Raw genomic sequence first — 121,896 nt, 5'->3', positions numbered from 1 at the left:
CCAGCAGCTGTGCTAGTAGGAGGTAAGCATTGGCCACCCAGCCTAGGACAACCCATGAGGGCTGTGCCACCCCCAGCAGTCTGTCTCCCCAGGGATGGCTGCTCCTGTGGGCCTGCTCTAAAGCTTCCCAATCGCATGAGATATGAGGACTGTTACAAGCAAAACAGTCAGGTACCAAGGTACAAGTAGTTGTGTAAGTACTTGGACAGGATTATATCCCTTCTCACCTTGTTAAGGAATTTCCATATTCATTGATAACATTAGTCCGAATCTAAATTAAGGAACAGTCATTTGCTAGTCATTAACATTTTTCTTGTTGCTGGCCACAGTAAATGAACCTACAGTGAGCAATGATTGTTAAATATTAGTCAATTTTGTTGGATCATCCTCCCTAAACCGAACGACCTTTTTCTTGGCCTTGTCCCTTCGTATTTCATTTTCTCCCTGCTACTTACTACGCCCATTTATTGCATCATTTGTATTTTTGACTGCCCTTCCATTTGTCCTTCATGTCTTGGCATGCTGTGTACTGGTGATAATAATAACTAAGATCCAGGTTCTGAGCCTGTTAATAGAAGAATAAATCCGAAGCATTTGTGTTGGCCTCAGCTAAGGTTTACAGAGCTTGCAAGGACCATGATCTTGACACTGAAGTTGCAAATATGCATGGGCTTTTAGCGCATATAGTGCTGTAGCATCCAAGCTTTTGTTTGTATGGAGACTTAAAAACACTAGGCTCCCGATCTCTAAGTGTTAAAACAAATGAGTGTTATAAAGAATTAGCAGCACTCCTAATTAGCAACACAGCTACAATGAGAGTGGAACCTATCACCATGCACTAGTTTGTTATTATTACTGGGAATTAATGCTTGCTTTGGCCTGTAAAATGAGTCACGCCAAGGACTGTCTGCATTAGAGATGACGGGGAGCAGATTGCCTTCTGGTATATACTGGGACAGCCCCAGTGGGGTCAACAGAGAGGAGCTGTCTCACAGCCCCGGGGGTGATGGCCTTGGGGACTCTGCCATCAGCCTCACCGGGAGCAGGATGCAGCCTCCAGAGTGTTTTCTCTGAGAGTGAAACAAAATGAATAGCTAACTAGGAATGAAAACTAGGGCAAGAAAAAAACACTTCCACAAATGTGCGGTTCACTTTCAGTGATTCAAGTTTACTGTACATGCTACATCAAAACAAACCTTTGCAATTAAATTTTTCTTGGGGGAAGGGAGGTATTTTTTTTCTGAACTCCTACACCCTTGTTAAAAGCTTAAAACAGGCCAAGTTGTGCAAGGATCTGTTGAGACTGATGCGGCAGGAAAGCGCGCTATGACCACTCCCATCCGTGTGAAAGAAGAAAGGACCAGATCCTGAAGTGAAGTCTGCCCTCGCGCAGCTTCATCTTCCTCCCACGTGCTCGTGTCAGCAGTCCTGACGCGGGAGCAGGAGCCCTATCCAGCCCTTACTCAGCAACAACTGCTATGGAAATCAGAGGGAAGGGCGCGTGCTCAGCTGCTTTTTATCCGTCAGGATTAAACTACTGTGAGTTCTGTTTCCAGTAAGAGCTCTGTAACAAATGACCAGAAGGCCTTAAGATTTGGTCGGGTGGACTTGTAATGTGCTGCTGTGGGGCAAAATCAGCAATGCAGTAAAAATGCCAAACATTAGGCTTAAGACACAAATCTAACCTGAAAAATTTGTATACCTTTTTTTGCAACTGGAATAAACTCTGGTGTTCTCAAAGCTGGGCTTGGAGACCTTACTGGAAAATTGGTTTAGTACTCCAGTGAGATCTTCTGACCCATGCTTCATGCCAAGCATATCAGATCTCTGTTAAAAAACAAACAAACAAACAAACAATTTTCTTAAGTAAACCATTGGTTTACTAAACTTACTCTCTTCTATTTTAGTTAGTTTTTTTTAGCGCTCATAAAATGTGCTGGACTTTATGATATTTCAGCTGTGTGTCTTTAATTTATTTTACATCACTATCACTAGCACTGCTTAGCTGTGTTTTGAACAGGATATTCCAGAACAAAGACTGGCATTTTCCTCCACCCTTGTGATCACTGGCATCACCACAGAGCATTTTCCCGGGATCCGAATGGAGCTGATGAGTTACAGAGGGGACAACTTCTTCTGTAGCAGCAGAAGCATACTGGGTGTCAGATACTAATGACTGGCCACGCTTGACCCCGATGGATTTGAGTCGTGACCTAGATGTGTGAAGCAGCGGATCACTTAACAACATGAAATACAAACATAATCCATTACCTTTATTAAATACAGTGTTGCATTTCTTCCTACTACAGATATGTAATGACCGTGCTGTGGACAAAGATGAAAATAGCATGCTTGACATTATGCATTTATATAATACATAATAATGCTTAGCATACATATAGTACTGCTCATTTTCAAGACCCTCAAAATCATTTAAAATTAAAAAAAAACACAACTGTAAGGTATATCAGTATATTGCTTCATAATTTTTATTTTTTTTTAATTTTTTTTCCGCTAAAACTCACATGTAAATGCATCACATGAAGGAGTAATAGATCTATGGCCAGATTCTGATCAAATTTCTTTGGTGAAAATATTAAGCATCTTTGAAGTCAATGGAAAACTCCCAGCAATATAACCAAAATCAGAATCTGGATCATATTTCTACATGCCATAAAGCTGAGCTGTTATTGGATAGCATGGCACATCTAAAAATAAACCTTTTGGTTTATTTTTAGCTCATTCTGGAATTGTGTTGACATTCTTTCTTTCTTCTCCAGCTAATTTAAAATGTTAAATCCAATGCTGTGCTTCTTTTCTTGCCTTTCATGTTCTTGTATCTGTTTCCATGCAGCCTCCCTTCCGAGACTGGGTGAGCAAGACGATGTGTTTGTGCAAGGTGATGGCACTGGTTGCAGACCAAGGCCCTGCAGGGTCACTTATCACATCTTGGGGGGGGGGGGGAGGGGGGTGCATTTTAATATGATATTTAACGCGCCCTGAAAACGCACAGGATGAGGCCTTAAAGTACTTCTGGACAACAAGGCTCAAGCCAGCAGTGCGGTTGCTTGCTAAATGTTGTAAGCTCTTTGAAGGAGACCTCTAGAACCTTTCCTCCTTTATATCCATCAGCCATGGATATAGCCATGACAGGCAAGGATATTACCAGCTCTCGCTCAGCTGCTTCTACAGGATGTCTGATGGCCTTTCTCTGCTCCCGATAACCTCAGAGAAGTCTGTACAAATTTCAGTCCAGCCTTCAGTCTGCTGTGAGATGCAGTCAGTACGATTCGTGGCAGTAAGCAGTTGTTTACCCTTTTGTTCCACAATCAAGTTCAGGGAGGGAAAAAATTTACTTTCTCTTGTGGGAGTAACTCACTCATTTCAACAGGCCATTGTGGTTTAAGTGTTAAAAAGTCCAAGAATGCCTGAGTCAGATATTTCCTTCCAACATTTTATTCCATCCTGTCATTTTGTCAATTATCTTTATGACTATTCTGCCAATTTCATGCCGTCAGCACAAAACAAAGCAGGGGCACTGCAATTTTTTTGGGGGGGAGGTGGAAAAAAAAGTACCCAACTTCCCAAGACATTTGAAAATGGCAGAATGACTCAGTAAAAGATGAAACCCAGTCCACTCAGCAAGGTATCTTAACCAAATAAGATATTATAAAAATAAGAAATAATAGTAAAATAAAAGTTGTCCTGAATAGGTAAATAAATAAATTCACTCACGCAGACACACTCACATGCTTAAATCTTTCAGTCAGGAGTTTAGCTAAAACCTTAAAGCAAGAAATAATCTTAAAATCTTCACCTATGGCACCTTCTTTGGTCAGCTTATAACGGGAAAGAAAAGACTGCTGGAAATGACCCCAGACTCACTGAAGATTACATAGGGTTTTTGCAGTAGTTAAAGACTTCCCTGTATCAGAATAATTTATTGGATTAATTCTTATCAAACCCTGAAATTATTCCTAGATAATAATCCATTCTAGTTTGGGTCTGAATACACAATGCTACTGCAGGATAGTTTTACACCTTTCTGCATCAACAAGCTCTTGTTGCGCTACCGCAACATGCATCTTTGGAAAAATCAGATCCTGCTAGGGACAGCAGCTCCATTTAGCAGAGTTTCTGTTTCCACAGAAACCACACCACTGATGTCTGCAGAGGGCAGATGCAGAGTGAGAACATCTGTGACCACTTAGGTTAATTGCCTTTCCCAACTCTTCCCCCACTTTTGGTCTCTGATGGCCCTCTGAAGATCAATGGCAGATCACCAGGCTTCTTGTTGCAGGCATTCTGCCATCCTGCCCCATCTCCTGGGGTTATCTAAATCTGGTTTTAAATCTGTATCCAGAGGGTCCCAAAGGACTACTTATAGAGAGTCTGCTGTCTCCTTTGTCGCTGGCTTCCTCTCTGCTTGTCAGACCTACAGCTGTAGCAACAGCTAGAGAAGCTTCCCTGCTTCACAAGACTAATGCACATTATGTCTTGCGTGGCAGGCTCAGGCACAGCTTTGATAAGAATCATGGAAGTACCTGCTTTAAATAGTTATTTTACTCTTTAACTTACTTTCATAGCAAATAAATATTTTTCAGATAAAGACACACCAAAGCGTTGCCTTATGTTACAGATGTTTCAAATGCACTATATTACCTAAATTTATCTTTTCATTGTTATTATTTGCTGGTATGTATTGTAGTTTTTTCAAAGAATGTTAATGTTAAAAAAATGAAAAAAAGATACAGACAGTGATGATGCATGGAAATGATTCAAGCCTTACCTCCTCTACCATTATACTTAATCTAAATCCAAGCTACAAAAAGAAGAGAAAATGAAACTTCTAAGAAGTGAGTTTGAAACCATCATTGAAACCCACAACAGTCAAAAACGGCAGAGGAAAATGAAAACAAGGGCTTAAATTCATGCAGTTGCCATTGCCCCAGGTTTTGTTGTGGTTCTACCTCAGTGCTATGGTGGCTTGCTAGTTTCCTTTTTGAAACTCTTCAGATGTGGGAAGGAGTTGGCTGTGGCTGTAGAGACTGGGGGAGTCAAAAGAAAGATGAGATATCAAAGCTGAAGACAACGATTTCAACTACTTACTTTTAGCAATGATTATTAAGACGTAGTACAGAGCTCTTTAGCAATCTAGGACCCGTTTACAACCCTTTTCTGTTTTTCAGACCATCAGAGGCATGCCCAGGGACAAGGGGATCCTCTTTACTAATGGTCCTTCAGACCATTGGCAATGAACTAGGACTGCCCTCACGGCTTGTTCCTCAAGGGTGCAGCTCATTTTCTGGTGCTCTTCCTTCTGTGAAACAGATTTGCTAATACTGTTTTAGAGGCTTTGGAGATTTACAAGTGCAAGAAAGCTCTGTAAATACAAAGTGCTTTTAGGATTTTATTGTACTCCTCCCAGTGATCCAGACCAACCTGTAATAAATGCTGCTTTTATTTACTGTTTTCACATTAAGTTCTTACATAGACATTCTTATACCAGTTCCTTATAATGGTATGGAAACAATAAAATCTTCAGTTACCTAGAAATGTGAAGAGACAAACTTAACTACAGTCAAATTTCAGTACAATTGACCTTGAGATGAGTTTTGGCCTGTTAAATCTATGTAAACCTCTTTTTGCATACACACAATAAAACATTCACAGTAGTTATGTATTCCTATTAAACTCAAAAATAATCTTTTTTTTTTTAATTTAAGTTTTTAGATTTGTTTGGAAGCTTAAAGTATTGGGGGCAAGTTCAAGTATAACTTTTCACCAACGCTGTACTTTCTAATGATTCTTGTGGCAAAAACAGAATCTTGACTGCAACTAATAATATATTTACAAAGCCTACATACGTATAATTTTGTCATCTTTCATGAAAGTAAACAATCCATGGAGCCTTGTATCAGTAGTTGGTAATGACCTCAGGAGTTAATGCTATTGCAGTCTTATTACATACAGATAGAAATATATTACTTCTTACAAATTTTACCATAGGATGATTTGCGTTGGAATGGATCTTTAACGATGATCTAGTCCAACCCCCCTGCCATGGGCAGGGACACCTCCCACTACACAAAGTTTCTCAAAGCCCCATCCAACCCAGCCTTGGAACACTTCCAGGGATGGGGCATCCACAGCCTCTCTGGGCAACCTGCTCCAGTGCCTCACCACCCACATAGGAAAGATTTTCTTCCTCATATCAAATCTAAACCTACTTTCTTATAGCTTAAAACCATTGTCCCTTGTATTAACTCTACACTCCCTCATATAAAGTCCCTCCCCAGCTTTCATGTAGGTCCCCTTTCAATACTGGAAGGCCACTATAAGGTCCCCTGGAGCCTTCCCTTCTCTAGGCTAAATTACCCCAACTCTCTCAGCCTGTCTTCATAGGAGAGGTGCTCCAGCCCTCTGATCACCCTGATTGCCTTCCTCTGGACTTGCTCCAACAGGTCTGTGTCTTTCCTGTGCTGGGGGTTCTGGAGCTGAATGCAGAACTCCAGGTGGGGTCTCACAAGATCAGAGTAGAGGGGGGGAATCACCTCAGTATTTACCTGGATATTGAGCCTTCAAGCATGAGTCTTTAAGAGAGTGCGACCATCCAGCTAATTCCTTACCCACCAAGTGGTCTGTCCATAAAATCCATGTCTCTCCAAGTTAGAGGCAACAATGTCATGCAGGACAGTGTCAAATGCTTTGCCCAAGTCCACGTAGACGATGTCAGTTGCTCTTCCCCTATCCACCAATGCTGTAACCCCATCATAGAAGACCACCAGATTTGTCAGGCATGATCTGCCCTTTGTGAAGCCATGTTGGCTGTCACCAATCACCTCCTTATTTTCCATGGGCCTGAGCATAGTTTCCAGGAGGAACTGCTTCATGATCTTGCCCAGCACAGAGGTGAGACTGACTGGCCTGTAGTTCCCTGGGTCTTCCTTTTTTCCCTTTTTAAAAATGGGGGCAATGTTTTCCCTCTTCCAGTCAATGGGAACTTCACTGGACTGCTATGACTTCTCAGATACGATGGACAGTGACTTAGCAACTTCACCTGCCAATTCCCTCAGGACCTTCCTTTTTCAGGTCTTTCATTTTATTTTTCACTATATAGTAGATATTCTGGTATAATGAAAAGCAATAAAGACCAAGATTTAGGTCTATTTTGTTCACATTCAAGTGGTCACCTTTTCCTGTGTTATTTCTGAGCCTCACTCATTTGATATTGAGAATCAGATTTGGAAAATTTTGGGGAAAAAAGCTCATTCAGGTTAGTGCCTGAAATTGCTAGTACAGTTGTGGATAATATTCAGTTAGGGTTAAGGTGGTGGAACATCCACCCTCCAACCCTGAAGTTCAACCCAGTTACCTAATGCACTGTATGTAGAAGGTTCCCGGCCATCCCAGGCAGGTCCCAAGGCAGTAGGCTTATGCTGGGGAGACATTTCTGTGCTTGCGCTTGCCTGTACGTGGCTCCCAGCCAGCACATCCCTGAGAACACAAAGTAAAGTGGGCCTCAGAAGCAGCCAGCTGGCTTCTTGAAGGACAAGGCATTTGGGCTTGGCTTCAACAAGGGACAAGGCAATGAGTCCGTTTGCCTATGAGCCAAGAAGCTGAAGCTGACTCATTGCTGGAGGTCCCCTTGGGATGGACAAGTGCCTACAGAGCCTACTGACACCTTAATTTCCTCACTAAACAAAGTTGTCTGGTCATAAATAAAAGTGATATTTCTGGGAAAAATGCGGAGAATTAGCACTTTTCAGAATAATAACGGTGTAGGAGCTTACATCTTGTACTCTGCCTCCTCTCCCTTTCCCTAACAAGCAGCCAGGGATAAAACAAAAACAGGTACTCACCCAGGCTCGAGTAGGGGCCTATGCAAGTTTCTTAGAGCTTGGGCTAAAAGCTGAGATCCCATCCCAAATCCGCCTATTTACACGAGTCTGTTCCTCTCACTTGTGATGGGAGAAGTAAAGACTTCCTCCAGCCTCTCAAAACATGGATCCCAAGAGCAACACTCCTGCTGCCTTCCCACCTTTGCCAAACGATAGCTTTGGGTTGCAGCATGCGGCTCGCAGTCCTCCATCCCTGCAGAGGCTGAGCGCAGAGCTCTGCTGCTGCTGGCATCCCAGCCCTGCCTGCGCTTCGTGACTCACGCTGGGCATGGAGTGGGAGTTAATGCTGCTTGGAGCAGCAATAACTTTCTGCATATTTTAGGGCAGGTCTCTGACAGTTCAGAGCATCTTTCTTCCAGGCTATTTTTGTGCTCAGCCCATTGCCCATGTTGAGCTTTGTCTCTCCAGAGAGCAGGTGAGGGATGGCAGCATTACCTCTGGAGCTGCTTTCTCCTCCATGCAGCTCCTCAGCTGCCGTCTCCGTATTTTCTCACTGGGGGGTGGAGAGGCCTGTAATAATAACCAACAAAAATTAGACCAAGCTATTAAACAAATGGGTGACCTTATTACTGTGAAAGATGCAGATAAGAGTAACAACCACGGCCAAAACAACTGCAAAGCAGGTCTGCAGATAACAGGAATTATTATGTACTTTTAATTTCTGATGAACCAACATGTTCATATGTCTTACTGACCGAAACATTCAAGCTGCAAGGCAGGAAGTCTTTCTAAGCTTTCCCTTAGCCAGTGGTGCCATTAAATACATTTAGAAAACATTTGAGTTTACACTGCTTTCTTCTCTGACCACAAGCGCACAGACGAATCTATACCACGGCGGGCTGGCATCGGGGGGAGCAGCGACCAAGGAAGGGTTGCAGAGCCAGGCCCCACGCAGAGCCCTAGACACAGCCTTGTACTTATTTGGGATAAAAGTGAGCGCATTTTGATGAGCTAAGCAACCAAACTGGGTTAATATCCAGTTTGTCAACAAACTTGTTTTGGCTTGCTGGTGAGACCATGGTTGTTTACCCCGAGTAAACCCAATCTTGGCTTATTTCGTTCCCATAAAAATGAAGGACTGTGAAAGTCTCCTCGCAGTCAGTAGTGCCAGCAATGAGCTAGGAGCTCGCTGAGGCCTTCACCAAGATTTGAGACGCTTTGACCTGAGGACTAGCTGGGAAGCTCTGCCTTTCCAGACAGTCAAATCATGCATGCTCAGAGCAATGTGATGCTGAGTGTGCAAAGAGAGACTGGGCTAACACGGAGATGTCCTCTGTGTGTGCGTGTGTCAGCAGCAGAGGAAGAGCTGTTTTCCCAAATATCTGGAAAACTGGTGTCGGCTGAGCAGTTGCTGAGGCTGTTTTCAGGCTTGGGCTACCTCTTGAATGACACCAGAGGTAAATCAGCCAGAACTGAACACATTTATAGGTAAAAAATAACAAAGTACCTCCTTCCGCAAGTGCATAAGGGCTTCCTGGAGATAGGTGTGGAGCGTATCAAGTGCACTCCGGAATATTTTTTGTAAATACAGTCTTTGAGAACAAGGATTGTTTGCTGAATTTATTAACATGTTTACAAACTCAGCTGTGAAAATCCTGAGTCGTTGCAATGGAAATTCAGGCACATTGTTTTTCTTTTGGTTTTGGTGGAGGGGAGCTTTTCTATTTTTCCAGATTATTTTTAGAGGGGTTGGTTGGTTTTATAGCAAAAGCTGCTGTCACGTAAACACCAGCAACTTCTCAGAGACTAAAATGCGCGTGTTTCTAATTTTAAGTACATGAGGTCACCAGCTAAGCGTTCAAGGACTGCGTGCTGCCCGGGCACAAGCGGAGGGATGCGTTGCACGGCCTCGCTGGCCTGATGTCGGCCCGGGCTGGGTGCGGGCGGCCGGCCGAGGCGCACACACACGCCTAGATGCGCACAGGTGCTGCCACGGGGCTTTGCGAGCCTCCTCCACAAAGCCTGCGACCCGGGGCGGGCACCCAGGCGGGGACACAGCGCTGCCTGCCCCGCACACCAGCGAGCCCCGGGGGCGGCCTCGGCACCCCCGTCCCGCTGCCCCCAGCCCCCTCCGTCGCCCCCCTGGCCCGCGGGGCCGAGGCCGGGCAGGAGGAGCAGGAGGAGGAGGAGGAGGAGCAGGGACGGGGAAGGCCACGGCGGGAGGAGGAGGAGGAGGAGGAGGAGGAGGAGGAGCCGCTGCCGGATGCTGCGAGGAGGCGCCGTGGCCGCCCTGCGCTGCCGGCCGCTCACCTGAGCGGGCAGCGGGAGGAGAAGGAGGGGCCGGCGGCCGAGCTGCGCGGAGCCCGGTGGCGGCTGCGGCGAGGCGGGCGGGCGGGCGCGGCCATGTCGCCGGGCGCCTAGAGGGGCCGGCAGGCGGCAGGAGGCCCGGCCCGCCCGGAGCGCCCGGCTGCCGGCGGGGCTGCGCGGCCTAGGCTGAGCGGGCGGCCCCACCACCCCCTCCCGGCACGCAAGATGTCCACCCGCACGCCGCTGCCCACCGTCAACGAGCGGGACGCGGAGAACGTGAGTGCTCCCTGCCCGCCTCCCCCCCGCCCTGCCCCTGCCCCGCCGGGCCCCGCGGGCCTCCCCCCGCCCGCAGGGCCGGCTGCACGCCTCGCTTGGCCGCCCTGCCCTGCCCTGCCCTGCGCCGAGCCGCAGCACGGCGCTGGCCGCGGCCCTCCGCCGGGGAAGAGGCCTCGGGGCCGGGCCGCCCCTGCCCGGGCACCCGCCCGCCTGCCTGGCGCTCGGCCCCGGCTGGCGTCCGGCTGCGCTCGCCCTTTGTTTGGTGTGCACCTTGGAGATGGGCTCCTGCCTTCCTGTTGCTGCGGGCCTGCCTCTGGTTGGCTTTGTGTGGCGTCGGAGGGAGGCCGTGTTCCCGTCCTCGGTACCTCCCGAGTGGATTGTTTGTGTCTTCCTTTGTGCTCGGCTTAAACGTCTTTGCGCTCTTCCTCCGCTCCGCCCGGACTGGTAGAAGCGTAGTGCTGTTCTCCATTGTGGCGGTCTTCCTGCAGAAAATAACCCCTCTCCGTGAGAACAGTGTGACCAAGAAATCCCAAAGTCCCGGACTTTGTCTGGCCCTGTCCGCCGGTGGTGATTACTTAAGTAGGCAGTGGTATGGGAGGTGTGAAATTTTCGTCTTAGGTGAGGGAACCAAGATTAAAAGAGTTATGTTTGGAATGTGCCCTTGATATCATTAGTTGCCTTCGGGAAAGCGGCAGGAGTTGCAGGAGCAGTCATATGAAATTTCACACACACAATTTTACCCGGCTTGCAGTTGGATGGAAAGCGATCGGTAAAGGAGCGAAGGGAGGCGGGCAGGTGGGTCGCGACAGACAGGGCTCGGTTGTGTCGTGTCAGTGCTTCAGGTTCCAGCCAGCACCAGGGCCTCGTCGTGTACAAGCTAGAGAAGCAGCGTCTGCTGAATAGGTTACTGGATTACGTGAAATGAAGAGTAAACATGAGCAGAGGCGTTAGAAGGTGAAGGTAGCAGAAATGTAGTTAGAGAAACGAAGGCTTTAGTTTCAGTCGCTCAGTGGAAGTGTAATTGACAAGGCAGTGTCTGTGTGGTTCCTAGTTAAAGCTTAAAGCAAGAAGATAGATCCATTTGGTCTGTCCTTACTATTTATTCATGGACTGATGAGTTCTCTATTAGTGTCAGAATGGAAGCAAGTCCTTGAGATGAAAATGAATATTTAGATTTAATTAAATGACAAGGCCCAGATTTGAATGATGCGTGTTACTTAGGAGTTTCCATTTCAAATGTATATAGGAATGTAGACAAGGGATAGATGACAGGAAGAGATAAGAAATATTTATGCATGTATCCAGTAATACAGCGCATAAGACTTGCAAACTGCGTTTACACAAGGCAAATGGAAGTATTTTCAAACATCATCAACTTCTGTAGAATGAAAACTTCAATTAAACTGTTGGTAGTTCATTTAGAAAATGTGCTGGTTTTGAATGCTCTATTTTGACAACTAGATATAAGTAAGGATATTTTATTTCTTTCAGAGAAGGCAAGGGTATCTAAAAATCAGGTGTGTACAGGTTATCAAAGCCCTTAAAATTGCACATTTGCTACTGAAAATCTTGGTGTAAGTCTGTAACCTAATACTAATGAATATAATTCTCAGTCAGGCAACCTGTAAAGAGCTGTGCAGCAGTAAGTTCCCAAATCTGCACAAAGTGATTCTTGTGCTGTTGTTAGCAGGGTGTGTGCTGGGTTTCAGGGCAGGGATCCCTCAAGGAGTTTGTTGCCTCTGCCCTCTGGACGTTGGGGAAGCCCCCTCGGGTACTGCTGGTCGCCCTTGCCCAAGAGCTTTGGCTAAAGTGGCAAATGTGGGAAGAAGGAGCTGGCCTGTTGTTGACTTTGAGGACAGCATAATTCCTTGGTTTAAAATGGACTCTGTCAGGGTGAGGTGAGACGCTTAATTTGCTCTTAATGTGCTTCTTCCTGTTAATAAGCACTAATGGACGGGCAGAGTGTTTGTGCTGATGGGCCTTGATGTGCAGAGGTTAGCTGGTAAGCTCTGGTAGCTGGGGTAGCAAGAGGTTGCAACTACTGGGAGAAGTTACTTAAAAGAGAGGGGCTGGGAAAGCAGGAGTTAAATTAGAGCAGGGTAAGTATGAGTGTTCTTGGCCTGGTGAACTGACTCCCTCTTTGTAGTGCATATCTGCAATTCCAAAGCATATATATTAGTGAAGCTCTCAGAAGTTGTGCAGTTAATGGTGATCTTCTGGGTAGCAATCTTTTCTTCCTTCCTTGTGGCCATCCCTCAGAAATGTTGCTCCATTGTGTGACTCTCAAGGGATAGGTTGTAGCTCTGCATCCCCGAGAGAGCTGACTGATGGGTCTGGGTACAAATCTACGTCTGCGTCCAGCTGTGCTTTGCACATGGTGTGAGATCGTTGCATGAAATCATTGGGAACTACCCTACCACTGCCACCCCCGGTCTCTCAGCAGCTGCTTTCACTGTTCTGTTTTTTTTCTTGTTTTTAAGAAAAAAAGAAAAAGTTATGTGTATTTTTGTATATATTTCAATGTACACTTTTCTCAGTAAGTATGCAAGCATGTGTTCTGTCATTTGAACAAAATAATAAAATTGGACAGAGCACCTGTCGTAAGAATATACACCCCTTGAAGAATTACGAGAGTTCCTGGCTGGATGTGTGAAAACAGCACACGGGTCAGTAGTTGGTTGTGTCTTTTACACCACAGTACCCTTTGACAGTAGTCCAGAAGGGGTAGGGTCGTGCAGCAGGTTACCTGATAAATTCTTATCAGCCAGCTTGAGTGAAAGGTAGGAGGACCAATGGCAATGGACAAACAACAGGTGGAGGGGAGCAGTCATTGTGAAACAGTCAGTATGTGTATAACTGATAGCCCTGCATTATATAAATTCACACCCATTTTTTTTTTGTCCTTTTTGCTATTCTTTTCATCTACCAATGCGATGTTTAATTTTTTTAACTCATATGCCCATAAGTGTTTTGCACTGGAAATTTTATTTCTCTTTCACCATAGCTATGTTTAAGGAAACAAAATACAGTATGATTGTCAAACACTTTTTCTTATTGAATAGTTTATTGGGAAAGCTGAGGAAAATTGATGGGTAGAGGCAGTGCAGTAAACATTATTTTCATGCCTATTATCAGCTTTCTTTTTTTTTTTTTTTTTTTAAAGTGAGGGGTAAGAGTAGTATTGAAAGTAAACATTTTCCTGTGATTTGATTTCGTATGTGTAACTATGGTTTCCTCTTGACAGTGATGTGTAGGCTGCTGTAGGTAATGTTTCAGGGCATTCAGACAGTTGCAGTTGGGATTAGTTTGGGTGAATGGAGCTTCTCATCTCTGCTGAGGCTGGAGGAGAGGGATAGGAATCAAAAGCTTTGAGCTTGTTGTAGCTCGTTTGTTTTCATTGAGTTGCTATTGAGGCTTTTGTGTTTTCTCCTTCATATTGTCGTGTATGATGTGCTTAAATTGGGGGACATTCTTCCTGAATTACAGTAAAAGAAAAGAAACATGCAGGTAATACGTGATCTTCAATGCTTTTTGAGAGTTCTATGTAAGGAAAGGCGCATGGCGTTGCGGTGGTAGGCTATATGCCACTTGCTTCGTGAAATTAATAAAAATGAGAATGCTATAGTTTGCTTCTTCTGACATAAAGACCTCGTAGGCTGGTATAAGTTGGTTTTTTTATTATTATTTAAATTCGTTGGTAAATGTCATTCAGTCTTCTGAAGCTCTTACTCTTACTTGTGGAAGTATGCTGGGACTCTCTTTGTGCTGCGGCGTCACCCCTCTCAGAGAAGGCCCAGGGAACTGTTTTGCCTTGTACTTTTCAGGCACGCAGAAGTTGGTACATCCTGCTCCGGAGATGGCACGTGTTTACTGGAGGAGAAGGAACAAACAAGGCGGGAGAGCTGGCTGATAAGGCTGGCCGGAGCTGAGGAGGAACGTAGGAACTGCAGCTTGTCTTACCCAGCCAGTGCCCTATCAGAGCGATTAAGAGATGTCATGGCAGGGGGGAGTTTTAAGGCACGATAACACAGCGACTTACAGTCATGCCATCGACTACATTATCATAGAAGTAATTGTGATAATTCTGACACGCGCGCACCCCGCTGCAGGCTAGCGAGGGCAGGGTGATGTCTGAGATGACAGCGAAAGCAGGTGTGGTGAAGGATGGCTTGCTGATAGTGGAGACTGGGAGACAGCTGCATTTTTAGAGGGAAACAAATTGAACGGGGCAAGAGATAAGAGGATGGAATGAAGTGGTGAGGTCAGGGAAATAATAATTATACCATGTTTAATTTTTTTTTTTGCCTGGATTTGCTTTTGCACAATAAGAACACATGGTTTTGATTTGGACAGAGGGGGCGTGGGAGAAAGTATCTGACAAGAATTCTTTCTTTCAGTGCCTTAAGCAGAAGAATGGCCTAGTTTCCAGGCCTTGTGGGTTCAAGAGTACAGCTGTATCTTTCTTATCCACAAGAGATGGGCTTTAGCAAAGTGGAGAATGCCTGTGTTTTTTCCATGCAAGATGAATTTTCTTGATCATAAGAACTCCATTAGGCCATATGTTTGTTTGGATGGTAAGAACAGGGTATGCTCTCCTAATCTTACTTTGAAGGTTTGTGTTTTCTTTCTGCTCTTTTTTTTTTTTTTTGGTTCAAGTCTTGAGCAACCCCCTACATTGTGGGGGGAAAACACATGTTTAGCTCCAGCATTAAGCACAAAGGAGAGAGCAAGGTTCATTTTATTACAAAGCGTGTTAACCACTTCGCGTTTAACCTTCTGTGTGAATTGCAGCTGGGAGAGGTGATGCATGTATGTGTTTAGTGTCCTTCTTCTCCCTTTCTGTAAAGGGAAATATTTTGGAACAGATCTGCCTGTGTACAGTCTCATTTCATGCTTCAGTGTTCTTTCTAGGTGTCATAAAAGAACGTGCTGTTAGAGTTTAGAAGAGTTAATGCAGTTTGATTGTACTGCTGATGTCATTTCATACTTCATGGGGTTTTGGAGGTTCATAGGTAAACATAACATTTGATTGTTTGTGGCTGGTCTTCTGAAAACTGTACTTACATGGTCAGGGGAGTGAAATGCGTAACAAGAACAATGAGGTTAAGTTCCGCGTAGCCTTGGGGGTGTGCCTCTACCATCATCCTTTCTTCATCCTGCAGACTTAGTGTTTGTTAGTACAGCTTTTTATTTTCTAACTCTGCACTTAAAATGTTTTAATCATCAGTCAAGACAGTGGCGTGTTTTTTTTTTTTTTCTTTAGTAGCACCCAATTCTATTTGGAAATTAATGTTTCTACTATGTGGTACACTGCTACTACATGACAGTTGCTGCTGTCGAGCTGAAGGAGCTCCTGCTAAATTCTCACACCAATAGCTTAAACACTAGAAAAGTAATATTTCATTTTTACTTTAATTGCATAGAGTGGGATTTCTGTAAAATAATGTTCTTGATCAGTGACTTTTATTTGCACTTGCAGGTTTCTTTTTCTCAGAATTTAGTATAGATCTACTCTTGAAATCGTACTGATATTTGAGAGAACTTCTAAAACTTTTTCAGCAGAGCAGATTCAATGAGAAACTATTGTGTAATTAGGCCAGAGATTATTTTACCTTTAACGTGGAGCTAGAAATCTGTAAGAAATCTGTTTCAGGGCTTTATTTGCACCACAAATTGCACAGCTAACAACTTGAGAGGTTGAGCAAACCTTTCAAATGTTTAGTGATATCACAGAGAAAGCATTTTATCACTGGTGTTTAGATATTATCTATTAGTAGCTACGACTTTTTTTCCCCTCTTTTTAAATATACATTTATGCTCTATGCTGCCCTCCAGGTTAAATATGCTGCGACTAAGTTGCTGCAGACAGTGGTGTGTTTCAAACTTAGCTTATTTGTATTGTGGTCATGACGTGATCTGTTGATTTCTGTTGTTGGAAACACAATGCTTGCTTTTTGTGTGTGATTTTTATCTTTCTGGAATTTCATAATCACCATTTTTTTTAATGACTTCAGTAGTTCTTCTTGGTCTTTACTCTTAAATGTTTACTCTTCTTTAGGTAGTGGTAAATTAAGAAGAAATGGTCTCCAGTTGAATGTTTTTGAAAACAACAAAGAAAGCAGGAAAGTTCCGTCGAAACATTCATATCCTTCAGTGTAATGAATACAATGCAATTGAATCTGAATTTTAATAATAAGCTCTTTCTCCACAGTTACTGGCAAGCCTTTGCTTGTTAACATTTTTTCACTTTTTTCAGATTGTAAATCAACTTTTTTATGTTCTCTGCTCAGTTCTGAACTGAATTTTAAATGCAGAAGGTAGTATTTCATCTAAGAAAGAGGGAAAAAAAAGCAAGAAAACTTCTGACTTAATAGAATAAATAGCTTAAAAAAAAGGTGAAATCAAAGGATCGCTGAGATCTGTGTCAGTTTACAACTTACTGGTGATGATGCAGTTTAGGCAGAGTTCTGGTGGGCATCCTAGTGAAGCTATGGGTAAAAATTGCACTTTCATTTCCAAATTTCATCTTATTTTACCCAAGTAGTGACCAAACATGCTTTAACAATCATGGTAAAATAGTTTAAGGCAGGAGCATTGGCAAGTACTCTCTCTGCTTCTTTGTGAACTGACATGGCAGTAGAAAAAAAAAGTTTTTTTCAGGGGAGCATTTAGTCAGGGGTTTCTTCATGTAAGCTGTCATGGGAAACACCCACTTAGGCTGAAAAACCTATGTTTACATTCGTAGTAAGGCATCCGCATAGTTAAAAATCAGCCGGGTTACAATTAATCTTTAAGGCAATGGACTGGACGTGCTCATGGAGCAGTGCCATGGGTTAGACTGTAATGATCGATCAATAGAGTGTACTTATGTAAAACCCCAAAGCGCAGGTTTTCTGTGCATCTGTGGAGAACATAGGATCATTGTTATTCTAAAATTCTTCATCTTACCAGGACAGCTGATCTACCGTCACTTTTACATTCACTTAAATCATTGGTAAGCAGGCTTTCTGTTCTGCTGAAATAAAGGTGTTGTCTGTGTGTTCAAGTCTTTTTTTTTTTTCTGTTGTATTTAGATCCAGTAAAAGTCATTTTGCTTCTTTTATCTTGCCATTCATATGCTTGTCGAACACCTTAGGTGCAGGCTGTGGGTGAAACAATCAGAAGTGGTCTGTGCTCTGCTTACCTTCTTGGCATTAATGTGGTTTACCATCAAAATGACTTTTGTAGACTCCTGCTGAGCTGATCAAGATACAAGTGCTTGGTATCCCTGTCTCCTGACCCTTTGTGTGCCAACTGTTTCAAGTTTGTGACATTTTGCAAAAAATGTAGGACGTTATAGAAACCTACACTCATAATAAAACAATCCAATGTGTTAATGTGTTTTGGAAAACAAAAAAGGAGGGGGGCTATTTTTTCGTATCTGCATGTTTCTTAGCACTGCATTTCAAAAGCCTGGTAATGTGTCAGAAAGAGAGGACTTTTGGGCAGTTTCTTTGTTTTCCATTCCATGGTGTATATCACATCCAAAGAAGCACATACAAAAAATGAGCAGTAAACCATTCTTTAAATCCAGTCGTTTTAAATGTCCAGTAGCTATATTAGCTGGATACGTGTGGTCAGAGTCCCAGGGGTTTCTCTGGTAAAGATAGATCAGCAAGGTTGACTTGCACTGAGGAGAGAATGGAAACGCTTCCATAACCTTAGAGCAGTGTCAGCCTTGTTTAACATGACTGTCATGGTGTGTTGGCAGCAAGTAGAAGAATAATCCTGTTTGCAACACGTGGCCTGTGGAATTCACACAAGTAGCAAAATAAGAGATGCTAACCTGAGCAGAGAATGGTACCCAAAAAATGATATATTATAGATTCAACGTGAGGAGCTTTGCCTAGATGTGTTGCAGTACTGTATTTTAAACAAATATAGTTGTAAGGTCGATTGCTTGAAAAGTAAGAGGGCACAACTTCTTCGTCTCTGATGGAAAGTACTGCTGAGCTTACAGAGTTACTGGATAGCCTATGGCAGTCCTTTGCGAGAGCAGATAATGGAAGTATCACTGGTGACAGTCTAATTGTTTTTGTATTACAAAGTAATAGCAGTGCATGATAACTTTAAAATCTCAGGTAGAGACAAAATTAGTCGAGGTTGTTAGGTGCTATCTTGTATTAGCCAGAAGTGGTTGGAGAAAACAGATGAGCTTTTGGATAGATGGGGCTCTAGCAGGGCTTGCAGGAAAGGCTCCTGCCCCAGGCTAACCTCGTGGCAGAACTTGTAGTGCTGCTGCTCTTCTGGGGGAGGACCTGCGCCTTGCTCGTGGTGCACTGAACACACACACCTTCAAAGTGAAGACACAGCCTGAGTCACGGTGGTTGAGGGCTATTTTCAGCTCCCGTGGAGCCTTTCCTCCTGGCTTTCTCCTTTTGCTACTGTTGGGTCTCATCTTTTCCATCTCAGCCATGTACTTATAGCAAGAGAGTGAAATAAAATTTAAAAAAAATGTCTTTTACTTGCATTCAAGCAGCTACCTTTTTCAGAGTGGAGAAGGCCTCTTAATTGTGTTCTTAAGGGTTATTACTTGGAGCGATTTTCTTATTTAGTCCCTCAAATATTTGATCAGGGTCATTTTAAACCTAGTGATAGTTGTTAACCTGCTGTCACAGCCCATTTTTCATTACATATTTCCCAATATCCATCTTTCTGAGATTCCGTCAGTCCATGTTCATTAAGCTGCTGGCCACTTAATACCTGTAATTTCCTATTTTTATCACCATTTTCCCCTCCCCTCTTTGTTTTTCCCTACATTTTGCTTACTTAAGTGCTTTTGTGCTTGAGCTTGCATAGCTGTTGCCAACTTCCTTGTGCTTCTCACTCTTTCTGGGACCTTTTCCAGTTTTGCTCGTGACATAACCAAAATCAATAGAGAGCTTTACTAAAGCTGTGTAGTGTATCTCCTGGTTATTCTTTGAGCAACGTCCTTTTGTTTGGATCTCAAGGAGTATGGGAATGATCTGAGTCGTAAAGTTAAAGGGAGTGAAGAAATGCTTTGCCTCGGGTTGGTTGGGGGGAGTTGGCTTTGTTTTGGGGGCACTTTCTGAAGGTGCTAGCAAAAAGGATTGTTACAGCTTTAAATATTTGCCTGTTAGAGGTACTGTATTTTTCCCACTTTACATTTCCTTTTGCCCCCCAGTAGAGTTACTGTGCTTTATTCTCTTAGGTGACAGTTGAGAGTAACCAAGGTTTTGTAATGATAAGTCAGGAAGGATGTACAATTTTATAATGTCCTGTGTAGAGAGAGGTTTTCATTGTGAACTCAGTTGATATGTCAGGAATGTATTTTGAGAGAACTGTGGAGTTAGGGGAGCTAAGTGTAGGAGATACTGCACTATGTGTAGCAGCAGCGTAAATTACTTGTGCTTAAACAGTAAATATCTGAAATTCCTTTTGAGAGTGCATGCTTGGCCTCAGATGTATATAAGAATCTTTCTAATTCTTAGATGTTTCTGTCATTACTTAAAATAAGCAGAGGCATAGTTCAAAAACTCAGAGAACCTTGCACATTAAGAAGTCTGATTTTTGCCATGGAAATTATGGTACTGTGTTAAATGCTATGTTGAGTTTTTACAGAGGATATGGTAGTTTTCTCCAAATGGATTGCGTGTGTAATGTATTTGTTCATCTCTATTCCAGACAGTGTTATCGACTGAAGGCAATAGAATTCTCTAAAGCATTTGGGTTTTTATTTAGTAAATGTTTTTCTAACAGTAATCAGATTTTCTTCCTCATGCAATTACTGTAGTAGGGACTGTCTACTGGTGGTTAAAAAAAATCAGGAAAATATTGTTACTTGATGGAGTTAAAATAGTATTTTCTCCGTAAGATCAGACTCTAGAAGGAGCGACGATTGTAGTCATTTAACGCAATGAAACTTATACAAAAAATATTAGCAATACTGTCTCCGAGCAGTCTTAACCATGTGTACATATATAGTAGCTTTTCAAATTTGTTTCTCTTATGTCAGTATTAAACAAGGCTGCCTTCTTTTTAGAGTTCTGTCTTCCAGTGATGGACATAAGATGCATATGGAAAAGAAAATATACGAGAGCGCTTCACAATGAAACTCTTTCTCCATCTGCTGCATAGTCCAGAGCAATCTTATCTATAGAAAGTTGGTATGAGCAATGAGGATCGATCTAATATAGATACTGGAATTGGTCGATTCAAAACCTTGTTATAAGAGATGTGTGGCTGCAGTAGTGTTCGTGAACAGGATGAGAGAAACCTGATGGTTCAACCTCTGCAAAGAAAAGAAGACTGATGAAATAAACTGCATTTAAAGGTCCTTTTTAATAAAGCTGTTCTCACTTATCTGACGGCTGCAGAAACACAGTGCTTACATCAAAATCAAGTTATACATTTTCTAAATGCTAGAGGATTTTATTTATTTTCGGTTGTGTGACCTTTTGGGGAAATTCATGTTTTGGTATTGTATACCAGCTTTTTCACCATCACTTATTAAATCCTTTTCCTACTGGCGTGTAACATTTTGTTTAAATAGAATTATTTTCAAAGTGAGTGGTGTCAGGACTTCTAGAGTAGCATAGAAGAGACAAACTGCACTTCTGTGTCTGTTTGTTCTGTTTCCTTTCATACAATAGTTCTTAATCTGGAGAGGCTAAACTAAATGGAACAGTTGACTATCAGACTAAAGTTATTTATAATAAAGTGAAACGTTAATGCTGCATGGGCTGTTTTCCTAATAGTATCTGGGTTTCATTGGAGATATTTCCAAGACTAGCTCAGTGAGAGATCAGCAGAACAAAGAAGTAAGTGAAAGTGCTTTGACAGGTAGTAGGTAAAGTTTTTACCTCCAGATAATTTTTGGGAAAGGACAGAAAGCTCTGCCTAACTTCATGTCAGGTGGAACATGAACAGCTTCTTTGTCGTCTGCTTGGTGAAAAGAGAAAGATATCTAACTTGAGAGCTCTCATCCCTGGAAAGGGAAGGCTTAGTAGTTAATTTGGTAAATTTAAGGAAGAAAATACAGACTGAGCTCACAGTTAGCTTGCAATGATTCAGGCATTGCAACATTGCGATTGCATCTCATGTACTCTGTGGCTTTCTCCATCTCCCAAGGGGCAAGGAGCATCTTAGGACTGCTGGTGGTGAAGAGAGAGCATTACTGACTGACCCATCCTAAGGCTTGGAACAATGCAGTGATAGCCATCTCAAATGTGTGTAAGGACGGCTCTCCTTAGGAACTGGGAATCCATCCTCAAAACTTCATGATATGGGGATTGGTTGTCTGTGTCACCTGCTGACATTGTCATCAGGTTCCCGGGATTTCTGCTTTCCTCACTTGCCCTTCCTTACAGCTGAATCAAATTAATTCCTGCTTTAATATGAGACACCATCTGGTCAAGCAAGCCACTTAAACTGGAGAGTCCCAAACTGTAAAATACAGTGCTTTAGTGCTTGCCAGGCTGGTTCAAAGTATGACCAGTTCCAGAGAGAGCCAAGAGCTGCCTCTGCTTATGGCGAGCTGGAGGCTGCCATTGCTGCTGCCAATTATTTGCTGTCCCTCACTGTCCTGATAAAGAAGTCTGGAAATGCCTGACCTTGACGTCTTGCAGGCTGGGAGTAGTGTTGGAAGGCCATAGCTGGGGATCTGCAATTCCTCACACACTGACTGTCAAGGACTGGAGAGAGAAAGCCACAGCAATTTTTTTGTAAAATATTTTTTTCTTTTGTTGGATTGGATGTTTGTTTTAATGTCTGTTTGTTTTGAATAAGTGTTAGTTTTTGTTTGACCCTTTAATCATAAATTCTTCATATTCTTAAGCTTCATCCATATATATATATATATATATATATATATATATATATATATATAAAGACACACACGTAACATTTCTTCTAAATCTTCTTACCTACTTATTTTAATGGACAGTAAATCCAGCATCTGTTGCTTTCAATATTTTCTTTGCATCCTGCAGTGTTTTTTCTTTCACATCTTTTGGTGACTTGTCACCTGGACTATTTCATTAGTTATGCTCATTCTTTCTCTTGGGCTTGGCTTTTGCATTTCTTTTCAGTGCTTGCACGTAACTTCTGTTCATGGCTTGAATTCAATGCGTTGACAGATGTCTGCAGTATATGTGTACCTGTTAATATTCATAATCTACTGTATTACTGTATCAGCCTCCTTAAAACATGTAAGGAAATACTATTTTTAGCTATACTACATACTTTGCAAAATCTTTGTGGTATATTGCTGTTGGCTGCTTTTTTTTTTTTTTTCCTTCCCTAAATTGTGGTAGCTTGTAATGTTAAATAACTGAAGCCCAAAGGTTAGAAGATATGATTGCATGAGTGTAGAAACAAGAGGCTCGGAGGAGATTGTTGTCTGAGCACTGCTCAGAGCACGCTCTTGGGTTGTAAGATATAAGCTGGTCCAAGGGGCAGGCTGTGTTTGGACAGCTTAAAGTTAAGCGTAAATCTGTGCAAGTCTGGGAAGATATTTGCTAAGCTGAAATGTGGTGTAGCATTACCCACATATAGGTAAATCGTTACTACGGTCCAATTAAGTCCATGTTTTCTGATCTGATATTTAACACTGCTATTAAGACAGACTAAATCATCTATGAGAGGAACCTCCTTTTAGAAGGCAGTTGATTTTCCTGAGCCAAAGATGTGTTACTCACTCTCCTCAGAAAGTCAAACTTTGTATCAATGCTTATGAAAATAATGTGTCTGCAGAATGCTGAGTCTGATAAAATCCTGTCTTAAACATTAAAACTACGTTTTCTGTGGTTGAAGGTGTCCAGGAGACACTTTGCACTTCAGTCCTTTGAGGCAAGACTTGCTACTGACATCAGAAGGCTTTGGTGCAGAGAGGTGCACCAGGAAATACTGGCAAGGCTGACGCTTAATGAAGCTAAGCTGGTAACCTCTAGCACAAAGGTCCATGAACGTGCTCTCTGGATAAGGAAGGATCCTTGCTGGTGCCCCGAAGGGCATAAAATAGGCCCTATTAGTCCGTGCGATTTTTTTTTCCTCTTCTAACTGTCAAAATTAACAGGTTGCCTAACTACTTTTAGATATGTTTGTATTGTATTGTTTGAAGGAAAATACTAAGATAAGTCTCTGTACCCTTTAAATTAGATTTTCAAGCTCCTTAAAAGGAATGACAGAATGGTTCAGGTTGGAAGGGACCTTAAAGATCCCCTAATTCCAACCCCCCGCCACGGGTAGGGACACCTGCCACCAGGACAGGCTGCCTAAGGCCCCATCCAGCCTGGCCTTGAACACCTCCAGGGATGGGGCATCCACAGCTTCTCTGGGCAACCTGTTCCAGTGCCTCACCACCCCTTTGAATATCTCAAAGGAATATTCCAACATCCTTCTCAATATTGGGGAACTTCAGTTGAAACGTGGTTTAATGGAGGTTGTGGATCCCTGTGCTGCCCTCCAATTTCATTTGTGGGACGTGTGTGCATCAATCACAGAATCACAGAATTGTAGAGGTTGGAAGGGACCTCCAGAGATCATCGGGTCCAACCCCCCTGCCAAAGCAGCCTCCTTAGAGCAGGTTGCCCAGGCAGGCGTCCAGAGGGGCCTTGAATATCTCCAGAGGAGGAGACTCCACAACCCCCCTGGGCAGCCTGTTCCAGTGCTCCGTCACCCTCACCATGAAGAAGTTCTTTCACATGTTGGTGCAGAACTTCCTGTGCGCTATCTTGTGGCCATTACTCCTTGTCCTATCCCCACAAACCACTGAAAAGAGGTTGGCCAAATCCCTCTGTCTCCCACACTTCAGGTATTTGTAAACATTAATAAGATCCCCCCTCAGTGTTCTCTTCTCCAGGCTGAACAGGCCCAGGTCTCTCAGCCTTTCATCATAGGGGAGATGCTACAGGCCTCGTATCATCTTTGTGGCCATCCACTAAATTAGCTTATATTGCTTTCAGTTTGGATACTGTAATTGGTCATCTTGTCGCTTTTTAGCAGCGGGCTTGATTTTAGAAAGTTAATAAAACCTTGAGGTAAAATGGTCTCTTCAAAAAAAGATGGCAACCTGTCTTGATAGATTCATCATTGGTGAATCCAGTAATGGGAATGTAAAGACTAAGGCCTACTGTCCAGCTTGCTAAAGGAATAACTTTTATGAAGTAGAAAAGTGGTGTGATAGGTTTTCTTTTCCCATTGTTCCTGGCCTGACAGTGTGATTCCACGAGAGGTTAAAATGGAGCTGGTGTGGTCCCGGCCGCCTGGGCTGGGCGTTCCCCTGATGCTGGTGGCGCTGCCGAGGGATTTCTGCGCTCAGGGGCTGGAGGTCACCCCACGTGAGCCTCCTGTGGCACGGATATGTCTTAGGTATCCAGTAGACGAGAAAAAAAAATCACATTTTGTAAACTTGGAGAGAAAGAGGTGGAATTTGGAGCCTGGCACTAGTTAGCTGTGCGGATGTTCTTCTGCCTTCTGTAGAAGAAACCTCAGGTGGCCCAGAAGGCTGTTGTTTGATCGTGATTGAGGGAGATGCTTAACTCTATCAACTGGTCACTCTTTTGTGAGTAAACCTTGCATCTTGCTGTTCTTCTCATCATTTGGAGGCAAGCCTCAGGTTTCCAGACTGTAGTCTGCAGGCTGCAGAAACAGCCCTTTCCCCTCAGTTTTGAAGTTGGATATTCAAGCTTTTTCCATTTCTTATACTATTGCAAACACTTTGAGAAGCTCCATGTGCTTGACACAATCCTGAACTGTAAGTTGTTTCATGTTTCTTTTCGCCTGCCTTTCATCAGGCCAGCTGAAAAATGACCTGCCTGTGTCCTTTATAAGCGCAATAAAAGCTCCTGCCGGTTTCCTTTGCCAGAAGTTTCTCTTTCTGGGTGTGTTCTTGTTTGGTTGGTTCAAATTAACTATCAGCATTAGCTTTTCATTCCCTTTTGTCCTACTGAATGTTTCTGAGCTACCTGTGAGTGCCATGGCACTGAGCAGTAGTGCCCTGTACCGGAGGATGTCTCTGGGCACTGGCAGGATGCTCTCTGGGAGCTGCGAGTGCTCGTCTGGAGCTCAGCACTGGCAGGCTTGAAGATCTCATAAGGTAGGTCAAAAAACACTGGCAAAGCTAAACTGATCACCTCCTGAAGAAAGAGCTATAGCTTGCGAGAGGCACTGAATGTTTTAAATGTGTCTAGTAGGCTGCAGCAGTAATAACCTTTCTGCTTTCTTCCCACTTCCACTTCTGATACACACTTTCTGTCAAAAACACGGAAGTCATGTTAGGTTTCACATGTGAGGTACATTAACCATTTTATTTTTGATTTAAAAAAAAAAAAGAACAGGCTTATTCTTTTGTTTGGTAAGGCTTGATTGCAGTGTCTAGGACTACACTGAATGATAAATAACTAGAAGCTATTAGGTGTAAGATTTTAAGAAAAGTAGATTTTCCTCCCCTTGGCTACACCTGTGGTTTACTGCAACAGCTTTTAGCAGGCTTGTCTTGATTTTCTTTGTGTTTAAGGTGGTGGGCTCTCAGTTGATTTGTTGTAGCAATTAATGGAGGTGATAACGGGCTGACTGTCCTAAATTAGCCCTGGAAAACATTGTTTGTGTTTGAGATGAGTCAGGAATGAAAGTGCCAGGTTGAAGTAACTGTGCCAATTCTGAGCGAAATAAAACAAATGCAGGAAGGTGCTGCTCTTCTGCACCTGCACGCCAGGCTGGGGGGAGGCTTCCTGAGGGGGAACGATAAGCTGAGGAAATGTGTTAGCTGATTTCGGGTTATGAGACCTGCTTTGCTGCCACGAAGGTATTTGTTTTTCTGAAATGTTTTGACTGGCTTCTTTCCTCAGAGGGGGATGAGTGTATTTTTTTTTTTTTTTTAATCTTTGAATAGAAAGTATCTGTGATTGCATTTGATAATAAAGTCCACCCTTCCATGTAACACTGTTGTGTTTAGAAAAAAAAGGGAGAAAGCCTGCTATAACATGGACAGGATTTGTTAGTGTCACTATATAAAATTACACATGTTCTTCAGAGCTCTGTGCGCATTAGAACCGTGTTGGGTAGCTGCGCATGACATTGCGCTTGTAGAGCAGCTCTGCGCTCTGTCTGAGGCTGCTTGAAGCGCAGACCTGTAAACATTGCATCCTGTGACTAGAAAAACAGTTCAGTCTCAAAGCTGGCAAACTTATTTCTGTCTTATGAAGCTATCTTGAGCATTTAAGACTAAAAAAACTGCTGTGGGACTTAGACACCTTCATAATGCTCATAGTGTAAGATGTACTCCGTGCTCAACATAAGCTTACCTGTCACCAGCATACGTGAATGCTTCCAGAAAGCAATCCTTATTTTGCGTGGACATTAATGTATTGTACTTTATCTTGCAACAGAAATAAGTTTTAGTATTTTCTTTGAACCTGTGTTTCTGAAATTGAGAAAGTTACAATTAGGGAGAAGAGGAAAGATACAAAAAAGAGTGAGAGAGTTATTCTCTTTAGTATCTTACTTGATACTGTATAGTGAGCTCCATGCATCTAGTCTGGACTTTCAAACATATGTATATATATAAATGCATTTCAGAGTTACAGCATCAGTTAATAAATTGTTTGCATATGCTTGACTTAGACGAGCTTTATTCAAACTTGTTTCTTATTGCTGATAGCTGCGAGCTCTTTTAAAAGTTCATGCCTAGAATTCCTACGTGTTATGTAAATCAGATATAAACAGAAAGATGCACATGCATGTGTTTGATTATTTTCTTTGTGCACTGCTGGAAAGCCTGTGTCAGCAAGGGGTTTTGTCTGATCCCCTTCTGTCTCTGCCGTCCATTGGTCTTGGTATCCAGTTAAAAACCTGTGTATTCCGTTTCCCTCACTACGTTTTTTTGTTTGTTTTGAGCCCAGTCCTGCATGTTGTCCTGTTTCAGTGAAGTAGGTTGATTGCTTCATTTCTTTTAGTAACAAAGTTTCTATACTGCATTCACAGTCTAGTTTAATTGCTGGTAAGAAATGATGAAGAGAATCGTGTGCATACACACACATTCTGTCTTTCTAATTGCTCCATCCAAAGTACTTTCTTATGTGTCACATATGAAAAGTTAGGGTAGATAGTGCTCTAATAATCTTTTGATTGAGATTGGAGATGATTTACTAATTGTAGTGTGACATGATGGGTGTGTGTGGCAAGAGTAAGCTGTGATTTTGTGCAGACGTGATGTTTACCTGGGAGAAAAGTGAATCCCCTTCTGGCACTAGGTGGTGGATACAATGCTGTCATCTTATGAGGCTCTGAGTGGTACCACGCTTCATACCTGCAAACCCTGCAGCTCTGTGTGCTGTTGATGTATGATGCTGAAGAAGCTGATCGAAACGGCTGTGCTAGTTTCTATATTGAGGCCTACCAAGACTTCACAAAACTTGGACTCCTCTAGTTTGGGTTTGTTTCTTCAGCAGAAGGAAAAAGGCAGTTTGTGAGAAGCTCTTCACTACTGAAGGAATAGCAACAGACAGCAAGCAGTTAAATATGAAAAGAACTGGGCATTCAGGACGTGACTTCTAATCTTTCTCCCCTTTTTCTTCCTGCCTTGGTATTGTGAATTAAAGCTGTTACTAATCAGACCTGTATATAAGGTCTTCTAAACCATTTAGACTCCTCTATTTGGGCTAGTTATTTTGATTACCGTGCAAAATACGACAGCAGTTACAAATGCTCATGTGTATGGCACATGCTTGAAAATGTTTGGGGTTATGAATATTAAAAATTGTCTGAAAGGAACTTAAATTCAGAGCAGGAGATAATACTGAGTGAGGAAACGTGATGCTGTGCCTTATCCAGCAATATGTGTACTTTCTTTGATTTTGAGGGTTGACTGTACCGAGGATTTGACTTGCTTTAATGCAAGAAGGGGGAATTCAGGACTAAGAAGTTTGCTTAATCAAATGAGGTGTGATGGTAGGCACCTTGATATGTTACCGCGTAACTCAGAAGGACTATCAAGCCTTACATGTTTGCTTGAAAGAGAGTGTGGTTTGGGGGCCAGAGTAGTTCTGGGGACTTCTCAAGACTAAGCTGTAAGAATGGGTAATATAGCTGATGATATTTATGTTTACATTTGAAGATTAATTCAAGCATGTAATTAGTGAGAATACCACCCCAGCGGCTAGCGAAGTGGCTAAAAGGTGCTGAGTAAGTAAAGCAGAGGAGCACCCACTTGGCAGTCACTTCATGGTGTTAGCTCTTCACTGCTGTCTCAGGGGTGGCGTTGCTGAGCATGGCACTGTCTTGCCTTTGCAAAGCTGCGTTGGGTAGAGAAGGGGAACGACAGCTTTGGTTCTTGGCAGCGGGGCATGGGGAGCAAGGGAGGCAGCTCTTGCAGTTTGGGTAAGATTGGCTTGCTGCAGTAATCCTACTGTAACTTGTCAGAAACAAACCTAGCTAGCAGTAGTAAGAGTTAATCAGCTCTCTTCAGTAATAAAGATCTAAAATTGAATGCCAGAATTACTACTTTCTGTTTATATTTCTGGAAAGGTTGTTTTTAAATATTTGACTAATGCCAAATACCTAAATGGCTACTTTAATGTACTGTTTCAGCTCTCAACATTTAGTACTGCCGCACCTTTTGTTTAAAATTGTTTTATGAAACATCTAATTTTGTGTTGATTTTTAGACATTTTACTGAATACTGACATAAACTGAACATACAGGGAGCCTTGTTTGTGATGTACTTGGAAACAGTGCATTACTAGTACATGATACACATCAAGACAAATTACAAGATATCTCCAGAAATGTGAGAATCCCTAATTAAAGCCCTGTGCAGGAAGTGCAGATTGTTAGCTAGAACTGTTATTAGGTGGCAGGGATCTTAAAGGGGAGTGGTGGTGTGGTGGATTTTTTTTTTTTTTTACAGCCTATTTGTTTCCACCATCCTAAAATACTCAGAATTTAGCGGTTGTTCTTCTGAAATAGCATTTTAAAATAGCCTCATAGCAGCTGATGCATAATGAATGAATGTGTAATGGACCAGCAAAGGCTTAAAACGACATAGTCTCCCTTTCTGGACAGTGTGGATGTTACACGCTGCCCTGGAATTCAGCTTTTGCATCAGTTGGGAGTAATCTCTGAGATACTGTTATGTGACCTAAGTTGATTTTTGCAGTATCTCAACCTTGTCATGTTTTTATTTCATTTAATGCTGATCTATAGAAGCTGTTGAGTTTGATGTTTAAATTCCTTTTTATTTTCCTTCACTAGCAAGCTATGTGCAAAAGAGAGGCTCCTTTCAAAACTTTAAAAAAAAAAAAAAAAAAAATTGAAATTGATTCAGTGCTCTTCAAATTCGGAGATTATAGCTATGTGGCTCACAAACTAAGACAGTTGACCTGTTTTATGCTTGTTTTCTGCCTTCTGTAAGCATAGCTGTGGAGAAGGCCCTGTGTAAGAGGGAATACTCAAACTGTAAGGAGGGGTGTACTTTTTCTGCCACGAAAAGCCCAACATCCAGAGTAGTCGTGGCCATGAACCTGGGGTTGTTTTTTTCTTCTTCAGACAGGTTCTGTTGTGTTGTCGTTATGATTAAATAACTGATTTCGATGTTAAATCTGCATTGAAATGATCTCTCTGGGGAAGCTGTCTGTCTCTTGGCCAGTGGCGTTGGTTTTCCTTGCCTGTCCAACTGCTTAGCTAAAAGATCCTTTCCAGTGCCTAGTGGAAGTAGGCTAACCCTGTGAAACTGGCAATTGATACTAAGGGTAAATGCTTTTGGTAGGCGTTATATTTCATGTCGGGGAGGTCTAATTGTGTGCAGAAATAGGCTCAGAGACTTCTTAAAACTTGCTTGTCTAACGTACAGGAGCTCTGGATGGGCTTCTAGGTGCAGCTCTAATATTCATGGTCAGCGTCGTACAAATATTATTAATAAAATATAAATTACCTTGCAGGGTGTTTTCTTAGGCAAGATTTTCATTTGGGCTCTGTTTTTATCACGTGTAGGACTGGTGTCCTACCTTGAAGGAATGTTTCAAAGCCTCTTAGCCTGGAGCTGTCCTTCTGATCCTCTGAGTCCACAAAGTATTTTAATTACGCGCTTCTAAGGGATAAATACTACTGGCAGCGTGGTGCTTCATGGCTGAATGTATTCATCCGATACACAGAACCTAAACACGCCTGACTTCCTTGGTTCTGTAACAACTTGGAAAATGCTTTAGCTCTATATTAAGCAGTGGGGGAAAAGTAGGGTTTTGCAGAGACGCTCGGATAATGAAAAGAGAACCAGAAAATTATATTTAGGAGCACTGTCCTGGCCATGGTGAATAATTACTGCTGATGGAGGTGATGTAAGCAGAGCTGTGCTGCCTTTGGGAGGAACGTTTGGGCTCTGCTGTGCTCCTTGTTTGTGCCGGTTTCGTTGCAGCTGTTTGCTGGTTTTCCCAGTCCTCGTGGTGCCTGCACACCGAAATAACTCCTCGCAGCTCAACGGGGCTGTGTGGAAGCCGGGGTGTTTACAGGAGGGGAGCTGCCATCGGTCTGCAATAACGGCACACTAAAGTTGGAAGCAGTGCCTCAAATTCTGTCTTGTATGAGGAAATACTGACTTGTATGAGGGTCGGCTGGTGGGGAGAAACAGTAAACCTAAGTGCTGCCCGCTGGCCCTGTGCTCAGCTGAAGGGGAAAGGTCTGGGAACCTTTGGTCTGTGTCTGGCTCAGTGCTCTGCTCAGAGGAACTGAGACATCACTTCTTGATCGAAGCAGGGAATAAAAAGAAAATACTAACGTATCTGGAGTTCTGCTGTGCTTTATGCTTACTGAAAACTTGAGTCTTGGGAGGAGGAAGCATGCCTTTCTGTTACGAATCTACACGTTATTCTGGGAAGAATACCTGCAGTACTTGCCATCCTTAAAATCTGTATCTTAAAAGATTGGAGGCTAAATTTCGTGTGTTAAAAGTTTGTACCCGTTTGCTGCCGATACTGTAATGCACCTGAAATACCGAAACCTTTAACCCCACTTTGACACCTTCTGTTCTTTTGCTATCTACTTGGAAGGTTTCCAAGACTCGCCTGTATCTTGCCCTATGTACTTGGAAGTTGAGGAGTACAGAAGCAGTGCAAACTTAAGTTACTAACATTTAAGGTTGGGTGCTGTATTGTATCAAATCTTGTATTAAAAATAACATCCTTTTAGTTCTTCAGACTTTTGAGGTTTAAAGTATATTTATGAGCTTTATGGAGGTTTGTTTTGATAATTTGTGACTTTTTAACTAAATACGTACCATTAATGACTTGACTAAGAAATCCTATAGCTTACAGAAAGATGCAAACAGGTTTTGGGAGCAAAGCTTGCTTGAAAAATACATGTTTTCTCATACTGTTATTTGAGATGAAGGAAGTTGGGGAAAAAAATGAGTGAAATCTTGTTTCTAGGTATGCCAAAATACAATGTTTTTGGTATTATGTATTTATAAAAGATTAAATTTGTTTATGATTGTACAAATATATTTGCAACAGTGGTGTGTAGTGTGTAGTTTGGCATAGTTTCATATTAGAAAAAGATCTGTAATGGCTTAATGATTAGCGCGTAGATGTCTGCAGTTTTACTTCTGGAGCTAGTAAAATCTTTCTGCAGACCTTTTTCTTGAGACGTGCATCAAACTCCATGCAAAGGCAGCACGCTCCGCTTAGACTACAATCTAAAATCATCACTTATACTTGTGAAAAGTAAATAAATTACTCCTCTCCACGCTTCCTTTGATTTTAGTCTATTCAGCTGCAACAGTCTAAAATCCAAGTAAGTTAATTACTAAATATTTTATTTGCCTTACAGCATACCTCTGTGGATGGATACACTGAACCACATGTCCAGCCTATCAAGTCAAGTAGCAGACAGAACATCCCCCGATGTAGAAATTCAATTACATCTACCAATGAAGAGCATCCTCACATTGGAAACTATCGCTTACTGAAAACAATAGGAAAAGGAAATTTTGCCAAAGTGAAACTGGCAAGGCATGTTCTTACTGGAAGAGAGGTAAGCCTTTGCAAATACTAAGATAATAAAAAGGCTGACATAATATTTTATATTCTCTTTGGTTATCTTTATAACAAGTATCTCTGCTCTTGTTTTACCTTTCTCTTCTGAATGCGAAAAGCCCAATTTCTGTCATCACAAAGGAAGACGCAGAAAGGCTGTTGCAGGCTGTATGAAAAATTATCTGATATGCCTAAACTTTTTCTCCTAACCATGCTCCTCTTTCGAAAATGTGAATTCTTGGAGAACGAGATGAGAAAAAGGTTGCCAATCAGAGAGGGTATTTTGGTTTGGGAGGAGGTCCATTTCATAACTCTATTTCCAAAGCCAAACTTAGAGAAATTGATAGAGTACCTCCTGGTGCTTGGGAGGGGGGATGGTTTTCCAGTGGACAAGATTAACGTTGTTCTGTCCAAACTCTGACAGAAGTATAAAATGATTCCTTTGTGATACCATCCAGTGGCAAAGTCCTGAACTCCTGCTGGTAGATCCTGATAGGTGAGAAATTTTGCTTGCTGAAATGCATAAAAGCAGACATACACTTACATGTGTCTTACAGGCACTTAAGACATATGTGTCTTAGGCACATATATGGCTTTGCTCATAGATATGCAATATACTGTTGTTCAGACATTCTTTCTGAGATTAGTAATCCATGATTGCTGTTTTGTTTTTTTTCCTCAAGGTTGCTGTGAAAATAATAGATAAAACCCAGCTAAACCCTACTAGTCTGCAAAAGGTAAGCAAACCATAATGTTTGAAACTCTGTAAACAGTTGAACTGTGATCTTTTATTTCCTTTGCAAAAATATTTGGTCCCTTTATCTTGCTAAACAAACATCTCTGTGTATCTGTGACCTTGGGGGACGGTGGTATCCTACGGTCTTCGCTATAATGTGTGTGTGTGCTTTGTTTGCTGGCAGTTACTCTATATGGTTCCTAACTAAGCACTGCTTCTTTGCTCTTCCTTCTTCCTCCAGCTTTAGTTTTTGCTGACAATAAAGTTCATGTCTAATTATATACACAAATAACTTGTCTACATACTAAATCAAAATGAAATGCTATAAAGGACAGTGTTTTTCTTGGATTTTTCTTTAATGTAGTAATTGGTTTTGTGGAACTGTAAGAGTGCCAATTTCTGCAGCTTTAATGTTTTTTTACCTTTGTCTTTGTTCTTTCAACTTTAATAAAATATTTGTTAACTTAAGGGACCTTAGACAATTACTTTTTGTGTATAGAATTGAAGAAATGGCTGAAGGTAATCAGAGCATTCTGATTGGGTTTGTTGCACTGTCAGTACCTGTAGATTGAAATTCAGAATCCCTTTATAGCCATTGTGATGCTGTGATAAGTGTTTTACCAGAAACCTGGATTGTAATTTTTTTGTTTGTTTGTTTGTATGATTTAACCACGCATATGTTTGGTTGTTGGCTGAAGTACTGAAACCTTGTTATTGTCCTTCTGGAGGTTACTTGTTTACAAACAAAAATATACCTTTTTTTAAATACTCGACTCCTGTTTGTAGCTGTAGAATAAGAGAGAAGCTCAGGCTTATTACTGTTCTTTTATCTATGGCTGCTGTTACATTTATTTTATTGTGTAGTTTTGGTTATGGGGAGTTACGAACAGCTTTGTTTTATCTTCCTTTTACTTTAATTTCTTTTAGCTCTTTAGTTTGTTTACTTTAATTTCTCTTCCGTGGTATTTTTGTTTGTGTGTGGGTTCTTGAGGATTTTTTTTAATTCAGCCTGTTGTTTAGGGTCCATGCAAAAGCTTTGCTGTCCTTGAGTCCTGTCCTGTATTAAGCAAATCGCTTTGCTACTAATGAGCTGGTGGAGAGGGACTCGCTGAGGCTGTACTTGACAGAGCATATTGGGGAAATCCTGTGCTGCTTGTGTAGCTTGTTTCCTACATAGCCTGGAATTTATGCTGGGAGAGTTAGATGAGCTTGTCTCATTGTCCAGCAATAAGAGGGTGAAAGACATACTTTCCCAGTGTATTTTAATTGAGTTGCCTTTTAGGGTTGGGTGGTTCATCAGCATGCTTTGAATTACTAATTCTGCTACTGTTTTGATATGTCATCTGTGTGTATATATGAAAAGTATAAGTTTCTATTTCTTTTCTATGAAGTCTCCAAGTTTCACAGTCCTTATATAAGGTTCAGGACAAAAATAAAAATGTAAAAGCTTGTTTCTTTGTGCATTATATAGCGTTAGTGTAATGGGAATTTTCAGAATTTTCATTGGGGTTGTACTGTGCATTAAGTACTTAAGCAGTCAGTTTTTCTTCAAGATATGTTAGAAATGGGGAATGGTGATGAGTACTATAGTTTCAATTGGAACAGGCACTTTTCTAATGGATATTTATAGAGGAATGCTGAAGTAAGTTACTAAGTAGGGTACAAAAGTACCACTCCTGAGTTTTTACTCACCTAAGGTAGCGGTTGAGACTACCATCTCTAGAACCTAAAAGCTGATGAACTGTATGCAGGTCAGCAAAACTGGTAGGCCTTCAATAACTTGTTGACATGCATTATTAATCAGACATGACAAATACATGGTGATGTTTGGTTTTGTGAATGACCCCTGTGCCTTTCTATTTCCATTCACTGCAGTATAAGGGATACAAAGGGCAAGTAGGTTTTGCTTTAATAGTTGCTACTGACCTAGTTGGATAAAATGAGTTGAAGCATCAGTTTCACATGTCCTGTTCTGTTATAAACAGGAATATTTGAGCATACAACCTCAGTTGCTGCAAGTGTCATACAAGCTGGGTCTGTAGTTAGTCATGGATATGAAAGCAGAGAAAGTTTACGTTGTCCTTAGCCACTTTCTGATGTTATTTATGCTATATAGTATAGACAGGCTACTTTGCAGGCGTAGAAGCTACTTGAACTTAAAACATCAGGTGTTAGCAGATGACAGAAGAAAGCTGTGAATCTTTCATTTGGCATCACTGGACATACAATGTGAAAATTTGTCTTAAACTATAATATAGTTCCATCTTCAGGACCTCTCCCTCATTAGATAGATAAACAATGTTGAATTACGGGCACTGTCTTTTTATTTAGTTTTCTAGTTGTTCAGTGTGTGGTTCCCATCTTACTCCATGAGCACCTGGTTAAGAGACAGAACTGTGCTTTTCTTTGGTAGACTTTTGTCCTGATAGTAGTGTATTGTACTGACAGAGCTTTTTCCACTGTCATGATGGTAATTTTTTCCCACATGTAAGAAATCGCTCTTCTACTTTCTGCATGTCTACTACATAAAGGTGTCTTCTTGTATTGACTTCACTGACGTTTCTGAAATAGCATTGTGCTGCTCTTATGCAAAAACACTGATGAAACAGAAGATGCTCTTTTTCTTAATAGGTTTGATTACTGAGTGACATTTCCAGGTTTCCCCTTTTCAGGGCGGTCAGTGGGGCTTTTTTTTTTTTTTTTTACTCACCAAGCATATCTTAGGCCTAGAACTTAGGTTGTGTTATTATTAAAACTAGAACAAAAGTGGTAGCAGTGGAACAATTTCAATGTTTTACCTATTCAAAGCTCTGGGTTGTTTTTTTTTTGTTTGTTTGCAACATCCCTTCTCAGTAGTTAATTAGGGACTAGATTGACTCAATTAACTTAAGATTTTTAGTGTTTTTTTTAGTGACTTATGGTAATAAATCTTAAACGTAGATGTCAACCTTACAGCAAGCTGATGTGGTAGCAATAGCGTGACAGAAGGAAACTGCAAAAGCAGGAGTCAAATTCTCAGGCCTTCTGCCTTTTCCACAGGTACCAGTACTACAACTTGAGTTTGATGTTGGCTGTCCTCTTCTATAAGTAAAGCCATTGAGGCTATAACCCGTTTGCAACAAGGAGACGCTTGTTTGAGAGCTTTTTTAATGGTAACACTCTAAGACGGAAGAGCAGTCTTATACATGTGTGGCAAGCAGGGGAAAGGGAAGTCAGAAAGCACTCTCACCTTTTCAGACAGCAGTATGCTGGTTCTCAAGAAAATCTGGTTATGCTTGAATTCTGAAACAGCTTTTTTTCTTTTTTTTAACAGTAAAATAGATCATCATATAATCCTGTAACTCGGTTTATAAGTGAAAGGAGAGCTAATTCCATTATTTTGTCCAAATTTCTGTAAAATTAACAAACGTAGCTTTGTAGAAAATAATTATGGTCTTTTTTTTTAAATACATCTCTTCCTTTGCATATACAAGAATGCTAGGTATTACTGAGGGGTGTGGTGGCTGTTGTTCAAAGATGTATCTGTTTGTAAACACATCATTATTGACGTAAGTAATGCTAATGATCAACATACTTCTGCAAGGGGAAGGTGAGAAAAATACAAGATCATAATCCGTGGAGCATTAATTTGGGATAAGAGTTGCAATATAAATTAATTTACCCTAATACCTGTAGACTGTTTACAGTCTTATGCAAGTGTTATCTATTGTTCAAAGGTTTTCTAGGTTGTTTACTTCTTGGGAGAGAAAGCTGGAGGGTGGAGGAATACGTGTTGGCATTTCCTTAGTTTGTATAAATGTTCATTTATACTGGACCACATCGAATCCTGAATATACACCAGGAATGTAGAGAACAGGGTTGTTTGTGTTTTTTTGCATGACTTCCATCACACTCCCCTCTGCTTTTTTGAATATCTGAATTCAAATAAAGTTCCCTACTCTTCCTTCCAACTTGTTGAGATACCTTCCCATGTCCACTTGGGTCATATGGGCCAGGAACTATGCAAGCTGTAGCGTGGCTGTGTTTGTTGCCCTTTGTGTAGTACTCTTCCCTTATTTCAGTTGTTTGTTCTGGTTGGAAGGTATCTTCCAGGCCAAGCAGCTTTAACAAGGCTGTGTGGCTTAGTTATCTGGCAGTATTGTAGAATACGTGCATTACCTGTGCTGGATTCACAAGATGCCTCTACCTCAGTTACTTCAGATTAAGGTCTGAAAATGTCAATTTCTTCAGCAAGAACTGCACCAGGTAAACAACTGCTGGACATTTGTCAAGAAGCCAGTGTTAACAACTGCAAAACACAAGCTCTGAAGAGAAACGCGGATCTTCCCATGTAGAAGGCAATCTTAGGTTCTGTAGTTTCAGTAGCGGACAGTTGTTTAGGTGGGGAGTCATATGAGAAGTACAACCACCAAGGTGTTTTTCATCTTTTCTCAGAACAAGGAATTTAGTTATTAGATACCTGCAGATAGGTTCCAAGATTTGAATTGCGTATTTCAAATAATATATGTTTTTAATTTTATTAGTGATGTAACTCATGTTTCCTATCAATTCTCATAAAGAAATGTGAAGCATTTCTAGCTTCACTCTGCCTGTAATACTACAAATGACTTACATTCTAGTGAAACTGTCCTAGTTCACAAGATTTCTTTTCCTTTTGACTATTCAGTAGCTGCCAATTTGACTCATTTTTTTTTTCTAACTAGTTATATTATTTTCTTAACTAAGTTTTTCACAGTATAACTGTGACCAGAAAGAATGAATGGATGCAGGTAGCTAGAGCCATGCGCAGAAGATGTCAAGTTGTTGGTCAGAGAGATAAGCAGTGGTTTTGTTTCAACAGCAGGTTAACCTTTCCCAGTTTATTTCAGCCATAAAAAAAGTGTTTTTGAGGTAGCTTTATCAATATTGGCAGCAAAGTGAGGCAGAAGAACATCAGAAACTGTTACCCACAAGTTTGAAAACTTGCCCCTTTCTGTTGTGTGCAGGCAGGCCCTAATTTTGTCCAGGTGAGCGTGGTGCAATGGGGAATTCATATATAGGGAAAAGTCATGAAAATATTTGAAAATAAATAGCTTAACAAAAGGGAAGTTAGTTGCATGTGCACCAAGAGGATTAGTATGGAAGTACCATATTGGGAAAATGTCTGTGTAGCAGCAGTGGGCTGTATACAAAAGCAGGACAGAATTTCCTGAGCCTAAGAAAATGTCAGTAACTGAGACACCATCATTTCCCATGGGTCGTGGAAATCTCATGGGCAATAAACTACCCTTTTTCAATTCTTTCTCTGCTGATTTCTCACTTTACCTGCTTTCGTACATTTGTAGGGCAGCAGACGCTATCTCAACTGTAAAATAAAATATCCAGTTTCTATTCAGCTTGTGCTTGGCCTAATTTGTGTGAATGAGTATCATCCAAGATAATTTCTGCTGTTTCAATCTCATCTAGTCATTGCTCTAAGTATGCACACACATCTCAACCAGCAGGAGAAATGCTTTTGAGTCACAAAAACAAACAACAAAAGCACAACAACAACAAACCCACCTAGAACTGCCCTCCCTGCCAAAACCCACCTCAGAGACATTCTCCAAGAGGGCAATACCCAAATTCATCTTATGAGTTCATTCAGTTCATTTAGAATTTGCCTTAGAACAGCTCGTTGCTTTTAAAAGGATTGAAACTATACTATGTGTTGTTGATGACTACCAGGCCTGTGTACCAGCTTTGATATGAGAGCATACACGTTAGTTTTCTGAAAAATGTCTGTTCAACAGGAGATCTAATGCAAGAAGTTTGGGGGTGGTGGTGGTGGTGAATCTGTTGGCGTTTGGATGGAATAAACCTAGGCCCATACTTGGGGTCTTGGTGATGTCTTCTAATCAGAACCTGAGCAAGTCATTGTTTCATACAACAGAGTGTATGCATCAAGCTAGTGGTCAGTAATGTTCTGTATTGAGGAAAACAGACTTTTATGTCCATTTCCTTTCTGGATGAAAAAATTACATACATAGAATGAAAGCTGTTGTCACTATGAAATCAATTTGAATCTTAAACCAATTAGTAAACTTTTAAATCTGGTGAAAGTATTGAATAGAGTAATTCCATGTAAAATTGTGTTTCTTAATGGTCTTTTTTCTAGATTTGAAATTATTTATAGAAATTTAATATTTTAATCCTACTTATGAAGACATGTTCATTGCTATAACTTTGATACCAACTGTAGCACTGTTAAGTTGTGAAATACTTTTCCAGTCTTCTGGCAGGAATTGCAATTTTGCATATATCTGCTTAGTATTTCTTCTGCAGCTGTTGTGTTGTGCAGTCCGTTGGTTTAGATTTGTTAGCTTCTGATGAATTCATTTACCTGAGGAACCTTTTCATTTTTTGTGCAACAAATTCAAGTACTTAGAAAAACAACAACAAAAAAATGCTTAAAGAACAGTCTGTGATGCTTTTTAACCAGCTTTGTGAACAAACAAATATTTACTAAGGTTCATTCTAGTGCATTGCATTACATTTTAAACATGAGTGAACTGCATCATATTGCTCATGTTGTCCCAGAGGAATGCCTTTTGTAGGCATTACAATATACAAACTAAAGTGCTACTCTTTCAGGAGGGGTTCGGTCTCCAGCTTGCATCATTGTGCCCTTTTGCAAAGGTAGTATCTGAATCAATGAGACTAATCTTGAAACAGAGAGGTGTCCTCTGAGACATCAGACGAGCATAACAGCCACGGCACACTTCTCTGTCGAGCCAAGTTTCCGTGTAAGAAGGACTGTAGTGCTAATATGTTTGCAAAATAGCTAAATGTTATGCTGAAGACAGTGAGCTTTTGTCCCTGCATTTCAGCATCCTACTGGGATTAGTGTGCGTGCAGCATAGTGAACAACTTGGACAGTGGGGATATGCTGAAGTTCGCTGAAGTAAAACAGTGCAGAGTTGCCAGTGTTTACAGCTTCAAGTACAGGGTAGCAGAACTATGTTGTTGCTTTGGGGTTGCTTCTGTCTATCTTCCCGTTGAGCCCCTCGGTTAGTCTTGCTTCGCTTCTTCTTTAATTGGTAAAACCAAACTCAAAAATGCTAAAAATGCAAGAGCAGAAACCTCTTAATGCTCTATCTTCTTTCTGGCCCTAAATGTATATATTTAGGGCTGTAAGTTTTTCCAGTTGTTTTTAATTATGTGACTCAGGATCATCAAGCAGACTTCCAATAAAAAACCTTCCAGTCTTGGCAGGAAAGAGAGGGGACATTTTTGTCTGTGACCCAGTGTAGGATCGGGCACTTGTGAGGAAAGGGAATTTGGTCACTTCACCTCTGGAGTGTAAGGACTGGGATGTCAGAGTTCCTGGTCTATAATTCTGTTGTAACATTGGTGTGTGAGATGTAGTAGTAGTAGTAGTACACCTTGTGCGTGCACCCACACTTATGTATGTACTCAGAGTAGTTAACTGAGCTTGCCAGGAACCAAAATAACTGATTTTGCACCTATTGTTTTTGGTCAATGGAAACTCTAAACATTGTTACTCCAGAAAGGGCTATAAAATTTATCTGTGTCTGTGTAAAGCTTAAAAATTAGTGTGGCTTTGGTATAGATTTGGTGGTAGTATACAGTCCTAGCTATTACTGGTTATTATATAATTTACAATATGTGGATTTCGTTTTCTGGACTTCAGTGCATTGTATTTATGTACCCATAGAAATAGAACATTTTATGCTAATGTTAATCCGTATGGTTTATGCTGTTTCTTTTTAACATATGGAACATATGGTTTATGCTGTTCCTTATAAAATTGCTTATCTTGAGTAACTTTTACCTAATAAACGCACTTTAAGAATGTTGTCTTGCTTCCTTAACAGTTGTTTCGAGAAGTACGAATAATGAAGATACTGAATCATCCCAATATTGGTAGGAGTCCTGCATTTCTGCAAACATTTTTATTCTTATGCTGTTTATACTTTACTCTTTTGGCTTTATTTTGAGTATACTTCACAGCTATGCTTTTTTTTTCCTTAAAGTTTTTTGAGATAATAGGACAGTAAGTGTTCGTTGCCTTACCTACCTCATTGCCCCTGCTTGAAATAAGAGTTTTGGTGTGAGGAGATAAATTGTTCAGTCAAGGAAGACAGCATCACTGAGCACTCTGGTCCACTGAGGGCCCAAATTCCACTCTTTACACTGAAATCACGAGTTCCCTAGGTGAAACAAGCAAGACTCCGCTATTTCAGCCTAGGAAAGACTCCTACCGCCTGATATTTCCAGAAAATTAGAATTGCCAAGTATGTAATTTTCCCTTTCTGCTTTAGTTCTTTCACCTGCCCCACAGCTTCAGGGCCTTACTTTGTGATGACAATTCTTCTGGCTGAGGAGGGCTGGACAGTCTTGTTCCAGAGACACTTAATGCTCCTGAATCGGCCAGAGGGCTTGTTGCATACAAGGTATGGACAAGGCATACAAGTTCTTACATGCTAGGCACTCCCCTTTCATCCCTTGAATCGTCTGTTGCTTTTCCAGCATTCTCAGCTTCTGCTGTTTTTTGTGTTTTTGTGGGGGGTGGTGATGAGGTTGTGTTTGTTTTAAAAGGCTGGTTATTGGTTGGCACCTGAGGAGAGTCTGTCAGACTCCTAACAGTTCTGGTACCTATTCAGCTTTTAGTTGGTCAGCGTCTCAAGTTTCTAACTGGGAGCAGTTTACTAGTGGAACAGGGAAGGCTTGTATGATCTTGCAGAAGTCTGTCAAATCAAGCACTAATTCCAGCATGAACTTGTTTGTATAGTGTGCATAAACTTCTGAGGAAATTGTAAATTAATATGCTTTATTATCAACCCTGAAATTAATTTTGCTTTTTTTCCCCTCAAAAGAATGCTAACCTAAAGGATATAAAGTTTTCTTACAGTGCAGTGTTCTCACTGACAATAAATTATACTCACTTCATGAATAAGGCTTTTTTTTGTTTGCATTGTGCATTTGCTCCCTGCTGCAATCTCTCTCTCATTCATTTTTCTTGCAGTAAAATTATTTGAAGTTATTGAAACAGAAAAGACATTGTATTTGGTAATGGAATATGCCAGTGGGGGTAAGTGGATTCTTAATTCTGCTTTAAGGAGAAACTGAAATACAGAAAGCCATGCCGGTTGCATGCCTAGGAACAATTTAAGGATTTTATAATTAATGGGCTATTCCAGTTTGCCCTTCACAACGATCCTAGCAGACCTCCCAGGGCAAAATCTTTTTTGCTTGCATAATGTTCTGTAAAGTAGCCTGTTAGTTTTGTGCTGAAGGGTAGTTACTGATCTGAGGTTTACTGCAGAAAACTTGGTGCCTATTCTGGGTGAAAACTTGACTTGGTACTTATCTGCTATATTTAGGCAAGCACTAATCCTCATTTTACCTTGAAAATGCATGCTAAAGCTCTTGAAGAGGCAGGTCCAGGAAATGGAAATCAGGAACAAGAGAAACGTATCATAAAGCAGGATCATAAAAAGCATGATGGACAGTGGGTGCATGCTTGGGAAGCTGCTTATCATCTGAATGGGAATTGTTTGAATGGGCAGAGGGAGTCTAGGCTAGTGACGTTAGGAAAGGCTGTTGGTCACATAGTGCAAAGGTGAGGATCTGAAAGGAATTTGAGCAGCTTTGTTAGAAAGAGAACAATGAGGAAGAAAAAAGGAAGTAATACATACACTGTTAAGTGAGATGGCTAGAGATAAGTGAAACAAATCTGGTGTATAAGAAGTGGTTTGTTTCCTAGCTTATTTTATATCTGACAAATATTTTTCATGATCACTTTTTTTCTGTTTTGCAGTGTTTTTGAAATAAATTCATTTTGAAAAGTTGAGGAAGTCTTAGTGTTAAAGTTTCAATTTTTGTATTTCTTGACTTATACGTGTCTGAAAAAAGGCAATTAAATGCAAGCAGTAAAAAGGATTTTTTCCTGGCTGCTTCCATTTCTCTCTTCTCTGGAAAAGGGGAGGGTTTGTTTTCAAGCATTGCTTGATTGTGCTTGACAGTCAAAAATAAAACCTGGGCACTAGAACTGATGTTTTATCCTTCCCATGTTTAGGAGAAGTGTTTGACTACTTAGTTGCACATGGAAGAATGAAAGAGAAAGAGGCTCGTGCAAAATTCAGGCAGGTATGAAATTAACATTTACTCTTTCTTTTGTTTCTATTTATGGTATTTTTAGATAGACTTGAGTGTGTGCATACTTCTTTTGCTTAAAAAGAAGTTCATTGTTGTGGTAATGTTTATTAAAGCTGGAGTGGAAAAAATCCCTGAAGAGAAAAAATATCTGCTTCCTACGTAGTATCTAAAAATAGTAATAGACTGCTTTACATTCTTTTTAGTGGATGTTCCTAGGAGCCACATTTTTTTTTATTGTGACTCACTTGAGGCTTTAATTCTTTTCTGAATATTTTAGTATTTAACAGACATTTTAGCTAGAGGTGTTGATATTATTGCATGTATATTGCTGTATTATGTCACATTGTTTTGTATGACGGATATTCCATAACAGGTTTTTAGGTCCTTACTTTCAAACATTCTCATCCTAATCTTTTTCTTGAACTGTTTTTAGTGATTAAAACACTTTTTGTGAAAAGCTTTAAGAAAGAAATAAACAAAATTTAGTATTTTTTCAGAATTAAGGTATATGGTTTACATGTAAAGAACCTGCTTTTAACTTACTGTTTTGGACTTGTTTATATTTACATATATGTGTGTATATATATGCAAAAGATATGTATGAAAATGTGTAACAAACTATTCTGCTAACAATTTAATGCACAGGTATGCTGCTAATATTTTGGAGTATAAAATACAAGGTGGAATATACAGCTATTGTTTTTTTTGAAAAAGAGAATTTTGATTTCCCTTTATAGCTATTGGTATGGGGTGATCATTGTTTAAAATAGATGTTTCTCTTGTTACCTTGAGGAGTATATATAGAACTTTTTAGTAACAAAATGAGCTGCTCTTAGGGATTTTCCAGTCTTAATATTTGAACTGTAAAGAAACTTACACGAATATTTTCTAAAATGAAAGCTGTATGTATTAACTTTATTATGTTTTGCCGAATCGTATCAGGAGCTAAAATTACTTGCTGATACCTGAAAACTTATGCTGAGGTTGAGCTAACATATTTCACTGATCATCTTGTTTCAGATTGTATCTGCTGTGCAGTACTGTCACCAGAAATGCATAGTTCATCGTGATCTTAAGGTAGGCTGTTATTCATTCTTCATTTTACTGATTGACGGTGTAGACTTAATTTCATCCTATATACTTCTCCTTGCCATAGACTCTGAACATGTGAATGTTCTATCGCTTGTTTGTGTTTGATTCCTGATTTTCTAAAGCACAAATGTAATGTAGCTTGCCTGCTGAAACAGGCAATACAAGAATAGAACATGTGTTACTTTCATCCCAGTTTTGGCTCTAGGAGAAAAACATGTTCTCTAAAGTATTATACCTGCTGGCGTACAGATATCTACACATTGAAGCTGCAGAATTTCAATGACAGCAGTCAACACCACTTAATTAAAATATTTTCAATTAAAAAATATATCGCAAGGTATGTAGAACGTACATTTCTTAGTGATTAATAAGAACTATATTAGGTTTTTAATTGATTTGAACTTCTGGTTTGTACTTTATTGTTTAATTCAGGCCAAAAAATAAATTGAAGGTAAACCAAAATCACTGCTACTGCACGTGCAACCTAAGCCTTTAGTCTGAAGTTGTCTTCGTGCCAAACCTAGGTACTATAGGACTTGGACACAAAATCTTCACCCATTTAAAAGTTTGCTTGTACTCTTGCTTTAATGTCTCTGTTTAAAAAGAAAACACTGGTATACACTAGTATAGGTTGTGGAGTTTTTTTGTTAGTATATCTAAATAGTTGTGAAAGCTGAGCTTGAGTTATTCCTAAGTTTTTATTTCACCAGTATATTTTCTCTAACTTCCTTACAGTACACTGCAGTATGCTTTCAACCTCTTTCTTAGAAATCTCTTGTTGAGCTGTCTTCTCCTGCATGTGCATATGGTGCTGGCTAATGCATCCCTTTCTGCTGAGTCCTCCTTTCCCAGGACTGTTATTATGTGGTGTTGGAGGTACTATTGGATGGCCAGTGCTCTTGAGTGAGAATGGAAGGAAAGGGACAGATCTCATTGAAAGATTTTTTTTTAATTAATTAAAAAGAAACAAAAAAACAAACTACTCTTCTTGCATGGGGGTTTGGCATCTGCGAATGTTTTGTCAAGCTCTCTGGAGCTTGCTCCCACCACTGCTTTTGGGCTTTCTAGAAGACCGCACCTCGAGATTTGTTGGCTGAGCTGAAGAAGCCCCTTCCACTGGCGATCTCTTACTACTTGTGACTGAGGGTAGGAGGGAGGAGCCGGCCATCTCCTCACCCTTATGTGGCACTTGCTTGTTCTGCCCAGCTATGTAACTAACTCTTGCTGTATTTATTTAGCATCCTGCATCTTTCTTTTTCTCATAGAGACCATTACAGCCTTCATCCTTCATTCATTTCTTAGTTGCACAGCATGCATACACTTCTCTGCATAGCTCACAAGACTATAGAAAACTGCTCTGCAGTATTCACATGATATCCCTTTTACCATCTGTCCTAAGTGCTCTGCTGCTGTCTCCTTCCTTGTTGCAGAGCAGGCAGGCAGGCTCCAAAATAATTTCTTTGTTTGCTTTTCTCTCTCCACTTTCTCTTGGATGGAGTTATGCTAGACTCATTTGAAAAGTTTCAGCACTAGGTGTGATTAAGAGCTAGTCAGCCTAGCCAATGGAAAATACATTACCCAGAGTAAAAGGACTAAACGTATGGTTTTGAGGATGTGCTCTCACTTCCTCTCTCTTTTCCAAACATTGTGTGTCATCTCTGTCTCACTTAAAACTCTTTGCATGGAGCTGGAGAGAAGGAAGCGGCAACTTTAAAGTTACCTGCATTCACATCTGCTTCTGTTGCTTTTCTCCAAGTTACAGGCGTGGCTGACCAATTTACTTCATTAGCACCGTCAAGACTGAGGTCTAGCACCATGCTGGAGATTTGATAAGCTTTTTTTGGTCTTATAAGAGAAAGGGTAAACTCTTAAGAAATGTAAGCTACTTCAGACTAAAGTAGGAAGAAGCATAAGAAAATCTGCAATTTTGTCCAGCCTATTCTGGCAGAAGAGGAGCGCAAGGCCCCTTGCTACTTAACCTGTCTCCCTTCAGTTTGTTTCTGTGATACTAAACAGCTTGCGTAGAAAGTGCTATAACTGAACCCAGCTTTGCTCATACTGTGATGGACAAAGCTTATTGTGCCCTTTCAGTGTTAACGCTTTTGCTCTGAACATGTAACCAACAAGAGCATAGTCTTGTTATTTGGCATATTAATAAGGGTTCTTTTTGGTTGTTTTTGATGTTTTTGTTTAAGAAAGAAACCTAAAAGTGCAGGGTATTTGAGTAACAGAGTACTGTTGAACTAGGAGGGCTATTGTAATCGCAGAGCAGCTGCACTGACAGTAGTGTTTTCACCACAAGGAAAATGAAGTCTTTGTGCAGTAATGTAGAAGGCTGTCAAATCTGGAAAATAGCTTTGTGGGTCTGTCTGCAGGCATATCAGCTGGAACCAGCTGAGATTACAGGTCATGAATTGGCAAAATAAAATATTTTTCAGGAAAGTTGGTTGGAATTTAACCTTTTACAGGAATAAAATATAACCTGTTATGTTTCCCATCTATTGGCTTGATATGCTGGTAGTTGATTGTCTCCTTTTCTTTTTACTTTTAGCAAAGTAAGCAACAAATTGTCTGCTGCTTCGGTGATCCTAAACTAAGATATTTGCGGAATTTGTTTTCTTGTCTTTTGTTTGTTTGTTTTTCCCTTCTCTGAGTAGAAGGAAAGAACAGTTTTCCATCTGTTTCAAAGAGGGCTCAACTCTGAACACAGTATCCAATGAGAGATTTCCGTGTTTGCTATAAAGCTGATGTTTGGCAATTAAGAGAATCCTGTACTTTGGCTAATGTCTGTCCTCCTGTTGAGAGAGAAGGATTCTTGCACTTCTCAGTTACTGAGAAGTAATTGTGCTGTTGATATGTACATCTGGAGCCTGGACACATCAGGAGCCTGGATACAGTTAGATGAATAAACTTTATCCAGTTCTGCTGTGCACATTGCATTCTTGTATCTTAAGAAATGCACTTTATTCTTTTCCAGTAATGTATTATTATTTCTCTAACCACACTCTTTTTATCTTCTGATGTTAAGTATAAGATGCGGTTCACTGATTGTCCAGGTTCTTGAGTGATTGCATAGATGTATATGTGATGCATTCCATGCACATGGTGGTTGCTGAACAGCCATTAATATTATGAGATGTATAATACATGCATTTTTCATATGCAATGTAATAGAGTATTAAATACCTTGGTGATGTTATTGCTGAAGCAAACACTAGCAATAAAGGAGGGAGAATTTTTTTGGCATGGGATGCTAACTTAGGGCATGTGGTGTGAAGTGTTTCATCTTGCAAGCAGAAGAGATCTGTTTTTGAAGTCTTAAATACCTTTTATTATCTATCCCACCAAAATGGAAGATATCTGGGATTCAGTATATGCTCCTTGGTGTCAGAAGTTGGCTTTCAAAAGCTGAAATTGCTGTTCTGAGATGTCTATATGCTTCAGTCTTAAGCTGAACAGTTCTATTTTCCTGGGTAAATATAGCCAATTTTCAGTCTTAGCCATGTATTAAGGAGGATTAGTTCCTTTCTTTCCTCAAGAAAAATACAGAAAATGAAACGCTTTTGCATTTATTGATTAAATGATACACTGTAGTGTATTGATCTTATACCTAGCTTGTCCTTTTCCTCTTTCATTTTCCTCTTAGGCAGAAAACCTTCTACTTGATGCAGATATGAACATTAAGATTGCAGACTTTGGTTTTAGTAATGAATTTACAGTTGGTAATAAACTGGACACATTTTGTGGAAGCCCGCCTTATGCTGCTCCTGAACTTTTCCAAGGAAAGAAATACGATGGTCCTGAAGTAGACGTGTGGAGCCTTGGGGTGATTTTGTACACACTAGTAAGCGGATCATTGCCATTTGATGGTCAGAATCTAAAGGTAGGGTTACAATATGAAATCTTGACTTTCATTGTCTTTAAAATCTTCAATATCATTTGTAGGTTCATCTTTTAAAACTTTATTTTAAAGGAATTGAGGGAGCGAGTACTGAGGGGGAAGTACCGTATTCCGTTCTATATGTCCACAGACTGTGAAAATCTACTTAAGAAGCTACTAGTACTGAATCCAATAAAACGAGGCAGCTTGGAAGTAAGTAATTTCATCTTTAAGAAAAAAAGGTTTTGAGATTTAATAATGAGCAAAATGCAGTAATTGCTTAACATTTCTATATTTACTCATGATCGGTATTTCCTGTTTTAAGGGCTGAAAGTTTTATTTGTATTAACAAAACAAACAAACAAACAAAAAAGAAACTTAGGAAACATCCCAGAAACAACGCAGCTTGAATATAAAGGTGCCAGTTAAGGTGTCTAACCTTAATTGCAGCTGACTAAAGGCTGTCATTTAAGAGTGTTTCAAAGTGCAAACTGCTCACGCTTGTTTGGATCAGATAATAGACTCAAAATGTGGGGAAAACAGGACAAGATTGTAAATATCTTTATCTTTGAGGAGTTTTTCAGAAACAGAAAAACAGCACCCAGCCATACCATAAGCATTTTTGAAAATAACACCTACTTACCATAGAGATGAAAGTAGAGCAGGAGATAAATAGAATGCTTTTAAAATAGTATTTGCATGAGTTAATCACCAGCGACCTTTGTTTCTTCTTTCTGTGTAGTTGTGCAGCAGTGGATAGTGTTCCAGAGATTAAATCCCATTTAAGCAGCTTTATATTTGTTTTGGTGTGACTTCTGCTCCCTGGCATGGAAGCTACCTACCTGTTCAAGGAAGCGTACATTTACTGAGCTCTGTCTGCATGCAACTTGTTTGAAGCTGACACTGTTTTGTGACTTGATATAGTTTTAAATTGAAAATAATATGTATTGAAGAGAATAGAGTGGTGACTTCTGTTTGGATATTTATTAACTATGCTATACTTATTACCATCTAGAGGATGAAGTGATAAGAGCTAGGTCACTGCAAAACGGTGAATTTTTTTTCCCCATGTTGTTTTTCAGTTTTAGGAAACAAATTTTCCTTTTCTCAAACTCTTCTCTGGACTTCTAGCTGTTTCCTTTCAGCTCTAATTTCACTTTCATTCTAGATATTATGGTGTCTTCCAATTCTTTTAAACTTCCCTTTTATCCCTGGAGAGAAGTGTTGCATAGCAGCCTTACAGGAAACTATAGTTGTCAGATTGTATGGAAGAGAGTAAGTAAATGTTATGTGGCTCAAGGGTGTCTTGAGTCAGCACTAAAAGTAGTGATGATAATTGTCAGTGATCAGTACACCAATGCGAGGGGAAAAGATATCAGGAACTTGTTTTAAATGAGTGTTCGTGAAATCACATTTCTTAAAGTAGAAAGATATGGTATGTGGTTTAGAAAGAAATGGCTATTCCTTCTGTATAAGCACTTCTAAAAATACATAGAATGAAAGTATATATTTATTTTAAACTTTTGAGATAAAACAGGCAAGATTTTTATTAGCCTTGAAAGTCAAGGGAATCTTCATCAATAACATCTAGCTGGATGCAATACAGTTTGGGTTGATGATAGTCAGATCTTTAAATACCCTGACCAAGGCTGCTGTTCTGTAATCAGCTAACTAGAAGCCAAGCTGAATTTACATAGATGTAATATTGATCCCAGAAATTTCCAAATGCTTGTAAGAACCTGTTTCAACAGTTGCACAGTAACTCAGAGTGCCTGTGAGATCTTGTGCTTCAAAGACAGAAGATAGCAAGAAGATAATGTTTAAGAAATGTAAACCTAGAGTAGCTTACACCGAACTGTAGATCCATGTACCTGAGACATGAAATACAGTAAATGGGAATTGCTGGGTTTGCCTACTCAAGAAGGATGAAGAAAAGGAAGTAGGATTTGAGCAGTGTGATTGGTCATCCAAAAATCCCATTGTGATTCACTCTAGATTTAATTAACAGTATTTAAAAACAAATAAAAATTGCAGATCATGTAGTATTAGTCTGGGAGTCTATCACGTTGCCACAAGGCTACAAATAAATAACCAGAATCTGTCATCAAGTAAGCTTATGATATATGTACCAGAAATGCAATATAGCAATAAGCATTCACAGTCCCTTCCCTCCAGCCCCTTCAAAAGCCCCCAGATCAGTTCTGTCACAGGACTTTGAGCAAATCTTTGTCTTCTTGTCAGCAAAATGCTAACTGGCTCCAGTACAAAGTTCTGTATTGTACTTGTAAGGATACAGCTATTTGGGTCTGTAATTTGGCAGCAGCACTGCATACAAAGAATTTGGTTATATCAGTGGAAAATTGAGTCTTTTTGCTCTTTGTGAGAGATAACTTAATTCGGTGTTTGCAAGGCATATTTGGAGCCTGTGGGAAACTTCACTTGTTGGCACTTGTTTCTCTCTTCTGTCAGTCTGGTGAGTGCTATTAGCATCCGTCCCTGAAGAGGCATGTATGCCTGTTGCTGTAGGAGGAAAATTGTTTTTAGCTGTTCTTTTTTTTTTATTATTTTATTTTTTAATGAATATGTCCTTAAGGAGAAATTGTAGTGGTGGTTAGGCGTTCCAGTTGCTCAATGTTACAGGCATATGAAAGGTCCAGGCCACAGTAGGAAATTTTCCAAGGAATGCAGGAGAAATTTTTAAAGTAAATATCTGCATGGCATAGAGAGAGTTAAGAGGCATTTTCCCCTCCAGCTGAACTGTGAAAGTCTTTAGTTCAAGTGCAGTGAGAAGATGCATAAGAAAAACACAACCAGTTGGGACCAAAGTCTTGAAATGTATGACTCTGGGAAGTGTAGGCGTGCTTCTGAAATATTCCTTAGTTTCTAAAATCTCAAAATCTCACTTTGTTATTACTTGAAGAAATTATTTATTGTGATACAGTTTGTATTGTATTAACGTCCAGAGACCTTAACCAAGATTAGGGCATAAGTGTGTCAGTCCTAAACTAGCCAAGATTAAGAGACCAATAGAAGTGAAAGGAACAAAATGAAAAACTTGTATTTGTTGGAAGTGCAGTCTTCCCATAGTTTTTCTGATATTTCAGCTGGTTGCTTCTGTTGTAAATGGTAAACAAACAGTATAGGGAATGAATTAATGGGGGGGAAAAAAAAAGAACGTGAAAGATCAAAGGAGAAACTGTAAGATGTTAAGGGGGAAAAGGTGGGAGGGAAAGAGCAACACTCAAATTATTATGAATTTCAAGTTATCTTATTTCCCATCGGCTATCACAGATTTAATCAGGTACAGTAAATGGCATATTGAACTAATGCTTATTTCTTTACTTAGCAAATTATGAAGGATCGGTGGATGAATGTTGGCCACGAAGAAGAAGAATTAAAGCCATATACTGAGCCTGAACCAGACTTTAATGACACCAAGAGAATAGGTAAGACTTCTACAAGGATGTTACGCGTGACTTACATAGGCAATTTTATCTTGTAAGTCAAGCTAAACTCTTACACAGAATTTCAGATACAAGCTCATCATACAAGTAAAATGTTTTCTTTTTATTTAAATGAGAAACTTTATTACAATGCCTTCCTTATAGCTACTCTTGTGACTGAGCTGACATGAATCTACACGCACAGGAAAGAACAAATAAGATTACAGAATTCAAAAGGCAAAAGGAAACAGGCTTTGTTATGAGGGCAACAATTTTTATCAGCCATGGTCAGAGAAAGATACTTTGGCACTATAGCTGTCATGGTTTCTATTTGCCAGTGCTTTATTTTTTAAATTACATTTAATAATGTTGAGATTTTTCAAGAAGCAGCAAAAAAAAAAAAAAAAAAAAAACAGGGAGTTGTAGCCTTCTTGATTTTGCACAGCAAAGATGTTCAATGATTTGAATTTTAGTTACCTTTTACGTCATTAGTTTGTTGATTTTCGTTTGTTTATTTTTAATGTTCTTAAACCTGTCAGTAATCCCAAATGCTTAATTCTGCTAACATCCCTAGCTCTCTCTATTTCTAGACATTATGGTCACTATGGGTTTTTCAAGAGAAGAAATCCATGAATCTTTAGTAAACCAAAAGTACGATGAAGTCATGGCTACCTATTTGCTGCTGGGTAGAAAACCACCTGAAGTAAGTGCAACCTAATTTGCATCTTCTCTCTTGGCCTTAAAATCTGTCTGAATATTTGAATATTCTGATTGTCAATGATTTCATCAGCTGTTATGGAAAAATCTAAACGAAAATAGTAATTTGGAATTGGTAACTTTAGTAATGTGTTTACCTTGCTTTTAATATCTTCTTGGATATCTAGTTAATTCCCATATGAAGGAATAGTCTGAATATAGTATCTTGGCATTTGCTTCTAAATACGTTGAACTGCTTTTTAAGAAAGCTAGCTGTTAATCTGGAGTGGTGTGACTTTTGAGTGCCGAGCCTTTCTGTTATGTCATAGTTTACAGTTAAAATCTGAAATAGTTAAGAATATGACTAAATCACTTCTTTTTCTAAGTTGTGACAATCTTTTTTCTCAGAAACGTACTCATCCTTTCTCATTTACTTATTTAAAAAAAAATACATATAGCAGCAGTATATAATTTCAGTATAGCACTTAATACATATGCGATGGAAAATCATTTGGCTTTTTGGAACTAGAGGTATCTGCAGATCTTTTGGGACCACAGGTATTTTCAAGAAATCCAAGCTGAGACCAAGGGTTTCTTTTTTTTTTTGAAGGATTTTTTTTCCTGCTGCTTCATTGACCTTCCTTCATTTCTAAGATAGTGTAGTTCTGATATGAGTACATTTTTCCCACAACATCTGTGAACCGGAATTCCCTTGTGATGGCAGAGCATGGGGAGAATAGGTCTAAAATGATTTTGACTTTAACTGCGTAGAAGAAGAGATTTCTTTTCCACTGCTCTTACAATTTACGCTTCTTAGGTATCATCAAACCAGCGGCTGAGTTACGTACCTTATAAAGACATCTCAAAGGCTGTAAAGAATCCCTGAATCAATAATACTGGCTTTTTTAAGACACTGTGACTCAGTCCTACAAATTCTCTTTAAACTTTAAAAAAAAATAAAAATAAAAAAAAATGGGGGGGAGAGGGCAGGGGGAGCAATACTTTGGCTTAAGTTTTAAAACGACACAATTTTCGCTGCTGTCAAGATTCTTCTAATTTTATTTTGACCATTTATTAACTTCTTCACTTTAGATACGTTTTCTAAAATACATGAAACACTGAAGTGATAAAATTCATCTTGAAGAAAACTGAACTCCAAATACAATTTTAAATTTAAAAGATAACACTTTTGATTGGAACTCTTTGCCTTATTATGCTGTAAAAGTACTGGTAATGATGAATTCTGTTTATGCTTTGGAAAAATGTTTTTGTTGTAGTTTGAAGGAGGTGATTCCCTCTCCAGCAGCAACTTGGGTCAAAGGTCTCGTCCTAGCAGTGACCTCAACAACAGTTCTGTGCAGTCTCCTGCTCACTTGAAGGTCCAACGGAGTATATCGACTAATCAGAAACAACGGCGGTTCAGTGATCATGGTGGGGATGACATTCCAACAAGTAAAGTAACATACACAATTTAAGTCTGAATGTGCAGTGTTTTGTGAACCTGGCAGGTCCACCACTCTGTGCATTTGTTGTGTTCTTGTCATGCTCCGCTGTGATGCTTTTATCTGTATCAACGTTTCTGTGGTAAATCTAGGTCAATGTAATCTATGGATTTAATTTTTTTGGATTTGTTACTTGTTTGACTCACTAAATAAGAGCTTGAGGATGTTTCCTGTTTAGTAGGTAGTGGCAAAGTATTGATCTGAACAAACTCAAACTTGAAAACCACTATGTTTAGCAGTACATTTGGAGTTGGGGCCAAATTGTTTGTTACCCAAAGACAACAATTTGCCCAAGCGTTCAGGAAACATTTTCAGATGAAAGTGGTTACATCAAAAATGAGCGCATTATATATAAAACATTAAATGAAGGATTTCTATCTCAGAGAGAGAACTGTCAGATACTAGAAACATTTTTAAGTTGTTTGGCCCTTCTCTCTGCCTAATTTATATCGTTCTAATTTTTCCATTATTTTCCCTCCATGTTAGTGTGGCGTTTTTTCAAAAAAAAAAAATAGAAAAGTAAAATAACCAATATTGTGGAAGAGATCATCAGCTGATGTGAAAGTATTAATACAAAATAGAAGTTTCCTCTAATTTCTCTTTAAAAATAATATTGCAGAAATTGCATAGGTTTAAGGTTGAGAATAAAAATTCTATTCTAAGTTTTACATATTGATATGAAATGTGAACTAATTCTGAACTGCACATCAGTAATGTAGAGAGATTGGATATAAAGAAATTAGACTGTCAAAGCTCAGTTTAATAGGTTGGCATATGTTCTGAGTTTGCAGTCATGGTTGTTCAGATAGTCTAAATATAATCCCCTAAATAAAAAAAAAAAAAAAAAACTATTTTGGGCAAGAGATTATTTTTAGGTATTATTAATCTTGTTTTTCTTTGGCAGTTGGTCCGTCAATTCCTCCTGCTGTGTCATACACAAAAAGGGCTCAGGCAAACAGTGTGGAAAGCGAACAGAAAGAAGACTGGGACAAAGATGTGTCACGCAAACTTAGCAGCACTACAGTGGGATCCAAAGGAGAGATGGCTGCAAGTCCGCTTGTGGGTCCAGAAAGAAAGAAATCAACCACAGTTCCCAGTGTGAGTGTGTGCACGTTTGGTTTGTTGTATTTATTTTTCTCTGTTTAAACAGAATCTGCAGCATAATGTTACTATAGACATAATGGTTACTGAATAAGCTACTAAGCCTATTTCTGGTAACTTCTGGCAGACAGAAGTAGGCTACAGTGAATGTGTTTTAAAATAAACCTTTCCCTTCCCCCCCCCACAACTTTTTCTAACACTAACATAACAGCAAGCATGAGAACGTCTGGATTTGGGTAAAATGAAGGTCTGTCAAGACAAACAGTGAATATTTGGGAAAATAATGTAAGATCAGAGCCAATATTGAGTGTTCCTGGTTTCTAATGCTTGTGTTTTCCACAAGGATGTCAAAGAACTTTCTGAATTGGAGATTTCATCTGAATGATCGTTTGTAATATGTCTGTTTGTCTTTCTGAAACCACCCTATTTTGGACTTCAGAAATGGGATGAGGTGAGGGGGAACAACGCATTTGTTCCCTTATTTGAGTGCCTGTCGATGTCATAGAATCATAGAATATGCCAAGATAGAAGGGACCCAGAAGGATCATCACATCCAACGTCTGGCTCCACACAAGACTACCTAAAAATTAAACCAAATGTATGAGAGTATTGTCCAAACCCTTCTTGAACTCCAGCAGGCTCGGTATGTGACCACTGCCCTGGGGAGCCTGTCCCAGTGCCCGAGCACCCTCTGGGTGCAGAACCTTTCCCTAACACCCAGCCTGACCCTCCCCTGTCCCAGCTCCATGCCGTTCCCTCGGGTCCTGTCGCTGTCCCCAGAGAGCAGAGCTCAGCGCCTGCCCCTCTGCTCCCCTGTGAGGGAGCTGCAGGCCGCCATGAGTTGTTTCATAAACCATCATGTGTTTTTTCATAAACCACGGTCATATTGTTGCCTTAGACATCTTTGTTCTAAGTAGGAGAGTCTCTCTCTCCTAACATGAAAGCATTTACTTTGTGTTTTGGAAGTTCATGTATAGTATTACAAGTGTTTGGAACGCAAAATGAAGAAATCCCGCGTAGAAGCGGGAGTTCATGTTTAAAAAAAAAAAAAGTATGCACAGGCTATAATGTTAAGTAAGATTGAAGTACAGTTTTTGCAATTCGAGACCAGTTCTACTAAATACAAAAGTTTTGGCCACCTTTTAGTACAGTAGACAGGAAGCGTGAATTCTCATCGTCCTTTGGGATTGTACTTGCTGTCTTCTATCTTGGATATTCTGTGAAGATCATACACATTTCTACTAGAATTCTCTTTAAACAAAATAAATACTGAAGTTCATTTAACTCTTGATGTTCTGCAGGCTTTGTATTCAGTGCTTACAAAGATGCTTTAAATATTTTTTCAATTTTTTTACTATTTTTTTCCTGCACAGAGCCTTTGAAATTAAGGCTGCATAGATTGTGTGCAGAAATTTTGCATCTTCTAAGTTTAGATTTCATATCTGAACTTTCCCAAAACTATATTGCCCCAAAGCTGATTAGTCATGTATGTTGTAAGTCGGTATGTCAAAAGCATTTCTCTCCTTTGTGAGATCTGGTTAAATAGAATATCTTTGCTATGATTGAGAAATTGATTTTCTTACAAATACTGAAGTTTCTATTAGTATATGTTACATCAATACGGAATAGCAGTGTTTGATATTGCAACAGTAGTTATGGTTGAGCAGCTTACACAGAAAGAAGTAATTTTATTCTTTGAAAAACGCTTAAAGTTAACATATAGCTATGATAATGTGGAAAATCTGTAAACGCTTTTTTGTGTAGCTTTGAGGGTAGTATAGTGCAGGGAAGGCAAGCTTTCTCAACATATTTATCACCTTCAGTCATATTAGTCTGACTTCAATTTCAAAAATATTTATTGCATTTCATAATTTTCCTTATGAAATGGCTTTGAAACAGTTTATTCAACAGTCTCTGTGGGAAGATACTAAAGCAGAAAAGCTGTTGATGAGGGCGTCATAAATCCACAATAGATCTTGCAGTTTGTGATGTTCTACCATACTGGAGTTTAGTGTATTTTGAAATCACGCAAGTCTTCAGCAGCGATTTTGTGCTTAATAGGGAGAGGAGGAGGAGAATGTTTGCAGGTATTTTATGAAATGCACACAAACTAAAATTAGTAGTGGAAAGAGAGAAGGTCCCATCACTGTTCATTACTACAAGACACGTTTACCACATGTTATGTAAATTCTTACAGTCAAATTCCTCTGTGTTCTGCATGATAATTTCAGGGTTTACTGACACAGATTAATAATATTTTCATTTTTCTCTTGAAAACCCTTTTGACAGAGTAACAACAAACCATAAGACTGGAGCTCTAGTTAGCAACTTAATCTGCACAGGAAAGCCTTGAAACGAGCCAGGTGCACGTGTTCTCAGGGATTTCAGTTAGTTGCTTCAGCTCTTGATAGCAGAGTGAAATAATTCAGCAGTGCAGGATATGGGAATTGGATAGTAATACTCAGAGAAACTTAGTTGTGTTGACATTTGTTTCACTATGCTTTCTGTTAGTGTTCTTTCAATGGCATAGTAAGGAGATGGTGAATGTATGGGGGGGGAATACCTGATGATGCAACTGATTTGTGTTGACACATTAGTACATTTGAAAGCATTAGGGGTGGCTGAAATTCTGTTTTGATTTCTGAGGCTCAGGTTTGTTGTTTGTTTTGTTTTTTTTAACATAATATGTAGTAGAAGACGACAAAGTAATTTAATTTTGGTCTTAATTTTCTTCTAGAACAATGTATTTTCTGGCAGTGGAATGACAAGAAGGAACACTTATGTTTGTGAACGTTCTTCAGATCGCTATTCTGCAATACAGAATGGGAAGGACAACAGGTATTCCTCAACTTTTCTTGCATTATTAATTGGGATATGCAAATTAAGGCATAGAAGTAGGTTATACAATAAATCAATACAAGCGTGAAGCATGGTGTAAAATACAAAGTTTACTGTGTGTTTTCATCTTTGCTTCCACCACAGTTTCTAGATTTGTGATGAAATTTAAAACTGTAAGTGTAGATCTGCCTTTGTCTTGTTTTTTTGGATCCTCTTTCAGTTCCCCATATAATTGCTCAAAAAGTGCTTTTTTAAAAAAAAAAAAGTTCTTTTTAAAAAAGACTACAGTGATTTTCAATGTTTTTTATTGTTGTTATTTTCATCAGTGGAATGAATATACTCAGTTCTTTTTGAAAAATGAAGAATTTTCATTTGAGTTGTGTTTGGTGTAGCTGAACACCTTGTGCCATCATCAGATTAGTCTGAATCTGAAACCTTTACTTCTTTGCTACAGATATGGTTTAGCTTTGGGACTGTTGTTGCTAATATATTATTAATGCGATTTCACTTATGTTTGTGGAGGCAAAACTGTAGTTTGGCTGAAGTCATTTGACTTTGTTTTAAAAATTCATAACACAATAGTTCTGCTACTTTCATCCCTTCCTTGCCACTTAGGCAAAGCAGAAATAAAAATACTGATGGAAGGAACTGTTATCTTGAAAGGTTCAGCTCAGTCTAGCAGTGGCTGGGGGAAAGAGCTGATGCAGAAGGTGAATATTTTGCTTGAAGCAGAGCAGCCTGTTCTGTTCTCTGTGGAAGGCAACTGCAGGCACTGCTCTGCGAGACTTATGCCTGAGGGACTCTGCAGCCCCAGGGGGCAATGCTGCTTTCTTCATGGGGATTTAAAAGAGCATAGTCTTAAATCTTGTCTCAGTCAGACCAGTAAGCTCCCGAGTGAGCTTTTACAGCTTTTTAAAATTTTATTTCAGTTACAATACTTATTTAAAGGTAGATTTGGGGGTTTTAGTTATCATTTGTCTGTAGGGTTTTCATCTCTTGGAAGATAGCCAGCACAGCAGCCCTGGTACTGATCACCAGAGGGTTTTTCAAATTCCAGTGCTATCATTGTCAGAGGCGTGTCGTGGCATATTGATATTCTCCAAGGTATTGAAGATGTCTTTCAGAAATAATACATTTTTGTTGCTTGAGAAGTGTAGTACCAAACTTCATGGTACGCATAATTCCAGATGCATAGCTTTCCAGGGTGTGTTACCATGACAGAAAGCAAGGTGATAAAAATACGGACATGAGGCTAGCTATGTTTTCATTGCTCCATATAGATGTAACGCCTTTGTTTAATGGCTAAAGACATTTTGGCTAAAGACACTGTGGAGTACTTAATCAGAATTAAGGGGAACTTCTTTCTCTCCTGAGGATATTTTAACCACTGGCAGAAAATTCAAAATTTGCAACTTTTTGGTAAACACGTGGGGTGGGGCACATAATTCAGAATTGTTTTCATGGCTGCTGGGTGGTTGCTGCAGGTTGCTGTGAGTTGATTTCTTCCATAGGTCAGCGCTTTCTCATGAAGCCACATTTCCCTTAATGTGCCTTCCAAAAGTCCGGAGGAAAAGTACAACTTGGGAGTGATTGTGTTTTAAAGAACTAAGTGACAATGTGACAGCAGTTCCAAGTAAAAAATGCTTTGAGTTTTAGGTGTTTAAATTTTAACTGAAAATAAGAGTATTCACTTGGCAGGAGAGATTCTGTTTAAGCCTTTTACAATATTTTTTTTCAGTATTTTTTTTTTTTTTTTTACTATTTCCATGTAGCTGGCATAGACTTTCTTCATCGCTTCAAATAACGTGTGTAAAGCTTTAATTGCAGTAGGAATGAAAAGGCCCAATTTAATATATATGGCAGCTTGATTTACACTTTCTTGTATACAATACTGATGAACATTTAATGGTTTACTCATGATTCCATATTCTTTACTACAGCTGAAGGAGGTAGCCTAGTCACTTTGTCTTATGATTATTTAAACAGCACTCACTATGTTTTAAAAGAAAAAATGACTAATCACTTTCCATAGGGTTTTACTCTAACTATTCTTTTCCCCTTTCGTTTGTCTGGCCCTCCTGCCTTGCTGCTGTGATAAAAGTCTAACAGAAATGTCTGCAAGTAGTACATCTTCTGCAGGCTCTGCAGTAGCTTCAGCGGTATCAACACGGCCTCGACATCAAAAGTCTATGTCTGCCTCTGGTCATCCTATAAAAGTTACACTGCCAACCATCAAAGATGGCACTGAAGCTTACCGGCCAAGGTAACAGATTGTTTGTTATTTCTTTAATGCTTAAAAAATTGTGTTGCTCAGTTCATTATATACTCCCCATATGTTTGTAATCAATTTAAACCTGGTGTGTTGCATTCTGTTTTGAAACAGTAGCTTTCTCAAGTAATATGGTGTGTTACAGATGATTGTAAACTGATTTTAATCATCACACGTTTGTGTACATTTAAAGAACTTCCTTGACTGCCTCCCTCTGGAAGCTCCTGGAAAACTTTTCTAGTTTTAAGTTTAACTAATTTGGACAGGACCATACAACATAGACCACCATAAATTCATACGAAATACCAACATGTTAACCATTTGGTTTTGGAGATTACTAAGCTTATTTCTATCTGAAAGCACCATAATGTAGCTGCTCTTACTATTAACTGCCCAAATAGCTTTAAAAATTTATTTGTGCCAGCTGGTTACTTCTTCAGAAACACTGAAGTTTTTGGAATACTTGTATGTTAAAGGTTTTGATTAATATGTTTTTTCAGGAAAAGGGCTGGGAAACAGTTTCAAATCTCAGTAAAGACTCTTACCTTTCTCCTTTGTCCTATTACTTGTGTATACTTTTCTAATTGCTCTTAATACGTGAGATAGGTGGATTCTACACTGAAAATCTCTCTTGATTTGTTTCCAAGCATGAATCTTAACAATCAATAGCGGATTCAAGTTTGAAAAAAGGGCAAAAAATTGAGAGCAGGGTTTTTTTCCTATCTTTGAGAAATGGTTGTCATGTAGGAGGGTTTCTAGTATAGCCTTTCTCTTTATTTATGCTTCTGTTTTCCCAGCAGTGCAACTCAAAGAGTGCCTGCTGCTTCCCCGTCTGCTCATAGTATTAGCACTACTACTCCAGACCGAACCCGCTTTCCTCGGGGGAGTTCAAGTCGAAGCACTTTCCATGGTGAGCAGCTAAGGGAGCGGCGTAATGCCACTTACAATGGACCACCTGCCTCACCATCACATGAAACCGGTGCTTTTGCACATGCTAGAAGAGGGACATCAACTGGTATAATAAGCAAGATAACTTCCAAGTTTGTTCGCAGGTTAGTACCTCGATTTCTAAGAAAAAAAAGTGCCCAGCGTATAACTAGGGCCATATTTGCAAAGTCATTGAGAATTTCCAGTTCAACAGTCTGAATTAAATGTAAATTTAGTCATAATAATGCTTGTTTTGTGTTCCTTCCAGAACCTGCCTTGTACTTCTGTATCTACAGTAACCACTCATGTTTGACCAGCTATTCTCCTGTTCATTTATATTAAAAGAGCAAGAGAATGCTTCTCAAATGTTTTTTTCTTCGTGCTTTATAGATAAAGATGCTACTTTTAAGTTAAAATGAAATGAACTTAAATACTGAAAGCAGTGACTTAAAAATGAGTCATTAATGTTAATGATATTTTACTTTTTAACGATTAACTAGTGAGTCTGGGTGCAGTTTGCTGCAAGGGCTGTATTTGCAATGAATGTATTACTGTGCTTAGAGGGATTTAGTGTTTACAAATTATTTCAGGGAATTACATTTCTGTGAATAAATGAGAAGCTTAGAAGTGGGCAGAAATCTGGATATCTGGAAATACTAATATTTCAGTATTATGCAGCCTCTCATATCATGTTTTTGTGATACAATAAGAAGTCTTCAAAACTAAGTTCAGGATTCTGAAAGAAGAGAGAGAACACATGCAGTGGAGGTTCCTGGAACCACGTTCATTCCAGTGATGATGCTGGCAGTAATACCGTGAGGAGAGGTGCTGGGGAAGATTTTTAAATACACTGTTTGATTTCAAGTGGCTGTTTACTTAGCAGTCATAATAGCTTTCCCAAAAGAAGACTTAATTTTCAGTTTTCCTCTGACAGCGATTTACCTACAATTCTTAAGCCTATTCATGGATGTGTCCTTACTGCTTTACTGTCAGTTTTGCAACAGAATTATGTTTGGGAAGCATCTATTTTCTTTGCAGAATCATACTGTTGTGTACTGAATTCTCTAGTTTTTGCATAAAAGAAGGATAAATTCAAAGCTAGTTTAAGCTTGTAGTTGCAAATTCGTAAGTACAAGAACATGAATTGCTTAAGGTGATGTTACAAGGGGATAAAAAGAGCAAAAGCTAGGAATGCAGTGGTGTTCCTTGTAAAAGTAACTTAACCTGGTCTGCAGAAATCATGTAATTATGTCTTAAGTAATACCTCCTATAATGAACCCCCCCCCCCAAAAAAAAAAAGAAGTATGTGAATAATTTTCTTGTTTCAGAAACCTGAAGATACAGCACTATGATTCTCCACTGTTGGTATCTCCAGCACTCACATAGTTGGGGGCAGGGAGTCTGTTCTCTCTATGAAAGATACAGTAAAGTTACTTAACTGTGTTGTCAGTTGTAGATTTCCAAATGTGAAGAAAGGTATTTTCTGATAAGTAACTCATCAGTTTCATGAGCAGAGGCTGTTTTTTGTGTTAGAACTCATTGCTTTCTTATAAAGAATAGAATATTGATTTTTTTTAGAAGAGGGATGGAAGGATTAACACAGTCATTACGTTAAACTGCAACATTACAATATTATTGTAAACTCCATATTTAAAATTAGCATATTATACATTGCGTTGTCTTTTGATTGAAACAATACATTCTGTAGAACTCTATGCAATTTACTGGTGTGCTTTATGCTGCTAAAAATGTCAAATGACAAATGTTTGCTTATAGTGAAGGCCTTAGTATTTTGCTTTGTTTTTAAATTTGCTGTTTGAGACTTATAATTACATACGTGGAGGTTTTGTTCTTTCAGTTGGCATCACATAACTTGCATGCCTTTGACTTCTGTACTGTTTAGGAAAAAATGATTTAAGGCATATTTCGATTAGAAGGTGTCATGAAAGATTTTTTTTTACTTTATCTTTTGACAAATGTAAATGTTTTCTGGTAAGTATGTAAAATAAATGCATATTGTTTAATGTATAGGGTATTGAAATATTTTGTATCAGTGTTTTATAACAAATGATACTTCTCTGATGTTAGTTCCTAAGGTATCTGTTTTGAAGGTATTAAATTAATTAGCTAATTATAATTGTGTTCTCAAAATGTTTGCACTGCAGCATTAGGAGCGTACCTAGGTTGCTTGTACAGCCTGTGAATGTTTTTCAAGCTGCTCCAGACTAAAAAGGCATAATACAAAGTAGTTCCTTTATAAAGCACAACCTGTAATTCAACAAGGTGGAAAAGATATGTTTAACTTACAGCTCACCAGTAATCCTACTGAAGTCAGTATAACAGCTGATGTGCTTAAAGTTGAGCAGATGTTGAAGTAACCTTTCTGAACTGGGCCCCAAACATCTGGTCTTGCAAACTCTTAGGCATGCCTTATCTTTAATGATGTGAGTCTATTTAAGCGTGGGCATGCACCTAAGTGCTTTCAGGACTGAAAAGCCTGGCTCAAAAGGGTACAGAGTGGAGCCCCCCTGGACCACCCTGGCTGACTGCTGTTCCGTGCTTGCTGGACTTACGTGTGGCAATTGCTCTGTCTGCAGTAGGTTGAGAACAACATGTTAATTTTACCACAAGTTTAAAAAAAAAAAAAAATTAAAATCTTAACTATTACATGTCAGAGCTGAAAGAGGTGAAGGTATCGTAAAGGAAAATTAAAATTACAGCTGTGAAAAAATACTATTAAACAGTATTAGGCTTGACATTATTATGCTGATTTTTTTTTGTTCAGTAGCTATTTAACATTGTACTAGATGTAGGTTATTCTTAACTTTTTATTTTTCACCTTTATCATTGAATCTCAACCTTAACTTTGTTTTGAGGGATCCAAGTGAAGGCGAAGCCAGTGGCAGAACTGACACCTCAAGGTGAGGAGCCACTATTAATACTTCGCTCCTAGATCTTTTGCATCAAGCTTTAAGTGATTTCTTAAAGATTTTAAATCAGGATGTAAAATAGAATAGTACTAAAGTAATCTGCATTTTAAAAATGTTATGGATCGGGGTGGGAGGGGGTTTTGGTGAGGTCCTTTTTACCCATCATTCTTGCTTTTTTGCAAAGTACTTTAATATTAAACTTAAGTATATTCCTTTGAATAATAATGCCCCCTGTAGGAGTAAACTAATTATTTAGACACTTAAAATCATGCTTTGGCTTATAAATATTTCACGGTGTTTACTTTTGGTTTCAGTAGAAAACGTAGTATAATTTGTGTGTGTGTTTGCATATATGTATATATTAAATTTTTACTGTACTTGCATACTTTATTACTAAAGCTGCTGGTTGCCAGAAGTAAACATCCTATAGTGCCTGAGAAATGAATGCCACTTTGCCCTGAGAAAATAAGTGACATTCATACAAAAAAGAGTGGTGATTGCTAAATACTGAATTTGTATGGCAACTGCCTAACATAAATCTGTAGGTGATTCCTTCATATGCTCATTTTCCAATATATCTGCTCCTTTGCCATCTTTCAGCATTTTATTCTGCATTTTTGGTGTGCTTAGCATAGTGCGTAACTTTTTCTTTTTATGCTATCTGAAGAACAGGCATTGCAGTTTGCATTCTAAACTGGTCAAGTACGCAAAGTTGTTGACTTAATTTTCAAAACAGAGCCAGTAAAACTTTATTTAAAAAAATAAAAGCAGATTATTAATGGGATACATTATTTAATGCACAGCATGTTTTACCTACATTAAAGCCTACTAGCTGTATAGTCTTGACATGGAAAGGGGAAAGAGATGAATCAAATGTTGAAATGAAATTAAGTGTGAAGTTGCTTTCAGCTCTTGCTTTCATTCTCTAGCTTCCTCTACTTTTTGTCATCTTACATTGTCTGTTTTGGGCTAAAAGTTGTTTGAGATCCTATCCCTATCATGCTTTATCCCATAGTGTTGATGTGGTTCTCGGGGGTTCACAATGAAAGTTAAACTTAAAATGTTTATTTTGGCTCCTCTCTGAATAGCAACAGCTTATAGACAAAATGAGAGCAGCACCTTTCCCCCCCCACTTTCCCCAGTGATGGATGGGGAGGCATCAGGCATCTGAAATACCTGGGACAAGAACAGAAATAGTTGGCTGTGGAATGACTTGAAACTCTAAAATAATTAGTGCTGTTTCTCAAAATGCTTTTTACAGTGGTAAGGAAGTGTTATTGCAAGAACACTTGCTGGGAGTTAATTACTTGGAATTTTTTCCAAGTCATTTTATCAGCTAAAAAACTTTGTGTCTACATGCCACTGTTTCTTCTGTGGGGGGGAAAAAAAAAAGCTGTTGGCTGGGTATTTCAGTGGTTGACAAGCAAGGTATGCTTGTGGTGAAGCACAAAATGCTGCTTCATCAGCTGAAATAAAGCATATCATGATAAGGTCTCTGAACCAGAGAGAGGTCAAAAATAGACAAACGAAAAAAGGGGGAAGAATGAAAAGGGGTGAAGGGGAATTAAGTGAAGACTTGTGAATCGCAGGGTCGGGTTATTTCCTCTGCTGCTTTTACAGTATGATTTATGCCTCAGGATTGTGTCCCTCAACTTTAGTTTTGTTGGTGTATGGCATGCTGCAGATCATGAAATCAGCAGAACTTCAGTCATGCTTTACATAGATTCCACTTTCTTTGGAGCAGTACGGAGTAACGTTTGTCTGCAGTTATCATTACATATGTTGTCATCAGAATGCTTTAGAGCAGGGGTTTCCAAACTCGTGTGCGCCATTTGCTCGCGTGCCCCCACTGGTAGCTGAACCAGTGCTGGCAGCAGCTCCCAGTGCTGTACCAAATTGCACTTGAGTGCAGGAGATGGTGCACAAGTCTTCCAATAGTACCCATTTAATGCTTTGGATTAGCTTGCATGTGACTAGTGTAGTGGTGTGTCAGTCGCAGTTTAGAAACCCCTGTTCAAGAACTATATTTCTCTTCTTTCTCTTGGTTGTACTGCTTTCATTTTTGACTGTTCTGTATGTCACTTCTTCCAGGAGTGTTTCTGGAGAGCCAAAAGACAGGGAGAAGGAGGATAGCAAAGATTCGAAGCCACGTTCCTTGCGGTTCACGTGGAGTATGAAGACCACTAGTTCTATGGACCCAAACGATATGATGAGAGAGATTCGGAAAGTGTTAGATGCTAATAACTGTGATTATGAACAAAAAGAGAGGTTTTTGCTCTTCTGCGTTCATGGTGATGCACGACAAGATAGCCTTGTTCAGTGGGAGATGGAGGTCTGCAAACTGCCACGATTGTCACTCAATGGAGTTCGTTTCAAGAGAATATCTGGGACTTCTATTGCATTTAAGAACATTGCATCCAAGATAGCAAACGAGCTTAAGCTGTAAAGAGAAACTAAATTTTCTGGGATCAGGGAAGATTCATACATGATCTACACTTTGAATGTACTGGTTACGCCTAATGTGATTGGCCTGTGAAAACTCCCCATGTAGAAATTGCCCTTATTGCAATAAGGTTATACATAGTTATTCAAGAATTGTAAAGTTAAATCCAGTATGACCTATATTAAAAAACTGTAGCTGAAGAAGTTATGTTCACATGTACAGGTAAGTATATAGAGCATTCTGTTCATTTTATGTTCATAGAGTTGTATAATAAAAAGATGACTGCTTAAATTCAGATCTTGTATAGTTGTCTAGATTTCTGCACAGAAATGTATGTTTGATGCTTGAGTTGGAAAAGTTCTTCTCTATCATTTACATTTTTGGTGGTTTTATAAGTCTTACCTTTATCATGCGTTTGTTTTTTAAAAAGAAAACAAAAAAGAAAACAAAAAAAACAAACTTGTGTCCTGAGTCAAATGCACAAAAATAGTTTTCACAACTGTAGCATGACCACTTTTAATTATTTAAAGATTGTTCGTGATTTGAACCAAAGTCGATGAATAAATCGGCTTTTGTTCTACACAGGACTGTTCCTGCTTATCTTTGGCTCTTATTCTTGTTATTGGACAGTGTTTAGTTGAAAAATACAAACGTTTACAGTGTTGGCACTTACAGTTTAAAAACTTTGGTTTGCCTTGGGCCAGCTCAGAGCTATGGGGGAACAGAAACCAGGCGTAAGTGATGTTCTGTCTGCAAATTATAGTGCTTACTCCCATGGCCCATTAACAAATGTAGCACCAAAATGGAGAACCATAATTATTTCATTTGAATATCATGGTGTAAAATATCACTTGTTTGCTGCCTTCAGAATACTATAAATTCCATTTTATGGAAGTATATTAATATTGGGACTGTTTAATAGCACAAGATAATCTGAAATGTTGACCAATTGTATACAGTTAATAATACCACCTCAGGAATTAGCTTGGCTTTTGGAATATGTGCCCCCAAAGAGTACATGCAATTCCACATAATATTTTACAGCTAAACATACATTGTTTATAATGATAAATCGTTGATTTATGCTTTTGTGGTTGTACAGTTTGTTCCCATGTAACCTGTTTGTGTTTAATATTTTACCAGATTTCTTGTATTTATTCCACATCATTATGCCTGTAATGTGCAGCTTTGTAATTAGGCATTTGCCTACAGAAAAGAAAAAAAAAACACATTTTTTTCCTTCATAATTAATGATTATAAACTATGTAAAACCACTAGTACTGGTACATTTTAATACTTGTTATTTTGTACTGAATTAACCATAGAGGTTGGTTGTGCAATGTTATTTAATGTCGTAATTACTGTAATATCAACATATGGGCCCCATCTGCACACTCTTGTGAAGAATAGAAAGTTCATTAAGAAATTGTCACTTTAAAAAATAAAAATTAAAAAAAAACTGTGGTAAACTCTGTAACCCTAAGTTAGAAGGCTGTAAGTGTAGTAAGTGTGCCATTCAGTAATGGCTTCTTGACCGAGATGGACTTTACATACTGTACTGTGATGTAGCTTTCCTCTGTAACAGTTATGTTCTGAAATGGACGTGTATTGTTGCCTTAGAAAAAGGGTGATGTTTGGAAAGAAAGAACTGTAGCCCCTTTTTTTTTATCTGATGTTCATTGAAACAAAATCCGATGCAAGTCATCTTGATTCACTGGTGCACTCTATTAAAACTTACTTGAACAGTTCTCATACTAAAATACCTGTTGTTGGCCCTTTATAAAAGTGCAATATTTACTGCAGTTAGCCAGCGTAGTCTAGAGGTCTCTGATTGCAGGTGTGCATTATGTCTGTGAGCGTTTTAGTGTGAAGACTTCCTACCCTCCATGGTATTAGGGCCCGACCTGGTGGAGGAGGTGAGCCCGAGCCTCAGGGCTTCCTACTGAGCTCAGACTTCCTACCCTCCATGGTAATTCAGGATTAGCATTGCCTCAGTTCTGTGCTTCTGCAGTCTCCTGAAAATGTCAGTGGCTTAGTACTGCTTAGAAAGGGATGTCTGGGAGCCTTTCCAGAAATTCATCAGAAGTCGGTCTCAGGAAGGGTTTGTGTATCTACTCAGTTGACCCGCGAATGTCCATTTATCCTTGAAAGTACACCACTAGGGTATAACCATGAAATGAATCAAAGATTATGTCTGAATTTAGTAATGAAACAAACCCTTTGCCTTTTCAGAAGGTTCAGTGAAAAAAATGTAGGTCATACTCTGAGACGGTAGATTAAGTGCTTACGACAGCTTCCTGCTTTACAGGCTGTGTTTTCACCAGCGTGACTTGGCCCCAGATTGTTACTGGTGTTCACCGCTTCACATAACAGGAGATAGATTGATGTTCCTTAAAATATAGGTAGCACTTCAAGAGGATAGGGATTACAAACCTTAGTTCTGTTCTCCCAGGAAATGCTTACAGCATCCCACTGCCAATTCAATATTTCTGTATGGGAAAGGGACAGTTTTGCAAATAGTATTATTGCCAGTAACTGACAGCAGCATGAAATTGTGCTGATTCCCATATCCCATTAAATACCATCTTATTTTTGTGCCTTGTTGGAAGTTACTAGTTTGGTCGTGAGCCAAGTTATGTTCTCTACAGCATTTTGCCACGCAATGCCTCAGCAAGGCCACAATCTGAGTGCAGAAGTTGTAGCTGTGCTGCACCCAGATGTGTCATTCAGCTTGTCCTGTTACTGGCAGGAATAAGATGCAAAGGTCCAAGGAAGAGAATTGTCAGAATTATCAGATTTTATTGGCAAGCAGCGTGTACTTAAGTATGGAAATCAGTAAGGCACTGCATATTGTGTCCTCAGTGCTTGGTTTTTTGAGCCCCTCAATGGCTGCTTTGTTATGTAGCTACTACTATGAGTTACTCTTTGGGTGTGGGAGGCGGGCTAAGACCACTGGGATCTGAAATGCAGCTTGACTTTCCTGGGAGAGAGGATCAGTGTGGCATTTTATCAGTATAGCTTTAACTTGAGAAATCTGAAGGTTAAATGCCACCTTGTTCTGCAGATCTAGGAGGGTGTCACAAGTAGATACTGTACACAACTTTCATTTACCGGCAATTTAAGATTTATTAATATTTTATGGTAAATCACAAGATTAGATTACACTTAATCATTATTCAATTTAACACAATGATTCAACATAAGTTACAATTGAAAGAGTAACTTAGCTAAAGATAGGAGAATGGCAAGGTTCACCTGAGACTTACTGGAGGGTAGTGGGGGTGGGGTTCAAAATTTGGTCACGCACTTTTGGCTTCCCCCCCATTCTGGTGAATTACTCACCCTTCTCCTTCCTCTGTGTTTGTCAGCGGATGATCCTGATCCTCATGAAATATACCCTGAGAGGCATCCCAGCTCAGGGGGAGACCAAGGGTCACAGCCTACTGTGATCCCTGGAGAGCTCAAGGGGCTCTTTGCTTACCACCACTATTTATAGGACCGCAAGACGATTGTTAGTCAGTACTTTTCCATCATGGCTATGGTTCAGATAAGGCAATTTTGGTATTTTCTTCCAGCTGCGCCACTCCCCTAACTTCCAGAGTGTACGGTTCTGGTACTTTCCAGGCCACTGGCTGCAAAGTGAGATCGGGGAGTCCCTGTTTGTCCTCACCTGTTATGACTGTTGCCCACTGGCAACAGAGGGGTGATGTGACATCGGTTAATCTTGGACCACAGCTGAGCTGGGAAAAGAACCACTCCACCACAGAGGGGATAGGGATGTCTCAGCTCCTCAGATGGCTTTGATTGTAATTGTGTTTTGTGGGGCGGGTTTGGCTTGGGGTGAGTATGGGGATTTGAGCAGTTAGACTACAGTGTGGTTCTGCTGTTCTGTTTTGGGGTTGCTTTTTTGCTTGCTTTCTTTGTATAAGACATGCAGATACTTCCAGACTGAGTACGTCCTTTTTCATGCAGCCCAGTTGAAAACATTAAAATGTATGCAGGTCTATGAAAGGACTATCCATTTTCACTCCTGCTTCTGTGGACAAAAAATAATGCTTGAGAACTAAGTGGCATCAGTAATGCCACCTAGTTACAATGACTGAAATCCTAGGAGCTCTTGGATGGGAGACTTCAGATACCCAGTGTCTTACACTTAAAGGGGTACCTTGGAGCTCCTAATCTTGGAGAACATGTTGTTGCGGTTCCTCTGCTGCCAAGCAAACTGAGACAGCAGATCCTAATTGAGAGATGATCATTCTCTGAGTTTTTGATACCTGAGTTCAGGATAATGAAAGAAACCTGTTGGGTGCAAACGTGTGGAAGGGCCTTCCCCTCTTGAGAAAGCAGATGATCTTTTGCTATCTTTGCACAGTAACAGGTCTATAAATAATAACAATTAGATGCAAACACTTTTAGAATCCCCAGAAATATATTCAATGCTTTTTTTTTATTCTTTTTTCTTCTCTGGAAAATTTTCAAGGTAGCTTGGGGTTAACAAGATGAAAGATCCCATTCAACAGTTGCTTATAGGTTTTTGATATTTTATTTCTCAGCGCTGGTACTTCAGCATCAAACCTTACTTCATCCTTCAAGCCACGTAAGGATGGTTAGAAGCACATTAAAAGCTACAGCGCTGTATCAAAAAGCATGCAGTAGCTAAGTTTCGGGTTCTCTGCCGTGTGAATGCTGTTGAGGTTGGTACTTGGGAGGGAAGCTGTGGTGCCACTGTGCTTTACTTCACGGCACAGCGGGGGCTGTCTCTACACACGCACATGTCCAGTTCCTCGCTGCAGGCCCGGTGGGGAGCCGGCTGACCCCGCAATGGGCTGTGGTGGCACTGACGCGGGGCCGGGGCCGGGTCCCGGGCCGGGTCCCGCCCCGGGAGGGGCAGCGGCCGCCTCGGGCCACACCTGCGGGGCGGCGGCGGCGGCACCATGACGGTGGGGGCGCGGGGCCGCTTCTCCCGGCGGGGGCCCGGCGACGACCGGGTCCGCATCCTGAGCGGCCCGGAGGAGGACGAGGAGCCGGGGGTCGGCGCGGGGACCCCGCGGGCGGAGCGGGACCCGGAGCGGGACGCGGAGCAGGCCGGGGCGGGCGGCAGGCCGGTGCGCTTCGCCCTCCTGCCCGACGCCTACCAGCCGCTGCGGCCGCCGGCCCCCGGGGGGAAGCGGCCCTACGGCAAGCGGCTGAGGAAGTACGGCAAGGTGAGGGCGGCGGGGGGAAACGGGGGCCGGGGGGGGCAAAGCTAAGTCAAAAAGCTGCGAGGCTTTCCCGTGCCCCCGCCGCCGTTTGGTCGGGGTTGTTGTTGCCTTCCTGCGTGGAAGGACGGCCGCCGGCCCCGCAGCCTCCGCTCCGCAGGCTTTGGTTAGGAGAGTGCCGTTTAGAAGAGCTTGGTTATTTTGATTGTTAATTTGGTTATTTTCCCTTGTTCGTGTTACTTAAATACTTCTACCTCTTGTGCAGTTGTAGCAAAAAGTAGTTTCAGTGTCAGCAGGAGGGTCCTGTCCTGGTGTCTGGGATCATTTCCCACCTGAGGGAATACAGACATCCGTCCAACAATAGGCTTTCTGCGGCATTCTTAAAAAAAAAAAAAAAAAGAAAAAAAAAAGAAAAACCTATGATTTTGTTAAAGATATGCTTGGGAATTGTGACATCCAAAGCACTCCAGTCAGCTTGGCAAAGTTACTTCGTTCAGAATCTCCAAAGACTTTACAGATGACAGCATAGTCATGAGCTGCCCTGCAAGTATTTTTGCTTCATGCAGCGGGGATGAATGGGAACCACTTACTTCAGTCTCTCGTGATGGATTTGCTGTTTCGGGTTTGGCTTCCAAGTCGCAGGAAGCACACTTTAAGAAGCAGCCTCAGCTCGGGAGGGCTCGCGGCATGCGCCTGATTCCCGCAGAGGCGTTTTGTGGGCGTGCGGCCGTGCTGTGGTGCTCCGGTGTGAAGGAGCTGGTAAAAGCGCTCAGGGCACACGGCCGCTCTGGGATGTTGTTGCGTGCTGCCTCTGTGCTGCCCAGGCTCCAGCCTCGCGGGGAGGGTTTGCAGGGCTTAGCTTTGCCAGTAAAGAACAAGTTGTGTAAGCGCGGGTGAGGTTGGGGTAAGTAAGTTGTGTGCGGTGCGGGAAGGAGGAAAGAAGTCTGCGGTGTGACACAGCAGGGCAGGGGCGGGTGGAGACGGGAACGGCCCCACGTCTCCTCCTCCAGTCCCCTCCATTTTGCTGTCTTGACTCCCTTCCAGTAAGTTTCCAGAGGTGCAAATCAATGGCATTTGGCATTGCAGAAGGCTTTCCTGTGTCAGTACCGTTGTACTAGCTTTAACAAATCCTGGGGATATAACAGAGTGGGTTTCACTGATTTCATTATATGTGAAAACATATCCCCCGTTGCAGTGTTTTTCATGTTACAAGAGGCAATTTTGATCTAGTCCTAGGCAACCGTAAGGTGGAACTGACTACCAGTTAGTTTGGATTTCTCCCCAAACTGACTCACCTTGTATTAATTCCCCAGTCATGACCAGCCCCATGATCTAAACTATTGAAAGTGAAATTTAATCAGGTTTTTCATTTTAATAATCCGTAGCAAGTTTTCTCTCAGGCAGCACATGCATGACTTTTTGAACACAGGTGAACGTGGGTCAAAATGTTCTTGTTTTGACCAAAACAATCTTGTTTTGACACATTGTTTGTAACTTAAAGCACACAAATTTACTTACGGCATGTGTTTGTGAGACACACGTACTAGGTATGAACTTAAACTGTTTTTATTCCTGAATAGAAATCCACATAAAAGCCTCACTTCCTGTAGAGGCTGCATCCGCTCAGTTTAACTATGCTCTGTGGGTGTGTATTTATATGTAAAAATAGATTATAAAACATTGCTAAAGATTATAAAACGTTGCAATGCATGCTCAAGCCCCCATCAGCTGTGGGAGAAGTCCATTTTCGGGGTTGGGGACACCGTGTGCGAAGGAGGCTGTTGCAACAATTTCATGGCAAGCTATTTTCCATTACCTGTCCTTTTTTTCCCCCTGTTCCCATACCTCTCCCTGCAGAACGTCGGCAAAGCCCTGCAGAAAGGATGTCGCTACTTGGTGGTCGGCTTGCAAGGACTGGCAGCAGCCTACTCAGCTCCCTTCGGGGTGGCCGTGCAGGTGGCATCGCTCGTCCGCTAGAGCACAGGGTGAGCATGAGCCTTTCCCAGAAGACTGTGGCGATTTCGGCTTTTTTAGGACTGAATCATCATCCAAGACCATATCTGAGAAACCTCTTGGACATGCACAGCCCCGACCCCCTCCCGCAGCCCAATTCCCTGGACCTGGTGGTCTTTCCTGCAAAAATCTCCAGCGCTTTTCAACCTTTAAAATCATATGGGGTCAAAGAAATGCAAGGACATGGAGGTAATTGTGGACTAACTGAGCTGAAGTTTCGTGACAGACATGCACTGGTTTTCTAAAGTTACGTGTGAAAAGGAGCCAAGGATGGATGGGAAAGCAGGTAGATGAGGGACAGAGAAGTGAAGGGAAGTAGAGGATGAGGGTGGTGGTTGGGAGGTGCATGAGAGTTGAGTCTGGCAGGGGGAGGAATAGTCAAAGCGGTGGAGGAAACAGGTAATGAAGGATCAGTAAGAGGCAGCCTTTGGTTTCTTATGTCTTTTTCTGAGATGGTTAAAATTGAGTATACATAAAGATATACTTGGATATAAATGGGCTGTGATCTGAGACACGGTGAGCTTTGCTGCATCACTGTTGTTCATCTCATACACTGGAAATCATGAGCCCTTAAGTCTTAGCACTGCTGCAAAAATCCAGAAAGAAAGCAAGGTGTGTTTGTCTTCTGATTTGGGGACATTATAGGTTCACTGTGATTAATATGTTAAAACTTCCCTCTACTGCTGTGAAATACATATACTGTTTTTTTAGACGTTGTTTATATCTAATGTACCTGACTCTAGAAGCTGAGGCTTTAAGAACACCCAGCTCTGTGGTGTTCATTGGGAGGGGAAAAAAAAAAATCACTAGCTGCATCTGAAAAAACTACACGTGCCGTTTAGGGCAGCGTGTTTTGTATAAGAGTGGGGCCAAGTAACCTGCTGGCTCCGTTTCCATATGTGGAAGCTGTAGCCAGAGAATGTCAGCGCAGGATGGAGCAGCTTCCATGTCACGCCCCGAGGGATATAAATCTCCTGTTGATGACACAGGAACAAGTGTTTTTATGGGCCTTCAAAATTCTGTGAATTGTTTTTTTTATTTTTTTTATTCCCCTCCCCCATCAGTCTTTCATGGTAGCAGTAAATGATTACCCCGCTAGCACTTTCTCTGTATTATAGATCTTTCTAGTTTTGATAGTGTTTTTGTAATCAAGGAATTGAGATGTTCTGGAAACAAATGCTGCTCAGTTGATTTCTTTGCCTTTTCTGAATGGAGGGAAATGCATGTCTTAGCACACTGGACTGTATTTCTTTTAAATGTAGCAAATGGAATGGATTTGGAAAAGAAGGATGGAAAAGAAGTATTTTTTTAGTGCTCTTTTCTAACTGGACTGTAAATAAAAGTATGTGATCCTTGTGCTGTGATTACCTAGGCACATAAGCGTGCACACAAGCAAGGAGCTTCTCAGCCGTGGCCCGAGCAGAGGGGAAGCTGCAGTGTAAACTTCCCTGCATTGTTCTGCCTGTGGCCTCAGCCCTCTCCTAGGAAGACAGGGCTGGAGTCCAGGCTATGTGGAAACAAACGCTCAGGAAAGCCAAGGTGTAGAAAGCTGACTGCAGAGGACAGTGGTGGCTTCTAGTTGTAGCTTTCTTGAGCTTCCATGTGTGGGCAGACCTGTGCCTTTGATCTGCCCCACCAGTGTGCCAGAGGGTATGGATAACTGCTCTGTATTCTGCAGTGGGAACAGAGCGGTCCTAAAACCCACGGGTCACAACAGTCAGCATGTTTTGGGATTAATTTTAAATTTTGTTATACCACTGTATATACCACTTTGTAGTGGTCTTAAAATATGAATCATTAACATTTTTTTAATGACTAAAGCAATGTTGGAGGGATCACAGAATGCTCTGAGTTGTAAGGAGCCTTAAAGATCCCATAATTCCAACACCCCTTCCGTGGGCAGGGACACCTCCTACTAGACCAGCTTGCTCAGAGCCCCATCCAGCCTGGCCTTGAACACCTCCAGGGATGGGGCATCCACAGCTTCTCTGGGCAACCTGTTCTAGCACCTTACCACCCTCTGAATAAAGATTTTCATCCTAATATCTAATATCTCTCCAGCCTGCCAAGGTCCCTCTGGATGGCATCCTTTCCCTCCAGTATTCAGCTTGGTGTCATCAGCAAACTTGCTGAGAGTGCACTTGATCCCACTGTCCATGACATTAATAAAGATACTAAACAGCGTCAGTCCCAGTACGGACCCCTGAGGGACAACGCTCATCACTGGTCTCCACCTGGACACCGAGCTGTTGTCTGCAACTCTCTGGATGCACCCATACATCCAGGATGTGTCTCCATTTTCTTTGCGAAGTGCGTGCCCACCTATTCGTCCACGTGTCATCACAGAATCATAGAATGACAGAATGGTTTGGGGTGGAAGGGACCTTAAACATCATCTAGTTCCACCCCCCCTGCCATGGGCATGGATACCTTCTACTAGACTGGGCTGCCCAAAGCCCCATCCAACCTGGCCTTCAACACTTGCAGGGATGGGGGATCCACAGCTTCTCTGGGCAACCCGTTCCAGTGCCTCATAACCCTCTGAACAGAGATTTTCTTCCTAACGTCTAATCTAAATCTACCCTCTCAGTTTAAAGTCATTCCCCCTCATCCTATCCCCACACTCCCTGGCACAGAGTCCCTCCCCAGCTGTCCTGCAGGCCCCCTTTAGGTACCAGAAGGCCACTGTAAGGTCTCCCTGGAGCCTTCTCCAGGCTGAACAGCCCCAGCTCTCTCAGGCTGTCCTTACAGGAGAGGTGCTCCAGCACTTTGTGGCCCTCCTCTGGACTCGCCCCGACAGGTCCCTGTCCTTCTTGTGCTGGAGGCCCCAGAGCTGAGTGCAGTGCTCCAGGTGTCCTCTGCACAGAAAGAATGCTCCCTCATTGCCCCACGCAGGGTACAACCCATTCAGGGCAGGGACTTTCCACAAAGGTAAACATGAACTTTAGCTTGTAAATTGCTCAGCACAGAGCTTGCCACTGACTTTTTTCTGCTGACCTATGCCTCTGCTCACATGGTGCAACTTTAAGGGAATAATTTTGTTGCCATCCATGTAGACCCAGAATGATACCTAAAAGTAGTGAGCCTGAGGAAAGAAAAACTTGGTGCATATTGGTGGGCCAAGGGCAGAAGAACAGTGTCTCTAAAATAGACTAAAAACAAAGAAAGAGAATCATAGAATCATAGAATCATTAGGGTTGGAAAAGACCTCCAGGATCATCTGGTCCAACCCTCCCCCTATCACCAATGTCACCCACTAAACCATGTCCCTAAGCACCACGTCCAACGTTTCCTTGAACACCCCCAGGGACGGTGACTCCACCACCTCCCTGGGCAACCCGTCCCAATGCCTGACTGCTCTTTCTGAGAAGAAATGTCTCCTCATTTCCAACCTGAACCTCCCCTGGCACAACTTGAGGCCATTCCCTCTAGTCCTGTCACTAGTTACCTGTGAGAAGAGGCCGACCCCCAGCTCCCCACACCTTCCTTTTGGGTAGTTGCAGAGCGCAATAAGGTCTCCCCTGTGCCTCCTCTTCTCCAGACCAAACAACCCCAGCTCCCTCAGCCGCTCCTCACAGGACTTGTGCTCCAGACCCCTCACCAGCTTCGTAGCCCTTCTCTGGACACGCTCCAGGGCCTCGATGTCCTTTTTGTAGTGAGGGGCCCAAAGCTGAACACAGCAGTCGAGGTGCGGCCCCACCAGAGCTGAGTACAGGGGGACGATCACCTCCCTGGTCCTGCTGGCTGCACCATTCCTGACACAAGTCAGGATGCCGTTGGCCTTCTTGGCCACCTGGGCACACTGCCAGCTCATGTTCAGGTGAGCATCAACCAGCACCCCCAGATCCTTTTCCTCTGCACAGCTTTCCAGCCACTCTGCCCCAAGCCTGTAGCGCTGTGTGGGGTTGTTGTGACCAAAGTGCAGGACCCAGCACTTGGCCATGTTGAACCTCATCCCATTGGCCTCTGCCCATCGACCCAACCTGTCCAGGTCCTTCTGCAGGGCCTTCCTACCCTCCGGCAAATCGACACGTCCCCCAACTTGGCGTTGTCTGCAAACTTACTGAGAGTACACTCGAAAAAGAAAGAGAAAGAAAAAGTAAGCTGTTGCAATAAAACATGCAAGACTTACTTTCTTCCTCAAAATGGACTCTGTCTCACTGAGGCTACTAATTACTGCTGCTTATCAGTGCTGCTTTATCAGTAATTCACTCCTCAGTGGGTGCAGTGCATTTGTGAAGCCAAGCTGAGGCTTGCTACTCCCTTAACCAGCCCAGCTCCAACGGCAGAACCCAGAAAATGTGTCTCACCAGGGAGAGCTCTCAGATTTTGGGCATAGGCAGGCTATTTTGTTAACAGGGCGTTGTCCTCAGCCTTGTTCTCCAAGCTCCTTTTAGCCTCTCAAAGTGGGTGCTTGACCCTCTCGTAGAAAAAGGTGGGACGTGGTGGACGTTACCATTGGGGAAGATTTGATTTGACGTTGGAGCTGGATGAAGAGCATGCCTCCCTTCAGGCCCTTGCTTTGCAACTCTACCCATTGCTGCACCAAGCAGGTGTAGGTTTTCAGGGGTATGCTATGGTGCTGTCTGCTTCCCTTCACATTTCCACCCCTTTCACCGTGTTTTATAACGCATGGCAACATAAATAAGTTCAGGAAGCTAGATATATATATATATATACAGGAGTGGCAAGGAGCACCCACCCCTCCCAAGCTTCTCTCGGAAATGGACTCCACTTACCGGACAGCCCAGCAGGTCGCTTGTAAAATGAAATCCCCAGTGCTGCTCAGTGAGTCATGGAGCAGAACGAAGCTCATTTCTGCTGTTTTTGCCAGAGCATTTAATTACTGCTTCGGCTTGCCATAGGTTCTGAGGAAATGGCAGAGGCCTAACAGTTATTGTCCTTTGTCCCGCAGCGCTAGCAGTGAGGAAGTGCTCTGGCAAGGCCTGCTTTTGAAGTGCCGTCACCAGGGAAAACCATACCACACAGCACCACGTCACTCGGGTGCTCCCAGGACTTTGCCAGTCACAAGCCAAGGTTCACTGCAGGGATGAATGGCCTTTCTGTCCTCCACCCTTCCGTGGGACTGGCAAGGGGACAGGTTTTGTCAGCCGCCTCTTTTCTTTGCATCCCAAGCCCCCGTCCTCTCCTGAGATAAGACTGGTCCTAAAATCTGCGCAAAGTTGCTGCAGTTACCAGTACACAGAGAGCTCTGGAAATCCTTTTTCTTCAAGGAGCAATAGAGAAACTAAAGAGCAGGTAGAATAATGGAGATAATTAAAAGAAAACAGTGGAAGAAATATCTTCCCTTCCTTGTCCTTGCAGGAGGTTGTATCAGGCTGCCAGAGCTGTTTTGGAGTAAAGTGCAGGCTGAGCTCAGCAAGGGTGATGCTCCTTCCTGAATCCTGCATCTCTAATGAGAAGCTCAGGGCCCTGGGCTTGTCGAGCTGGGGGAGATAAGGCTTAGGAAAGATCTACCAGCAGCTTTTCAATACCAAAGAAGGGGTTGTGCACAGGATGGAGCAAGGGTCTTTACTGAGGTGCACAGCTGGACAGCAAGGGACAATGGTCATCAGTTGAAATGGGGGAGTTTCCAGCTGGATACAAGAAAACAAATTCAGTAATATGAAATTAAGCATGAGAAGAGGCTGTCCTGGGAGGCTGGGGGGTCTCTATCCCATGAGACTTTCTAGGCATGACTACAAAGAGCAGAGCAACCCAGTCTAAATTCAGTGTTGACCCCCCTGTGAACGGGTTGGACTAGGGACGTGGCACCTCTCCCAGCTTATATTTACCTCCTGTATGGAGATGTAGAGGAAAGGTATCCCCACCCTTCACTATCCCTTCCTAAAAACACAGAATGAAATTTTGCTTCGGATAACAGGGAGGAGGAACTCGCAAAGATGTCAGTACAAACGGCACGAAAGTTTGGCCCTCAGCAAGGTTTCCGTTGAACTGAACGATGCTGGCTGAAAGGCAATTGTCCTTTAGTGCCATCTCCTGGGAAAAAAACAGATTTCCACCCTTGTTAGCTTCACTCATTGTTCTGCAACATCTCCTCTCCGGGGGGGGGGGGGGGGGGGGGGGGGGGGTGTTCCTGCCCGCCTCTAAGCAGGCCACACAGTTTGACAACAGTGATCTTCACGATTTTCGGTCCCAGCAGTGCAATGTGCATCTCCGCATATCAGTGCTTTCCACCCTGTTAAATCCTGAGTCTCTGAGTCCCGTTTGCAAGTGTTTCAAACATAAAGACAAAGGAACATTGTTCCTGTTTTTTGTTTTGTTTTGTTTTTCTTTCAAAACCCCAAAATACATTATATTTTCCTCTGTGATTCTTGCTGTGCCTTAAAAGCACTTATGAAAGATGCCTCACTGGAGGAAGGGGGATGAGCCCCAGCCACTTTTTGTTTCTGAATCTCATCCTCCACTGGAGAGATCCCAGCTGCTGAAGACAGGACATGTAATTTCAAACACAGGAGGAGCAGAGCCCAGCAGACTGGAAGGACCTGCCCCAGGAGTCACCAGCTCCAGCATTCATGCATAACTAGCCCACATTAGTGGGATAATCTTGCTATACGACTGGCCAGTGAACAAAGCACCCCACTGGTTTTATAGATTTATAATCCCTTGGGTAGGAAAATCCTCACAAAAAAAAGACCTCCTTACCTCATTGCTCTGACTTCATTAAAAGGCATCTATCATTAATGAGACTATTTTTAATTCTATCATCACCAATTAGTCACCTGAGATTTTTCCCTACATTAATTTCAGTGAGCTCATTTCTAGTGCATGACTCACCGAACTCTGATTTCCTTGATTATTATAAGAGGAAACAGCAACACTTTTATCTTCCCCTCCTCTCTGTGAAGGAATCTTTTGAATTTATGTATTTTTTGTTCTGACTTTGGAAAAAGGACACAATTTGTGTGTGGGTGTGGGCGTAATATAATTTTTATCATATTTGGCTTAAATCATTGTTGGATGACTGCATACTCAGCAGTGTCACCCCCTCACCTCCACCTTTTGTGGAATTAGCATTCACTGGAAAAATACCTGGCATGTCCCTGGTGTGTGACAGTTAACTCCTTCACTGGGACAAGCCCAGCCTACACTTAGCTCTACCTTAACACCCTTCCTCCTCATCTGGGCCAATGTTTTGCTGCCTTCGTCATTGCAAATTTCTTTGTAATGTCCACCCAAATCTCCCGAGTTCAGCATTTCCAAATGTGTATGTCGGGTCTATGCCTTTCCAAATACTGCACTGTTCACATATCTGAAGACCTACGGCATCCCTAGTCGCTTGTCTTTTTTCACTTGAAACAAGCAAAATCCTTTAAATATTTCCTCACAATTCACCTTTCTTAGACTTCTGATTGATCCATTGCTACAAGAGTCTAGATTTGCCTCTAGAAGAATGATCAGTGCATCTGAATGCACTTTTACTTTTTCCTCTGTTTGACTTTATCAGTTTGTCTCACGGGTGCTTCTGAGCTGACCACACTCCTTTGCAAGATCCATTGCTTGTACAACCGAGAGAGCCCCAGTTTGCCATGGGATTGACACCACAAATCCTCCAACTGAGCAGTCACATTTTAAGTAAATTTAGCCTGAGGCAAGGAGCTGGTGCAGAGAATTTCAGCACAGATGTCCTGCAGTTGAAGAAGTTATAAGCAACTGAAAACAAGGTTGTTTCCTGTTGAGTACAGGCTTACCATACCCACTCTGGCTATGACAATTCTGCTGTATGAGATGCTGTGTTTGGATTGTAACAAAAACATATATATATATATTTTTTTTCTAATCAGCTTTATTCACACTGTTTTATAGCAGGAATTAGTTGCCCCTAGGTAAGCACAGGTGCACCTGATGTGGGGGATAAAACAAACCTGCTGATTAAAAATCTTACAAGAGGTTTTTGAGAGAGCCTGTTGTATGGGTGAAGAGAGCTTTTCTTAAAGGCTGCAGTCTTAGACCTGAAACATTATGCCATGAACGTGCTCTCTGCAGCCAAATCTAAATTTACATCCCTTGCATCACAACAGGAGAGGAGAGATTATGCAGATGCTGCCGCCTTCTGTTATTCCTCCTTAAGCTCCTCCATGTCATAGTTTTCAAGAAGAGTCAGAGCTGAATGTAACAGCTGCTTGTCAGAGCTGGTCTGAACAAAATCTCACTAGGGACCAGGCTGGCAGATTTACAGAACAAGTTTAAAGTCCTTCTTGGATTTAGAGATATATTTTTCTTCAAATTAATATGCAATTTCTAGGAAAGGCTAGCTACATCTGCTGCTGTTGTTTCACGTGGGCACCACTGATATAGCCAAGAGCAGTCTGAGGAGTATCAAGAAAAGTTATAGTGAGTGGCAAGGGACTTAGGAGCTCAGGTAGTTTTCTCATCAGTCCTCACAGTTAAAGGGAAGGGGTTTGGAAGGACCGTTTGAATCCGGCAAACCAACAAATGGCTACAGGACTGGTGCTGCAGCCAGGGGTCTGACTACTTAGACCATGGGACTTGCTTTGAGAAACCCAGTCTGTTGGGGCCCAGCTGTCAGGGAATTTTTGCTCACAGGCTTGCCATGCTGGTGAAGAGGGCTTTGCAGTAAAGTTGCCGGGGCAGGGGAACCTTTAATCATTCCACTCCTCGCTGCTAGTGTCAGCGGTAGATGCCCAAAGCCTGGAGAAGGGTCACGGGTCAGCAGGAGAGCACCTGAAGAGCAGCAGAAGGGAGTTCCAGCCAGTAAGTCGGCTCCATCAGGGGTCAGACTTTAAATGTCTCTATGGAGAACGAACATCCTCCCAGAGGGTCCTGCAGGGACCAATTTGCTCAACAAAGCACTGTAAGAAGGGGTTTCAAGGGATTTGGCAGGGACACCAGCAGAACGCTTTCACCTTGGAAGGTGACACACGGGGAGGGGGGGGGGAGAACAGCCCCCAGCGGGCGGAGCGGGCCGGGGACCCCCCCATGCGGCAGCGGCGGCGCTGTGAGGGCGAGCGGCCCCGCGCCGGAAGGGGGCGGCCCCGCACCTCCCCTCACCGCCCCCGGCCCAGTCCCCGTCCCGTCCCTGCGTGCGGGCCGGGCGCCATGAGCGGGCCGTGGGGGGCTGCGGGCCCGGCGCTGCGGGCGCCCCGGGCGGGCTGGCTGTGGGCGGCGGCGGCGGCCCTGGCGCTGGGCGCCCTGCTGGGGGCTTGGCGCTGGGCCGTGGGGCGCCGCCGCCGCCGCCCAGCCCGGCTGCAGCGTGTGGGGACGGTGTCGAGCCTCTTCGTGTACCCCGTGAAGTCGTGCCGGGGGGTGGCCGTGCCGCGGGCGCAGGTGACGCCGATGGGGCTGCAGAGCGGGGAGCTGCGGGACAGGTAGGGGGGAGCGGTGCGGGGCCGGCTGGTGCGGGGCGCCTCTGTGCAGCGTGGTCCTGAGCCTCTGCGCGCCCCCCGCGCTGCAGGTTCTGGCTGGTGACCAAGGAGGACGGGCACATGGTCACCGCCCGACAGGAGCCCCGGCTCGTCCTCGTTTCGGTCGGCTGCGAGAATGGCTGCCTGGCCCTGAGCGCCCCCGGCATGGAGGAGCTGCGTGTGCCCGTGAGGCTTCCCAGGAAAAACCCGGTGCGGAACTGCAGGTACGGGGGGTGGGGAGGCTGGGGGGGGCTCCTGCTTCGTCCCTTCTCCCTGGTTATTGTGTGCCCCTCCCTTGTACGCCTTGTTTTTCAAGTCTGGGGAACGGCTGGTATTTTCTTATTTAGGAATTTGCAGGTACTGTGTATTACACCAAAGGCCAGGGCTGACTGCCGTAACAAACGCCTTAATTTTAATCTGCTACACAGTGGCGTAAATAAATCAGGAAAGATAACAGTAGTCACAGACCATAAATCATGATCTCTAATCTTCATGCCGTGCCGTGTTTACTCACCTATGTTTACTTCCCGCTTGGGTAGTTGCACCTCAAAGCCTTGGTCGTGCGTTACCTCTGTAACGTGTGTGCCAGGCAGTGACACGCATGTCCAACACATACACAACTTTCTAAAACTTGTTAGAAAAAGATTTAAGTAGTCTAAATATATTTCAGTAATGAAAACCTGCCAGGCCTTCGTATGGGTGCTGGCTCGTGCCCAGGAGTTTGAAGCTGAGGCAGTGCAACAGGGTGTCCGGCTGCAAAAGGCTGCGTAGGCTTTATCTGTAACCTCTACAAATGATAAGTCCAGTTGCAGGTTTTACTTGGGTGTTTAAAAACCCCGTGTTTGGGAGAGTCAAGTGTAGGACTGAAGCCACTGAGTAGGCACGGTTTCTGTTCATGCAGATAACTCATTAGTGAGTTCTTACAGCTCTCTGGTGAAGCAGCCTCTGTGTTCTTCCTTTGTGCCTGTTGGTATGTGGCGAGATACTTAAATTTGTGATTGCGCAGTGTTCCCATGGATCCCTAAACCCCTGAGTTAATCAGTATAGATCTGCTTCTGAGGTGGAAAACAATGTTGTTGGAAGCTGCTTCGTGCCAGCCCCCAGGCAGGCAGTGACAGAGAGAAGGGAGGGAAGCAAAAGGCAGTCAGGCACTCTCTTGGGCAGTGGCAATTTCATCTCCACCTGTGCCACAGAGCTGGTGTGAGGATTCCAGCAAACAGCAGGGATGTGGCCGGTGGAGTTAGTGGGTGAGAACAGATGTGATGCAGACATTGGTGAGTGAGAGGGCTGCCTTACGGGTGCTGTGTTGAGAGTTTCTGACAGCCATAGGAGTACCCTGAAGAGCTGGGGGCTTGGCTGAGAGGAACACACAGCCACTTCAAGTGTTTGGGTGCGTGCACACACCAAGAAACCCTGGGTGTTTCTGAAAAGACAGAAAATAAGTAGGAGTGAGCTGTCAGTAGCTCCTTTTGCAGGGGCAGTTATACTGTGCGTGGAACAAAATTAATCTTTTTGCAAGCAGAAGCCTGCTGCTAGCCGTCGCTGCCTGGAGCCCTGCAGCGTGCCTGTGAGCGAGGAGGGCATGCCCGTGAGATGCGAGCAGAGAGGAGAGGACCCCTAGGTACTGGGCCAAGCTAGATGAGCTGCCTGGGCATCTACGTGCTTTAAGCTGTGCAGCGCAGGTAGAAGAAACTGCAGTGTAGTTGGGTCAAAATCACTACTGTGAAGACAGTCTTAGCTTATTCATGACTGTTGTGGAAGCTTATTGGAAGATTGAGTTGAGGTTTACCTTGTGTGCCAGGAAAGTGTTCCGGGCATAAACTTGTTTTGTATTGTGCTGCCAGTGGGTTTTCGTGCACCGTGGACTTTGCTTCCGTTATAAATCTTTAACCTCTCCTAGCGTATAGCTCAGTGTCTTAGGTTTGAGCTTTGCTTGTTGAATTAGTAGCCTGCTGCCAGTTCTCACTGGGGTGAGGTCTTGCCAGCAGCCTTATGAGAAGCTGACATACATCCTTTTGTTGTTATTCTTAACAGGTTTGTGTGGTGTGGGAAAAACAAACAAACACCTTCCAGAGACTTTTCAGAAGGCAGCTAGTTTTTGGGGAAGGGTCTTGCTGAGAACAAGGGCTGAAATTTACATTGCTCTTTCTGCTCTGCCTCATGTGCTGACAGGCTGATCCTCAAGTGGTCTAGACCTAGTGTGTGATTTGATTGGATTGGATTTTTTTTGAGGAATATGTGAACACCAGGTTTTTACATCCTATTTTGCAGCCTCAGCAATAAGGTGTTCATTGCTGCTTTATAGTAAAAAATAATTACAACACATACAAATTTATTAATTAGTGTCAGAGTGTAAGCTGAAGGGGTCTGTTAGGCAACAGAGTTTCACTCCACTCTGGGTAAATTTTCACAGCACTAAAATTTGAACAAAAGCTTCCTTAACAATCAGGGACATCACCAAGTGCTAATTACAGTGACTAACTGCGCCGCAATGTTCATTTTCTCAAATTAATTACATTTCAGTTGATTTCTGGGCAGAGATCTTTTGTTGTTAGTCACACACAAATGCAAGAATAGACTTTTTTTTTTAAGGTCTGAGCACCTAGTCTGTTCATGGCTCATTCTTTCACCAACTGTTACTGTCTGGCCATGTCCACGGTACGTAGCTTCCAAAACAAAGTTGCCACAAGATTGCACACTGGAAATGATCCTTGTGCCAAATCCAGAAACCAGCTTCTACCTCGCTAATTCAGGCAGTTTGTTAAATGTTATCTAGCTTCTACTATTAAAATGAGATGCCTACTTTTAAATAATAAGCATGCTTGAGTCTTTGGTTTTACAACTAGCTTGCTGATATGTCTTATCCTTCAGGTTGTTCGGACTGGATATTCAAGGCAGGGACTGTGGAGATGAAGTGGCTCAGTGGCTCACCACTTTCCTGAATTCGGAGCCCTATCGACTGGTGCACTTTGAGCCTTCCATGGTGCCAAGAAAGTCAAAGGACGTAATAAATCTTTTCCGAACCACAGATGAGGTAAATGAATGTTCTTGTTCTCAGAATTACTTTCTTCTCATTGTTTCCTTCCCCAGCCACCAAATCTGCACATTCAGTTGTTTGTGATGAGCCCATTTTAGCAAGGTTTATATCATGTACTTAAACCATGTGAATGTTTTCCTTTTCCATGATGAAATTACTTGCTTTAATTTTACCTTAGATTTGTTCTTAGCTGTTGACCACTCACAACTAGAGTCTGACACTGACATTTAAAGAGGAACTGCAGAATTAAATACCATTCCTTTTGTGCCTCAGAGAATAGAAGAAAATCATGTTTTTAAAGGTGTTTTGGTGTTATAACCCGTATTGTGTAGAAAACTTTCATTCAGTATCCCTTGTGAGATCTAGGAGTTTACTGATACGAGTTGTATTACCTCATAGTTTATTTAAAGGGACAACATTCAACCCCAGTTTCTATAGTTACAGTCCTAGTCTACAGTTACCATCCAGAAAGGGTTACAGAGGGTTTCATCTCCTTCTTTCTGTGGGAGGAAGCTTGAAGATGTGGTATTAGATAATGTAGGAAGGGAAGGGAGTTGCCATGCTCTGATGTCTTTATACCATTGGAGCTATTGATGTCCTCCTTGTCTGAACACAGCTCCTGTATGAAGATGGAGTGAACTCTACCTGATGAGTGCATCCTTTTTAAGGAAGTACAGTTTGTGAATGCCTTACATTATTCTCGTGACGTTTTTATCTATAGGACATCGGTGTAGTGCTTGTTGTTGCACAAAGAAAAGAAAGTATATAACCTATTCTGGATTCTCATGCATATGCGTTTATCATGTAACTGAGACCGGTACAGAAGACTAATGGTTTCAGCATATGGTGTGTCAGGTTACAAGGGGTGGCATTCAGGAATCCTAGCATGAAGAATAGAAGAAGCATAGAAGAATTCAGTTAGGCAATTACAGTCGACCATGTAAGTTTAGCAGATCCATAAACAACTTGGTATCCTTCAAAGCTTGCCATAGCATGCTTTACTGATATATTTAGCTCTGTTTGTAACACCTAGGATAAATGTCTGGGATGTGCATACAATATCAGCTTGTAAGAAGTTGTGGCAGCTTATATAATTTCAGCTTCATTCTATAAACAGAAGTTTAATTTTACAGTTTGAGCAAAGGAAAGTTGTGGCAGTTCTGAAATCGGAAAAGGCAGGTGTTTTACTTGACAACGTCCTTCCATCAAAATTAAAATCTGAATACAGCAGCCTAACACTGCCAGGCTAATATGTGGTCACCGGTTCCAACATATCAGTCCTTTTGCTGTTCAGTAGTTTTGCCAACTTCACACCCATGCTCTTACAGCAGCCTTACATTTTTTGGTGTTTGTTTATGTAGGTTGCCTATCCTGACTGTAGCCCGGTCTTGATCATCTCAGAAGCTTCACTGGAGGACTTAAATACCAGACTGGAGAAGAAAGTTAAGATACAGAACTTCAGACCGAATATTTTTGTGACAGGTTGCAATGCTTTTGAGGAGGTAAAATAACTCTTAAATGTCTTTTTGAAGGCTTGGATGTGTTTTTTTGTAACTGTTTCCTTGGGGAATGGTGCCAACAAGGATGAGGAAAGCTGCGGTTTGGTGATATACAGCTGGATTCCAGAGAGATACAGCTTCTGCTCGCTTGCATGTGAAGCATAGAGGGAGAAAACAGGTCTGTGAATACTTAATTAGCTTAGGAAAGGAAGAAAAAAGTGACAGGCTGCTACTTAAAGCTCACTTTCAAGTGTGAAGTAAGGAAAGCTATGCATGCTGTCATTGATCAAATTAATGATACAAATGAACAGTTAGTAAATTGTGAGTGTGATGTTTTATAGTCTTTGGCACAAGAGTAAAACTGACTATTGTGATTCTGCAGCACCAATGCTACATCTCTGACTATATTCTGGTAGTTCAAAAAGCACCATCTATGAAGGTATCTGGCGATGAAATGAACAGGTGATGATGGCATTTAAGTGTTTTGACATCCTGTTCCCTTTTTCCAAAGAACTTGCTCAGGGTAGATCTGGTAATTCCCCAATCTGTGATGTTCCTAAAAACAAAAATGGGTCTCCCGAGAAGGGTTGCAATGTTAAGCTTGTGCAGAGAAGTGAAAACTTACTTCCACTAAAAAAATCCTTTCTGTGGAAGTAGTGACTAGCAGAGGTCACAGATCAGATTCTCACATGCACAGTTAGAATAAACTTGCTTTAAGTTCAGACAACTGCGTGCTGCAGAATGGGTTTTGTTACTTACATACCTTTCTTTCCAGATATAATTACTGGCGGGTCATGGATTGGATGAATGTAGGGACAACAGGGTTTTCATTAAAATTGTACCATAATATAACTGCACTTATTTGAAGATGCAAGTGAAGGTGACCATCTGGAATGGTACAGCCTCTTTAAGAATGACTGTGCCACTCCTAGAAGAATGGTTGTACATGCACATGTCTAAAATGTGCTTAATATTTTCCTTCCCTCAGGACACCTGGGAGGAAATTCTTATTGGCAGTGTGGAAATGAAAGGGACAGTGTGCTGTGCAAGGTAAATATTTGAGACCGTTACTTTATATAGATGGGCAGAGATTTATAATCAGAAGCTGTTACTGATTTGGTGCTGTCTGTAATTGCAGGTGTATTTTAACAACTGTTAACCCAGACACTGGGGTCCTGGACAGGAAGGAGCCCCTGGAAACATTGAAAAGGTTGTAAAAATACCAGTGTGTCTCAGGCTGTGGGATTGGATTTAGGTTAGATCCAACAGATGCTGGGCTGATGTTTTAAAAGTGCTTTGAAGTATGTGCAGGATGTAATAACGCAGTGTAAAGTTATGTGTGTATTGGCTTCTGTTCTACTTTATGCAATTCTATACAGTAAGAAAATTCAGGAAATTCTCTCTTCTTACTTGCAAACTTTACATTCTCTGCCTCTTCCGTCAGTGCTAGTGTGAATGCCTGGCGTATCAGAAATTTGAGGTATTTAAAAGTCTAACTCAGCAACTTTAGCATTTCTTTTTAAAATATCTTCTGTATGTGTATTATGTACGTGGACCCGTGAATACAGTCAGGTTCTTTCTCTCTATTTGAACTGCTTAGTTCTCAGTAATTATAGTATTTATTTAGTTTGTAGTATAATATGGTGGCTGTTCATATGTTCTCTCTCTCACCACTGATATCTTGATATTTAGGATTTGCTACCACTGATTCTAAAAAAAGTGTTCTCTCTCTGCAGTTACCGCTTATGTGATCCGTCTGAGCGACACATTTACAAATCCAGCCCTCTCTTTGGAAGATACTTTGCCGTTGACAAAACTGGAACAATTCAAGTTGGAGACCCTGTGTACAAGATGGTCCAGTAGTGAGGGATGTTTTTATCAGAAGATGACCTTTCACTTCAACGTGTTTTTCTTTTTCTCTGTGAACATGGTCGCTGTCATAACTTTTTCTTATCTCTTGCAATATTTTTAATAATATGTTCCTTTGTAAAGTGCGGGAGGTCTTGGAGGCTATGAGCTGTCAGTCATTTCAGATCATGATCATCTAGTAGCATGCATGTAGCAAACAAGTCTTCATTTTTTCTGCAGGATGTAGTAGAGGAGAGTCTAATCCAAGACAGATTTGACAGCACTACTGTATCACACCTCATAAAATCTTGTGTCAAGCTTGATGTCAGAATCCAAAGTTATTTACAAGGGCTTTGCATCATGTATTAGATACATTCAGTGCCTATAAAGAACCACAAAAACAGTCATGCCAAGCATAAAATGCATATGTTGATCATGGAGCTCCCTTTGCAGTTGAACTGTGAGTGCTGATGGCAAGGCTGTGTCTTAAATTCTACCCTTCTCTGGTCCCAAGTATCTTCATCTATGTCTGGAGTTACTTTCCTGCAGTGTTACTTATTCTGCAGTCATTTCCAGAAGATTGCTTTTGACTTTTGAGATTGGAGCAATATCAGAAGGAGAAGCTTTGTGAGCTGACTAAATGCTCCTCTGTTCTATAGGTGGGAACACTGTAAGACTATATGCTCATTTATTTTATGACCTGTGCTTGAAAGAATTTGAATATTTTTTTCTCCTGTGAAGCATACTGTATTGGTTTAGCTGTAAAGTAGTGATTTGTTTGAAGTAGTGTTTGCTGCCTTATCACTAGAACTTTCAATTTGACTAAAGGCATTAGGCATTCATTAGATCAGAGGCTGGATGCACATTTGGAGGGAGAAAACAGTTGTTCGGAATGATCTGATTCCAAGCCTGCCCCTATTCAAGCTGATGTCCAGGCCAGTCTTGCAGGGCTTTGTGTTCATGCTTCACTCCTCTGTGACTAAGTGAACCTCTTCCTATAGAAAGTTAGGCTGCTTCCGCAAGATGTAGACCAAAGGGATCTGGATATGTAGAGAAGTAAAGCTTTATGCATCAAGGGAGAGAAAAAAAAAAAAAATAGATTTCCAGTGCCGAGTAACACTGAGCAGACGTTTGGGAAGCTGCGGTTATAGACTGAGCGTGTTAAAGTCTTTATGTATTACGCATTTAGATCTCTCCCTCCCTGTTCTAACCAAATGTCAAATAATTATGTTTTTTACTGTATTTTATACTGCATAAAACAAATAGGGGGCTGATGTAGAGGGAAGAAATTAGTTGGGTGATGGCAGTAGTATTTTTTCTTTAAATATAATTATGAAGAAAAAAAATTCAAGCCTGACATTTTTCAAATGCATGGCTGCCTGTTGCTTTGTTATGGGTTGCGAGGTCTAGAAAGATTGTTGAACTAGCAAAGAAGAGGAATTTAATTGAGTGTGAAGGACAAATAATGACCCAATTTGGTGTTTAGAATCTTTGTTTTGTATTGTGAATATGAAATCGGAATTTTGCTGCGTGTTCACAGCTCAGACTTGTAAGATGAAGAGCCCTTGTGCCTTTGAGCAAATTCAGATGGCTGTATGTGGTAAGCATGAAGCAAGCATATGGGGAAGGTAGTTTTCTATTACTCGTGAACTCAGAGTTGTTCCAAATAGCCTTTTATTAGCAGTGCTCTGTAAGTACTGTTTTCCTGTGACATACAAGTGCCCAGCTAGGTCTACATGTTGCATGCTTGTGCATTATTATGCCCAATGCAGCAACTAGTGGGAGAAGTGAGAGAAAAAGCATCGTCTTATAAAAGGAAAGTAATCCTGAGGCTCACTTTAAAAAAAGCGTATATTGAAAATCATGAATATTAGAGGCTGAAACATTGTGGAATTCCTAATGATATTATTAAGTAAAGACAGCCTGCTGGCCTGCCAAAGCAATTAATTAAGAGTGTGTCTCTTCTTTAAGTCAAAGAAATTGAAGGAACAAGAGCCGAATATAGCCTCTAGCCAAGTGTACTTCTTCGTTGTGGTTCTATCATCACTTTAGGAGTTACGTAACGCGTTGTGTGGTATAGATTGTGTTGCATCTTTGATTTTGATTGTTCATTGATTGGACTAATTTTCAAATGGGGCTGTCTTTTCAGTGAGAAACTGCATCTGTGTGCCTGTTAGGAAAATGCCATAGATCTAAACCCCTGATCTACCCCTGTAAAAGTCCCTTAGAAGAATTTAGAATCCTAAACCAGGTATGCGTCTGAGTATTACAGATTTGACAACTGACATTTAAATCCATTATGTGATGAAAGAGGGCCATATATGGGAGCTGGAGAGGGTAATTAACATTGCAATATAAACATCATACAAATGTTGTACTGTTGTAACTTTAGGAATTGTATTTGATTTCACTAAAGCCATTTAGAAAATTGAAAAACATGTAAATCATAAAACTATTTTTTTTAAATTGTGCACTTAATGTTTATTTTTTAACTAGAGAAAAAAACAAGTATAAACTTCTATTGAATTGTAACTGTTGTAAGGTGTGAAATTTGTGAATCTTTTTTCTGTGTTTTCCTTTTTCATATTTAACTTCTGGTGCTGTTTACTGGATCTCATATATAATTAATTGTTTCTTCTTTCAGTCTTTATTTTTTTAATCTTACCTCAAAGTTCAAGAAAATACCCAGTTAATCAGAGGAAGCCACCCACATGCATAAGAAAACAGACCCATGAGATTATTCTCACTTCGAGATCTATAAGAAGTTCCCCGTACTGGGCAGCTGCAGGGCTGAAGACTAGCTTCAGATTTCAGCTAACTGAACTTTCTCTACCTGTTCAGTCTATAGACACAACGAAGGCTGTGGCATGTTTTTGTGAAGAGCTGGAATAGAAATCAAATTTTTCTGACTCTATGTAAGGCTAGAGCATGTCCCTTTGCTTTTGGACCATATGTGTTAGGCTCCTAGCTGACTGAAATCTTGGTTTCCTACAGCATTGCAGAGCAGCACTGGTACTGTGCTTCATCAGTGCACTAACCCTCACAGCCTCTTTGCTGTTGTACTCCAAAAACAATAGCTCCATTTATTATTGATTGAGATATGTCTTCCAAAGCTTATGAAGGATGATGCTTGTTGTGGTTTAACCCAGCAGGCAGCTAAGTACCATACAGCCATTCTCTCACTCCAGTCCCCATCCATGCAGTGGGGTGGGGGAAGGAATCAGGGAAAAGAACAGTAAAACTCGTGGGTTGAGATTAAAAACAGTTTAATAGGACAGAAAAGAAAGGGAAATAATGATAAAAGATGATACAAAACAAGTGACGAATACCACAATTGCTAACCACCCGGCCAGTCCCCAAAAAACTGCCCTTCCCTCCCATATTAATTGTTCAACATGACATTGCATGGTATGGAATAGCCCTTTGGCCAGTTGGGTTCACGTGTCCTGGTTCTGTCCCCTCACAGCTTCTTGTGCACCCCTAGTCTCTCTGACCAGGGCAGTAGGAGAAGTTCAAAAGCCTTTGACTTGGTGTAAGCACTGCTCTGTAACAACTAAAACTGGTGTGTTAGCAGCGTTATTTTTCTCCTAAACACAAAACACAGCACCATACCAGCCACTCTGAAGAAAATTAACTCTTATCTCAGCTGAAACCAGGATACTGCTTCAGTCAGCGGGCACAATTATATGGACTGAGTCATGGATAGTTCACGGAATCGTCTAGGTTGGAAAAGACCTCCAACATCACCTAGTCCAACCTCTGACCTAACACTAACAAGTCCTCCACTAAACCATATCACTAAGCTCAACATCTAAACGTCTCTTAAAGACCTCCAGGGATGGTGACTCAACCACTTCCCTGGGCAGCCCATTCCAATGCCTAACAACCCTTTCAGTAAAGAAGTTCTTCCTAATATCCAACCTAAACCTCCCCTGGCGCAACTTTAGCCCATTCCCCCTTGTCCTGTCACCAGGCACGTGGGAGAATAGACCAACCCCCACCTCTCTACAGCCTCCTTTAAGGTACCTATAGAGAGTGATGAGGTCTCCCCTGAGCCTCCTCTTCTCCAGGCTAAACAACCCCAGCTCCCTCAGCCGCTCCTCGTAAGACTTGTTCTCCAGAACCCTCACCAGCTTCATTGCCTTTCTCTGGACTCTCTCAAGCACCTCACTGTCCTTCTTGCAGTGAGGGGCCCAAAACTGAACACAGTACTCGAGGTGCGGCCTCACCAGAGCCGAGTACAGGGGGACAATCACCTCCCTAGCCCTGCTGGCCACACTGCTTCTTATACAAGCCAGGATGCTGTTGGCCTTCTTGGCCACCTGAGCACACTGCTGGCTTATATTCAGCCGACTATCAACCAATACTCCCAGGTCCTTCTCTGCCAGGCAGCTTTCCAACCACTCATCTCCCAGCCTGTAGCTCTGCTTGGGGTTGTTGTGCCCCAGGTGCAGGACCCGGCACTTGGCCTTGTTGAACTTCATACAGTTGACCTCAGCCCATCGGTCCAGCCTATCCAGATCCTCCTGCAGAGCCTTCCTACCCTCGAGCAGATTGACACATGCACCTAACTTGGTGTCATCTGCAAACTTACTGAGGGTGCACTCGATCCCCTCGTCCAGATCATCGATAAAGATATTACAGAGGACTGGCCCCAGTACTGAGCCCTGAGTGATCGGCCTCCAACTGGATTTGACTCCATTCACCACAACTCTTTGGGCCCAGCTATCCAGCCAGTTTTTAACCCAACAAAGCGTACGCCAGTCCAAGTCAAGAGCAGCCAGTTTCTTGAAGAGAATGTTGTGGGAAACGGTGTCAAAAGCCTTACTGAAATCAAGGTAGACCACATCCACAGCCTTTCCCTCATCCACTAAGTGTGTCACTTGGTCATAGAAGGAGATCAGGTTCGTCAAGCAGGACCTACCTTTCATAAACCCATGCTGACTGGGCCTGATCGCCTGGTTGCCCTGCAAGTGCCGCGTGATGACACTCAAGATAATCTGCTCCATGAGCTTCCCTGGCACTGACGTCAAACTAACAGGCCTATAGTTCCCCGGGTCTACCCTCCAGCCCTTCTTGTAGATGGGCGTCACGTTTGCTAGCCACCAGTCGACTGGGACCTCTCCTGATAGCCAGGACTGCCGATAAATGATGGAAAGCGTCTTGGCCAGCTCCTCCGCCAGTTCTCTCAGTACCCTCGGGTGGATCCCATCCGGCCCCATCGACTTGCGTACATGCAAGTGCTGTAGCAGGTCGCCAACCATTTCCTCGTGGATTATGAGGGCCACATTCTGCTCCCCATCCCCTTCCACCAGCTCAGGGTACCGGGTATCCAGAGAACAACTGGTTTTGCCGCTAAAGACTGAAGCAAAGAAGGCATTAAGCACCTCAGCCTTTTCCTCATCTCTTGTAACTAAGTTTCCCCCCGCATCCAGTAAAGGATGGAGATTCTCCTTAGTCCTCCTTTTTGTGTTTATGTATTTATAAAAGCATTTTTTGTTATCTTTAACGGCAGTAGCCAGATTTAGCTGCAGATGAGCTTTGGCCTTTCTAATTTTCTCCCTGCACAGCCTCGCAACATCCTTATAGTCCTCCTGAGTGGCCTGCCCTCTTTTCCAAAGATTATAAACCCTCTTTTTTCTCCTAAACTCAAGCCACAACTCTCTGTTTAGCCAGGCCGGTCTCATTCCACGCCGGCTCGTCTTTGGGCACGTGGGGACAGACCGCTCCTGAGCCATTAAGATTTCCTTCTTGAAGAGTGCCCAGCCTTCCTGGACTCCTCTGCCCTTCAGAACCTCCTCCCAAGGGACTCTGCCAACCAGCGTCCTGAACAGCTCAAAGTCAGCCCACCGGAAGTCCAAGACAGAGGTTTTACTGATCCCCTTCCTGACTTCACCAAGAATAGAGAACTGAACCATTTCGTGGTCACTCTGCCCAAGACAGCTCCCGACCACCACATCTCCCACCAGTCCGTCACTGTTTGTGAACAGAAGGTCTAGCGGGGCACCTCCCCTGGTAGGCTCTCTAACCAGCTGTGTCAGGAAGCTATCTTCCACGCTCTCCAGAAACCTCCTAGACTGCTTTCTCTGGGCTGTGTTGTGCTTCCAGGATATGTCTGGGAAGTTGAAGTCCCCCATGAGAACAAGCGCTGACGATTTCGCGGCTTCTGCCAGCTGCCTGTAGAACTCCTCATCCATCTCCTCATCCTGGTTTGGCGGTCTATAACAGACCCCCACCAGGATGCTTGCCTTGTTGGCCTTCCCTCTGATCCTAACCCATAGGGACTCAACCTTATCATTCCCAGCCTCAAGTTCCACAACATCAAAACATTCTCTAATATAGAGAGCCACACCACCACCCCTTCTGTGCTGCCTGTCCCTTCTGAAGAGCCTATAGCCAGACATTGCAGCACTCCAGTCACGAGAGTGGTCCCACCACGTTTCCGTGATGGCAACCACGTCATAGCCTGCCTGCTGCACGATGGCTTCCAGTTCCTCTTGTTTGTTACCCATGCTGCGTGCATTAGTGTAGATGCACTTCAGTTGGGCCACTGCCTTCTCCCGCGGCCTTGCCATTGTTCCCCCTGGCACACCTCTAACAAGCCTTATTTCAGCCCCGTCCCCCTTCTTACATAGTTTAAAGCCCTCTCAATGAGCCCTGCCAGCTCCTGGGCTAGGATCCGTGAGCTGGCAGGGCTCAGTTATTTTTTTATAGACCTACCTCTCCTGCCTTGGCATAAATCAAAAGTGATGGCTGAATCTCTTAACTTCATTTTACCAAGATTTCACTCATAGAAGTGTAGGACTGAATTAAAATCAGCTGGGTCACAAAGTACATTCTTCTCTGTCAGAAACAAAGCAATAGATAGTAAATTCAGACTCAGGGAATACGTGCTTCATCTATGTCCACATACCACTGGGCACTTCCCATTATGCTATGAAAACTTCAGATTTGTAGTAAAAGACCAAAAGCCACAATGAAAAAGATCATGGGAGAGATCAAGAGTACCAACAGCATCCTAGATCATTTCAAAGGCAAAGTCAGAGCTCGTGAACTGGTCCCGGAATAGGAATCTTTCACCATGTTTACAGTTGTGTGATTTGGTGGTCAATATTAACTCTCCATTCCTTGGACAGAGCAGAGTAAGGCAGAGCAGAATATCACTTCCACTGCAATTAGCTCAAGTGAGAGGAGACATGAACTTTCTCTCAGCCTTCCTTTATTCCTACATTTGTTTGATAGGCCTAAAGCTGTCAGACAATGGTTTGCCACATCCCAAGCCACGTGTCCTTTAGCAGAACTTAGTGTCCCAGCTCATGCTCTCGTGTTCAGAAATGTGCCCTTGTGAGTCACAAACATCCTAATGGGCTGGCGTGAGAACCGCTATGTAATTACTCCTGGAAGAATACCAGGAAGCCAGACAGGTCCATCAAGCTAAACTTCACTGTAGAAAGTCTGGAAAAACATCTCGTCCTTTCAGACTTCTGAGAAAAGTATCTGCGCAGCCCCATTAGTGATTGTTGGAAGAGGCTGCATTTACTGTCTCCAGCTGCACCAGAGGAGGTTTAGGTTGGACATTACTAAAAATTTATTCACAGAGAGGGTGGTTAAGTTCAGGAACAGGCTGCTCAGGGAGGTGGTGGAGTTCCCATCTCCAAAGGTGTTTAAGAGATGTGCGGATGTGGCACTAAGGGACATGGTTTAGTGAAGGGACTCAAAAGGTCAGGTTGATGGTTGGACCTAGATGATTCTATGATTCTGTGATCTCCCTCCTTGCGAAGGAACCCTTCATCTGCTAAACAAGGTGGCAATGCTGGCTGCATCTCCAGGGAGTACCTGTTCTGGGAGCAACTGTCTTTGTTTTGTTTGGTTTATTATGAAAAAGTTCCTAATGTCTCAGCTCCAAGCAGTAGAAAAGCTGTACTGCTGATCAACAAGTTGAGTCCTATAGTTAATATATGCAATTGTAACAGAGCTATATACCAGCATCTTTGTACCAAAATTGTGCTTTCCTAAAAAGTTTTGAGCATCTTCTGCAGTCCTTGGGATGCCAGTGCTTGTCTTGCATTCCTCTGACTGTCCCCCTCCACTGAACTTTCTCCATAAATAAATATAGTTGATGCCAACTACTTCTGAAGGAAATAGACTATATTTAAAGCTATTAGCTAGTATAATAATTTCTGCCCTTCCTGGTCCCTCTGGGATTGTTTGCCCTTTTTAAGTGCAGTACATTTGGATAAAGAATATGTCTCTGCCCTTTCTGAAGGGTCTTCTGACAGATGCTATTTAATATATCCTCCATAAATCCAAGTAGGAGAGGTCAGTGTATTTTAACCAGTCCTTTAGAGGGATCTGTCAAAGTGGATTTGGAGCCAGATTAGAAGACATCAAGACGCATAAATTGGAAAGAGGGGTAAGCATGACCACAAGTGAGTCTGAATATAACTGCAGTTATACTGTGTGTTTATTCTAAATAAAAATAAAATAATAAAAATAAAATATGGTATTGCAGTATTTATAATAGGCCTCAGACAATGTTTGTGGATTTCTCTGGGGTTTACTTGCAAAGTGTCAATGTGTAGTCTACATGATCTCCCATAAGTGACAAAATCAAAAAATTCTCCACAAAATGCATTTTTGAAAAAGCAATTCTATTACCCCTGTCCTTTCTTCTTTCTTCAGTGGGGGTAATATAATAGGGACATTGTATTTCCTTCACGCTTAAACCCTTGTTGTAGTCAGCTGTTTATACAGTGTGTGTGCCTACATATATACGTATGTATGTGTATTTAGCATTGCATGCAAAGCAATCAACTTTTATATCAAGATGGCATGGTTTGCATTTATAATCAGGTACTTTGTTTTTGTCAAGCTTGCCAGCCCTAAACAAATGTCTGAAGGCATCTCAAGTTGGCAACATAATAATAATTTCTACTTTATTTCCATTCCTGATTGCTTACTTTTTCCCATGAGAAAATCCTTTTGAATGACATTTAGCTTGTGTAAGGGACTGGAAGCTCCATTCCTGCAAAATGTGAAGGTTCCCTGGCTTGCTATTCTTACTTGATTCTCACCACAACCTATTATAGATGCCTGCACGGATTTTTTTTTATCTTCCCTGGCAGATTTCCACTCAAGATGGAGGCATCACTTTTGATCAGTCCCTGGGACTAAAAGTGTCCTGGCGTCAGTGAAATACAGCACGATGGTACGTCTTGTCCCAGCCCTGTATGAAGTTGTTTCCTTGTGATAATTAGCTTTTGAAACTTTAGAACAAGTCTTTTATTTTTCTTATATTTTTCTTGGCTTAATTTTCCCCTTAATTTGTTTCTCCGGCCTTAGTAACTGGAAAACATCTGGTGTAAAGGACCTTAAAAGAATCTTTTTCTAAATGTCCAGCCTCAGATATATTCCTCAGTGCATCCATCAGTGTATCTGAGTACTCAGTCATCTTTCTGCAGGTTGGACACCTGCCTTGGACCTGTGGTGGCTCTCCATCCAACTGCTTGTGTAGCTCTTGGGGCAGTGGGATGGCATGGGGACTCTCAGCCCTCCTGCGTGGCCCTTCTGCCCCAGCTGTGCTTCAGCTGCAGCTGCCTGAGCAGTTTGGAGGAGGAGCTGGAGATAAAGTTCTGGCACAGTTTGGGGCTAAGCATGCTTAAGCAGCCAAAATTTAGTGTATATTAGCACTGTTAAGACACCTGTTTCTCAACAAAGGCTTTTGTGAAGCAAAGGGTGAGGGCATGGTCATAAACACAGCCCTGTCCTGAAATGCCAGCCACCAGCGGGTTTCCACCAGGCTTCTGCAGGGACCTTCCCTGGCATAACCTGAGACCACTGAATTTCTTTGTTGCAGTCTGTGGTTCAGTAGATCATTAACAGATGGGAAAGTGCTACATGATGTACTCTTCAAGCAGACCTGTACATACAGCAGCCTTGCATGTGGGTAGCCGTTTGTCCAGGTTCAGCATCGGTTGGGAAAATCATTGAGTGGCAAAGACAGGGGAGAAGCTGCAATGGATTGCACAGGCTTTGGGAGAGGTTTTGCTGTTGGGGATATTTAAGGACAAGCTGGACAAGCCATGCTCTGAAACAACATATTCCCTTGCTGCAGGGAGTAAATTGGATGATTTATCATGGTCCTTTGCAGCCTCCTTGTTCTGTTTCTTTTGTTTGTTTGCTTGCTTGTTTGTTTGCTAATTTAGCCTATAAACTTGCTGTGTGCAGCAGCTCCCATTGTGATGTCCTCTCCCATGGGTGCTGGCAGAACAGACATGGGAGCCTCCTAGGGAACGTCTCTCTTCCCTGATTATAAAAACATGTCAGCCTGTGCTAATGCATCCTCCCACACAGAAATGGTCTTCAGGGGATGTAAGTAAAATGCAAATATGGGTATTGCACAGTGGGCATGGCCTGGAAAGGTGTTTAAAGCATTGTACCCTATAGGTTCAGCCATTTACATGATACATCTGATATTTTACATCATTAAAACATGCTAATTCCTGCCTATGCTGGAATAGATAACTTCGGATACAACATTCTGTACAAAGAAAGAATAGACAGGCAAAAGCAATTTAGATTGTTGTTGAAATCTTCTTTCACCTTCTGGAAACAACAAACAAACAAACAAACAAAAGTACTAGGGCATTTGTGATCTGTGGAAACAATGAAAAACTGAATTAGTCTAACATGTTCAGAGAGCACAACAAACACGCTTTGATTCATTGCAGTTTTCATTTGTACTTGTCAAAACTCGCAGCACAATATGGTACATTTTCACCCTCGGTTTTCACTGGAAATTGCTTTTAGAGTGACTCACTCCTTGTTTGTGTTTTCTGTGATTCCTGAGATGTTCCACATTTCAGTAGCTCTTCATTTGTCTACTCTCTGCTTTGATCACTGGCATTTTTAGTTATCTTCTTTGAACCATTTCATTTAAAGGTTTGTTAGCCCTAAGAAGCCCTATGTCTAATATATCCAAGAGACCTGGAACTGAAGAAGCATTTCACTTGAATAAAGTGAGTAGAATTTGACTTGAGATCTCTGTGTGCTGCCACAGGTGTTCTTTGCCTTTCTCCTTTCTTCAGCATCTTTTATGTGAACAACACTGCAGAGATTTGTGACCTTAAGCCTGGTTGCTTCCTCTTCAGATCTCTGTTTTTTGTTTTTGTTTTTGTTTTTAATGTGAGCTGTTTAGCCTAAACTTTTATGATAAACTTTCAGGAGCATCCCTGTTTTTGTTAATATGTTGTTTATATACACAAACGCAACACTGGAAGAGAAATTTTGCTGCAAGACCCAGTCCAGCTGAAGTCTGCATCCACAAAGCGTCATTATGGTCTGCTGCCACTTACTATAGGGGACTTATACATGTGTCTATAAGGGACTCTAATGCAAATCAGATGAATTATGCCCATTTTTGACCATCTTACGAAACTCATAAATTGAAAGAATTCATCATGAACTCTCCAGGCAGTGTTAGGACTTTGTCCATAAAGTTCAAGCTACCATAAATATAACAAAGTGTAGGTTTCCAGGAAAGGGAGTCATTAATTTGAGAGACGGGTGTCCTTTGCAGCATCCCAGAGGACAGATCCAGCTGAGCATCCTTCATTGTTGCCTGAAGAGGTTTTGCATTTGGCAGCACTGGGTCCAAAATCTGTACTAGCTCTACGGTTGTCAGCAAATTATCCTCCTACCCCTATGATTTTCCAGATGTTCAATAAGTAAAGCTGCATTTTATTCTTATTGTCAGCTGTTTGACAGTGCTTCTGCTTTTTAAATAAATACAAGAGTTAGGATCTTAAATCAGTGATGCAGTATAAATACACTTTAAAACCACATTTGAATAGAGTTGCTGTTGCTCACCTGTTAGGACTCTGGCCATTGCTGGAGCTCAGATCACCCTTGGCTGAACATTTCAGGGAGCTTTGCCACCCTTGCTATTTAGGTGGAAGTACAACTCTTTCAGCTGGGATCCTGGGGGAGATCTCCCACTCCCTTGTGCTGGGAGAATCTTTTACTGTGGAATTGCCTACCCCATGTATCAATGGAAATTGTGCCATTGTTCTCAATAGGAAGAGGACCAGACCTTGAATGGTTTAAGAATTTATGTACTTCTCCTATTTAGGAGCATTTTAGTGAACCGTAGAAAAAAAAACCATACAAAATATCTGTTGAAAGAGGCCACCCATACTAGGCAGCCTGTAGACATACAAAATTTCCCAAACACACCCTGAATATTCAGAAAGCACCCAGCTCTTTTGCTACTAAGTGTGTGGTTTCTAATGATGAGCTGCATATCCCCAAACAGGCACAGCAAACACATTGTACTGCAACATATTTTGCTCTCTTTTGTTTCTGGGGGAAAAAAAGGGCTGTCATAAACCTGTGCTTTCGAAACAGTACTTCTGCTTTTCTGATGGTGAGCTTAATTTTTGGGGGTGCTTGAGGCACAACTTAAATGATCCTCCTCTGAATCATTTCAACAAACTGGTTTTGCTTTCAGTTAGGGTCTTTCTCAAAGCATCAGCTGCTCAGAGATACATTTCCATGTGGAGACACCATCCTGAAAGCTTCCTCCCTGGCTGGAGGCATCTAGCAGAGGAGCCTGCTCTTTGCTGGGCCAAATCATGCCCAGGAGACGCTTCTGCCTTTCCCCTAGCTACAGAGGAAACTAAGGTAGACAATCTGGTACCTGGAGCTGGGAGAGAAGCATCCAGGATCCCATTCACAAACTGAGCAAGGGAATGCATTTTCTCTTACAGCTGATTTTTTTTTTTCTGAATAAAATTTTATGAAACAACTGCTGTATTCCCTTCTTATTTGGGTTATGCATTGCATAGCTCTCCAGAAAAACATTATCTCTATAGCGATCTTAACAACTTGACAAATTTTATTTATTCTTTCCTCTCATGTCACCAGGTGATAGATTGATGTTCAGCCTCGAAGTTTTCTTTACAGAATTAATTTACTCCTCCTAATAGAAAAACAGTCCCAAAAGGAATATGAAGTATATTTTAGAACATATGTTTTATGTTGTCAGTAGAGTAGTGAGAGAGAAAGAATATGACATGGAAGACAGCTCTGTTGCACTGTATTTTTTCTAGCAGGCCAATGTAACTCACACAAAGTTAGTTTAGATGAGAGGGATAGGAAGGATAGGATGTCTTTGCATTCTTTTCTGTGCAATTACAGCTTAGGGAATGACCCTGAGAAACTACTCTGAAGCGGAAGGAATGCTGTAAGATGGTAAATGCAAGCCATCTAGTAATGGGCATCATTAGCTGCATTGTGATAGTCTATATTCGTGTGCTTCCTTCACCACCTGTCTGCTCTCTCCAGTCCATCCCTGTGGCTTTACTTGCCTTTGCTCACCGGTGCTCATGTGATTGTTCTCTTTCCCTTGCTCTCTTTCCTAATAACACCCATGAGTTCTCATGCCTGGTAATGTATATAATACCTGGTCAGACCCCCACTGGCTTCAACAAGACCTTGCTTTTCACAGATCCACCAGTAAGTGCTAAGGTGACAGAGAGCAAGCGCTGCATCACCGGGCTTTGCTGCGCTCTTAGCAGCACCAAGACACTTTGCCTGGTAGTTGTCCCTCTGCAAAACCCTAAAGCAATGCACATGGCTCAACCTGTGAGTGTGACCATGTGAGGGTGAAAGGAGGGAAAAGGCAGTGTGATTTATCAACAGGAATTTTAAATAGGCAATGCTGCACCAACATTTGAAATCTAGTAGTTCTGCTAGGAATAGCTTTTAGCGAAAAGGGCTGCAAATTGTTCTGAGGAGGAAATTCAACATTAGGAATCATGCACTTAGGATCTCCCACAGTTAAGAACCAGCACACAGTGCAGTAGTAGGTGCCAGAGTCGGTTTCCATAAATGAAGAAAATGTTGGCCAGCAACTGTCTACTGCTGTATTGCTGCTGTGCCATGTACCACTGGCACTTGCTGACACTGGGCTGCAGGAAAAGAGTGCATTCAAAGTACCAGAGAAAGTTTAATACTCTGGGGTTTAATCATCTGGAACAAACACTGGGTATAGGAAGGTGGAAGAAATCAAAATTTAGTTTGCATTGTTTTAGTTGCATTAATTTGCAAAATTTAATTTGCATCTCAATCAACATTTTTGAGCAAAGAGTGGAGGCAGCAACTTTACCTTCATAATACTGTAGCTACTACATTAGTGTAGCACTATTGGTTTTCATTAACTTATTAGAATTGTATTAGAAATAATATTGTCTGGTCTTTATTACCCTTGAGAATGGGTTAATATATGGGGTCAATTTTCCAGCTAACTGCATGAAATGTTCTACTGTCTGTTGCAGATGGGACTGGGACAGCAAAAGAAGCAGGCATTGTTTGAGGATACATGGCCTTGGAAAGGTTCAACCTGCTGTGAGTGATAGCTCTTACTTTTTACTCACAGCTGCTTTATTCTTTCATTGGAATAAGCACTCAGAGCTTGTGCAAATGAACCATGCTTCCAATAAATGTGTGTATTTACAGCACAGTTCATACTGGAGCGTTCAAATCAACTGAAGTGCTAAAAAGTTTACTTAAACCAGTTATATTTATTTTTTTTGAAGGAGTCTAAATATATATGACTTCATGTTATGAGTTTTCATTTTGATAAGCTCCTGGACTTTATTTTATGTATTTTGTGTACCTCTATCCTTAGTCATGTATGTAACCACACACATACATGCACCATAAATAAATAAATAAATAAATAAAACAAAAATCAAAGATGTCAAAGCCACACACTTGAAAGAAGAGATGATTGCTTTTAGCAATAAGCATCAAGAGCAACATTGACTTGATTCCTTCTACAGACTTTTTTAATTAGACGGTTGAGTATTTTGAGAAATAGCTCATGGTTATAGAAACAAATGCATCATTGAAAGGTGGTGATGCACATTTTATCCATGTGTTTTGTGGCTGTAGATGAGTGATGGGAATCAGGATTTCCCTGTTATCCCAAATTTCCTCTTTGCAGCAGCTATTGCAGGAGAGGTTATACTCTCAGTCACTTTTTGCTTTGTTAATGGTTATCTCTTCATTTGTCTGTCAGGGAAAGTACACAGGTGGGATTTTGCCTATAGGCAGCCTATAGCTTATAGGACTGGTATGGTATTCAGAGGTGAGCAGCGGAGTGAAATGGATGAGACTTTTGTTTAGACGGGGTCTGCTCCTAGCTCTGCCTGAAATGACCCCACACAGCCTTCCTGAGCCTCCTGTATTTTATCTCTGAGATGGGTGATTGATATGTGCTTTCCTCGTAAAGGAGGAAGATGGAGCTGTGCTTAGCAATAACCTTTCTGAAGAGTCGGCATCGTTCGATGAAGTCAGTGGCAGAAGTAAAGGAGGAGCCCCCGGTTCCCCTCCCAGCCTTTCCCTGGCCGCCAAGAGATTGGAGCAAGCCCAGCTTTTCTTCCAGTAAGTGGAGGGGTTGGCTGCTGCTCGTTTGGTTGTTTTTATAAACAACATAGGAGGGACAGTGGGTTTAATAAACATGCTCAGAGTGGGTAGATAAAACCTCTTTAGAAGTGCTAAAAAACATACAAAGGGTGAGATTTTTTTTTTTCATGGTACATGGATTTCACAGCTTTCCCCAACACCTCTCAAATCTTGTTGGGCTCTTGTCAGAAAGTGAATTCTTATTACAAACCCTAGAAATAGCAAACCTTTAAAAAGCTTATGTTATTGTAAAACAAAGTAGCTTTTACTGCCCTTATTTCTAGAAGTAGACCCACTACACTGAGTCTGAAAGAGAAAACAAAATTAAACCTAGGCTGATTGACTAGAGAAAGCATCAAAATGTTACTGTAGGAATTTTGATTTGCTCCTAATTGTGAAAAATTAAAATCTCTTTAACTCCATAATCACATTTTTATTTTATTATTTTTTTTTTGGTATTGCAGATGGCATCTTGAGAATCTAGCCTGAACACAATGGGAATGTCAGCATGAAAGATTTTACTGTTTCAGGTTTTTCTCAATTTTGTTTCATCTAAAAATATTAATGGAGTTCAGATGTAAATTGATGGATTCCCATGTATAAACATCTTTCTGCTCTCTGCATTTATTTTAAGCTTTAGTGTTCCTCTCCAGCTTTATCATGTAGAAGAAACTGTTTGAGAAACAATTTTTTAGCTCCACTCAGATCAGCTCGTTTTATGTGCTTGCTTTGCACTTGGTTGCACTGTGTTTATACACAGTTTTTCTCAGTTCCTTTCGTGTGGTGATTTTCTCTAGTTTTAATGGATCTTTCAAACCCCCCCCAAAAAAAAGGGCAAAAAAGAGCATAGATTAAAGTGGGCCGGAGGTGTGCTATTTAAACCTCTTTAAAAGTCTTACTCATTTATGGTTGAAGAAGATTTCAGTGCAACATCTTCATTAGGACCGAGGGTAATCCATCACTACAGAATGAGAAGAATGTAATTGAATCAGAGCAGATTATTTCCATGTATTAATATGCCCAAATGTGTATATGTATCTGCAGTAAGTCATGTACAGAAAAGCTTATTGGGGTTTTGGAACGTCATGTGCTGAACTTTGAGCCAGAGCTGGTTCTTGGTTGTTTGAATACCCTTTTCCCTGCCCCAGTATCCCATCTTATCATCACCCCAGCCCTGGGTCTTTGCTATTTTGACACCTGCTAGGTCTCAGGTTGAACCCAGTTAATTAGTCCATGTGTTGTTGTTTATTTCAATAAAAATACCAGACTATTTACAGAGAAATTAAGCAATCTTTTCAGCCTCTGAGCACAGCCTCATGGGACATCCTAAGACAGCTGTAAAGTTCTTCTTTTTAAGAAGTTCTGGTTAATGTCAGCTGAGAAAGCTCTTGGTAAACAAATGAATAATTGATTGCTCAGCTTTCACATAGCTACTGCGTTTCTGGGCTCACATGACTCATTTGTGAACCATTCCTGTCGTCCTAATGCCATAACATTGGAGAAATGATGATTGTTTCTTGGAGGATTCTTCTGTGGACATAGTTGCCAAGACCAAAGCTGTAATGGTTTGTTATTATGACCTTTGTTATTCCATTAGGCTCAATAGCTTTAAAAAAATGATGTGTGCATACTTTAGGAAAGTTTTTACCCTTTACATTGACCTGACATCATAGTTTATACTACAAAATGTATTAATGACAAAGTAGTGTTTTCATGTCAGGAGGACAAATTTTAACAACTATAATCTGCCCTTACTCATCATAAATATAAATGTATTGGTAAAACAGACCTTGTTAATGCAGCCAAGACAAATGCTAGACTATATTTCAACTCAATTGAAACACTAGTCTATACACTCCATGATTTTTTTGTGTGGCTTCAAATACATTATTGTCAAACTGCTGTTAACGTGCATTTTCCAGTGGGTATTGCAGAACAGTAATGACCCATCAGACGCAAACAATCTAGGTCATTTTTCTCTATTACTCAAAGATGTGTAAATGTCTTTGAGGATATAGAAGGGCATAGGGTGCATTCAATTAATATTGTTTTGATGGGGTTTTAATACTTGAAAAATCAACAATAAAAAACCTTGTGAGCATGACAGTCCTTGCAAATTGCTTTGCACAGTAAACAGTTTAATTTGCAATAAATTCTGTGCATTATAGTTAACTGAAGCACGCCCTGCTCAGTACACTTAGAGCAGGGTTGATATAAAGTAGGCTTGCTGTTTGTGATTGCTCTAGATTGCTCTGTGTTCTTCTCATATGGATGAAGCTGCTCTGAGAGGTCCTGAGGAAACTGGCAAGACATTCTTGGTCTCTGTTTTTGCAGCATCTTTCTGGAGGGGACATGCCCATCACTGTAACTATCTCTGATGTCAGTGTGCTACCGATACTATTGACTCTCTTCTAGTGGAGACTTTGCTATAAGCAACTCCTGCAGAGGGAGAAAGTAATGAACTTTCAAAAGTCTTTCATGGGATTTGAAAGGAAGCAGAATTGAAGCAAATCTGGCTGTTCTTGTATGGAGTTTGAATAAAGTTTCTTTGCAGTTAAAGTTTGTTTGCACGAGATACTGAACTGATGAAGGAGATGCTTACAGGAGAAATGCACCAGAAGGTCTCACTTCAGTTAAAAATGGTACTGAAGAAATCCTTCTGCCACTTAAAAATGACCGGGCATTAAGCACATTTAAGAATTCTTGTCCTATCTAGAACGTAAGCTGACAAGTAGGATCAGGTATTTACTGCTACAAAAACTGCTAAGTAATTTTTAATGTCAGAGAGCAAAGTGAGACTTTGCTCAGCTCATCTCCCTGAAGGAGAAAATGTGCAGTGCATGTTGTTACCCCAGGCAAATGGATAAGCACATATTTAGAGACTCATCTTTCTGGTTTTAGACCTAAATCCTCACGGAAAACAGTATGCCTCTCAGGAATCCTGGATGCAAAACTGTCGTGCTTCTGCTTGGTGCTGTTTAACTGCAGAGTTAATCAAGTACAATTGCTTAAGGCCCTGGAGGGAAGGATGTAATAAATCTTGGAGTATTTGTTCTGGTTTATGGCTGAGAGAAGCTGCATAACATTAAATCAGATGTTATAAACATTCGCAGTGGCACATTTTCCTTACTTAGGGCATTGTGGCATGAGTCTTGAGAAACTAGAGAGGGTATGTCCTAACGGCTGGATGCATTTCTTTTCTTTCTTTCTTTCTTTCTTTTTATTTATTTATTTTTTAATAATTGAAGGCGTTGGTTGCTGAGGGGAGGGATTGGGCCCCATTACAGTGAGCCGCTGGCTGTGCATCCCGCTCTGTCGGGTAGAGGGCAGTCGGACACAGGGGACGGGCTGAGCCTACTCCTGCTTCCCAGGCCTGCCTGCAAAGAAATGCTCACTTCATCTGGGAGAAAGAGAAATGGATTTGTTGTACCTGGGCTTTTTCCTCCTCTGGAATTGGAGGCATCCCATGTGCAGTTTGGAAGAGATTTGATGCTGCAAGTGGTGCCTATATGGACAGTGAGCTGACACATGGTTAGCAGGATCAAAGCAACCACTGAAGGATCCTTTCTGCAAAACACAAGTCCCTGATGATTAGATATCTTGCCAGTATCGCACAGCCCTTCTGAATCTGCAAAGCCTGCCTCAGATCAGAGGATGCACGTCGTCTCCCTCAAGATGTTCTGCCCCTAGGGCTGGGAGGACTGAGTGTGGTTTTGCTGGTCATATGTAGAGCTTCCCTTTTGAGGTGGAAGCAGAGAGATGGAACAGATGAAAAACCATCCTCAGATATTGAATTCTCCTGAGTTTAAAATCGAGCTGGCCCGAGTTGCTTTGCTGCTGTGCTGAGGGACAGTCCCAGCACACTGCCCTGCAGAGCCTGCACTACTCACACAGGTAGCACATTGTGCCCTTTGGGACTTTGGTTGCTGGAAGCAGAGCTAGGAGCTGAGTCATGTTTCCCCCAGCAAGGACGCGTGTCTACCATTCCCGCTTTGCCTCCTCTAGGGGACAATGTCCTGATACAGTTGAGTTGTTTTTCTCCTCATTTACAAGCACGTGAACTTTGGACCTTTGGAAAGTGTAAATGTTGTCAACCTTGATGAGGGGCCAAGGCTGGACCCTCTTGTTCCAAGGAGGGAAGGGTGTGCTTACAGCTGAAAGGTATCAGGCTTCGAGTGCTTCGTTGTTTCATGGCCACGCTGTGAGCCGTGAGGCAGACGACGGGCTGAGCAGCCAGGGATGGGTGCTGCTGAGCAGGTACCTGTCACCCTTCCCCTCTAATTTAAAAATCCAGCAGGGGCTGCAGCAGTAGAGATTGCCTTGCTGGTGCCAACCCTGCCTACCAGTGTGCCCCTGCACTGGCCTCAGCTTTCCGCTCGCTGGTGCCTGACGTCCCCATGCCGGCACGTTTGGGATGCCTGGACCGTGTGGGGCCATGGGATTGGGCTCTGCCTGCCCCACACCCAGTCCTGACAGCTCAAAGACACAGGTTGCTGGGTTTCCTTCAACAGCTGTAGAGAGCAACAAGGCAACACCATGAAGTATAATCATTTGGGAAGATGAGAAGGAAAATAGTAAATAGTCTAGAGAAAATAGATCGGCAGGACCATGTCATATAACGATGGAACAAGAGGCATTCAAAGAAATTAAAAGGTGGCAAATCTGAAACAGGTTGGAGGAAACATTTTTATATGATGTGTGCTTAGGCAGAGGAGACCCAGCGACAGGCCAGTGATGGGGAGGTGGCCAGCAGCATGGAGAAACAGCAGAGAGCTTCTGCAGGGTGCTTTTGGCAGTGCCAAAACTTGAGCCCAGCTCTCCTGCATGTCAGCCCCAGGGACACCCTTCCTCCTGGAGCAGGGTTCTGGCTTTCAGAGGTGTCGTTCATGGGAGCAAGGTGAGCAGGGCTTCGCTTCAGACGCTGGTGAGAAATTGTAATTTTGAGTGTCAAGAAAATTGGCTTTTATTCCTTTGCTCCAATGTTGTTATAAAAATAAATCTCTTTGGAGATATTCATAAAAGTTAATGGAAGTCTTGAATAGGGCTTTTTTCCTCCTACCAACCTAATAAAATGTATTGCTTCTGCTCCTAAGTATTTTTATATTAGCAGGCAGTGGCTGCTGCTGGAGGAGAACCACTCTAACGCCATAAAATGACTCCAGATGGAGACCCTCTTGCCATCCACTGACTTCAGGCTGAGCAAAGCTGAAACGTAATGCTTGTCCTGATGGTCACCATCCTCATCCAGGAAATATGGGAATGTGTTTGGCTCAGGGAGCGGCAGCGCGCTCCCCTTACAATATCTGATTTATTGCATGCCTGTTAAAACAATAGTTTTGGAATAATTTTTATATTTTCTTGAAGCAAAGGCAGAAAATGAAGATGAATGAAATGGGGCTGGTGCTCCGGGCTTGACAGAAATCGGTCCCCAAAGACCTGGCACTAAAAGTCATACTAGCAGCCTGGTTGCAGGGCTCCTGGCAGATTGTTTTTCCAGCTGCTTGGGAAAGTCACCGCCGCCCTCTCCCAACAGCTGACGTGGGGACGCAGCCAAAGCCTCCTCCTGGGGGACCACGATCAGGCACTCCCCGACGGGGCCATTGCAGCCACCCCATCCCGGCCGGCTGCTCCGGCACCGGGGAAGGCCTGGGGATGTGCATCCAGCCTGGTGCTGGGTTGCTGGAAGCTGGCAAGGATTACGGGAGCCCACCACCATTGGGACAAAATGAGGTCCAAAAGAGTTAAAAATAAGAAAGATGAGTGGTGCCTGCTGTGCAGGGAAGGAAAAGAAACTTTTTCACTGCTCTTGGAGGTACATCACTGCTGTGGCAACAGCAAGGCAAGGCAGCTGAGCAAGCCCAGGGTGAACTCAGCCCTGCTCAGGACATCTCTGCAGAGCAACTGGTGCCCGAACGTGCCGCTGCAGCACCAGGAGGCACCTGGGCTCGGACACCGTGCCACCACCCAGAGGCATTAGGATTTGCTGTGTCTTCGTGCTGAAATGCATCAGGGTTTATCTGTTGCAGCCTTAAACCCAAACAGAGAAAATCCTGGCTCTGTTGAGGCTCATGTTTCTTCTGTGCTGGAGAGGGTGAAGGAAGTTACCTATAAGGTGAGCTGAGCTAAGGCATATAGTATAAAGGAGCTTTGCATCATCCGAGATTTTCACTCTTGTAGACAGAAGAAACACTGCCCTTTCTTGCCCAGCACACACTTTTTGCATGCTGTGTATTTTCTTTTGAAATTATTTTCGTGATGTTAAAATTTGATTCTCTTTTTCTGTCTCCCGACAGGTTTCCTTTGCCTGTCTAAGTGACCTGCACTGTAACACCTCTTACCTGCTGCGCCATTGTCCTGCACACTGGTGGCACCACTGCCCAACTGTTCACCTCGTGATTATGAGGGGCTTTGATATTAGGGCTCAGTGAGCCAGCACTGAGAGGGTCTCATGAGGTTTCCCCTTCTGCAGTAGCACAGCGCGGCAGGTGACCTGGGCATTGTGCAGTCCGTGGCTGTCTGCACACAGAGGAAGTTCACAGGAGAGGTTTTCCGAGCTTTGCTTTCCTGGCGAGTGATCCATGAGCACATTCTCCAAGCCAAGCACTCGACTTTCTGTTGTCTTCGTGGCAGCGCACCGCGGATCAGCTGTGCACCACGTTTTTCCCACTTCAGAAAACTCAGAGGCTTCAAGGAGGTGACTTGTAGTCCATTGTTGGATACCAGCTCTGGCGGGTTTCCTTCTCTGCTGAAAACAGCCAGCAGGAAAGTAATTACAGGAGCAGATGTGATTTGTGACGTAAATGTTCCTTCTGTTTTTTTTTTTTGCTTTTTTTTTTAAATTTGAGGAAGTCCAACAGGGTGATTCCAAAGCAGCAGTCAGCTGGTACAGGAGATGTATGAGCCTGTTGTGGTGATTTCAAGCTTTCCCTTGACAGAATCAGGTCTGGGGACAATTTGCAATACTGTACGAGTCACTTTTTAAAAGGAAATGAGCAAGTAAGGCAATTTTTCAGAGCAGATTCAATACATGTATCCTGCATAACCCTGTGTGAATCCCACTGCTCCATTTGCTGACTTACTGGTGTCTGTCCTGAGCAAGACATAGGAGCACTGCCTGTAATTCCTCTGCAGTGATAAATCAGTCAGTATTTTGCATCTCACATTTCTCTTGCAGACAAGTTAATTCCACAGTTGGATTAAATTATTTAGGTCCTTAAATCACTTCATTTTCAGGATGCCATGTAATTTCTGCTGAATCAGATGCAGCCATACAAAGTGTAGCTGTAACCTTTCTAGATGCTCGCTTGCCTCGTGTTTTGTAAGGATGAGGCCAGCAAGTTACCACGTGTTTGGTCCTAAAACACACGGCTGTGAATAGTACCCGGGTGCAGTCTACAGTCCCAGGGCTTGCAGGTTCATACACCCACAGCTGACTGTGCCTCCAAGCCTCCTCGGAGTAAATGTAGCAGCCTCTCGGTGCTGGCCTCGAGCTGCGTGCCAGGAATCGGTCACCACCACTGCTAGTGCCCAAGCAGGAGCCCCGAGGAGGCTCAACTCTCTGCGCACAAGGCTCATTCCTCCAAAACTCATCTGGCAACATTTGACCAAAGCAAAGGTCTCAGGGACAGAGCTTTGCACAGCTCTGCAACCAAAGCCTAGTCAAGACTAAGATCTAAGGCAAAATGTGATTTTTGCTGTTCTTTGGATGATGAGGATCTGGTACCTGCAGTGACAGGGTCTAGTTTTCATCCAAACAGACACAACTTTTGTGACAGGGCACCCAGACATCAGGAATAGCAAACGTTATGCCTTCCCCTGAAGTGGGTCACTGTTAAGCTTAAATTATTTCATGTTCTTTGAGGGGTGGCAGAAAGCAGGAGGTGGCTAGCTGGCCTGGGCCACAAGGCTGTTGGACCCGCGGGCGAGTGGCAAAGCTGGCCAAGTGGCACCTGTTTAAATGAGGGCTGGATTTGTCTCACAGAAGTTATTTATATGCTCTTATTTCTGGCGAGAAGAGCGCTCCTCCAAACGGTGCCCTGCCTCATTACCGATCCCCACCCAGAGACCTCTTTTCAACTCGGCCAGGCTTCCCAGCAGCTCGCCGCAGGATCTGCTCAGACACAATAGCTCTGGCAGGTTTTATTGCATTTCACTTTTCCTCTCTGCTTGGCCAGCTGCCAGCAGAGATGTTCTATGCAAAGATAATGGCTTCGACTTAATCATTCACCTCTCATGTGTCTAAAAGGAGTTAAGGACACTGGAAGCTTCCAAGAAAAATAAATGAACAGTGCTTGTTCAAGGGGGCCTCTTTAAGGCTGTTTCACTGACTTGGAAAAAAAAAAAAAAAAGAAAGAAAAAAAAAGAAAAAGAGAAGCAGCAAGCTATTCCCGCACATCACCCATGCCCTATTTATTTTTTAAATGTGTGTTTAAATTTGGAGGAGCAGTCATGAATAGAAGGGTTATAAAGTGTTTCTCATTTTCTTGTTACGGAGAGATTTGCAGCGTGTTTGGAGAGATAGGCCCAAAGTGAAATTCTAGTCAGGCTCATTTCTGGGGCTGTAAATCTGGAGCCCGACCTTGGGGGACTCCATCATATGCCTGCATGTGGGTGACATGCAAGCAAAAAAAAAAATAAAAAACTGGACACCTCCCGGTTTTGCTGAAAACCCAACAAATGAAATGTTCTCAAGGAAAATATTTGTGGTGAAGAAGCAAAAGAAATCCTTTCTTGCTTGTAGTTGAGATGGATCAAGACACCAGCATTGAGCCTGAACCTGAGGAATGAGCTCCTAAATTGTACAATGTCAGGAGAAGCTGACCTCTCATTTAGCCATCTAACCAAAAGCAACATTACAGTTGATCCTACATCATATGACTGCCCTGAGAAGTGGATGCTATCTGCTCTTCTCCCTTCTCAGGTATCCTGGAGCAAGATACAGGTGGCTTCTCTGGAGCATCTCCTAGAGGGCGAGCTCCTGCCATGACTGTTGCTTCAGCCAGAGATGGGAGAGACCACAGTGGGATTTACAGTAATCCACTCAAACTGGTAATGCAGGCAGATTCCTTCTTCCCTATGGCATCGCTCTGTGTTGTTCCCAACCTTCAAAGAAGCTCATTTCTGGAAAAGAGCAAAATATCTGAATCCATTCCTCCCTATTCATTTTCCAGGCAGCGTGTTCATGCCTGTGTGGTGCTGCTTTGTGCCCACACATGCACTTAGGTATGTATGTATGTGAATGTACATGCATGTGCACCTAGCCCTCCCTCCCCACAGGTGGGGGAGGTCTCTGCCTGCACCCATCTTTGCAAAGCATCTTTTTTGTGGGCAGTCCAGATTGGGACACTCACTTAAATCTCCTTAAAATTGTGGAAAAAGGAATAAAGTTGTAACTGTCATCACCTATTCAGAAAAATTCCTGCAGTGCAGACACCCATTTTCCAGCCTTTGAAGGCTAGGGGAAAAAATTGTCTTGCCAGGTGGAGTATGATGTCTAGTTCTTCCCCTCAGCAAATGCAGGGGTGAATTTAGCAAGTTTGGAGTGAGTTGGAGGTGAAACGTCCCTTCCTCTCCTCCCCTTATCTTCCTTCTCCTCCTGGGGAAGCAGCACACATCTCATTAGAGAACACATTTCCAAAGACATGCTAATTTTGATGAGGTTCTGATGAGACACTAGACAAAGAGCTTGTTTCCCCTCCCCAGCCATGAGTTGCCTGAACTGAGCGCTCTCTGCATGACTCAGATTTTTTTTAAGAACTGAAGCCCAATAGACGTTGTCCTTGTTGATACCACTGGGACCAGAAGGTCTTTTTTTTCCCACCAACCTTAAAAACATGCTGATATACTGCAGTTTTTTTTTCCTCAATATTTTGTTTTTATTATTATTAAAACAGCACCAAGTCCCAAAGCACCAAAGGATGGGATCTCTCCTGCATTTTCTCCCTTCATTGCCTGCTAAGAAAAAAATAGGGCAATTATCCATAGGATAAAATATTAAAGGACAATTCAAGCATCCCTGGTTTCTCGCTGGCTGAGAAGCTGATGGTGATGATGAACTTGGGGCGCAGGATGGGGCCACAGCACTGGTGTCCCACCACTACCACCATCCTGACAGTGGGCTGTGCTGGACGCAACCTGCACTCCCCTTCAACCAGAGGTGTCCAGTCGAGGCCATGTGTTTTCTCGTGTGAATCCTCCGGAGTTCAAAGGAGCAGGTTTGGGGCCAGGGTTCCTGCCTGCCCCCGATGGCACCGCCCTGCTCCGCGATATTATTCAACCCCGAATTCCTTCAATTGACAACCGCGCTATTTCCAGTCTCTTAGTCAGCATACGCTGCTCTGCTTCCCAGTCTGATGAGACCTGGATTTTCCCACACTCCCCCGTAAATGGAAACACATTGTTCATCTTCACTTTATTTATTTATTTGGTACAGAAAAACAAGATACTGCTATAACTTTGAAGTGCTGTCTCTACAATGGTTGGTTCCTTTTGGAGCAATGGGTTTTCCTAAAAGCCGCTCTCAGCAAGATCCTTATCAAACTCGCCTTAGCGGGAGACAATGAACATTTCACAGCATGAAGAGGAAAAAAATAAAGAGGTCGGTGAGAAGGCAAATGCTCTATGTGAGGAGATAGCCAGGGTGCAGATGAGCTCCCCCAGCCTTGTAGACACAGATTATTTTCTGCCTGACCTCCGGTTTGTGAATGTTTCGCTTGTTGAGTCAGCTCCGGAGCTTGTTGCAGGGTGGATGTTGTCGAAGCAGCTACAAAAACAGAGACCTGAGCACCATCTGGACACCTCCCTCCGGCACCCACAGGCCTCACCTTGACGTATCCAGGGAGGCTGGCTGCTGGGGCTGGCAAAACCACGGGGTTTGGGGAGGTGCATGCATTTCTGCAGGGTGCTGGGGTGGTTTTCCTGTTGGGGCAGCTCCAGGCAGGCAGGTAGGGGAGCAGCTTCGTGAGGAGGAAGCGTGTTGGCTGGCGTCTGCCGTATTTTTAATTATTTGGCAGATGGTTCGAAACCAAGGCTCCGCAATCAGTCAGTGTTTGTGGGTTAAAATAGAAACAAACAATAGGTTAATGTAAACCAAAGAGTGCTCTGGTTTAGAGCCCGATGGTAACGCCTGCATTGTGGAGTGGATCCTTGTCCGAAGGCTTTGAAGATTGCTCGCTGTATTTATTTTCCTAAAGATGGGTAACTTTGGTCTATTTGTTCAGCTTCTTATGGGTTTGAATAGACAAGGGTCCAGTAAAGGTGGGTCTGGCTCTGAGCTCTGAAGGAGCCTGGAGGGAAAATGTGTTTTTGGGTCCTGATCTCATCCAAAAAATGTACCGCATTTCACTACCCTTAGATAGCTTACACGTTGGAAATGCCAAGTAACCGGAAACTTTTGCTCCAAAGTCAACTCTGCTTTCATTAATAATTATTTTAAGACTGCATTCATAGAACAAAACAGTACTATATGGAGGAAAAATAGACCTGGGGGGAGTTCAGGGCTGAGCAAGAGTTCACTCCGCCATCACCACTCCCACACTGGTGTTCAAGGAGCGGTGGCCCGAGAAGAAGAGGAGGTCACGGCAGGGGACCCAAAAGAGGAAGGGAAGGAATGAAGGGGATGAAATCTGCATTGGTGGGGTGAAGACCCCAGCACCCACCATGACAGGGTACAGAGAGAGTGTCCTCCAAAATCCTTTGGGTGGCCGAGATGTGCTCTTGACCCCATTTTACAGATGAGAAAACTGAGCTGCAGGAGACGAAGATGCGTATTTTATTGACAAATGCGGTCTCAACCTTTTTCTTTGGGATCTGACCTGGCACCCCTCGGCTTATTTTCCTGTCATAATGATGCAGTCTGTGCCTGTAAACCACTTCTACAAGTCATGTAGATCATTATAAATATTATTAGACTTATCACCTCTGCGGCTAATATACCAATACTGGCAGCAATTTTTGAAAACACAAGAGCAACAAGAAGCATATGTTCTGAGAGTCAAGTTAGTGGAATTTTTTTTCTGCCAAGGACAATAATTTTTTTCCTTTTTTTTTTTTTTTTTTTTTTTTTCAAAATAAACATCACGCTGGAATGTGCTGCAGCAAATGGCTTGGGCTCTATTATATTTCATGCAGCTTTCTAAACAATTTTCAACCCCACTGGCACGGTGTCAAACAGAAGGCAACCAACAATAGCAAAATCCCATTAAAGCTGAGAAGGTTCCTTCCTGAGGTGAACACGGCCAGAAATAGTAATCTTGGCTCTCTTTTCAATTTGGCATTGGGGACTAATAATGCATGTTCTACTAATGGAAATTATCTAATTTCATCCAAGTGCAGCTCCAGAGAGAGCTGGGCTGACGCACAAACAGTCAATATAACAACATTCTTCTTGAAGAGCTGAACAATAGGGCTTTGGTGGGACTGTGATTAACAACGTCAAACTAAGAACAAACAGAAGGTGTAAAAATAGGCATCTGAGGAGTCGACACAACGGACTATTTTTCATCTGTAAGGCCAGAGGAGAATAGCTTGTTAAATGGTATGCTCAGAGCACTTCATCAGATGTGTAGGGAAGGACAAAAAAAAAAAAAAAAAAAAATCCTATTTCCCATCTGGGTCTGAATGTACTAAGGAACTGCACATGCCTTATTAATATAAATCATGCTAGGAGCATAATTCCCATTAGCATTAAAGAACCATTTTTCAACGAAATACTCCTGCACCAGGAACACCTAACGGGAAATAATGGTGTTTGCTTCATTTGAAGAGAATAGTAAAATACAGTGTAGAGACCAAGAAGGTGGAGAGCTGTTTCTTCTCTCCAACACTATGGGTTTGGGGTTTTTTACAGCCATCGTAAGCCCTCCCCTTCCCACGCCAGCAGGGCCGTATCCAGATGTGGTGCGGAGAAGGGGCCGCCCAGCCCATGGAGGTGGCAGGGAGCGGGGCTGGGCTGCTCTGCTGCATTGGGGCAGTGCTACAGCCCTGGGCACAGCCTTGCTGCCTTATTTCCATGCTGCCACGGGTGCGCGAGGGATGGTGCCTGGTACATTAAAGCACAGAAGCGTTAGGGGTAGGTGAAACTGCTGCATAGCTCATTAGCCCTGGTGCCTCGCCGGCTTTTCCCAGGGCTGTGGCTCTTGGCTGTCGCAGCGTGTGGGGCCAGCTCTCTCACCCCAGGGTTTGCATGGACTCACACTGGCTCCTCAGCCCCAGCGTCACCTTGGAGGGATTAATTCCCTTTCCTCGGCTAAGTGCCACAGCTCAGTCCTAGGTCTCAACGAAAGGAAGCACTAGCCTTGAAACACTAGACAAAATTTCCACCTCTGGTTAAGCAGGTATGTTTATTTTTATTTTTTCCAAAATCTCAAGCAGCTGCTTACTCACGGTTATTTTTAGCATGAGAGGGGAGCTCTGTGTTTTCATAAAATCCCTCGATGTGCATTTGGCCACTGGGATTTGGGGCATGACACAGCACTGCTACCTTGCCTCCGCACCCAGGAAAGGTCCTGCTCCCCTCCCGCACCCCCTTCAGTCCTGTCCTGCTGGGGGTCTGCCACAAGCGCGTCCTTCTTGTTCTCCCTCCTTCTAACACCCAGAAAAATGATGCGAACCATGGAAACGACTAATAATGAAAGAAAAGCCGCCTGGGTCTGCTGGGGACCCGGGTAACATCCAGCATCTCACGGGCGCACGGAGGTGATCCTAGAGAAGGAAACCTGGGAAAGCTGGGAAGAGAAAACCCCTGCAGCTGATCTCCCCCCCCAGCAGCCACACACGGAGGGTGATAGTAGCCCCAGGGTCTGCTGGTGTTGCAGATCTCGTTGTCGGCGTGCACTAGAGGGTGCTGCTCCGTTAGCGATGGGCAAGGCGCACCGCCCGTGCTGGTGCTGCTCGGCTGGGCTGCGCGTGGCGGTGCTCGCATTAGCACCCAGCCTGGCCTCAGTGAAACGGATGGCTTAGCTGGGAAAAGGAGAATTTCTTGGCCTGGAAAAGCTTCTATACGTCTGGGGTCAAGGGTAAACATTTGGGTTAGTCACGGTGACAAATGAAAGGAAAAAACCGGCCAGAATTTCCTTTTTTTTTTTTTTCTTCGCTTTCTGTTTCACAGTTGCAGGACGAGCGAGTGCCTTGAGAAGCCAGCTGAGACATGAGACAGCAAAACAAGAAAAGGACAGTGACCGCAGACACCGAAGATAACGAACCTTTGGAATTCACTGCTGCAGGACAGATAGCCAAAACCCAGTGGTAACGTTTTCGTGCAGGAATAAAAGCGAAGTACCCTTTATGACTGCTAGTGTTTTGGCTAAGATAAGGCTAACCAGACCACAGGCATCGAGTTATAAAATGATGTGTTAGAGGTATCAGTAGGAAATGACTTCCCTTGTGTGCTGCCATGCTCCATCGACCGTGCCTGCTCTGGTTTTGTTTCCATTTGCCGAATGTGCAGAGCAAGGGCTCTTTCTGCAGGCAGCATCCCAGGGCTATGGCAGCGCCTGCCATGGGAAAGAAAGCCTCTCCCTTGGGCCAAAGGAATTAAACTGGGATCTTTTTATTATTTTCTTAAGGGTTGTGATGGCTCTGTTCTGCTGGGCTTTTATATATGCTCCTAATAAAGAATGAACTGGTTTTAAGCTCACCAGGCTGGTACCCACTGTGTTCAAGCCCACTCAGAACATGAAAGGAGGGCTGGAGGAAGCACAGTAACTATTCTCAGATCCAGGTGAATTTTACAGAGCAGTTTTCTTCTAGAAAATTTTGTTCCTTCGTGAGCTGACTTTGCTTTTTATATGCCTGCATTCTGATAGTTTTATTTCCAGTTTCCCCACGTTTTTGACTGCTGTTGACAGAAAGGTGGAAACTGTTTCTTATTTAAAGTGTTTCTATGCAGTTATTAGTGTTTCCTTCTTAGACACTGACTGGCTTTTCTGCACAGCAACTTTAAGGTACTGTTGCTGCAGGGGCCAGGGGCCTGATGCATTACTGCACAATCCAGCTTGGGTATGGGGAAAAATAGATAGGGTTTCTCTGACAAAACCATCAGGGGATGACCCACTATGGGAATGGAAATTCTCCTGTTAAACCTATGTGCATGCAAATGCTTCTCTCCCCAGCAGTTGCACAGGAGCACAGTAAGTCAGCACTGCTGCGAGTTGTGTCACCTTTAATCAGCTACCGGAGGTTAATTGCAGAAGGGCTCTCTGCAGACCTCTAGGCTTGTGTGGCCTGGAAAATCACTGCAAAAATCTTCAGGCAGTTTATGATCTGGCTGCAGTGTAAAGGCGGAGGAACCTGTGGTGTCTGTGATGCCAAAGAAGAGAGTTTGGGAAATGTGACAACAGAAAGCCTTTTCTTCCAGGTAGAGTTAATCTTCTGCAGGTTGACACCCCCAGGGATGGGAGCAGGCAGGCAGGGATAAAACAAGTGCAGGTGATTGGCACTTCAACCTCGATCAGCTTAAACCATTACAGCACTGCAGGCTCACAGTGCCCAGCTGCCCGCCCAGCATCAGATGCCTAAAATGGGCTTCCCAAAATCTAGCAGACGGAGCAGGATCTGCCTGATCTAACCCCAAGGAAACCCCAAGGAAGGGACTGTCCTGACCCTGCTGCTCCTCAGAACGCAGCCTCCTTTCCTGCGGCTGCAGAGTGATTCTGCTTTCCAGCTGCTATTTATTACCCTGACTTTTTTTTTTTCCCAAAGATTTACGTATCTGCAGCTTTCCATGAAAAAAAACAGAAAAAAAAAAAAAAGAAAAAAAAAGGAAAGGTCACTCTTTTCCCTGTAAACATGGTTGTGGAAAGATGCAGTGCCCTCTTACATGCCGGAACTTTGAGCTAGGCAGCTGGGGGGAGAGGGGAATGAGGGTTTGCAACTGCTCCCTCCATCTGAAGGGACCTGAGGGACTACACAGTGTTTTGGGCGAATGCGATTTTGCTTCAGAGTACCTCTATCATGCCCTATGGCTTGAATTTCCACCAAGGATCCCTGCCGGTGCGCCCCGAGACCTCTCCCCGGTGCTGCAAGCGCTCAGGCCCAGCTGATTCCCCCCGTGGCCCTCCGGACCAAACCCGGCCGCCGGTGCGAGCCTCCCGGCTGTCCCCGAAGTGCTGTCCGCCTCGGCAGGTGGCGACAGAGCCCGGCCTTTGGGGCCCGGGGCCCGCGGGTGCTCGGCGCTGCACAGCGCGGGGTCCCCGGAGCTTCGGGGCGGCCGCACCGGGAGCAGCGCTGCAAGGAGATGGAGGCGATTAAAAAAAAGCTCCTACATATAGGGAGAGTGGCGTTTTATGTATTAGAGATGCGCATAAATATATTTTGATATGAAATGTATAGGTAGAGGTAGAAACAGAACGACCTATGTGAACCTAAAAGCCATATGGGGAGAGCCAGGGAGAGCAAGGATGGGCCGGAGAGCTCCGAGGGGCAGGAGCAGCCCGTGGGTAGCCCTGCCCGGCCCCCCCGCAGCCGCCCCCCTCTCCGGGATGCTCCCGGCCCGGGGCCGGCGGGCTGCAGCAGCGCCTCGGTGTTAGCCCGTCTATCTCCGCAAGAAACTCGAATAACTCTTTTCCACATCTCCTTTGTCGGCCTCGTAGGGAAAAAAAAAAAAAATCCTTCGAGACTCTATTCCAAAAAAAAAAAAAAAAATCTCTCCAGCCTGCACAGTTCATTCGCCTCCTTCTCGAGTCCCTCGGAAAGCAAGATTAAAGGGGAAAGTCGCAGCTGTATATTTATGTTTTCATTGCTAGAAGGGAATTGATTTCCTTGCATTTATTTTTGTAGTTGCAATACACAAGGGCGGATTTGCGTCACCAAAGCAACTTGCTGGTCGAGATAAAGTTGCACAAATATTGAAAAGGGAAGTGCTCGCGCTCATTATGAAGTTTTTCTCCGGAAGAAATAAGGATTTCTGCTGTATCCTAAAATACTGAAGCCGCTTCTATTTTAGGACAAATCTCGCAGGCACATCCGCTCATTTAGTCCGGGTTGGAACCTCTCAAAAAAAAC

The 121,896-nt window shown here is 42.2% G+C and overlaps 3 protein-coding genes and 1 long non-coding RNA gene across 13 annotated transcripts; 3 read left to right on the top strand and 1 right to left on the bottom strand.

Moving 5' to 3' along the window:
- Positions 1–4,697: 4,697 nt before the first annotated feature.
- Positions 4,698–12,911, bottom strand: LOC121067271. 3 transcript variants are annotated; one of them, XR_005818205.1, is made up of 4 exons: positions 10,695–12,911; positions 8,337–8,411; positions 7,376–7,497; positions 4,698–5,048 (listed from the first exon to the last, which is right to left on the bottom strand). It is a non-coding gene; the product is annotated as an uncharacterized LOC121067271 (long non-coding RNA). The 3 variants fall into 3 exon arrangements; XR_005818204.1 differs by lacking the exon at positions 4,698–5,048 and adding an exon at positions 5,055–5,549 and having other exon boundaries at positions 10,695–12,910; XR_005818203.1 differs by lacking the exon at positions 4,698–5,048 and having other exon boundaries at positions 5,746–7,497; positions 10,695–12,906.
- MARK1 (microtubule affinity regulating kinase 1) lies at positions 10,052–68,206 on the top strand. Of its 8 annotated transcripts, none has more exons than XM_040551527.1 (18): positions 10,059–10,424; positions 32,244–32,447; positions 33,133–33,186; positions 41,042–41,090; positions 42,193–42,258; positions 43,246–43,316; positions 44,346–44,402; positions 48,064–48,300; positions 48,391–48,510; positions 51,644–51,743; positions 52,331–52,443; positions 53,714–53,888; positions 54,843–55,036; positions 57,777–57,877; positions 59,979–60,140; positions 60,944–61,198; positions 63,950–63,994; positions 66,095–68,206. In XM_040551527.1, the coding sequence occupies exons 1-18, from the start codon at positions 10,374–10,376 to the stop codon at positions 66,447–66,449; spliced, it is 2,409 nt and encodes an 802-aa protein (XP_040407461.1). In that variant the 5' UTR covers positions 10,059–10,373; the 3' UTR covers positions 66,450–68,206. The 8 variants fall into 8 exon arrangements, with proteins under 8 accessions (XP_040407468.1, XP_040407466.1, XP_040407461.1 ...); XM_040551529.1 differs by having other exon boundaries at positions 10,063–10,424; positions 60,947–61,198; XM_040551530.1 differs by having other exon boundaries at positions 10,076–10,424; positions 53,714–53,867.
- Positions 68,207–71,340: 3,134 nt separating this feature from the next.
- C3H1orf115 (chromosome 3 C1orf115 homolog) lies at positions 71,341–75,010 on the top strand. The gene is made up of 2 exons (XM_040553100.1): positions 71,341–71,650; positions 73,502–75,010. The coding sequence occupies exons 1-2, from the start codon at positions 71,381–71,383 to the stop codon at positions 73,619–73,621; spliced, it is 390 nt and encodes a 129-aa protein (XP_040409034.1). The 5' UTR covers positions 71,341–71,380; the 3' UTR covers positions 73,622–75,010.
- A 7,728-nt stretch (positions 75,011–82,738) lies between these two features.
- On the top strand, positions 82,739–91,955 carry LOC121067754 (mitochondrial amidoxime reducing component 2-like). The gene is made up of 7 exons (XM_040552592.1): positions 82,739–83,007; positions 83,094–83,267; positions 85,915–86,077; positions 87,442–87,582; positions 88,568–88,629; positions 88,718–88,789; positions 89,316–91,955. The coding sequence occupies exons 1-7, from the start codon at positions 82,739–82,741 to the stop codon at positions 89,440–89,442; spliced, it is 1,008 nt and encodes a 335-aa protein (XP_040408526.1). The 3' UTR covers positions 89,443–91,955.
- The last annotated feature ends 29,941 nt before the right edge of the window (positions 91,956–121,896 follow it).

Source organism: Cygnus olor, chromosome 3 (assembly GCF_009769625.2).
Source record: "Cygnus olor isolate bCygOlo1 chromosome 3, bCygOlo1.pri.v2, whole genome shotgun sequence".
Classification (NCBI taxonomy): Eukaryota; Metazoa; Chordata; class Aves; order Anseriformes; family Anatidae; genus Cygnus; species Cygnus olor.
The sequence above is the reverse complement of the archived record's forward strand: the minus strand, read 5'-3'. Positions and strand labels throughout refer to the sequence as shown.

Bases quoted from the DNA above. Each gene is read 5' to 3' on its own strand.
- MARK1 (XM_040551527.1), top strand. From the start codon at position 10,374: ATGTCCACCCGCACGCCGCTGCCCACCGTCAACGAGCGGGACGCGGAG. The intron at 10,425-32,243 runs GTGAGTGCTCCC...TTTGCCTTACAG, and splicing joins ACGAGCGGGACGCGGAGAAC to CATACCTCTGTGGATGGATA. The intron at 33,187-41,041 runs GTAAGCAAACCA...CTTCCTTAACAG, and splicing joins ACCCTACTAGTCTGCAAAAG to TTGTTTCGAGAAGTACGAAT.
- LOC121067754 (XM_040552592.1), top strand. From the start codon at position 82,739: ATGAGCGGGCCGTGGGGGGCTGCGGGCCCGGCGCTGCGGGCGCCCCGG. The intron at 83,008-83,093 runs GTAGGGGGGAGC...CCCGCGCTGCAG, and splicing joins AGCGGGGAGCTGCGGGACAG to GTTCTGGCTGGTGACCAAGG. The intron at 88,790-89,315 runs GTTGTAAAAATA...CTCTCTCTGCAG, and splicing joins CCCCTGGAAACATTGAAAAG to TTACCGCTTATGTGATCCGT.
- C3H1orf115 (XM_040553100.1), top strand. From the start codon at position 71,381: ATGACGGTGGGGGCGCGGGGCCGCTTCTCCCGGCGGGGGCCCGGCGAC. The intron at 71,651-73,501 runs GTGAGGGCGGCG...CTCTCCCTGCAG, and splicing joins GGCTGAGGAAGTACGGCAAG to AACGTCGGCAAAGCCCTGCA.